General features: G+C 45.4%; 5 protein-coding genes across 10 annotated transcripts; 3 read left to right on the top strand and 2 right to left on the bottom strand.

Annotated features, from left to right (window-relative positions):
- Nucleotides 1–11,592: 11,592 nt before the first annotated feature.
- On the top strand, nucleotides 11,593–60,279 carry RASA4B (RAS p21 protein activator 4B). Of its 3 annotated transcripts, none has more exons than XM_033171656.1 (21): nucleotides 11,593–11,751; nucleotides 33,974–34,030; nucleotides 34,829–34,942; nucleotides 36,453–36,514; nucleotides 38,291–38,420; nucleotides 43,215–43,296; nucleotides 44,467–44,601; nucleotides 45,821–45,912; nucleotides 46,733–46,850; nucleotides 47,836–47,989; nucleotides 48,302–48,366; nucleotides 48,665–48,777; nucleotides 50,308–50,500; nucleotides 50,841–50,978; nucleotides 51,933–52,077; nucleotides 52,815–52,984; nucleotides 53,153–53,290; nucleotides 54,525–54,660; nucleotides 55,243–55,363; nucleotides 55,629–55,693; nucleotides 57,966–60,279. In XM_033171656.1, the coding sequence occupies exons 1-21, from the start codon at nucleotides 11,687–11,689 to the stop codon at nucleotides 58,100–58,102; spliced, it is 2,430 nt and encodes an 809-aa protein (XP_033027547.1). In that variant the 5' UTR covers nucleotides 11,593–11,686; the 3' UTR covers nucleotides 58,103–60,279. The 3 variants fall into 3 exon arrangements, with proteins under 3 accessions (XP_033027547.1, XP_033027548.1, XP_033027550.1); XM_033171657.1 differs by having other exon boundaries at nucleotides 11,653–11,751; nucleotides 33,979–34,030; XM_033171659.1 differs by lacking the exons at nucleotides 11,593–11,751; nucleotides 33,974–34,030; nucleotides 34,829–34,942; nucleotides 36,453–36,514 and having other exon boundaries at nucleotides 38,289–38,420; nucleotides 44,493–44,601.
- Nucleotides 60,280–62,350: 2,071 nt separating this feature from the next.
- Nucleotides 62,351–65,654, top strand: POLR2J (RNA polymerase II subunit J). The gene is made up of 4 exons (XM_033171662.1): nucleotides 62,351–62,476; nucleotides 62,957–63,046; nucleotides 64,377–64,551; nucleotides 65,564–65,654. Exons 1-4 carry the CDS (start codon nucleotides 62,424–62,426, stop codon nucleotides 65,597–65,599), a joined length of 354 nt encoding a protein of 117 aa, XP_033027553.1. The 5' UTR covers nucleotides 62,351–62,423; the 3' UTR covers nucleotides 65,600–65,654.
- A 390-nt stretch (nucleotides 65,655–66,044) lies between these two features.
- On the bottom strand, nucleotides 66,045–90,189 carry LRWD1 (leucine rich repeats and WD repeat domain containing 1). Its single transcript, XM_033171660.1, has 15 exons — nucleotides 90,052–90,189; nucleotides 88,550–88,784; nucleotides 86,779–86,898; nucleotides 84,391–84,543; nucleotides 81,743–81,994; nucleotides 79,207–79,527; nucleotides 76,557–76,683; nucleotides 74,458–74,567; nucleotides 72,597–72,804; nucleotides 71,646–71,718; nucleotides 71,420–71,563; nucleotides 70,107–70,204; nucleotides 67,784–67,942; nucleotides 66,762–66,886; nucleotides 66,045–66,456 (listed from the first exon to the last, which is right to left on the bottom strand). Exons 1-15 carry the CDS (start codon nucleotides 90,129–90,131, stop codon nucleotides 66,316–66,318), a joined length of 2,346 nt encoding a protein of 781 aa, XP_033027551.1. The 5' UTR covers nucleotides 90,132–90,189; the 3' UTR covers nucleotides 66,045–66,315.
- A 2,752-nt stretch (nucleotides 90,190–92,941) lies between these two features.
- ALKBH4 (alkB homolog 4, lysine demethylase) lies at nucleotides 92,942–102,452 on the top strand. Its single transcript, XM_033171661.1, has 3 exons — nucleotides 92,942–93,208; nucleotides 98,931–99,128; nucleotides 101,703–102,452. Exons 1-3 carry the CDS (start codon nucleotides 92,969–92,971, stop codon nucleotides 102,375–102,377), a joined length of 1,113 nt encoding a protein of 370 aa, XP_033027552.1. The 5' UTR covers nucleotides 92,942–92,968; the 3' UTR covers nucleotides 102,378–102,452.
- Nucleotides 102,453–108,894: 6,442 nt separating this feature from the next.
- ORAI2 (ORAI calcium release-activated calcium modulator 2) lies at nucleotides 108,895–120,918 on the bottom strand. Of its 4 annotated transcripts, none has more exons than XM_033172126.1 (3): nucleotides 120,820–120,918; nucleotides 113,184–113,424; nucleotides 108,895–109,703 (listed from the first exon to the last, which is right to left on the bottom strand). In XM_033172126.1, the coding sequence occupies exons 2-3, from the start codon at nucleotides 113,409–113,411 to the stop codon at nucleotides 109,158–109,160; spliced, it is 774 nt and encodes a 257-aa protein (XP_033028017.1). In that variant the 5' UTR covers nucleotides 113,412–113,424; nucleotides 120,820–120,918; the 3' UTR covers nucleotides 108,895–109,157. The 4 variants fall into 4 exon arrangements, with proteins under 4 accessions (XP_033028017.1, XP_033028014.1, XP_033028015.1 ...); XM_033172123.1 differs by lacking the exon at nucleotides 120,820–120,918 and adding an exon at nucleotides 117,661–117,984; XM_033172124.1 differs by lacking the exon at nucleotides 120,820–120,918 and adding an exon at nucleotides 114,213–114,444.
- Nucleotides 120,919–121,501: the final 583 nt, after the last annotated feature.

Here is a 121,501-nt window from a genome sequence, read left to right as displayed (position 1 = left end):
TACAATATCCTTTTTGAGCTGAGCTGACCAGAACTGCACACGGTACTCCAGTTGCAGTTGTACCATAGATTTGCTTTATTTTCAGTTTCCTTTCCTAATGATCCCTGGCATGGAATTTGGCATTTTGAGGGCCGCTGCAACCTGGGTTGACATCTTCACCAAGGCAGGCGAAAGAACTAGGAAATGTTTTCTGGCCTCCCCCCCCCCAACACAACATAACACAACACAACACAACACAACACACAACACGGACTTCCAGTGCAACACTAATAGGCCAGAGGCAGCAACAGGAGGAGGGGAGGGAAAACCAAAAGCTTGTGTGATGGAAGAGGCAAGCGGGATGGATCTGAAAATAGGCAGTGAGTCTAAACAAAGCAGCATGCCATATTCCTTGGGGGCTCTCACTTAATCATGCTGGCATTCAATCAGTGCCCTGAGTTGCTGATGGGCTCTGAGGGAAGAAGAGGAGCTGCTGATTTTACAAATACCAGCTGCCTGCTGCCTTGTAGAACTGCAATAACTTAAGTGGGACCTTGCTAGCTTATACTAAAGGTCCACCTGGCCCAGCATTTATAATTTTGGGAAGCCCACCGAAATGGTGTGTTTCAGGGGTGGGGAACCTCTAGTCCATGTTTCCCAAACTTGGGTCTCCAGCTGTCTTTGGACTACAACTCCCATCCTTCCTAGCTAGCAGGACCAGTGCTCAGGAATGATGGGAACTGTAGTCCGAAAACAAATGGAGACCCAAGTTTGTGAAACCTTGCTCTAGTCCAGGGGTCTGCAACCTTTAAGACCAAAAGAGCCACTTGGACCCGTTTCCGAAGGGGAAAAACAAACTGGGAGCCGCAAAACCATTGCGACATTTAAAACAAATATAACACTGCATTTTATTTTTAAAAATCTGATTTAAATTTTAAAAAATCCGATTTAAATTTAAAAAATCCGATTATTATTTTTTTTAAATCATTCATTTTTATACACCCTGGGGACCACTACCAGGTCACAGCCTGATCCAAGGTGGGTTGCAACAGCATACAAATATTTGATTTGTTGTTGTTTTTTTAAAAAAAAAATGAGTCCTCAACTGCACACTTGTGTTAAATGTTTGTCCCATGTCTTATTGAAGACTGCTGGCTTTTACAATAATCTTAGTGTCTTTTACCCTTAATATTCCAGACCAGAGGCTATGTTCACCTCTTCCAACCTCCTCTCTTGCTAAATAAAGCACAGAATTGCACCAGAGAAGCCTGTGATGTTTGTGCTGACTTGCATACAGGTGGCTGTAGTAGTTCGTAGTGTTCAAACCGTTTTAGGGGAGTTCCCTGCCCCCTTAATGACAATGGCGATAGATTTTGCACATGAACACAGATCCAAGTTAGGACTCCTCTCTTCCACGCCAACAGGTGCTTTGTCAAGGCTCCCCTAACACACACTCAGGACAGAGGAAAAACTGCAAAACGTCCCGGCCTTGCTCCGGGGCGGAGAGAGACGCGCGCCCGCAAGAGCGCGGTCTGAGGCTGCGAGCGGAACCAGGAACGAAGGAGGCAGCGGCAGGGAAACAGGCGCCGCTTCCTCGACCATTTTTAAAAAGAGGGCTTCCCCCCTCACCCGCCGCCCCTGGCCCAGCCCGCAGCTGCCTACCTCGTCGTCGCCTCGACGCAGCAGCAAGCAGCCTTCCAAGAGGAACCGCGGCCAGCCCTCCCCCGCGGTCCCACGACCCAGCCGAGGAGTCCTGGCCTCCAGTGCCCGTGCGGGGATGCGTCTGAAGGCCCCCTTCCTGCCCCCATCCCGTCCCGCCTCCCAGCTGCCTCTGGATGCCGCGGGGTCCCACATACCCGCCGACCCCGGAGCTCCCCTGTCCGCCCCAAGGCCGCCTCCCACGCTAGGAAGACTCCCGGAGCTGGGCAGGGTTGGTCCCGCCAGGCAGGCTCGGGGGGCGGCCTCTCCCATGGGCGCCTGCTTCGGAGGCAGAGGCGGGGTCTTCAAAGTTCCCCCTCCCGCTCGCCCAGCCCCATCTCTTCCCGAAGGAGCGTGCGCGACTCAGGCGCGCTCCCCGCCAGAGCCCTCAGCTGAGCTGCGCCACCTCTACTGCGTCCCCACCGCCTCCGAGCCCCGCTGCCCCACTGTTCAAGGCCAGGTGATCCTGGGTACGCCCCTGAGCAGCGCCCTCAGCCTCCGGAGGGCGGGCCGCCGGCCAGCTGGAGGGCGGTCGCTGCCAGCTGGAGAAGTGGGCGGGCGTATCCGCCCCGGAGCCGTGGCAGCCGTGTAAAAGAGCCGCATGCGGCTCCGGAGCCGCAGGTTGCTGACCCCCGCTCTAGTCCATGAACCAAACTTGGCCTGCTAGGGGTTCAAATTGGGCCTAGGAGGCTGTTTTCCCCAAACCATGCCCAATTGTGTGGGATGTAAACACAGAGCAGCCAAACACAACACTCCTAGAGAGGACATGAAGGTAACTCAGTCCTCCAGGCTTAACTTCCTGCTTACCTGGACTGAGTTACAGGAACCAGAAGTAGGTGTGGTCTTACCTGGGAACAACACCCCAAAGATCACTCTCCATTTTGCCTCATCCTTTGAAGAAGCAGCATGCTATCTCTCAGCCTGCAGCTGAGAGAAGCAGGGGTGAAGGCTGTTCCCTTATGGAAGCAGCTTCACTGCATGTAAATACATTTATCTAAGTTTGTCTGCCTCCTTGTAGCCTGTACTGTGACTCTTGGATGTACGTGAGTAAACACTTTTATATCTAATAATCAGTATTATGTCTTTTTACTTTTAAGAGGGAACAAGGGGAATATACCAGGAATATAGCTGGCTTAAGCAAGCCTATGCAAACGTTTTTTTGCTGTGTTTTAAAAGGGAATGTAAACTCTGCTAAGTTTGGAGCTTGCTCACACAAGCTGGGATTGAGATATATAAATAATATATACTCATCCACATTCCTAAACATTCCCACAAAGGGTTATTGGGCCCAGTATTGCATATTTTTGTGTATTTTTGAAGGATTGCATTGGATTGTGTTTTTGAGTTGAGTTGGATTTTTTTTAAAGTACTTCCTGGTGAGCACATGTTTCTTTGTCTTTGTTCTTTGTGCTGAAAAGGGATTAACCCCCCTCCCCTCCCTCAGAGTTTACAGTACTCAGAGGCAGTGAAGATTTATTTGAGGTTTTTGTATTTTTGAGCATTTTTGAGTTTTTGTTTTTGGAATTTTTGACAATTTTTTTTGGATTTTTGAAAATTTTTCAACTTTTTGAATTTTAAGATGGCTAGTGTAGCTTTTGTTAGTGAAGCAAGGCCAAACTATATGCTGCTGAACGACCATAATTTTGTGCACTGGAAGCAACGCTTAATGGTATATCTGAGTGCAAGGAACGTTCTGCAGGCTATAAAAGATGAAAAGCCTACAGGAGATAAAGAAGAAGATTTAGCCAAAATTGAAGCCTGGGAAAGGAAGAATAGCGAAGCCAAGCACATAATTTTAAGTGCACTTCGCGATGAGCATCTATCCTTAATAAACATTGAGGATGATGCATCCCAGATTTTAAAGGACATTGAGCGGATTTATGGAGCATCTACACAGAACTCCTACAGGCATTTGCTAGATAAATTGCTCAAGTTAAAGATGAACTCCAGAGAGCAGTTCACAGAGCATGTTAAGAGTTTTTCAGAGATTGTGCAAAGAATTGCTCTCACTCCTGAAGCTCTTAATGAAGTGACTAAGGTGACTTTCTTGCTAGCATCGCTAGGACCAGCATTTTCTTCATTTAGAAGCCTAATGGATCACACAAAAGATCTGACTTTTAATGAATTAATCAGCCACTTAAGAGAGGAATGCAGAGAAAGCTTGGATTCTCAAGAACGCAACTCTAGGAGAAGTGACTGTAATTATGCTTCAAAGCAATTTAAAAAGGCCAAAGAAATAACTTGTTTTAACTGCCAGAGGAGAGGTCATATAGCAAAGGACTGTAAATCTCCTAAAGTGAACAAACCCCGCCCCTTTAAGCCAGAAGGGGACAAAAGGGGGAAGCATGAGTGCAACATGCTGCTGCAAGAAAGGAGCTTAGCTGTCCAGAATTATGAAAATGTGCATAATAAGTGGTATTTAGATTCTGGAGCGAGCTCCCATTTTTGTTTTAATGAAAAGTACTTTGATGAACTAAATGATGAAGAATCTGAAATTCAGATACCAGATGGCCGCATTTTGAAGTCGAAAGGTGCAGGTTCTGTGCATTTGGAATTCAATGTAGACAATGAACCATTTAGAACCAGAGTGTCTAATGTTCTGTTTGTACCAGAATTGAACTGCAACTTACTTAGTGTATCCACATTTGAAAAGAAAGGTTTCAAGGTCACATTTGAAAATGGACAATGCAATGTAACCAAGCATGGTGAAGTGTATATCCAAGGAAAGCTAATCAATAATGTTTATGAGGTTGATCTTTCAGAAAGCCAGTCTGCAAAGGTTGACACAAGGAAGACTGTCATTGACTGTTCCAAAGAGTCAGAATGGACTCAAGAACTTATACACTTTCCTTCTGTAACCCCACAAAGTACTAATCTGCCTTCTAGTGTCATAGCGCCCCCTACAGGTGATGCACCAGAAGACGCAGAGGACCAGAATCCTGGCGGCTCCAGAGACGAAGAGGATCCAGAAGGGGACATGCCAGCGTTGGAGGATGATGAAGAAGCTGATGCGGTTCAGGAACCAGAACCAGAGGTCAGACGCTCATCCAGAACCAACAGAGGTGTTCCACCGGTAAGGTTGTCCTACCTTGCAGGGTCGGCGTCACCACAGGAACCTTCCACATGGGAAGAGATTCAGCAGATGCCAACTGCAGAAGCCAGTCTCTGGAAGAAGGCCGCGCAGGAGGAGATGGATGCACTGCATCAAAACAAGACTTGGACCCTCACAGAACTACCTCCGGGTAAGAAAGCCATTGGCTGCAAGTGGGTTTTCAAGGTTAAGAAGGGGTCAGAAGGGGAAGTGCAACGCTACAAAGCAAGGCTAGTAGCACAAGGATTTTCGCAGAAATATGGTGAAGATTATGATGAAACGTTTGCACCAACTGTAAGATACAGTAGCGTAAGAATGCTTTTGAGCATAGCAGCCTCTAAGCAAATGGACGTGCGTCACATCGATATTTCGACTGCGTTTTTGCATGGCGAGATTACAGAACAGATTTATATGAAACAGCCTAAGGGTTTTATAAAACCGAATGAGGCTCATCTAGTCTGCAAATTAGAAAAAGGACTTTATGGATTAAGGCAGGCTGCTAGAGCTTGGAATCAGAAATTGCACAGTATGCTGGTGCAACTTGGATACAAGCAAGGAAACGCTGACAAGTGCTTGTACAGTAAGTCAAGTAATGGACAATTTTCTTATATATTGGCTTTCGTTGATGACTTGATTATCGCAACATCTAATAACAGAGACTATGTGCAAATTGTGAAACACCTCAGCAAAGAGGTGGGAGTCAAAGAACTAGGAGATGTCAAGTACTACCTAGGAATCCAGGTGGAAAGAGAGGAAGATGGATCGTTTCTTCTCAGCCAGCGACAGAAAATAAATGAACTGATTGAATGCATGCAGTTGCAAGATGCAAACACAGTTGCAACGCCCATGGCCACAGACTTCCTGAAGAATCAGCAGGATTCGAAGCTGTTGCCAGATAACAGTGAATATAGGTCGGTAATTGGTAAACTTTTGTATTTAGTTACCACATGTAGACCTGACATAGCCAATGCAGTGGGGATTCTTAGCAGGAAAGTGAGTTCTCCCACTGAGCATGATTGGGCTGGTGTGAAGAGGGTGGTGCGTTATCTGAAGGGTACAGTGAACTGTAAATTAAGGTTGCCAGCTGTCAGTGACCCTAAGTTGGTGGGGTACACTGATGCAGATTGGGCTGGGGATAATGCTGATTATAAATCAACAAGTGGTCATGTTTTTATGTTTGGGGATGGACCTGTTGTGTGGGGCAGTTATAAACAGAACTGTGTAGCATTATCTTCCACAGAAGCTGAATATATTTCTGCATCGGAAGCGTGCCGAGAGATTGCCTGGCTCGATGAACTCATCAAGGACTTTGGTTTGGTGAGAAAGCAAGCTGTCAGTTTGCTGGAGGACAATCAGAGTTGCATAAAACGGACACAGAGTGAAAAGTTCCTTGCCAGGACAAAACATATAGGTGTGAGGTACCATTATATACGTCAGGCAGTCCAGGATGGACTTGTGGAACTGTCGTACTGCTGCACCAATGAGATGGCTGCGGACATCCTGACGAAGCCCCTCCCAAGAGAGAGTTTCCAGAATCTACGTGTCAAGCTGGGACTCTGGGTGGTTGAATAAAGTTGTATGTTTTTGTATGTTGTGTTCGTCTGAGAAGGGGTTTGTGGGATGTAAACACAGAGCAGCCAAACACAACACTCCTAGAGAGGACATGAAGGTAACTCAGTCCTCCAGGCTTAACTTCCTGCTTACCTGGACTGAGTTACAGGAACCAGAAGTAGGTGTGGTCTTACCTGGGAACAACACCCCAAAGATCACTCTCCATTTTGCCTCATCCTTTGAAGAAGCAGCATGCTATCTCTCAGCCTGCAGCTGAGAGAAGCAGGGGTGAAGGCTGTTCCCTTATGGAAGCAGCTTCACTGCATGTAAATACATTTATCTAAGTTTGTCTGCCTCCTTGTAGCCTGTACTGTGACTCTTGGATGTACGTGAGTAAACACTTTTATATCTAATAATCAGTATTATGTCTTTTTACTTTTAAGAGGGAACAAGGGGAATATACCAGGAATATAGCTGGCTTAAGCAAGCCTATGCAAACGTTTTTTTGCTGTGTTTTAAAAGGGAATGTAAACTCTGCTAAGTTTGGAGCTTGCTCACACAAGCTGGGATTGAGATATATAAATAATATATACTCATCCACATTCCTAAACATTCCCACAAATTGCAGATACAGGTAGAGATGCAGATACACAACCCGAAACTTGGAAGACAGCTCCGTGTTCAGTGATTAATTTGGTGTGGCTAAAGGGCACTGAAATGCATTACACGGGTATTTTTTTAAACTACCAGCAGGTGGAGCTGTTGCTCCTTGTGACTCAGTTATAAGGAATGTTGTATATGGAAAGGAACAGCGGTCCTGCCCTGGGTGGGCCAAAAGGATTAAGAAATTTTATGCTGGATTGCTTGCCTTGATAATGGATCTAAAGGTCCCTGTCATGTACCATAATAAATTCACATGTACTACAATATTTCCAATCTTTGTTATTCGAAAATGCTGATTGTGTAAATAAGAAGCCTGAGTAGCGTTGCTGCTGGACAGGATTATGCTAATAAATGAATTTTAACACTAGGCAGATGCAGTTTTGAGCAGTGGGTTGACATGTGTTTTGACAGCTGAAAATGCCAATTTTAGCATATACAGTCCAGGCGCAACACTTTGGTAACAGACTCTAGACAGGGAGGCTCTGGCTGTCCCGGGAGGGGCTGTGGCTCAGTAGCAGAGATGCAGCAGCTTCCCAGCTTGGTATCTCTGGAAGCTAAAAGGATCAGGAAGCAGGGCTGGGGAAGACCTGTCTTAGCATGAGAACAGATGCTAGTCCCAGGAGCAGGCAGCTCAGGATCTGTTATGTTTTGTGTTGTTTTTATGATGTTAGCCACTCTGAGCCTTGGCTGGGGAGGGCGGGATACAAATAAATTATTATTATTATTATTATTATTATTATTATTATTATTATTTTATTTTCGGCAGAGAAGCCTGTGCCATGCTAGTCCATCCTCTTGTAACTTCCAGATTTGATTACTGCAACATGCTCTACGTGTGGGGGCTGTCCTTGTAGACACCTTGGAAACTTCAACTGGCCCAAAACGTGTTTTCCTTTTTGTAGATCGACCTAAGAATAAAATAAGATGGAATCATGATTAGGGGTTTTTTCTCAGGACGGTGGAGAGCATGTGTTGTGTGTCCCATTGATGTGGTGGTTTTGGTACTCGCCCTTCTTCTGGTGGGAAATGGGGGATCGGGGAGGAGGGCCAGTTGGTGAGGAGTGAGAAATGTCCCTATTTTCATCTGAGGAATGTTGGAGGGTAGGGCATTCTCTCTGGCAGCCCACAAGGTGTGGAATTCCACCCCATACAGGTGCGTTTGGCCTCTTCCCTATACAGGTTATGGCTTCTTCGCTATACACATCTTTTTATCCTGATGTTTGATCCCTGTGCTGTGTGTTTTCAGGACCTACTCCATTATCTGTGATTGTGATCTGTTTTAGCTTTTAATTTCAAGTTGTGACCAGTGCTTTTTCGGGGGGACGACGACGCAGGGGTACGCATACCCCTAAACATTTCGTGAATCTAATTTTGGCCTCATTGATGGGTAGTATTTCAATTTGAGTAGGAAAATGAGAGTACCCCTAAACATTTTTTTAAAGAAAAAAATCACTGGTTGTAACCCACCCTGACACCTGCTGGTGAAGGGCAGTTTAATCTTCATCAAATAATAATAATAATAATAATAATAATAATAATAATAATACTTCTTGTCTGCTGGATGATTTGCAACTAGTCATTAAGGATGTCTGATTGCAAAGGGGAAGAGCACATGCTTCTGACTGCTAGTTCCTTCCTCAGCATCTCCAGGTAGGAGTTAGGTTCCTGTCTGAAACTGGAGAAATTACTTTAATTGTTGGACTTTTGTTCCCATCAACCCTAGCCAGCACATCCAATAGTCAGGGGTGATGGGAATTGTAGTCTATAAAATCTGTAAGGGCATCACTTTGTCAGGTGTAAGTAATTAGCTCCACCCTTTGAGAAGCCATTTTGCCCCCTTGCTTCCATTGGTGACAGACCGTAGGAGTTCAAGTAAAACCGCGATGGAGATTTTGCAACCCAGAGGTGTGGACAGACTTGCAACATTATGATACTGACTTGGCCCAGACAGTGGTTCAACTTGGCTAAGGGAGCTTCTCAAAAGCAGACAGGTGGTGTTCTACTTACAGACCACAGCGGGGAAATTTCAGCTGCAAGCTGGTGGAAAAAAATGCTGCGAAGGACTGAAAGTTCCCTTTTCTATGTACCTCTTTGAAGAAACAGGAAGTGTCTTCCTTTCTTGGCATGTTGGCACCTGTAAGTGAAGAACTTAAATCCAGAGAACCAGATCAGGACTTTCCCATGTAGCCACAGCAGGAAACCTGCATGACCATATTTCAAAAAGCAGTTTGCTGCCTGGCATATTTCATTGAAATTTGTTTGTTTTCATAAAATTTATGCCCCGCTTGATTGCAAAGAACCTCAAACAGGTTTACAGAAGGAATAAAACGGTAAAATTACTGTCAAAAACAATTATTTGAAACATTTTTAAAACCTGTGATGAACTTCAAAACACATGTCAAGTTTCTGCATTTCTGGGTAGACTTGCAGCAGGTAGACGTGCTTTCGAAATGCTAGGTTGGCAGGAGCTGGGACTGAGCAACGGGAACTCATCCCGTCACGGGGATTCAAACTGCTGACCTTCCGATCAGCAAGCCCTAGGCTCTGTGGTTTAAACCACAGCAAAAAAGGGTAGGGGGGGAGACGTCTGCCTGCTGTCAATAGGCAGGGAGTTACACAGTGTACTAAAAGATTGATTTCTTACAAACTGAAACTGATAGATCTATGTTAGTTATGCCCAATGGGTTAATCTGAGTAGAAACGCCATGGTATACAACCTTTTGTTTTTTATTCATGATTCAAGGGTATCCAAACGAGGAAGTGTTTTATTGTAAACATGCCCGGCACATTTTGGCACAATTGCCTCGATCAAGGGCTTATTCGCATATTTTTCTGCAAACTTGATCAAGAAATCTCTGTTGCAAGAGAGGTTTCTCGATCGCGTTTGCAAAGAAACAGGCAAATTAGCCTTTGGGAAAGGCACTTATGCCATCTTTGAGACCTGTTGCTCTTTCTTGCACTATGCCTTTTTGTGCTGCCTGGTTTTTGTTTGTTTGTTTGTTTGTGTGTGTGTGTGTGTTTCCTTTTTAATTTGTGAACATTTCCAGAGAGGTAGCCTCTAATGAGTGGTCCATGAAAAATAATGCCACATTTGCACTAACCAGGCAGTGAATGAATGGGTACTAAATGTTAGCAAATCTAAACCGTTCGGCTTCATGATGATTTGATATTGTATTGCACTGTTTAATTGAGTATTATAATTATGTTGCTGTTGGCTGCTTGAAAACTTCCCTGGAATGGAAATGTGAGCATATTATGAAAAACACCGTGCCTGCTGATGATCAAGGTGCTGTGAAATAAGTTTGTAATCCTCCTTATCCCGGTTCCCCAGCAGTTCTCTGAGGCTTCTGTATTTTCCAAAGGTGTCTGCCCTTTGTTAAGGAAACAGCTCTACAAGGAGAATCCTTCCTTCCTGAGGCTGAGTTGTTAATAATGAAATGACAGGTGGCTTTTATCTATGAGGGACATTACTTCTTCCCTGCTCTTAATCCCGGGATTCTCTTTGTGGGCAGCTGAATGGTTCCAGGCCCTGCATTGTAAAAAATATCCATTAAGCATTGCAAGTGAAGCCCAAATCCACCAAGGGCTACTCTGCACCTGACTGAATGTGTACTAAACCTTAGCAAATCCATTTAGTCGAGAATGGATTTTTTTTAAAAAAAAAACTCAGCTCCCAGTTTGAAAGGCTGGATGAGGTGGAGAACATAAGAGAGAGCCTGCTGGATCATGCCAACCGCATTGTGTTCTCAGAGATGCCTATGGAAACCCTGTAAGCAGAACCTGAATGTAGCAGCAATCTCCTCTCCCCACCTGTGTGTGATTCCCAGCAACTGGTATTCAGAAGCACAGAACATAATAATCGTGGTTGGTTCTTGGTTGCTGCTGATAAACCTTCCATAATCCTCTTTTAAAGCCGTCCACGTTGGCGGCCAGTCACTGCCTCCTGCCGGAGGGAGTTCCATAGTTTAACTATGTCCTGCTTGAAGAAGACTTTTATTTTACCTTCGGCTTCGTTGCACGTCCCTGCGCTCTAGTATGATGAGAGTAAGGAAAAACAAAACAAAACAAAACACTTCTTATCTTTTCTGCACGCTGTGAATAATTTGGCGGGTGGTTTTACTCGCGCTTTCTGCAAACGGAAAAAAGCCCCCAAATGCTGCGACCTTTCCTCAAAGGGCTGTTGCTCTTTCCCCGTGATCATGTTTTGGTTGCCCCTTTCCCTCCAGCTCTACACTGTTTCCCCACCCCCAATTTTTTTTGGAGAAAAATGCGTAGCCGGGATTCAGTGCGAGCCCCGGCAGGTTGCACCGAAAATCCAATCTCGGATCTAATTTTCAAAAGCGGACTTGGGAGAGTTAAAGAGCTCCCGTTGACAGCTGGCAAGCCGGCCGGCCAATCCTAGCTGCAGCTGCTTTGCTGGCCACGCCCCCGTCCTTTCCATTGCGCTCGCTGATTGGCGGAGCGATGGAAACCCGGGCAGGCGCGCGCCCTTCCTATGCTCCATATATAGAGAGAAGCGTAGGGTTCAATAGAAATGTGAGTCTTTTTTTAATGGATTTTTTTCTCCTCCTTCGTTCGATCGGATTTGCAGTCTGGATTTGCGATTTTTCTCTAGTGCTCTGCTTAGACGTCAGCCAGCACCGGTTGGTTGTGAAAAGCCCGAACTGATTTCTTTTTCCTGCTTCCCATTATTTTGGCTTAATAATGGCCAAAAGGAGCTCTTTGTTCATTCGAATAGTGGAAGGGAAAAATCTACCAGCCAAAGACATGTGAGTAAAACAAACAAACAAGCCAAGCTTTCCTTCCTTATTACCCACCGCTTGTGATTGTTGTTATTTGGTCTGTCATTTATCAAACCCCAGTCCTTTGTTGCTGACGAAACTAGTGGCGGTGTGTTTGTGATCCTCTGTGTGCTTTACTTAGAAGTTCCTGATCGCAATGTTTCTTGGTAAGTGTGTGCAAGATTGTAGGCGTCGAGTTGCATCCAACTGAAACCTACTCGGAGTAGACCCACTGATATTAATGTATGTCCATTAATTCCAGTATTCTGTGAGCAGGACTAATGCTGGATACGGCCCCTTCCCTCTTGCAGATCAACACCATACATCTAAAGCATATCTGTTGCACATTCAAAGCACATAACATTCCCCAATAGATTTTGGGAACTGTAAGTTGTTAAGGGTGCTGGGAACTGTAGCTCTGGGAAGGGGCAGCTACAGTTCTCCGGATTCTTTGGAGGAATCCACGGGCTTTAAATGTGTTGAATTTGCTGTAAATGTATGGTGTGGGTTTGCCCTTTGCCTCTCTATTGTATGTTATGACTTTTGTAGCTTTTTTTTTTTAAATTGTGAAATAAGTTTCTCTTTCTCAGTTGGTCAGCTGGTGTTTAAAAACATATTGTAGAAGCTCTCCTGCTTCCTCTTTTGGGGCTGAAAAACAAAATCTGTACACTGTGATTCTAGGGGCAGGGTTTTGTTTTTTTCCCTCCTGAAAATCTAGCTTTGCCTTCCCCAGTCTGGTGCCTTCCAGATGTTGTGTCACCCAAAGCATCTGGAAGGCACCTGGTATGTGACGGCAGATCTAGCCTGAGGAAGCTTACTTATTACCATTTAATTAAAACACAAGCTTGATTGTCAGGCCCTAGCCAACACCTTGTCCTCATTTCAAGCACGTTAATTTCTTTCTGTGAGACCAAAAAACGCCACTAACTGCATGTTTTCCTATTCGGTAACAATAAGAAATCCATTTTGATGAAGAGGTACATCCTATCTCCCACAAACACAGTTGCATTCCCACACCCACTCCACCCCGTCTGCCAAGCCAGCCTCATCTACTTGGCCAAATATGTTCATAACATTCTTATTTATTTTTTAATTTGCTGTCTGACACTGAATTGTTATAGATTCCGGAGGGGTAGTTGTATCAGTCAGCGGCAGCAAAACCGGCAATGAGTCTGCGGCTCTGTTGAATGGCTCATCATGGCACAAGCTTTTTCTGCCTGATGATGCCACAGACAGAGTTATGACAGGCACGTTTCCGAAGCAATTCCCAGTCTCTGCATGAAAGTTGGGCTTAAGACGTAAACTCCATTGGCATGACAAAAGGACAGCACAACATTCAATGCACCTAAAAATAGCAAAATGGCCTGATCGCTGTTAAAATGCATTTTCCTCTCTCGCTCTCTCTTTCTCAAATCGGGGCTTAAATTGTGCCAGATTTCATGCCAAAGCTTAGGCTCTGGAATCTGTTTCGACACCGGAGCTAAGAGCCGCTGTCACCTCTCTTTAGAAATCCTTAATCCAGCACTGTGCAGGATAAACATGATTCTGATGAAATAAGAGTGGAGAAGAAATAGGAAGCAGATAAAAAAAAAAATCTGCCTGGCCATAGGGGGGGGGGGTCAAACACTGCAAACTCCTAATTGATTTGTATTGTAGCAAGATCCCCATTGTCCATTGCTCTGAAATCCTCCCTGAAATGTTTTTGTGTGTGTATGTGTCCTTTCCCAGGGATTTTTCCAAGGTATTCCTCTGATGGAAAAATATTGCATTGGGACTGGCCTGCCAGGATGTTGTAGAAAAGATAGGCATTCTGTTAAATGGCAGGAGTCACAATTTTGAAAATGAAAACACGCTTTTAATACCAAGGGCAGAATGCATGGACTTGCTTCACTTTATTCCTGCAACAATCCTGTGAAGTATGTTAAATTAATCTTTGCAGGGGCCTTATTGAAAGTGTCCTGGGCCCCAAAACTACTACGCTTCCTTCTGACATGCTTGCCTCATTTAGAATGACTGCCCAATGAGAATCCCTTAAAAGAATCAAAATGGAAATGGGCATCACAAATAAATCATCCTCACTGACCACTTTGGGACCAGTAAAGAACTTGGCAAGAGTGCTTCTGAGAGTACACAAAGGACTTAATGTGTCTCTTTCAATCATTTCTCAGTCCTCTTTAGAGCAGTCCTGTAAAATGGGCATGGATTGCCCCCAAATTTCAGGTTTAGGCAAGTAGGGCAGAGGGATGAAGGGTTGCCCAAGACCTGCCATTCCTTGCATGGTTATTCAGCAGAGAGCTTGCTGTTCAACAAGGCGAGCCTATTTTTAGGATTTCAGTGATTTACGGCAAAGTTCTGAAGTAAGGTCTTGAATGTGAAGTCTTCTAAAAACTCCCAGAAAGCAGATTCCTTATGCATATAGTCAGTGGTTGTTTTTTCCCCCTGGGGGGATGCAGGGGGATGCATACCCCTAAACATTTTGTGAATCTATGTTTGGCCTCATTGAGGGACAGTATTTCAATATTAGTAGGGAAATGAGAGTACCCCTAAAAAAAATTTTTTAGAAAAAAAAGCACTGCACATAGTAATTTGTACATAAACTGTATGTGGGTAAGATCTGCACGTATAACCATGCACAAGTAATGTGCAAGAGAAACCTGCTTTTTGAAGTGTCTCCAGTCATGCACAGAATTTGCACAAAGTCTTCATGCTTTACGTGTAAAGGGGGGGCAGTGTGCACTAGGCCTCTGCGCTCTCTGTGTGCTATATGTATACATCATGCACATACAATTCTCAATGTGTACCCCATCATTTGATGACATTTTTGCCACATACATTTAAAGCACTGGGTTACCACTTTAAGCTGTCATGTCTTCCCCCAAAGAATTATGGGAGCTGTAGTTTATTAACGGTACTAAGAGCTGTTAGGAGACCCATATATTCCCCTCCCATAGCTACAATGCCAGAGTGGTTTAGTTGCCAGTTCCTCTTTGCATGAACCTCCAGAACTTGTTGCTCTGTAAGAGTGAAGAGAGTCTTCCTAGACATGAATTGTGTGAATGTGGCCTTGGTCCTTTGCTTACGGGCTTGGCTTGCAATTATAATGTGGTTTTGATCCAAAAGAAAATGGGTTACTTCCTATACCTTAAGAGGCAGGTGGTTGATGCAGAACTTCCCTTCCTCCCCTTCACAATTGCAGCCAGCTCTTAAGTGTGCTTGCCTCCGAGGTGGCCTAGATTTGCTGATAACATTGTGCTAGAAAGTAGAAGCCTGTTTAAACCTTTCCTTATCACACTGATGATCTTCACCCAAGCGAAGGGAAACATTGTGGGGGGACCCTGCAGTTTGAGGAAATGGCTTCGCCTTCCCTCCCCCCCTACTACAGAGACTTGGGCCACATTCACACTATATATTTCAACCATTATCATACCAGTCATTGTTCAGTCGTTCAGTCGTGTCCGACTCTTCGTGACCCCATGGACCAGAGCACGCCAGGCACGCCTATCCTTCACTGCCTCCCGCAGTTTGGCCAAACTCATGTTGGTAGCTTCGAGAACACTGTCCAACCATCTCATCCTCTGTCGTCCCCTTCTCCTTGTGCCCTCCATCTTTCCCAACATCAGGGTCTTTTCCAGGGAGTCTTCTCTTCTCATGAGGTGGCCAAAGTATTGGAGCTTCAACTTCAAGATCTGTCCTTCTAGTGCAGTGTTTTTCAACCTTTTTTGGGCAAAGGCACACTTGTTTCATGAAAAAAATCACGAGGCACACCACCATTAGAAAATGTTAAAAAAAATTAACTCTGTGCCTATATTGACTATATATAAAGTAATTTTCCCATGGCACACCAGGCAACATCTCGCGGCACACTAGTGTGCCGCGGAACAGTGGTTGAAAAACACTGTTCTAGTGAGCACTCAGGGCTGATTTCTTTTAAGAATGGATAGGTTTGATCTTCTTGCAGTCCATGGGACTCTCAAGAGTCTCCTCCAGGACCATAATTCAAAAGCATCAATTCTTCATCATACCAGTCATGGCTTTCCCCAAAGAATCCAGGGAGGGTTCTGAGAGCTGTTAGGATACCCCAATCCCACATTTAAAGGGGCAGGGGAAGGCCAGGCAACACGGGGGTTGGGGACGATGTTGTGTGGACGCCCCTACATTAATGGAAGGGAGACAGGCAGGTGCAAAACTACGTCTTCTTCTTTGTATGTGGACAAACCCAGATTTCTCATGTGCAAGGTCTCTGGTTGTGGCGCATAGTCTGGCAATCACTTATTTAGACCCTTCTGTTATCGTGTGTCTCTTGGAACCCTTTTTCTGGCTGCTTTCCTTCACTGTCCTCCCCCTGGTATCAGGAGCAGCTGATGAAATAAGAAACAAGTCGAAAGGGTAGGAGGCCTCCCTTCTCTCCTCTCTCAGCTTCTCTTCCCTCTCCCCCCCCCCCCCCCCGTGTTCATGAATGCCCCAGGTCAACTCCCTGCATTGTACAGGGTAGTCTTCTGTGACAGCTGAAAAGGCTAGCCCATTAATATATTAAATTGAGAACTTTTCTCTGGAAATGTCATGGTGCCCTGTGAACTGGATGAGAGCCCGGGCAACCCCCAGCTATTATTGGGGCCCCTCCCAGCCACACTAAGCTTTTTCTTCTTCTTCTTCTCTGCCCTCTATCACAGTGTGTTGGGCTGAGGCCTACAGAGGTAGTGGAGCCATAGGGAGCTGGTTTTTACATTCAAGCAAGGCAGAGCGGTAAAGCTTTTCCCAGAGGGTACCACTTCAGACTGTAGGGGGTGTGTTATTGATAAATTGCATTTATACCCACCCTTTCCTCCAAGGTGGCATAGAATTGTAGAGTTGGAAGGGACCCCGCTGTTGCAATGCAGGAATCTCAGCTCGAGCATCCATGGCAGATGGCCATCCAACCTCTGCTTAAAAACCTCCAAGGAAGGAGAGTCCACCACCTTCCGAAGGAGTCCGTTCCACTGTCGGACACCTCTTACTGCCAGAAAGTTCTTCCTGATGTTTAGTCGGAAGCTCCTTTTTTGTAACTTGAATCCATTGGATTGGGTCCTACCCTATGGAGCCGGAGAAAACAATCTTGCTCCATATTCCATGTGGCAGCCCTTTGAGATATCTGAAGATGGTATACACGATTCTCCTCCTCCTTCTCCTTTAATCCCCACAACAACCCTGTGAAGTAGATTAAGCTGAGAGGCGGCGACTGGCCTCCAAGGTCACCTGGTGAGCTTTATGGCTGAGCCCCGCTCTCTCCCAGGTGCTAGTCTGACATGCTAACTCAGGCATAGGCACAACTCCGGCCCTCCAGATGTTTGGGACTACAATTCCCATCATCCCTGACCACTGGTCCTGTTAGCTAGGGATGATGGGAATTGTAGTCCCAAACATCTGGAGGGCCAAGTTTGCCTATGCCTGTGCTAACTACTATACAGGTACCACACTGGTTTCCTTGGGCCAGGCTGGAGGGGGGGAAATCCATTTTGAAGCTTAGGAAGTTCGTCTCTGGTACCAAAAAGGATGCAGCTTCCCTCCCCAAAGCAAATAGATGGATTTCCTTCGGAATCACAACAGGAGAAGGGAAAGGTTCGATTCTGCCCCACCCCACCCTGCACTTGCTCTGACCCTGTTACTTATTGGGATTCCTCTGCCAACACTGCAGTTATGCTTTAAAAAGCAACCTCCCCCCCCCAACCCTACACTCAGTGGTGGCTGGTCCCTAAGTAGGATGGAAGGCAGAATCACCTCCAATAGGTTGTAACCAAGAAGTCAGACAGGTGGGGGCTGGTTGAGGGCAGGCCAAGGTTGGTGGGACAGTGCCTTATTTGCCCTCATCGACCAGCCTTCGCTACCTGTGCTGTTAGATGCATCTTGTGTGGAAACCACTCTATGCTCAATCAGCTGAGCACGAGACATAATCTCAGGTTCGTGGGTTCGAGCCCCACATTGGGCAAACGATTCCTGCATTGCAGGGGGGTGGACTAGATAATGCCCGTGGGTCCCTTCCATCTCCGATTCTATGAGGCTAGAATAGGATTTGCAGCAACTGTGGGCCCCATTTGGAAGATGGAGGGAGCTAAAGAAGCAAGGAGGGGGCTGCTGAGGGAGGGGAAGATGGGAAATCATGGTGACAAATCACTCTTGGTATATTTGTGGCCATCTAACTTGTTTTTTAAAAAATAAACTGCAGTTATGCACCTAATCCTCTTGAAATGTTATAGTCGGCTTACAGCTAGTCCTAATACCGTGTTTCTCATAAAATAAGACGGGCCTATAAAATAAGCCATGGGAGGATTTTCAAGCGTTCATAAAATATAAGACATACCCCGAAAATAAGCCGTAGTGCTGGGCAGTTCTGGAGGGCGCCAAGGAATAGGAAGAGGTCTGTCGTGTTGGCGCCCAGAACCGGATGTTGCTGCTGCTTCAGCCCCGAGCCAGCGGGATCCAGCAGCTGCAGCCGCCACAGCGCGCGCTGTGTGAAGCCCCGTGCCAGCGGGATCCAACAGAAGCTGCAGCGCGCGCAGCGTGGAGTCCCGAGCCAGCGGGATCCAGCCGCAGCGCGCGCCGCGTGGAGCCCCGAGCTAGCGGGATCCAGTCGCAGCGCGCGCTCTGTGAAGCCCCGTGCCAGCGGGATATAGCAGAAGCTGCAGCGCGCGCAGCGTGGAGTCCTGAGCCAGCGGGATCCAGCCGCAGCGCGCGCCGTGTGGAGCCCCGAGCTAGCGGGATCCAGTCGCAGCGCGCGCCGTGTGGAGCCCCGAGCCAGCGGGATCCAGTCGCAGCGCGCGCCGTGTGGAGCCCCGAGCTAGCGGGATCCAGCCGCAGCGCGCGCCGTGTGGAGCCCCGAGCCAGCGGGATCCAGCCGCAGCGCGCGCCGTGTGGAGCCCCGAGCTAGCGGGATCCAGCCGCAGCGCGCGCCGTGTGGAGCCCCGAGCTAGCGGGATCCAGCCGCAGCGCGCGCCGTGTGAAGCCCCGAGCTAGCGGGATCCAGTCGCAGCGCGCGCCGTGTGGAGCCCCGAGCCAGCGGGATATACCGTAGCAGAAGCTGCAGCGCGCGCAGCGTGGAGCCCCGAGCCTGCGGGATATACCGTAGCAGAAGCTGCAGCGCGCGCAGCGTGGAGCCCCGAGCCTGCGGGATCCAGCAGTGCTCTGTACGGTAGCAATTTGAATCCTCCTCCTCCTGCCGCGGCTCAGGGCGATCCGCGCAGCGCTGCTGGGCACTTTGTCAGCACTTCAGCAACAGCCAGTTCCGGGGGCCGAGCCACGGCAGGAAGAGGAGGAGGCTTGCCAGGTCAGCGCCCAGCTGCGCCGCGCCCCGAGCATCCGGGAGCCAGCAGGAGGAGGAGGCGGTGGCCTGCCGGGTCGGCGCCCAGCAGGGCCACGTGCCCTGAGCCAGCTGAACCCAGCAGCAGCAATGCTGGCCACGGCAGGAGAAGGCAGGCGCCCAGAACCATATAGTACTTAATAAAAAAAATAAGACACCCCCGAAAATAAGCCATAGGCTTATTTTCTTGAGTAAAATAAATATAAGACGGTGTCTTATTTTATGAGAAACACGGTAGAAATAGATTGCAGCCTCAGAAGAGATGCACTTTGACAGCCCTTACTTTGCATACATAACTCAAGACAACAAATACATGCATGCAAACTATTGCATGCAGTCCTGGTCTGTGGCCTTCATTCTTTCATGACTGCCATGTTTACAAAACAAAACCTCAGCAGGTTGAAGTGTGATGATTGATTGATTGATTGATTGATTACCTGTCCTTCACCCTAAGAACCCAGGGTGAGTTACAACAATTTAAACTTCCCTATTAAAGGCAGTTTACAAGAAGTTGCAATCACAGGAATGGGGGGGACCAGAAAAATATGTATTGTGTGTCAAAGACCAGGGCAAAAAGGTGCATCTTCCTGGATTGTACCATCTTTGACTGCCAGGGACCACACTCTTTTTAATGTTTCTTTGCTCCATTAACATTTTTTAAAGTGACAAAAGGCTCTATATGTCTTGGTGCACACCTTGTGACCAGAACATCCTTGACAGTGAAACCTTTATTTCCTTGCCTGCTGTCTTAATTGCGTTGGTTGGTTTTATTGTGGGATTGTTTTTAGCTAATAATAATAATAATAATAATGGATGCTACAGACTAACCTCCTTCCTGTCATGCTGATATTTTATGTTCAGGAAGTACTGTGTTTTGAAAAGGATTTCTGCCACTTCGTGTAATGTTATGGGTTTTTTTGTTTGTTTTTTAAAGGTTAACTGTAATCTGTCAAAAAGTTGGCATGTGTTTTCGATTTGCAAAGCTTGTTAAAAAAAAAAAAGACTGTGTTTTGGGTGGGAGGACATTATCATTCTTCCTTTCAGGATTAGATACACTGAAAGCTGTCTTTGTTCAACTCTTGGTCCACCTATCTCCATACTGTCCATCCCAGTGGTGAGAAGCCTGTGACCCTCCAGATCTTGTTAGGCTCTCCAAATCCCATCATAGGATTGTAGAGCTGGAAGGAATCGCAGCTAAAGCATTCATGGCAGATGGCCATCGAACCTCTGCTTATAAATCTTCAATGAAGAGGAGTCCATCACCTTCTGAGGGAGTCTGTTCCACTGCCTAACAGCTTGTACTACCAGAAAGTGCTTCCTAACGTTTAGCTGGAATCTCCTTCCTTGTCATTTGAATCCATCGGCTTGGGTCCTATCTTCTAGAGCTGCAGAAAACAAGTTTGCTCCATCTTCCATGTGACAGTCCTTTAGATATTTGAAGATGGCCCTCATACCACCTCTCAGTCTTCTCTTCTCCAGGCTAAACATCCCCAACTCCTTCCACTGTTCCTCATCAGGCTTGGTTTCCAGACCCTTGATCATCTTGTCCACCCTCCTCTGCACATGTTCCAGCTTGTCAACATCCGTCTTAAATTGTGGTGCCCAGAATTGGACACAGTATTCCAGGTGTGGTCTTACCAAGGCAGAATACAGTAGTACTATTATTATGGTACTTCCCTTGATCTGGACACTATGCTTCTGTTGATGCAGCCTAGAATTGCATTAGCTTCCCCACCCCCCCTGCTACATAACATTGTTGACTCAAGGCTTTTCCACACTTTGCCCTGCTCTTTCCAGGCACAGGTCCACACTTAAAAGCTCCAGGTCCATGCAGTTTGTTTGTTTTCTGTCCTGAGCTTTCCCCCAGAAAATCTGCTCTTTAGTGCTCAATTGCAGCAAACATCAGTTCGGTTTTTCTGTGGACTGCTGCTTGCTCTCACTGAGCTTTAAAAAGCGGGGTTTTGCAGGGAAAGCTCTGGAGCTAAAAAGGGGGGTGTATTCGGTTGGATACAGAGCTTTAAAGTCTGGTAAAGGTAAAAGCTGGACCATAAAGAAGGCTGATTGCCGTAGAATTGATGCTTTTGAATTATGGTGCTGGAGGAGACTCTTGAGAGTCCCATGGACTGCAAGAAGATCAAACCTATCCATTCTCAAAGAAATCAGCGCTGAGTGCTCACTAGAAGGACAGATCCTGAAGTTGAGGCTCCAGTACTTTGGCCACCTCATGAGAAGAGAAGACTCCCTAGAAAAGACCCTGATGTTGGGAAAGATGGAGGGCACAAGGAGAAGGGGACGACAGAGGATGAGATGGTTGGACAGTGTTCTCGAAGCTACTAACATGAGTTTGGCCAAACTGCGAGAGGCAGTGAAGGATAGGCGTGCCTGGCGTGCTCTGGTCCATGGGGTCACGAAGAGTCGGACACGACTGAACGACTGAACAACAAAAAAGGTAAAAGGACCCCTGACCGTTAGGTCTGGTCCGGGACGACTCTGGGGCTGCGGCGCTCATCTTGCTCTATAGGCTGAGGGAGCCGGCATACAGCTTCCTGGTCATGTGGCCAGCATGACTAAGCCGCTTCTGGCGAGCCAGAGTTTACCTTCCCACCGGAGCAGTACCTATTTATCTACTTGCACTTTGACATGCTTTCGAACTGATAGGTTGGCAGGAGCAGGGACCGAGCAACGGGAGCTCACCCCGTCGCGGGGATTCGAACCACTGACTTTCTGATTGGCAAGCCCTAGGCTCTGTGGTTTAGACTACAGCGCCACCCGCGTCCCATAAAAGTCTGGTAAGGTAAAGTCTGGACAGTGCCTAGAAAGGGTGGAGGAAAAGCAAGTGTGTATAAGCCCTCAGTCCCAGTTAGCATGATCTTTAAGGATGAGAGATGCCAATATCTGAACCTGGAACCTTTTGCATGCAAGGTTGGGGGCATCAGGCTAAGTTCCAAAACAATTGCAAACAATGGAGCGCTGCATACCTTCGACATTATGGAAGGACTGATGAAGCCCCAAACCCACAACACATTTTCTAGTGCTGAGCCTGCTAAAGCTAGGATGAGAAATTGGCTCAGAGCCCTGGTCTCCTCTATAAAGCCATCCCTGTGAAAATCCTGCTGTAGAGCAGGCAGCCCAAACTGTGGTCCTCTCATGGGGTCTGTGGAAAGTCTGGGAAGGACAGAAGGAAGACAGGCTGCAAATGGTAGAGATCAGTGGCTGCTCTGTCCTTCTGAGAACTTGAGATTCACCTGCAAGGTGAGCATGACGGACCAGAATTGGTGGGGAGAGGAGACACTTGAAAGGACTAGGAAGGATTAGGAGTATGAAATATGGAGAAGGAGGAAGCCGCTAAATAACACGGATGAAGGAAGCAATAAAAATACAGTTGAAAATCTGGCATGCAGTGCATTGTAACCGCTGCAGCAGCAAGAAAAATCATGATGTGGTCTGTCTGGACCCTCTTGTCATTTTTGAGCAGTCGATGGGTGGGGTGTGGGAAGCTTGAGTAATATAAGTACCAAGACATTTCCCTGCCCCAAGCAGCTTACATTCTATGCAGTTAGGTATCGAGTAGGTTGTCAGCAACTTGACTTCAGTGAAACAAGACAACAGACGGATCAGGCAAAGGGTTCAATCCCAGCAGGCTGTGGTGCAGTCAAACCAAGAGGACTCAAATCATAGCTAGCATAGCAAACGTATGTATTTTGCAGCATTTCTAAACTTTTATTTTGTGCCTTTATGGGAAAAAATGGTTGAAACGTTTTGGCTTCTTCTCTTTCTGCTCCATACATTGTGTACATTTTACATACCCACTGAAGTTTCCTTGTTCTGGTGACTAATATTCCCCTTTGAAAAACAAAACAAAGAACTTCACTTGAGCAACATATTGTAGAGGGTCTCTTTCCCCCTCCCACCTCCCCCTGCCAGTGTACCATTTACTGGAAGGCTCTCTGGGTAATTGGAAACCTTGTGGATCTGTCAACAAAGCATAAAACCTTACAGAGGGAGGAAATGATTTCGAGTGTGACCTTTTAAAGCTGTTTATTCAATGCTAACAGCCCGGAGACCTCCAGAAGAAAAACATGTTTTGTTATGGGCTGAGGAAGTTCTTAGTCTGTACTCAGGATTGGGGAGAAGAAGAAAAAAGTGGATTAAATTTCTGATTAACAAATTATGTAGAGATCCTCTGTTGCAAGCTTCTTTCCCTCTGAAGGCTCATAGCTGCTTTCCTTTTTTTATCTCTTTCTAATAGCATTTAAGATCGTCATGACATTCCTTCTCCGACTCAATTTTCTTCAAATGTTTTGTAAGCTACCCTCATGCTCTGTACGGCACCACACTCAGAAATGTTTAAGAAGGACATTTGCCTTAAGTGAAGTTCTTCGAAGGTCAAATTGTTGGGTTGTATAATCAAAGCATCCATACGATTAAACCCTTAATTAGATTTATTTGGAAGGAAAGCCTCTTTGAATGCAGTAGAACTTACCATTTGGGGTGGGTATTTGGAGATTGCAGCCACGCATGAGGACTAGAAACTTGGATATCTTTCAAAATGAAAATTGGGAGTTTCAAGATTTTTCTGCTAAACTGGGGATGGAACTGTTGTGTTCCTATGGCTTCTTCCATATTTAAGCAAGTAGGTCTTACAACAGTTGGCTTAATGAAACTGGCAAAGATTAGGGTTGGTACTGTTATAAAAATTCTGTAACTGGGTCTGTCTCCAGAAGGGAGTCCATAACCCCGGGAAGAGCACTATATTTTAAGAGCCCCTTCCTGACAACGCAGCACAAAGACATAGACAATACCGAGTCTCCCAAAGCAAGGCCTTGTTTATTAGAAAACTGCTGCAGCAGGGTGTTTTGCAAGCAAAAGACCTCGAACAATGGAGCGCAAGCTCCTATATAGACTTTTGAAATTGCCGCCCTCCAGCTCAAGACCACCCCTCCATACATCATACATACATCACAAATTGGGAGGGTCTGGTAGCAGTGATCTGAGCATCCTGGACCCTGCCCCCATGTCTCCTCTTGCCCTCCACCAAACCCATCAGGTGAAAACAAAGGAGATATTTACATTTCCCTGCTTCCCAGCAAAGTTAATCACACCCTTTTGTCTGGCGCTGGTATCAGGATGCCAACGATTTTCACTTTAATTACTGAGATAATGGGAAGGTTCCCCAACCCCTCCTTCCTTGCAGAGAAACAGTTTGTCAGTTTGGGAGTGAAAAATGGTGTGAGGCCTGTTCTTCCTGTGTTTGCTTGGTGAAATATATATATATATATATATATATATATATATATATATATATATATATATATATATGACCTTAAATTCTTACAACAGTACTGAGTAACTGGGGGACAGTTTGGTTGGTGGGGAGAGGGAATGCCTGTAGTAAGTTTTCTCACAAAGCTTTCTGAGTCCTCACTTTCTCTGTGTATGGAATGCTCTGTGAGAGAATGTTCTTGGGTGGAGGCCAATCTTCTTTATGGTCCATTGGAGGAAAATCTTGAACCAGGAGCAGACTGGTTAAAGGCCTCAGCCAAAAATAGTTTTTGTGTGTATGTATTTTATGGTAAAAGAATGCATACAACAGAAATAAGATTTAAAACAAGGGCCCATCAAAACAAAAATGTCAACACGCTCAAGTAGTACAAAGGGCAGGTGTGTTTTAACATCAAGTCTTCACTGGTGGCCAGAATTATAACCAGATAGTAGGTGGGGGCAGGAAGTTTAAAATAGTACCTCAGGAGAATACGTATCTTATTGTGGCTAAATCTTTATTCTGACACTCACCCTTAGGCTTAAAACAAACCAAAACACCCTTCATGTCTATAATGGGATCAAACTTCATCAGGATACAGGATGTTTGAACCCTATATAAAAAAGGTAACACAAAAATGCAAAGGAGAACATTAAATGCAAACCTTTTAAAATAAATATATGCAGATGTGGCCTTCAGTCTCACTCCTGAGTAGGAACGAGGGAGAAAATCTATTCACATTTAAAGTTAAATATATCAAATTTGCACTTTCCAAAGCAACATGGGAACCAAAATACAGCCATCCTTCAAAATTAGCACACACCCAAATTTTGTAATGCAGTCGTTGAACAAAATAACGTTTACAAAAACCCACATATTAGGGGGGGAATGAGCATAAAAATCAATATATTGGTGAAAATAACATCTGAAACTGCATTGCACTAGAAGGAACGGCATGCCAAAATGTGTTGATTAGGACGCATTCACGCTAAAACATTGAAGGAGTTTTCATTCTGCCACCTTCAGAGCCAATGGGAGCTTTGCTAAGTGTTTTTAAGTGGCATTCAGGCCCTATGAACAATCCTTCTGTCTTTTGCAGCCCTCTCCCCACCGTGTTCTTAAAATTTCATAGAATTGTAGAGTTGGAAGGGACCCCGAGGCTCATCTAGTCCAACCCGCTACAACCCTCTTTTTGTCCAGTGTGGGTCTTGAACCCACGACCCTGATATTAAAAGTCTCATGCTTATACCGGTGGAGCTGTTTATCCCGCTGACTTGGCAATAACAGCCAGCAGCCAAATGGTTAAATGCAGAACTAAACAGCTGTAAATCCAGCTCCTGAGATATCTCTATTTTTCCCATCTCACAGGGCACCCTTTTTCATATTAAATGGCTGTTTATTTTTCAGCCTTTAGCTTGCAAATGATTAACGAAGGCCAAGGCAGGGAGCTGAAAATAGGATAATTCAGGTGTGCATTCCATTATTTGGTCTCCTGCTATACAGTGCCTCTAGCTGTACTGTTTAATGAAGAGTAGAGGAAGGAATCCATTTATGGCACCACCTCAGGCTCTGGCTCGGCCAGGTGTGGTCTCCCAATGTCATATGCTCTGCCTAAATGCACATTGCAAGGAAACAAAACAAAAAGCAAAAACACCCAGCATGAGGGCTAGCACCATGCGGCATTCAAGGCTACGGATCACCCGATCAAATATTGCGCCCCCTGGGCTCACCTGCCCATTCTGACTCTTACCTAGTCGTGGCAGAGGGCGACCCATGCACTTTGCATGCGGCATCCTGAGACACGATGACCACATTCTTTTGCAATCAAGCGGTGTATACATTTTATGAAATATAATACCTGTTTGTGACCTCACTCCCTTGCTGCTTTCCTGGGTGGAGAGACAAGGGCCTGTTCTCAAAGCTGTAGAGCGGAGAGCTTTGCCTATCTCCCACCATCTTCGAGTCGGCCAGTATCCCATGGCCACAGAGCATGATTTAGTCTTTATTGGGCTGCTTTTTCGGAGATTCCCCCCTCCCATTTAAAATTGCATTTGTGCAAGCTTTGAGGGTTCGCCAGTCCTGCTGGTATCTCCACATAATGCATGGTTTCTGTTTTGGCTACATCAAGCAATGGCACTCAGACCGTGAACACTGGAAATGGAAGGATTGGGTTGTTATGCAGAGTGGCTGTAGCCTGTGACTCTCCCTTGTAAGAAAGAAGGCAGGCCATTATGGGCTGGCTGAAATTGGTGGGTCAATGCCCCCTTGCCCCTAATGGACCAGCTTCCATCGTTCTATCTTCTGCATGAAACAGACTTTCAGATGTTTGAAGATGGCCATCATGCCTCCCATTAATTTATTCTAAAAGATGTTGTTGTTGTTGTCATCTTGTTTCTAGTCAGACCATTGTCCATTGAGCCCAGTATTGTCCCCATTATCTGCCTAATCATTATTCTTTCCATCCCCTACTGCAATTTTTTGGGGGGGTGGGGACGAAAAGCTGATGTAAAAGCTATTTGGAAAGGGAAGAGTTAAAATGCTAGTAGATTCCTAGAGAGGAAACATGGCCCATAGAGAAAGAGATGGCTAGAGCAGCCCTTCCCTAACCTTGGATCTTTGATTTTTGGACTCAACTCCCATCAAGACTCCAGTGATCAGAGACAATTTAGATTTTTGGAGCTGTAGTCCAAAAATCTAAATCTACACAACTGGTATTGGCCACAATAGCAGCACAACAGGCCATCTAGACCTGAGGAAATTGCACAGCTATTCCATTTGAGCTTTTAAAAAGTTGGCGTTTCTAAGCTTGGGGGTGGGAGAAGAGTTTAAACTGGAGAAGGGGGGAAATTGCCGGTGGGATGTTTCATTCACAGTATGAGATGCCTCATTTTAGAAAGTGAACAACGCATGGTTCTTCCACAGGGAATACTAATCACGGAAGCAGGCTGCGTTTCCAGATCTCTCATTGAGTGTCATGATCACTCTCTGCACACAGTCCAGTTTGCCACATGTTAAAAATGTGGCCTTCAGAATTGAACATAGTGCCCCAGATCTGGCCTGACCATTGTGGAATAAAGTGGAACTACAGTATTTCTACTAGCCACGATCTGGACCCTGCCCTTTTTTAATGAATGCTACTGAAGATTGCATTAGATCTGTCAGCTGCATCACGATGCCTGCTCATCTGTAATCGATTTAAAGTAAGGTTACCAGATTGAATGAATCCGGGGACACTTTTAAACTTCAATGGATGTTGTATAGGGACTGATTTGTAAATCCGGGGACTTTCCCTGGGAAACGGGGACGTCTGGTAACCTTAACTTAAAGCATCTTTCTTTGGGTGGCAGGAAGAAAGTGACAAGACAAGATTACCTACTCTACACTGGGAGAAGCCAAGCGGAGGAGCCTGAAATAGGCAACACATACACACACACACACACACACACACACACACCCTGAGCAAACTGACACTTGCCATTTCTTTTAACAGAACCATAGATTTGTCACTGTCCAGGCTCCTGTCAAGGCCTTCCTCATGGCCATATGGTCTGTTGTGCCTTAGCTGTAGCTAGAAATGGCCCTCATGGAGCCTGTTCCCATGGAGGCTGTTTGTTTGCCTCGCAGAGGAAATGAAGTCCAGCTGGCTTAATGAACCTTTCCCGTATCTAGCGAGTGCCCAGCAGATGGCCAAGTGAATAACTCGGGAGAGGCAATTCCAAAGTCTCTAATTTGATGACACCTTTCTTATTGACTTACTCTCTGTTTCTGCGCTCAAAGCCTTTACTCTTTTTAACAGTGTGAATGCAGCCACTGATGTGCTTGATCTCTTGCAGAAGGCTGCCACTGCTTTGAAACAGATGTCTGCAAGGAAGAAGGAGCAGAAGCTCACATTTCCCCAGTAAGCCAGGGGTGAGGAATTTCAGGCTTGGTGCTGAATGCAGGACTTCAAGGCCTTCCCAGATTAGTCCCAGGGAATTGTAGCTCTGTGAAGGGAATAGGATTCTCCTAAGAACTCTGCACTGTTAACAGACCACAGCTCCCATAATTCTTTGAGGGAAAACATGATTATTCCAAGTAGTGTTTGTTAGGAGAAATTTTCCTGAAGAAATTTTCATCAGGATTCTTAGAAAGAAAATCCGCAAGTTGGCTGCAGAAATGTGGAGAATCGAATTAAAGTCTGGGGAAATGAGAAACGGAGAAAACTGAAATTTACAGATTTTCCCATCCTTAATCCACAATAACTTCATAAAATGTGTACACAAAAGGACTGCACACCCACTGGTACTCTGCAAACAAAGCTGTTTGTTTGCTACTCAGCCTTGCAGCCTGCAGTGTGATTGCAGGATGACTTCATGCCCGTGCAGAGTGCTGTCTCTCTTACCTTGGGCACCTGATATGGGAGACCCTGTGGTAGCGAGTATCCAAGCAGGCTTGAGACCTGGGCATCTCCCTCTCATTTTAGAAATCTGATAGTGAGAAACACTATCGGAGCAAGAGGCTCATTTGACCTTCAGTTGAGACGGTGGCAGATTGAGCAGGACGGGCCCAAGGGGACAGTCAGTGAAGTGACTGGAAGGAGGTTAGGTCACAGGTCCCCAAACATCCATTCTTTCAGTTCTATAAATACATGTTTTGGTTACTCACTGCATAAGCCTTGGAAAAGGCCTCTTTATTGACAATTTGCCATTCTCTGAAATCTCTTGTTGGAAAGCCTTTCAACTGGAATGTATCCAAAGATGGAGAAAGGCAGAGGGGTGAAAGGTCTGGGAACCCAAGCCCTGTGAAGAGCATTTGGGGGGGGGGGAAGCTGAGTGCGTTTAGTGGTACGTATTGTTGAAGGAGTTAGGCCGGTTGTTATTTACCGTACATTTATATTGCACCTTTCCTCCAAGGAGGCATTCGTGGTTCTCCTCCCTCTCTGTTTTGTCCATCCAACAGCCCTGCGAGGTAGGTTAGGCTGAGAGACTGTGACAGGCTCAAGGTCACCTAGCGAGTTTCGTGGCTGAGTGTGAGGGCTTGTGAACCCCGGTCTCACAGGTCCTAGTTCACAGCATGGATGGTAAGAACATCTGCATCTTAGCATCCAGAATAATGGCAGGGTCCAGCTGCACCCGACAATTCAGCAGGGTGGCCTGTCCGTTGCAGGGGAAGCTCAGTGCTCTGTGCTTTGTGATAGGAAAAAATAGGGGATTTGATCTTTTGCTGCCTGAGTCCCCTTTGGGGTCAATTTGGGAGAGTCAAAATGGCTTCAGAATTGCTTTCCTGTACTATTTCAGGCACGTGGTTTATATACTTATGTATGTGTTTGCCTTGTAGATTTTATGAACATTTATTCTATATTTGAGCCCTTAGAATTCTTTATAACATCTTTATAACAGCTATTAGCCTACTTCCAGTCGGGGAATTCTGGAGAAGGCATTGATCTTTGCACTGGGCCCCAAATCTCCTCACTGGTTTTCAACAGCTAGTTGTGTTTCTGAAGAGTGGCGCTAGTGAGAAACCCAGCTGCCTGCCATGTTAATTTGATCAGGGGCAAGTTAAGCCCTGTCAGCGGGAGCCAGAGTTTGTCTCACACACAGCCTTCACCGGCTGCCCATGGAAATATTCCATCTTTGCATAGCTATATCAGCACCCTGCCTTTGCAGCGCATCCCTCCAAGAACCCAAAGAGAGAACTGTTGTTAAGGGTGCTGGGAACTATACTTCTGTGAGGGGCAAACTACAGTTCCCATTATTCTTTTTTGGGGGGGGTAGGGGAGGAATGTTGTTTAAATATATGGTGTGTGTGTGCAGCTGTTGTTAGCATATACATATTTCATGCACATTTCTGTACTGTCCCACATAGTAAGCAAGCTGCCTCAGCCTGTACACACAAAACAGTGCTTGCAGGTGCTTTTGGTGGTTTTCATATCTCTCAGCAGCCCATCAAAACAATTGAGAATTACTGCCTTGGGCATTGCCACTGTTCCAAAATAAAGGTGGCACCTTATCTGCCCTTCCTTGGGCTTGTCATCCAAAAGGAAAACACGCACACGCTAAATCAGCCTTCAGTTTGTTGTTTGTTGTTTTTTTATATCCATTTGGTTTCTTTTCCCTTCCTCTTCCTTTGTGCATATGTTCTGGATGAGGCCCCAAGGTTTTAAAATCCTTTTCTTGGAAGCCAAGTGTCTTGTTTGCCTCTGTGGTCTTTTTTTCACAGCCAGGATTCCTTTCTGGTTTTTACATTCACGCCAAGACCTTTCGAAGGGTCAGAGTTGCACTTAGGCTGTGTACATACTACTGTTTCCTCTGGCTCCAGTGAGCTCCCACTGCTGGCATGTGAAACTGAGGACACATAGCTTTAACCATAGTCTATATGTATTGTCTAGCTTCTTGAGAAATGTATAGAATATTCGGGGAAACCTGGACGTATGTCAACCCATGTCGGGAATGGAATGGGGGGGGGGTTTAAAAAAAAAGGTCAGAAAAAAACAAAGCTCAACAACTTTTGTATCTGGGTTTTCACTCTCTGAAATATGGCAACTCTAATATACAGTGGTACCTCGACTTACAAATTTAATCCATTCCGAATGCACATTCGTAGGTCAAAAAATTCGTAAGTCGAAAAAAGCGATTTCCCCATAGGAATGCATTGGAAATGAAAAATTCGGAAAAATTCGTAAGTCGAGTAAACCGCATCTAAAATTTGTAAGTCAAGTAAACCCCATCTAAAACTGCCAACAGATGTCCTTCGGATGTCGAAAAATTTGTAGGCGTGCGGGCACTTTTTTCATTCGTAAGTCGAAAAATTCGTATGTCGAGTAATTCGTAAGTCGAGGTACCACTATATAGTATAAATACTAGGGGCTGTTCCTCTGCTAGTTCCACTCACGAGCCCTGCTGCCATTCTGCCTCACATTAAATCCCTAAAGCTTTCAGATCCCACCCCATGCAACCAGTAAGCTCACTTTTCACCTTCCCAACTCCAATTCTTCATTCACATCCAGTATTGTGATCCAGCACTACAAAACCTCCAATGGGGGCTGCATGATGACAGCCTTACATTTTTATGTATATAGGAAGATATGCAAAATATATTTAAGATCACTAATAAAACATATCGTACACACACAGTGCAATGCGAACAATTGTTTTATTGATTGCACTCCACAAATAGGACCTTTATGCTTAAACAGCAACAGTGCTTTTCGCCTGGCACCTAAAGGTGTATAATGAAGGCACCAGGCAAACCTTCCTGGGGAGAGGATTCCAAAAACGGGGAGCCACTGCAGAAAAGGCCTTTTCTTGTGTTGTTGCCATCCAGACCTCTCATGGAGGAGGTTTGGTTAGGTTCATATGGATTTACAAGCTTTAACGCTTTCAAATTTAATATTTATTTCACGATAGTTTTTTAAACGCCAGCTTTCCAGTGCTGCTGTAGCTATTATCCTACTTTAATTAAGCTCACTTGGGTCAACATCTTATAGTTCATTTCCTGCAGCCTGATCACAGTAATAACTTGGGGATGATATTTATTTAAGGTGAAAATGAGTCAACAGAGAGAACCTTTGTTAAGCCTAGAAAATCCACAGTAAACCTTTCGGATTTAGCTGCAACCTGCTATGTAATGGAAAGCAATGTTCCAAGTGTCCTTGCAGCCACTGGGCAGGTGAGCAACCAGGTCAAGGGAGTAGCCAGGGGGGGCAGGGAGGGGCAGCTGCCCCCCAATCAATAAAGATACATGGCAAACTCAGGTTCGCCCCCCCAACAAATGGCCTGCCCCCCACCCTAACAAAAATCCTGGCTACATCCATGGACCAGGTCCTTGGGCTCTCAAATTAACTTGCATAGTTTTTCGGGGTGGGGGGGTGGGGGATGCATAAAAATGGAGGCTGGTCCATAAGGGTGAATGGAGGTCTGCTCTACCAACCTAAGCATGCCTCCACCTGCCTGCCTTATTTATATCTGTCCTAAGGCTTGGCACCGGACATTGGATTCCTCTTTCTTGGTGTTGCCAAAGATGGGGACAAACTAGATTTAGTGGGCTCTGGGCCTGTCCATACCTCTGCTTAACGTAGATTGCCTCATGACTCCTTTAATTCTCCTTTGTTCATGTGTCGTTGTGGAATAAATGAATGAAAATGAATTTTATCCTTAGGGAAGGTATGGTGAGGATGACCATGCCTGCCTTAAGACAGATTCTGTGAACAAAGAGGTTCAAAGGAGCCCCAAGGAGGTTTTACAACCTGAGTTGTAAATGTCTTACATCCTGAGATGCTGAGACAAAGCAAATGTTGGACTCACAAGCTTGAACTCCCTAAGAGGCTCTTTTCCTGGCTGATGTTACAATTAAGTAAAGAATGTGTTAGAAGTAGATTGTTAGCCTTGAATTTAGAGGTGACCCGAGATAACAAGGAGAAATAGCAGATGATAGTTTTAAGAACAAGTACTCTTGCTCAAATGCTTCATGAATATTATAAAACACACCCCTATTGTAGAAACTGCTAATTTGAATGGACATGGGGTGTATGTTATTGTTGGGGGTACCTGTTTTACATGTTAAGGAGCAAACATGATGTAGGCAGATCGGGAAGCCTGTAAACTGCAATTCTTAACCAATAGGAATTTTAGTAGGGATATTCGGAACGGTCTTAGGGTATAAATTATCTGTGATGTGAACTGGGATGTGCAACCCCCTCTTTCCAGCATGAGCTGGGGGGGGGGGGTTCTTCACCCACAGTACTGTGTCGACCAACAATAAATCTGCTTATGCTTGATCGTGGTGTAGACACCTTCTTTGAAAGAGAAATTTGAATCCCTCTGGGAAAGATCCCTGGGACAGATTTGTCCAACTATCGTTCTCCTCCATCTGCTGCTGTTCCACAGTTTTTTTCCCCCTGCCCTAAATCCAGAGATGTGTTATGCTTTGAAAATCCAAATAGGAAAAAAGCGACGTTGATCGCATAGGGAATGTCCAGGTAATAGGGAAGAGAAATCTGGAGGGTGGGGGGACTTTGTGTTGGGAGGAAAACAGAGCTTTGGACATTTCTTTCCCACCAAATTTGATACAGGGGGAAAAGAGGTCTGTGGTGCACCTCCTTAGTCCACAACTTCATGCCAACGTGTCATCCCTCCTAAATGACCAGAAGCATGTGTGCGCACGCCTGTGTAATGATATGGGATTAAAGCATTAGTTGGCTAATTGCACTGATTAAAGCCTTTAACTGCTTCCCACCCCTGGCAGAACGTTGTGAGGCACGATGTGGTGGCGGAGGTGCTGGAAATCTCTCTAATGTAGAAGGAGGCCATAACTCAGTGGCAGAACGTCCCCTATTCCATCATTGGCATCTCCAGGTAGGGCTGAGACCCAGGCAAGCCACTGCTAGCCAGGGCGAACGAAACTGAGCAAGATGAAACCTTTTCCAGACCCGTGAGGACTAGAATCTTGCAAAATGTCTAAGGGCTGAATCCCTGGTGTTTTCCAGGTAAACCTGGGAGAGACCCATGCAGAAGACAATGCCAGTGGTCTGACTCTGCATTAGGCACCTCCTTGTGGTGAATCAGTGTGTTCTGGGGGTAATTTGTATCATGCTACAGCCATGGAGATCCTTTATTTGTATTTTTTTCTCTCCTTTTGTCCAGTACAGGCAGCAGCGACCCTTACTGCATTGTGAAAATTGACAATGAAGCCATTATCAGGTAAGTGGTGAACATCAGAACACCCGCCAGAGGCGTAGGAAGGTCAGGTGGTACTCGGTGCGGAAAATTTCTTGTCACCCCCCCCCCCATTGATTCCCCCCCCTGCAAAAATGGTTTTATGTTATTTCATATATTCTTACAAAGGAGTAACAAGTAATAATAATAAAAACTTTTATTTATATCCCACCCTCCCCAGCTGAAGTCGGGCTCAGGGTGGCTAACATCAGATACATAACATTGGTATAAAATCAAACAATAATTAAATTACCTCCTAAAAAATCTCAAAATCAAATTAAAGTCTAATTAGATGGCTTTCCACAGGGTTAGGGTTGGGAACAGTAAGTGCTCCCTGAACTGAAATTTCAGCCTTCACGATATAGGAAAACAACCAAGTGAACAGCTATTTTGGTGGAGGAGGGTCAAGATATTAACCGATATGCATGAAATTTCATATATAGCTATATAATCCCTTGTATAGTAAGATAAGACCTTTGGAGCAGGCATTTTTAAAAAAAGTTTTTTTATGAACCGCCCTAGTAGGGCAGTAATTGTTCCTTGATAATTTGTCACCCCCTCCATTATGGAACATGGGTCGGACTGCCCCATACACCCCCCTTGCTACGCCCCAGACACCTGCTCCCCCCCCCGCCCTGCAAATCAGAGGAAAGGGGCCAAAATCTGGACTTAATCCAAGCATCCTTCTCATGAGTTACCCCTTGCATTTCAGATTGTGTACGATAACACCACCCTTTCCCTTTTAAGCACCAGGTCCTTTTATCTCTCCCTTCCTCCCACCAGGACAGCCACCGTGTGGAAAACTCTATTTCCTTTCTGGGGCGAAGAATACGAAGTCCACCTCCCCCCCACCTTCCACTGCGTGTCATTCTATGTCATGGACGAAGATGCACTCAGGTATGACGTCACTTCCTGCGGAGATGAGGCTCTTCCTCCTTGGCGCTGCATCTACACAGCAGGTTATTGTGGACTGCGTGCTTCTCATGCACGCAAGCTTTGTGGAGCGTCCTCACAGCACCACCCTAATAAAAATGCCATCTGTACTCCCCCCCCCCCCCAGTTTGACCCAAATTTACCCTTTCGGCAGAAATTTCAATACGTTCAGAATAAATAAATATATGTGGAAGTGATAAATCTGGAAAACACAGTGCCTCACACCTCAAAAGCTGCAGTGGTTAAACCTTTATTAAATTTTCTTTTCTGTAAATAAATGAATAAATGTGCTACTGCTAAGTTTGGGTCTGCTGACACCTCCCTGTTGTGTGTGGCTGGTGCCATTTCTGAGAAAAATTATTATTCATAAAAATATTTATATATCACTATTTAAAATAATAATTTTAAAATAATACTTTTATTAGTTTTCAGTTACAATAATCCAATAATAGCCTCATTATAACAACGCCAAGCTATAATGCAATTACTAATCCAAATCATTCAGATGCCAGATTATATAATTTAGATGGCCTCCCGCATGCTAGAGTTGGTGGTTTAATGATTTGCTTTATTTAAAATAATAATAATAATCAGAGCGGTTTACATCAATTGTACATAAAACCATGTAATAAAGACCATATATTAAAAAAAACCTTAGAAATAACTATTGTGGGAAGATGTATTCTTAGTGGCCTGCATAAACCTGGCGGAATAGAAAAGCTTTCAGCAGGTATGTGAAAGCCAAAACAGAAGGTGCTTGCTGAATCTCTATTGGCAGATTGTTCCACATTACTGAGCGGATGACAGTACAGCATCCCTGACAGATGGGCCGGCTGGCCAGGCCTGGATATGTACCTTTTGTTACCTGAGGTGAAGTACAAGATTGTAGCCCCCCCCCCCCCGGTAACACAAGATGGTACCCAACCCCCCCCCTACAGAATCTGACCTGGTTGCCAATTGAAACATGAATATCACAAGATCTCCCACTTTATCTGCAGGCTTCAGGGGAATGGTGGGTGGGCTGTTGCCACTCCTAGAATCTGCTGCCTGAAGCAGGCACATCACTCTGCCTAGGGCGAGGACCGGCCCTGCACTCACCCTCTTATGAATTATGTGCAGGGAAGAAGAACCCTGACCCCAAAGCAGCCTCTTCCACTGCCAAGCAGTTCTTTTACCATTTGGAGAGAACGCTCTGGGGAAATTTGTTAAAAGGCGTCTGTTCCTAGTGCTAAAAGGAAAAGGAGTAGCATTGGGAGAGGGTTTCTCAGATGGGTCGCCAGGAAAGGTTGTTGCATCAAATGTCTTCAGGTGATACTGTGGGTTTCAGTGTGAGATAATCTCCCTCTCTTACCTCCAATCCAATTTCAGTTCTAGTCCAGATCAATAAAACCTGAAATGACCCCCGGGCTTATACTCTCTGGTTTCTTGGACATCCCATTTACCTTAGGTTTTTTGTTTTCCTTTGTCTTGCCAGCCGGGACGACGTCATCGGGAAGGTATGCATCACCCAAAGCCTGTTGGCTGAGCACCCAAAAGGTGAGATTAGTCCCTCTGTTTGGAGAAGTAAATAATTTTGAATGAGTAAATTGAACAAATTTGGTGCACGGTCCCTGCACCAAAAAGTCAATATCTGCAGATGGAGTCCTTTCCAAATAACTAAAGCAGGTGAACTTCCGATTTCTTTACCATCTTCTTTGCCTTCCCCCTTTATTCTTAGAAAACAAGGATGTTTGATAGATAACAAATTTGGCAATGAGTTGTAATAATATCACATTCATTTTTTTAAGCAGTGCTTTTGGCCATACAAAGAGTGCCTTTAAACACATGGGACGGTTACCTGAGCCTCTAGATGCATGTGAACTCTGCACAACCCAGTCTTGACTGTGCTGTGCAAACTCTCATACTGTAACTGCTGCTCATGATCAGCTGTAGGGCGAGGGGAAGGGAATGTGGAAATTAAATGCAGATATGTAGATGTTCCTGTTTTGCACAATTTATTCCAAACACAGACTATAGGAGTGAGGGGGTCCCCTAGCAGAATCCTCTGCTATTTATCCATGCAGATTTCAGATTCAGCTGCTTTTCTCTCCAATCCATATAGGGTCCCATTTCCCCCCTGTGTGTTAACCTTGTGGGTCTGAACCCAGGACAGGTCTGAGGGCAGCAGTCAAGAACTGGATCCCAGCTGGATCTCCTGCTTCCACCCACTCCCATCTCCTTATCTGCCTTCCTAGACAGGAGCAAAAGAGAGGACGTGATCTGCTTGCTCAAGGATCAGGGGATGTCTTGGGAGGCCCAATGACTCATCTTTGGGATGGAGGTGGAGAGAGAGAAAAGAATCCCCCTCTCTTGACCTTTGGGGTGGTTTGTGCCCAGTAATTGAGATGCTTTCCCAAGATTCAGAGGTGATGGTTGCTTTCTTGGCTTTAGGCCTGGGTTCAGGGGTCTCCTGGAGAACAAATCCCTGAGCTGGCTGTGTGAATATTGCAATGTTTTCATGTTCTTTTTGTGGGTCAGCTATGGAGGTTATTCTTCTCTCAATAAGACAGCAGGCCCTCCAACATCTCACAGAGCACACTTGTAATGCCACAGTTCTTTGTAAATTGCTCCACTATAGGTTTTTATTATTATTATTTGTTGCAGGTACTGTATTGATATACCGTTTTTCATCAAACAAGATTGCAAATACATTTATGAGGAAATCAGACAACAGAATTAAACAGTGCAGTATACCAGCCTTTGATAGCCTAGTTTCCTCTGGAGTTTAGAGGTTTTCGACTATAGGTCCCATTTTTGTTTGTTTTTTCTCATGGCGTTTAGGTAAAAAAATAGCAGATATTCTATGCGTTGTGTTGCAGGCTGGCAATGAAGAATTGAATCCAACGCTTCTTTGATGAAAATAGGGTTGTCTTATTCCATAATAATCATCATTTTATTATTTAAACCCAATCCATCTGATTGGGTTGCCCTAGCCAATCCGGGTGGCTTCCAACATATATAAAAACATAATAAAGCATTAAACATTAAAAAAGCTTCCCTATACAGGGCTGCCTTCATATGTCTGCTAAAGGTTGTATAGTTACTTATCTCCTTGTCCCAGGTTTTTTTTTTGGCATAACTCCATATCCTCCAACACTTCTCTAATGAAAATAGATAATGTAATGTGCACTCAGCCTTCGTGACCCTTGTGGCCCTTTCCAGCTCTATGATTCTGTGATCTTGTTTGACCCTGTGCCATCACTTGTGAGGGTAGGGCACAGTTGCCCCTGAGTTGAGAATCTTGTGCTTCCTTCTCCCTGTCTCTGTTCCCAGGCTATAACGGCTGGCTGAACCTCACCGAAATTGACCCAGATGAGGAAGTTCAGGGGGAAATCCATCTCCAGATTGAGATCGTTGGCAGCGGTGCCGTGAGAAAGCTGCGCTGCACTGTGTTCGATGCCAGGTAAGGCTGTGCTGTGCCAGAGATGAGGTCACAGGGCAAGGGTATGCAACCTCCCCTCCCCTGTGACCTTATGCCACCCAGCCCTCCATCTGATTTTAAGATGCCTCCACAAGCTGTAAAGCCCAGACCCTCTGACTGGAGCAATCTGTCCCTCTTCCCCCACAAAGACTCCTCGGAACTGTAGCTTACCCCTCACAGAACTACAGTTCTCAGCATCCTTAACAAACTACAATTCCCAGGATTCATTCATTCATTCATTTATGCTTTTCAAGTTTATACAATTCACTAATTTTACAATCACTTTAATATTTCAAAACTTGACTTCCTTCCCCTTCTTTCTGCGATTCCTTAAATCTATTTTTTAATATCTTCTGCATATCCAAATTAACTTAATTTGCTCATTTATTCATCTACTTTAAATATATACTCTTGTCAAACTGCGGGTCATTACAATAATCCTACCAATATTCTTATCTGTTTACAATTTACCTGTAAATATTCAATAAACCATTTGCAGTCTTTGATAAAAAGTTTGTTATCTTTTTATTCTTCCAGTAAGTTTAGCCATTTCTCCATATTCCATAAATTTTTCTTTCCATTCTTCCTTTGCTGGGACTTCTGCTTATTGCCATTTTGGGGCGAGTACCCGGTAACATTCTTGCCACTGTAGTCGCATAAATGAGTAAGTTTCTATACAGTTTTGGTAGTTCTGCCCCTATAATTCCCAAAAGAAAAGCTCCTGTTGTTGTTCTTTACAAGCGTTATATTAAACATCATTTTCAATTCATTACATACCCCACCCATCTGGCTGGGGAAATCCCAGTCAGATGGGCGGGGTATAAATAATAAATTATTATTATTAAATTATTATTTCCCAGTAAGCTTTAACCTTACTACGAGGCCACCACATATGATAAAAAGAACCTTCTTTCTGTTTACACCCCAGGCAGGATTCACTGTTGAAGCTCATTTGCTTTGAATGTGTGGTGTTTGCGCAGTCTGAGTCAGGCCACCAGCCCTTGCAGCTCAGTCTTGCCTACAGCAGCCTTCTTGGGTTTCTGTCCTGGCTCCCAGGTCCAGGGCCGGCACGTCCATTAAGGCGAACTAGGCAATTGCCTAGGGTGCCAAAATGGAGGGGGCGCTGGCCAGGCTTTAGCGGGGGCGGGGGCGGGGTGGGCGAGCAGCAGCTTCTTCGCTACAGCAGAGAAACTGCTGCTTGCCTCTCCACCCCCCCCACCTCCCGCTAAAGCGGGCTTTGGCGGAGGGCGGGGGGCGCCAGAAGGTGGTCTGCCTAGGGCGCAAGAAACCCTAGCACCGGTCCTGCCCAGGTCTACTCAGAGATGCTGGAGATTGGACCTGGGTCCTTCTAGATGCAGAGCATGCACTCAGTCTGTCTCTCCCCCCTTGTCTTCTCAGCGGGCCATGGAGGATCAAGCCAAGCCCTTTGTCAGGGAACGTTCTGAGCCCGCTCTAATTGCAAGAGCCCTTAATCATGGGGGATTGGCTGACTGAAGGAATGAGCTGTGCCGTTCCTTTAAGAAGAACAGAGGGAACACAGGGCGGCGATGCTGGGTCAGATAGACAGCCCTTCCAGCTTATTAATAAAAATTATTAATGATTTCGGTGCGTAGCACTTGTGAAAGCGCTTCCCATAAATTTTCTTGCTCTAGAGCTGGTGCAGTACAGCAGCTAAGAGACTGAGCCCCCACGGGGTTTTTATTTTAGTCAATTTTTTGACTACATTTTATTTTAGTCAATTTTTTGTTGGCTATATATTTTATATTACAAATTTCCCATAGAATACATAATCGATACATAATCATTTTTTTCCTTTTATCGACTTCCCATCCCATTTTCCGTGGTGTTTTTTTTTTAATCCTTCCCCTTTGCTGCATCCTATCTTTCTTCTTTTATATCATAACCACAATACAACAATCTCTAATTCTTTCTGTTGCTCGTAGTTCGAATCCTGGTCGCGAATTCATCATACTATAATATTTCTCCAAACAGTCTGAAAAAGGCTTCCATTCCTCCATAAAGCAATCATCGTTCTCTTATTTTAGCTGTTAACTTTGCAGATTCAGCCTAGTTCATTGCTTATCCGTTCTCCTTTGGTGGGAACTTCTTCTTTTCGTTTCTGTGCATAAAATAATCCTAGCTGCTGCAGCTGCATACATAAACAACCCAACCATCTTTTTTGGGGACTTCTGTCCTTATAATCCCTAGATAACGTTAGTCGATTTTTAAAAAGCCTATATCCCACCTTTGCTCACAGGGGCTCAAGGCATCGTGCATGGCTGTCCCTCTCTCCCTGTTGCCCTCACAACAGCCCTGTGGGGTAGGCTAGGCTGAGAGACTCTGACTAAACCGAGGTTACCCAGTAAGCATCATTACTGAGTAGGGATTTGAATTCTTCCAGGCAGCTTTTGGCAAACGAGCCTCTCTCTCCTGGCCTCAGTCCCCTTAGAATCATAGAATCATAGAGTTGGAAGAGACCACAAGGGCCATCCAGTCCAACCCCCTGCCAAGCAGGAAACACCATCAAAGCATTCCTGACAAATGGCTGTCAAGCTTCCGCTTAAACAGACCTCCAAAGAAGGAGACTCCACCACACTCCTTGGCAGCAAATTCCACTGTCGAACAGCTCTTACTGTCAGGAAGTTCTTCCTAATGTTTAGGTGGAATCTTCTTTCTTGTAGTTTGAATCCATTGCCCCGTGTCCGCTACTCTGGAGCAGCAGAAAACAACCTTTCTCCCTCCTCTATGTGACATCCTTTTATATATTTGAACATGGCTATCATATCACCCCTTAACCTTCTCTTCTCCAGGCTAAACATACCCAGCTCCCTAAGCTGTTCCTCATAAGGCATCGTTTCCAGGCCTTTGACCATTTTGGTTGCCCTCCTCTGGACACGTTCCCTTCCCTTCCCTTCCCTGTTTGCAAAATGGAGAATAATGCTGATGTACCATACAGGGTTGTTTTTGCTTTTATTGAAATTTCCTTTCTGCCAAGTCAGACCCATGGGTCTAGCTGAAACCCATCCAGCTCAGATTGTCCGTTCATTGACTGCTAGCGGCTGTCCAGGATCCCCAGCTGGGGAATGAATCGGGGATCTTCTGCATACAAATCTCTTCTGTAATAGAAATGCCGAACCCACTTTAGCCAGGGTGCTCATTTGCATTAAAAATCAGAGAGGGGAGGGCAGGGAAATCAACCAACATATTTGCATAGCTGGTATGAAACTGCGCAGTAGGATTTGCGGTTTTGTGGTGGGCACAGCAAAGATGATACGGAAGGCAAAGTTCAGGCTTGCGAGGGTGTAGCTGGGATCATTGCTGCTGTGCAAGCGGAGGATCTGGCGATGTGAGTCAGAGATGCGTTATTATAAAGCAATAAACTTTCCCAATTTTCCTTCCTTTGCTGTCTCGCGGTATCCACCAGTTCTCCGCTGGAAATAATCCTTTCATTAAAATGAAACTCTCAAACTCGGTGGGAGAAAAACATTGGACGTTCCAAAGGAAGCCTGTGCAGAGTGACGCTGTGTTTGAATGCTGGGCCCTTGGAAGAGGGTGTAAAGCCTTATGCTGAGGGCTAGTGGGGGGTGTTAAGGGATGATAATACTACAGAAGGATGTTAGAAAACAGCAACACAAGCCCTTTGACGGAAAGAGAAAACGTGGGGAGCAATTTAGGGGAGCCACGACAGCGTGACGGAGATTGTGACGCCATGTGCCACCCAAGAGACTTTTACTTTTTTGTTCGTTCTTTGTTTACATGCTTTCTTCCGAGCCTCAGATCTAAAAGTGCCCAAATTAGCTCATTCCTCAGCTTGCTGTATAGCAGGGGTAGGCAACCTAAGGCCCGGGGGCCAGATGTGGCCAATTCGCCTTCTCAATCTGGCCCATGGATGGTCCGGGAATCAGCGTGTTTTTACATGAGTAGAATGTGTCCTTTTATTTAAAAGGCATCTCTGGGTTATTTGTGGGGCATAGGAATTTGTTCATCCCCCCCGCAAAAAATAGTTCGGCCTGCCACATGGTCTGAGGGATGGTGGACCGGCCCATGTCTGAAAAAGGTTGCTGACCCCTGCTGTATAGCCGTCTCTGTTTCTCTTATGTAAAGCTATGTAACTGAGGTTGCAAATAAGGTTATGAGTAATAGGCCAAACCAAAGCATTTTGCAGAAGGAAATCGCAACCCCACCAGGGCCGTCTCGTCATAGGGGCTGGGTGGCGCAGCGCACCAGGGCGCGGGGCCCCCCAGGGGCGCCCCCGCGAGCCCGCCGGCATACCGGGTGCCCCCTCCCCAACCCGCCCCCATGGGCGGGCGGACGTGCCCTCGCGCGCCGGCAGGCGAGCTGCAAGCCGGCCGCCCTGCGGAGCCCCAGCTGGAGTGCTGGGAAGGGTGCGCAAAGCCCCGCGCAGGGGACAAAGTTGTTCAGCTTTTTCTTTTTTCTTTTTGCAAAATCTCCCAAAACAATTTGAAGTTTTCCTGCTATTTTTAAGGAATTTTGCCAAAAAAAACCTACCACTTCTGACGTGGGTTACCCCAGACATTTTAACAGATTTTTAGGAATCTGTCGGAAATAGCCTAGGAGCTATTTCCGACAGATGAATTCCGGATGTGTCTGTGATAATCCCAGACGTATAGCAGCCATGCGTAATGTACCAGTTCTAATCAAATCCTTACATTTATTAAACCCCAAGCATTTAGCACCCGCAGATCTATAACAATATCGCCCTTCTTCTCTCTCTCTCTCTCTCTCTCTCTCTCTTTCTCTCTCTTTCCTTCACAGAGATTTGGCTCGGAAAGACAGAAACGGAGCCTCTGATCCCTTCGTCAGAGTCCGCTATAATGGCAAGACGCAGGAAACTTTGGTGAGCTCCAACTGTAAGGAGAACAAGATGCTGGTCTTGGGGGGGGGGTAGGGGAAGGGCTACATCAGGCATTTAAGGGCAGGTCCATGCCATGCACAGAAAGTAGGTTGCTCTCCCCCACAGAGAACCACGGGAACTGTAGTTTAAGGTTGTTGGGAATGACAGCTCTGTAAGGGTGAAACTACAGTTCCTGGGATCATTTAGGGTGGGGAGCTGTGAGCTTTAAATGCGTGGTCTGGATCTGTGCTCCCCAGCCTTAAGTCCAGATGGGCAGGGTATATATACAGTGGTACCTCTGGTTACGAACTTAATTTGTTCCGGAGGTCCGTTCTTAACCTGAAACCGTTCTTAACCTGAGGTACCGCTTTAGCTAATGGGGTCTCCCGCTGCCGCCACGCGATCTCTGTTCTCACCCTGAGGTAAAGTTCTTAACCCGAGGTACTACTTCCGGGTTAGCGGAGTCTGTAACCTGAAGTGTTTGTAAACCGAGGTACCACTGTAATAAAATTATTATTATGATCACTGTACATTAAGTCCTGTATAAGCCTAGGCAAATGGGGCCCAAAACAGCAGAATGTCCCAGTGTGAAGCATTCTAGTTCAGGATACTCCTTTTCATTCCTCCTCCCAACTGGCTTTCCATTCCCTGTTCACTTGGTGTATGGGTCCCCATTCGACTGTTTTTCTCGTACCGCTTTTATTATCTCCCGCCACCCTCCGCAAAAGAAAGGTATTTGGCAAATTTGGGGAATTGCTGATCCCTCTGTTTGGCTACATAAGGACCAGGGCTCAAAATAATGGAGGTCATTTTCAGCATACACAAATGGAAACTCTGCCCCGAACATTGCAGGTGTGTGTCTCGGGAAGAACCTTCAAAGCTCTCTTTTTTCAGGAAGGGGATGGTCCAAAATGAGGCTCCAGCTGGCACAATAGGGGGGTGGTCAAGTGAGAGAGTGAACAGGCATGCCTCTCTCTCTCTCCAATCTAGCCACTTCATTCCATCCAGTGTTATGAGTTTGGGTGGGTCAGTCTGGATGACATCTTTGGCTCCCCAGCAGGCAGGGTCTTCTTCCTCCTCCTCCTCCTCCTCCTGTTCTCACCAGCATCTTTTAAAGAATTTGCTTTCGGGAGGAAGAATTTGCTTCCTTTATTGGCTTTGCCTGTCGTCCAGGTGATCAAAAAATCTTGCTACCCAAGGTGGAACGAGACCTTTGAGTTCGACCTGGATGAGTCAGCCGTGGAGAAGCTCTGCGTCATCGAAGTCTGGGATTGGGATCTCGTCAGCAGGAACGATTTTCTAGGGAAGGTGAGCAGTGGGGAAAGAGGGCTTGGAAGAAGACGGACAGTTCTCCTAGCAATGGGGCTGTCCTGTTCAAAGGCCTCTCTTCATTTTTCTCCCTTTGCGTTCTGTGTACTTCTCCCCCCCCCCAGGAACCCCCGCTTTAAGGAGGGTGGGGGAATAAACATTTTAAAATCAAATACGATTGCAGCAAGCATAGAGATATGGAAAAGGCTGGAGCGACGGGCAGATGGAAAAGACGGCCCTACATTTGGTGTGTGTCAGGGAAAGAGGGACTACTCGGGAGGAGCAGGGAGAGAGAGAGGAGCAAGCTACAGCTGGGAGAGAAGATAGTGATTCCTCCGGGGAAGGTTATAGAGAACAGCCACCCATAATCTCTACAGATTCATCCTCCTCCTCCAGCCCCCGTCAGGAAATGTCTCCGGAAGAGAGAGAGATGCCAGGCTTGGGGATGGCAGAGCAGAGGCCCAGCACCGTCAGTCACAGACAGGAAGATGAGCCAAGGGGGGGGGGGTAGGAGGAGACACAGACGTCATTTCAGGGTGCCGAGCTGTTGGTTGTGTTGGCGGGCGCGCGAAAGCCCGCCACTCCGAGAAACTGAAACTGACTGAGCAGTCATGGCTGCAGAGACTCTGTAATTCCATTACGGACAATAAATAGTTTTAGCTTACCTAAAGGCTTGTCGTTACTCATGAGGGAAGGAGTAAATGCCTGACAGCGTGCCTCTTGTGCGCTGCCCTGCGCAATTGGAGGGCGGGTTATAAATGCTTTTTGTATATAAAAATAAATGGAAAAAGCTGCCGCTCGGGGAATGCGGCTCTCGACAGAGAAGAGCATTGTCCGCTTACAAAACTGAATTTATGGGGGTGCTCAGAAGTGTGGCTGAGCCGCCCCTGCCCAGTTTTTAGTATACGTTGTTAACCAATAGGTCTTTACCATTCCCTGCTCCCAGACCTGTACAGAGTTGGGGGCAGTCAGGTACACTTACCCCAGGCCTCAGAGGGCTAAGCCGGCTGGTGGGCCCTGCCAGGGCCTTACCCTGCCTGTTTATAACTTTATTTTAACAAAATTCCTGCCTGCCTTGAGCCTCAGACAAGCTGTGCATGGGCGTACCTGCTCCTATCTGGTTATGTTTTTATGAAATGGGAGGTGCTGGGGGGAACATGGGGAGGCCTTGCTTCAGATGGGCATAAGCACAACTCTCTCTTTTCCTTTCCTTTTGCAGGTAGTATTCAATGTCCAAGGGCTACAAGCGGTCCAACAAGAGGAAGGGTGGTTTATGCTCCGACCGGACAAATCAAAGCCAAGACGGGATGAGTAAGTCTCTGTTTTGTTTTCCAAAGGGGAGTTTCACTTGTTTACCCCTAAGTCACCCAGCTGCTGCCACAGTCCTGCTAGAGTTGTTTGCCTTATTTATCTTACTGGGACTTGTTCCTGACGAAATAGTTTCTCCTTGGAGCCAGGGGCATAAAAATCTCTTCTCTCCCCCCCCCCACCTCCCGGGGGTGGTGGCGGCGGCAGATGTCATTTATTTATTCCTTTTGTAAAATTTACGTCCCGCTGGACTGCAATAGAAAAGCCTCAAAGCGGTTCCATAAATGCATCCTTGCATCCTAGCAGTACCCAGTCATTGCTGTTCCGTTATAAAGCTGGAGAAGGGAAGACTTGAGAGGTGGTATGAGAACCATGCTCCAGAGGGCGGGGACCCCCATTTCTCCTGCACCACAGGGCGGGGACCCAAACCAATGGATTCAAATGGCAAGAAAGGAGAGTCTGAGAAACATTAGGAATAACCTTGTGGTGGCAAGAGCTGTGGCATCGGACTCCCCTTCGTTGGAGGTTTTTAAACAGAGCTTGGGTGGCCATTTGTCATGGATTCTTTAGCTGACATTCTTGCATTGTGAGGGGTTGGACTTAGACGACCCTGGGAGTCCCTTCAAAACAGAACCTACAAAATCACAAGGGCCTGTAGCTCATGCCCTAACTGAGACTTGTGGCTCTCTAGGCATCCTTGCTGGCTGGGAGTGATGGGAGTTGCATTTGGGCAACCTCTCTCCTGAAGGATTCTGCGGTCCACGGTGGGACCACGTAGCTAGTTTGCACCTACCGCATGACACCCTTTCCCCTTCCTTTTCAGGGGCAACCTGGGCTCCCTACACCTCCAGTTGCAGCTTCGGGATGAGACGGTGCTTCCGTCCATCCACTACCAGCCTCTTGTCCAGCTTCTGTGTCAGGAAGTTAAAGCAGGTGCCCAGGTGAGATCCATTGCTTTTCACGGACAGGCCCTTGAACTGGGGTGGCCCAGGTTCTTCCCTTCACTCAGCTGTAAGGCTCGCCAGTCGTTCTCTCTTAGCTTAGCCTACTTCGCAGGGTTGTTGTGAGTATAGAAATGCATTTGGATCCCCTTTATGCTACCTTTAGCTTTTTGGGAGAAAGGTAGGACAGCGATCTTGGAGATGCATCTGTTTAGACATGCATTCCCCTGATCTCCAGGCCGGAACCTCCTGATCTAATCGTTTTAATTGTTGTTTTAATTGTTAATGCTGTTTTAATGGGCTTGTTTTATTGTACATCTTAATTACGCACGCTTGGAATGCCTTGACGAAATTGACTTATTGTGCACTTTGATTTCACGTGGATATATTTTGTAACTCGGTTTTACACTTGTAAGCTGCTTAGAAGCCATGTTGGCAAGCAAGCAGAATATGTATTGTTGTTGTTGTTCAGTCGTTCAGTCGTGTCCGACTCTTCGTGACCCCATGGACCAGAGCACGCCAGGCACGCCTATCCTTCACTGCCTCCCGCAGTATATAAATAAATAAATAATGCCGTTAAAGAAATACAGTCATACCTCTGGTTGCGAACGGGATCTGTTCCGGAGCCCCATTTGCAACATGACCAGCGCGCAACCTGAAGCGACACGTCTGCGCATGTGTGCGATTCGGTGCTTCTGCACATGCATGAACCGCCGAACCTGAAAGTAACCCATTCCAGTACTTCCAGGTTTGGCATGTTCGTAACCCGTGACGAACGCAACACGCGGCATTCGTATCCAGAGGTATGACTGTATTTGACAACGTTGAGAATAGACCCCCTAATTTTGTGCATGCAAGTAGGGTTGTGGAATTCTCCATCACGCTTTAATTGATTTTTTCCCCTCCTCCTGAGGTTCACGTGCATTACAGCCTCCCTGGGGGTCTATCTCCTCAGCCGCTCCCCTTCTTTTTTTCTTCCTGGCAGGGCGGGAAAGTCCATTTAATAACCCTGGTTGACGACACCACGACCGCCGAGTGCAGGCAGGAAGTTGCCGTCAACCTTGTCAAGCTCTTCGTGGGCCAAGGGTTGGCCAAAGAGTTCTTGGACCTCCTCTTCAAGCTGGAACTGGATAAAACCGGTAAGAATCCTGGGCGCATGACTGGGACATGGGAGGGTTCCATGCTCTGTGCAGCTGGGGTACCATTTTATGTCACTAGAATGGAGGAGAGCGTGCAACGCATGGGGGGGCGTGAGGAAGTCCAGACCTGCTCCAAAAAAAATGATCAGTTGGACCTGGGCACGGGCAGTTCCTGTCCACCTATGGCATTTCCAGACTGCTACTGTAATTTGGGTGGGATTCAGTCACATGCTGTCAAATTCAGGTTCCTACAATCATAGATAGGGCAGCTCAGTAGAAGGCCGCTTCCTATGTTCCTGTGTTCTGTTTCAGATGAGCCAAACACTCTGTTTCGGAGCAACTCTCTGGCCTCTAAGTCAATGGAGTCATTTCTGAAGGTACTTGATGGGTTTGTGGTTTGCTTGTGTGAATCTTCTTGAGCATGTTTCTATCTTCCTGTTTTTCCATCCATCTATATATCTCCTGGGATAGCTCAGTCAGAGCACAAGCCTCTCGATCTTGGTGTTGTGGGTTCAAGCCTCACATTGGGCAAAAGATTCCTGCATTTGGGGGGGGCTGGACTAGATGGGACCCTCGTGGTCCCTTCCGACTCTACGATTTTATGATTCTATACCGCCGTCTGATCGTTTGGCCCTCCGTCTCTCCTGTTCTGCCCCAAAATCTTCCCACCTGCAGGTGGCAGGGATGCAGTACCTCCACAGAGTCCTTGGGCCGACAATCAACCGAGTGTTTGAAGAGAAGAGATGCATTGAGCTGGATCCCAGCAAAGTGGAGAGCAAGGATATTGGGTAAGAGAGCTGGGACTGGGGACCTTTCTCAGGCTGTACATATTGCTGAGAGTTTCGGGAGAGAGGGTTAGTGCGCAGGACGCCTGGGTCCCTACTAATTTCTGGGGGTCCTGGATTCAGCAGGGGTTAAAATTGAATAGGTTCGTGAAGTAGGCAGGAAGGCCAGCTTCTTGCTGGATGAGCTGATGGCCCTAAATACTGTTGGTAGTATAACAAAGGAAGCTGTGCTCTGCCAGAAAGCAAATGGGTGGGCCTCTCTCCCTTACCTGGCTGCTAGTGAGTGGGAAGAACTATAGCCAAGAAATTTCAGAAATAGATTGGAAAGAGAAGTGGCTGAATTGCAACTAATCACCAAACTTAAAACCACGGAGAAACCTGGTCTGAACAAAGACATTGGATTCTTATCTCATTATACATAACAAAGCTATCTTTAGCCATCTCACCCCTTGCCTTTCCCTGCAAGACTAATTGCAGCCGTTAAGAGTCAACAACAGGTTTTCCACACCTATCAGCTGATCACCCATTCCCACCACCCTTCTGAGTAATACCCCTCCCCACTCCCTCACTATACTTAAGGATCTGGTGACTTCTGTTTCAGTGTATCTGAAGAAGTGTGCATGCACACGAAAGCTCATACCAAGAACAAACTCAGTTGGTCTCTAAGGTGCTACTGGAAAGAATTTTCTATTTTGTTTTGACTATGGCAGACCAACACGGCTACCCACCTGTAACTATAGCCAAGAATGACTGAGCTGGGCTAGAAGCAGGCAGAAGCAGAGAGTGAGAGTTGTGCTTGATTTCTGCTTCAGTCCAAGGCTGTTAGCAAGACATTCTGGGGTGTTGATGTGATCCCCTCTATCATAGGCTCAGGTTGTATATTTATATATATGTGTAAATAAACCCTTTATCTTAAAGACACCCTGTCTCCCCTGTCCCTCATTCGAAGGAAACCGAACCCTGGGTAAGCACCCGGAACCACCGAAATCTCGCACCACTCAGAAATTTTAGTGGTGTGCAATAATATGTGCAGACACACACATGCACACATGCTATATTATCACAACACTCCACTACGACTGGGAAAAATCGGCAGTGACATTGTTCCATTTCCATAGAGCACAGTTAAATTCTTAAAATGTGGTCATGTGTGTGGAGGCCCAAACTGCGGTCCCTTGCGATTTACTCCTGTTCGCAATTTACGCAAGATTTTATTTGTAAACTCAGTTCATACATTTATATCCTGCCCTTCCTCCTGGGAGCTCAAGGCAACACACGTGCTTCCCCTGCTCCTCCGTTTAATCCTCACAACAGCCGTGCGGTGTAGGTTAGGCTGAGAGAGACAGCGGCTGGCCCAAGGGTCACACCCAGCGAGCTTCACGGCAGAGGGAGGGGATTTGAACGCCTCCTCCCTGCAAGGTCATGGACTAAACCACTCTGGCTTATGCAGATGGCAGAGATGATGCCAGAAAGGTGGCACAGTCTCGGGGGCAGGAATCTGTTTATTTCTTTTTGTTCCTCTTCCTGCGGCAGCTGCTCCAGCCTCCATCGGATCCAGAGCGAAAGCGACGTCATCCAGCAGAGCGCTCAGCACCTTCGGTCCTATCTCGGCGACCTGCTTGGCACCATCGCCAAGTCTGCCAAGGCGTGTCCCGCCATCATCCGCGCCACTTTCCAGCTGCTCTTCAAGAGGGTTGGGGAGCAGTTCCCCGAAGAGAAGGACCAGGTCAGCACAGTGGGATCCTTCTCCTCCTCCTCTTCGCCTCTGTCCTGGCCTGCTCTAACCACTGAACTGCACCGCTTTACCTACTGCGGACCTTCTGGTCAAACATGGGAGGGCTTTTCATCATGTTTCCTTGGCAGGCGCTTGAGCAGCACCAACTGTTGCAGGGGGCATCCAGGGCAGTGTGGTTGCCAAGAATTGTCCCTTGAGGACTAGGAGCTTGGGCCTGGCCTGCAGATGCTGACAGGTGGCTAGCACAGGCTCTCTCCCTCTCTTCCTCTCCCCCTTTCCCCATCCCTTTTGGATGTCGACATCTGTGTTACCACTCCTTTTCCACTTGCAGAACGTGAAGTTCATCGCCATCACCAGTTTCCTCTGCCTTCGCTTCTTCTCTCCGGCCATCATGTCCCCCAAATTGTTCCACCTGCAGGAGAAGCATGCAGATGCCCGCACCAGCCGCACCCTCCTGCTCCTGGCCAAGGTGAGAGCCAGCCTGGACTTCACCTCCTGGACAAGAAGGAGAGCACCCTGCCTATAAATCCAGCCCTAGCATCTGCACACAGAAAATCCTGGCCGTGTGATCAGTGCTGGCTGCCATTTTAATTCCCCTGATGTTAGCATCACTGAGGAATTGTGGGAAATGGGAACGGCAGCTCCTACAGCCAGCCACCATTTTAATTTTTCACATGGCTGCCATTTTAATTTCCCACAATGCCCCTGGCGTTAACTTCACTCTGGGGAATTGTGGGGAATGGCAGCTGCTAGAGCCAGCCACCTGGTGCAAATTGAATGCTACTTCTGCTTCCCACATTGACTGTGTCCAAGGTCTCCCAGCTTCACAGAATCTTAGGATTGGAAGGGACCCCAAGGGTCATCTAGTCAAACCCCATGCAATGCAGGAATCTCAACTTAAGTACCTGTTACACATGGCCACCCAAGCTCTGTTTTAAAACCTGCAAGAAAGGAGAGTCCACCACCTCTCGTGGGAATCTCTTCCACTGCTGAACAGCTCTTACCTGTCAGAAAGGTTTTTCTGATGTTTAGTTCGAATCTCCTTTCTTGCAACTTGAACAGGTCCTACCTTCCAGAGCAGGAGAAAACAAGCTTGCTTCATCTTCCTTGTGACCGCCCTTTAGATATTTGAAGATGGCTATCAGTCTCCTTTTTTTCCAAGCTAAACATACCCAGCTCCCTTGACCGTCCTCATAAGGCTTGGATTCCAGGCCCTTGATCATCTCGGTTGCCCTCTGCACACCTTCCAGCTTGTCAGTATCCTTCTTAAATGGTGGAGCCCAGAACTAGCTGCGCAAGACCTGAAGCACAGGTCTCCTCCGTCTCTTAGACCCCAGTGTCCTACCACCACACCAGCTTTTCACTTGATTTGTGGAGGCCTGTCCTTGACCTGTGGTCACCTCTCTGAATTCTCGCTTGCCAGGCTGTTCAGAATGTGGGGAACATGGACGCCGGTGTCAGCCGCACCAAGGAACCCTGGATGGCTCCACTGCAGCCCACTATCCAACAGGGCGTCACACAGATGAAGCGGTTCCTCCTCCAATTGATTGACATTGAGGAGAAAGAAGGTTGGTGGTTGAGGGCAGCCCCAAGCGCCTGGGTCTGGTTCGTTCTGCTGTGGATTGGACGGAGGGAAGGTGCCTTGCAGGGCTACCAACCAATCATTTTCTTACTGGTGTGACCAATGAACAGTGTTTTATTTGAGGGTGGTGGTTGGGGGGTGAGCTGAAAACCAAGAGTCAGGCACCCACACCGTATATGTAACCACATTTAAAGCACGCTCCTTCCCACAAATAATCTTGGGAACTGTAGTTCACCCCTTGCAAGACTGCAGTTCCCAGCAACCTTAAACAAACTACATTGCCCAGAATTCTCTGAGGGGGGCATAGTGTGTACACAGACAAAGCAACTGAGCTGTGAACTATGGACCTCACCCCTGCCAGATCCTAGGTGGCAAACCATTCTTTCTCTTTCTCAGGGTGGATCTACACACAAGGGAAAGATACGCTATAAATAAGTCAGAAATTAAATCGTTATAACAAAAGAAAAGAAAAACCCTATGTAAAAAGCGCACAGAAAATTTGTTTGCTCTCTGGCGCCATCTGGTGTTGTATGTTTAGAACACATTCAAAGTGTTGCTTTTTGACTAATGTAGCTGAGTCCTCAGTCTTCCTCGCTGCAATATGGGGCTAGATAATAATGACCTACCTTACAGAGTAAGTTGTATGTGACACACTTTGATTGCTAGGTGGGTTTATTTAAAAAATAAAATCCAGTCAGTTTTGTTCTGGTTTTGTCTTTGCAGAATTAGACCCGCAGAAGTCCCCCTCTCTGCAGACCCAGGTTGTGAAAGAAGGGCCTCTGTTTATCTATAAGGCCAGAAGCAAAGGCCCTCTCCTCTCATCCTCCTTTAAGAAACTCTACTTCTCCCTAACCAGCGAAGCCCTCACCTGTGCCAAGACACCAAGCTGCAAGGTAAGGAGGCAGCAGGGAGGGCTGCTGCTGTCATGGCCGCCTGGTGGACTTTCCAGAAGGTTCCAGAAAGCCACTGACACGGGCACAGGGTATCGGATGAGACAGGCTTTTGCCTGACCCAACAGGGCTCCTCTGCCTGTGACGTACTTATGGGACTTGTCTTTTCAGAAAAGCTCCTTCATCACGCCAGCCAGCATCCGGGCAGCCGAAAAGGTGGAGGAGAAGAGCTTTGGCAACTCTCACGTCATGCAGATAATCTACGCCAACGAGGCCGGCCAGACGGACACAGCTTACCTGCAGTGCAAGGTTGCTGTAGTTGGGGATCCAGTTTAGGTGGGGAGGGAGAGCCTACAGTGGGTGATGACAGTGGTTCCAGCAGCACCCCTTCTGCAAGACTGTTGTTTTCTCAAGAGGCTTGGAAGTGGCAGCTGGCTTGCTCCTTTTGTCCTGCTGCTTTTTCATTGGTCCAGCAGGTTTTGCAGCACTAACAAAAACAAACCCACAAACAAACAAACTAACAAAAAGCCGCCTTTCTTGGAAACAGGACCTGCAATGCCTGCTTGACCCAAGGGCCAGGAAACATGAGCATCTGCAACACAATTTTACTTGTGCCATTTCAGTCTTGTGTGTGGCTCAAGGCCAGCCAGTTGAAATCACACAAATTAAATGCATGGAAGGTGGAGCACTTGAAAACAGGGTTTTCCTGGTGCACAGAAAGAGTTTTTACGCGCTTTGCCTTGCATACTGGGCTCTGGGATGCTCTCGCAAGATCCTGTGGGAACTTGGTGACTTACCTAGGGGGACGAGGTCCCCACTTGGCATACTGCTCTGGAAGGATGCTTATTTGGGGAGAGATTTGAAGGGAGTGGTTCAAACAAATTTTTGCATTGATGTGCCATCCTCGTGTTGTAAGCTGCCTTTTCCCCTTTGATGTATGTATGATGCTTTTTGGGTGTTTTTTGGCTAAGGGGTTAGGCAATTTCAAAAGTGTTTAAAGGTTCTTGCTGACCTTTGCTCTAGGTCCTCACCACCTTGCAAAGGGGGAAGGGGGGAGGAATCTGTTGCAACAGGTGGAGGGAATTAAGATCTGCCTTGCTTTCACTGGATGCTGCCTCCATCCATTCTTCTCTGACTGATAATGGAGTTACGGAACACTGAGTCCTTTGGGGAGTTTGGGCTGCAAAAGCGAAACCCACATTTTCCTGTAACATCCGGAATGTAACAAGCAAAACGCAGTTGTACTGTACAGTGGTACCTCGGGTTACATACGCTTCAGGTTACAGACTCTGCTAACCCAGAAATAACGCTTCAGGTTAAGAACTTTGCTTCAGGATAAGAACAGAAATCGTGCTCTGGTGGCGCAGCGGCAGCAGGAGGTCCCATTAGCTAAAGTGGTGCTTCAGGTTAAGAACAGTTTCAGGTTAAGAACGGACCTCTGGAACGAATTGAGTACGTAACCAGAGGTACCACTGTATACTGAAGGGCTGTGCTGGATCAAATGCACGGGTGATATAATCCTGCCGTCTCTGTGGCTTTTCAGTGTGTGAACGAGCTCAACCAGTGGCTGTCGGCCTTGCGGAAGGTTTGTGTGAACAACGCAGGGATGCTGTGCTCCTACCACCCCGGCGTCTTCCGAGGAGACAAATGGAGCTGCTGCCACCAAAAGGACAAAGGCGGTACTGTGCCCTTTATTGGCCAGCGCTATCCCAGTGACATAGAATCATAGAATTGTGGAGTGGAAAGGGACCCCCGAGGATCATCTAGTCCGACCCCCTGCAACGCAGGGATCTCTGCTAAAGCATCCATGACAGGTGGCCATCCAGCCTCCGCTTAAAAACCACAGTCTCCTGAGGGAGTCTGTTCCGCTGTCGAATATGCCACCTTTTTCCACTAAGGAGCTCAAGATGGCATCCATGGTTCTCCCCCTCCTCAATTCAGTCCCTACAACATCCCTGTGAGGTAGGCTAGGCTGAGAGACTGTGACTAGCCCAAGGTCACCCAGTGAGCTTCATGGCTGAGTCGGGATTTGAACCCTGGTCTCTCCCAGGTACTAGTCCAGTACTCTAACCACTGTATGACACTGACTCTCACTCACCCCTGCCTTAGCTCTCACAGCAGCCTTCCTTTGACATGAGCATACTCCCTCAAAACCTTGTTGAATACACCTAGCAGGAACAAAAACCCTTCAGCCTTTCATGAAAACTGGGCCTCCTTAAATAAACCTCACTTTAAAACAACAACACTCCTTTGCCTGCTAGGACTGGGCTGTGACAAAACCAGGCATGGAGTTACTCTGCGGGAATGGAATGACCCCTTGGATCCCGACCTAGAGGCTCAGTTGATTTTCCGACATTTGCTTGGGGTGCGAGAAGCAATGAGGTAAGTTGACTGGCTTTTCCTTCCTTCCTTCCTTCCTTCCTTCCTTCCTACCTTCCTTCCTTCCTTCCTTCCTTCCTTCCTACCTTCCTTCCTTCCTGAATTACAAGGTATGCTGAGTGGGTGGGTCTCACTTTTAATTGTTTTATGGGTTTTTAAAAATGGTGTACTATATAAATAACCAAGCCATAGAACTCTCTGCTCATTCCATTGCTGAGGTAATTCTAGGGTGCACTAACTCCGCCCTTTCATTTCTTACTGTTCAAAGGGAAAAATATTTGGAACTGTCAACTGTGGAGAAAAATGAAAATCTTCATTTGACCCAGAATGAAGGTATGACTTATCAGTACTGTTTTTTAAAAATCATTTTTATTAATTTTCCAATAAAAACAGCCAATTAACAAACCCATCAGATCATAATCATAATCCAATTAAAAACAATAAACAAAAATAAAAACAACCAAATTACAATCCAAATTATTAATTATTAATTTTCCCGGGCTTCCCATAGTCTGGACCTCTGAAGTATATCTCCAATATCTTCGTTTCTGCCTTCTTCTTGTTGTTCTCATATTTTCCACATTTCGATCTTAACGCTTTAAAGTTCTCCGTCCCTGGCTATGCGATTCTTAATCATGTAAGAAATCATATATCCTTTCATCCATCGAGTACAGCTTTAATGTGTATATATATTTTTTGTCTTATTTGCCAGCACAGCTTTTCCTGACTTCATTCCAATCTTCCAATCCGGGCTGTTGTCCAAGTCTATCATTTGAAGTTTAAAGACGCAGCGACTCCCAAGTTGTTAAATTATTCCAATCAGGGCTGTTCTCCAAGCCTGTCGTTTGAAATTTAATGACGCAGTAACTTCCAAGTTGTTAAGTTGTTACTGTTACAATGATTTCCCATTGTTAAATTGTTGAGCATACTGTTTGCAATATGGCAATGTAAATGAGCTGTATTCCACAGATATAAGTTATTTGGTGATTGATCAGCTTTCCCGGAGACCACACAATCCCCCCCTCTGGGCCCTAGAAGGGGAGTTGCTAGACATCCATTTAGCCTTCTCCCTCACTCACAATGAAGAAATTCTGCAAACAGATGCACTATATGTTATTCCAAACCCTCGGGAGTTTGCCAGGGCTAATTACCCCCATATCAACCCTGAATTACCGGCACGGCTGAAGTCCAATTGTGTCGGAGTCAGCCATTTCTCACCGCCGGAAACAGGAAGCCTCACTCATCAGTACTGTTTTAAGTGTGGAGAGCGAAGTGGACTGAGGCTGGATTGGTTCATAGAGCCATGGAGCTGGAAAGGGACCCTATGGATTATATAGTCGAACCCCCTGCAATGCAGGAATAACAGCTGAATAATCTCTGACAAATGGCCATTGAACCTCTTTTAAAATGGAGGTTCCAGTGGAGGAGAGTCCATCACCTTTCGAGGTTGTCCATTCTACTGTCAAGCAGCTCCTACTGTCAGAAAGTTCTCTCTAATGTTTAGTTAGAATCTCCTTTCTTATCATTTGAAGCCATTGGTTTCCTCTCCACTGGAGCAGCAGAAAACAAGTTTTCTCCATCTTCCCTGTCACAGCCCTTCAGATATTTGAAGAGGGCTCTCATATCACCTCTCAGTCTTCTCTTCTCCAAGCTAAACATACCCGACGCGCCCCCCCCCCCCGCCAACTGTTCCTCATAAGGCTTGGTTTCCAGACCCTTCATGCTTTATCAGTTCACTTTCTCAAGGGGAACAAAAGACTCTTCAGGCCAGCTTCTGTGAGGGAGGGAGAGTTGTCAGTTTGGCTGGGATTAGAACACTGCAGAGCAGCAGACTAGAAAAGAGATCCCAGGGAAGCTCAGAGGCAAGCAGGCTGAAGAAAGCAGAAATATTCTTTCAGCGTGAAGGCTTGACCCAAAAGTAATGAAGTAGTACAGAAAGCAGGGGATTCTTTGGTTGAAAAATTTAAATTTATACATGGGAACATGTCTACATCGAAAGATGTTCAATAGAAAGTTCAGCAGTGGGAAAGCTTCCATGCTGTATCAGTGGCCTTCAGCCTTGGTTACCTCTGTTCTTTTTAAAGAATACTGAAAACTTTGAGTTGAATACTCAAACATGGACGCGGGTGGCGCTGTGGTCTAAACCACAGAGCCTAGGGCTTGCCGATCGGAAGGTCGGCGGTTCGAATCCCCACAACATGGTGGGCTCCCGTTGTTCGGTCCCTACTCCTGTCAACCTAGCAGTACAAAACCACGTCAAAGTGCAAGTAGATAAATAGGTACCGCTCCGGCAGGAGGGTAAACGGTGTTTTCGTGCACTGCTCTGGTTTCGCCAGAAGCGGCTTAGTCATGCTGGCCACATGACCCGGAAAAACTGTCTGCGGACAAACACTGGCTCCCTCGGCCAGTAAAGCAAGATGAGCGCCGCAACACCTGAGTCGTCTGCAACTGGACTTAACGGTCAGGGGTCCCTTTACCTTTACCTTTACTTCTTACAGCTTGACTAAGGAAAGGGAGATTCATGCATCCTTACTGATATATTGACAAACTACTGTGAATGGACTACCTGCACACAATCCTGTTCTCTCTCTCTCTCCTGCTACAGACCCTGAAAATGCCGACGGACCTAGCCGGCTTTTCCAGGTGTTGCAAGATCTTGAAGAAATTCACAGTAAGGAGCTTTCCCGGTTGAGTGACTTGGCCAACCAGGACCGAAATCATCTTGTGGAACTGCAGACGTGACTCTTCGCACAGGCTAGGCCCACTTCTGCCTCCTTCGGGCAGTTCTGCTGCCAAACATCTGAAATAGAGGGTGTTTCTCCTCTTTCTGTCTCTTTCTCTCTCTCTCTGGACTTGTGATCATCTGATGGGATGGAAATAGGATAGAGTGGCCCTGATTCTCATAACCTGCATCACCTTTCCTTTTGGGAACGGCTCTCCCTGCCCAAGTCCTCTGAACTCTGAAGACAAAACTGAGATCAATTTAAGAGTCCCAACACAAAAGCATTCATCTTCACCACTCTGAAAAACAGCAACTATCGGGTTGCCTTATTTCAAAAATTTTGGTGCTTTTTTAAAGGAAAACCCGCTATGTTTTTCTTATGCCCTAAACAACTACTGTAAAAGTTCAGCCCCTAGCCTTAATGGAACATCAAAGCTGGTTGTTTTATTGCCTGTGATTGTCATCCAGAACTTGGCATTCTTGAGAACTGCAGATTTAACTGTTTGAAAAGAATAAGAAAAAGTAGGTTTCTAGACCTCATGACAGAGGTGCTTTTGAAAATTCATACTGGTGGTCTACTGTGTTTGAGGGTGAAGCAGTGAGTGACCAGAAGACAAGGCCTTGGCGTTGTAGTGGATAGCTCAATCAAGATGTTAGCCTAGTATGTGGCAGCGTGAAAAAGGTAAATTCCATGCTAGGAAAGAAATTGAAAATAAAACTGCCAGTTATCCTATTGCTGTTAAACATATCTATGGTGCGGCCACATTTTGAGTGCTGTGTCGCCTCGCCTAAAAAGGATATCGTAGAGTCCGAAAACATTCAGGAAAGGGAAAGCAAAATTATCAAGGGAATTCTCTCTTTCATTTCAAGAAAAGGCGAGCAAGAAGGTTCGCTTGATGGAAGCATATAAAATTCTGCATGTCATGCAGAAAGTGGATAGAGAAAAGTTTTTCTCCCTCTCATTAGGCTAGAACTTGTAGATTCAGTGAAGCTGAATGTTGGAAGGTTCAGATAAAAGAAAGGAATTCTTCATGTGGCACATAACTAAACTGTGGAACTCCCTTCAAAAGAGGAGAGGACTATCAATGCCTACTAGCCATGATGGTTGTTTATCATCCTCCACTGACGGAGGCAGCAGTGTTTCTGGAGACCAGTTGCTGGAAGCCACAGGAGGGGCGAGAGCTCTTGCGCTCGGACCCTGCTTCTGAGTTTCCCACAGGGATCTAGTTGGTTGCTGTGAGAACAGGTTGCTGGGCTGTTCCAACAGGCTCTTCTTAGGTTCTCACGTTGCTCTTTATTTCTTCCTTTTGTGGTCTTTCCACACGTACCCTTAGGCAGCTAGCAGTCTGAATACTGGGAAATGGGAGAGTGTGTCCTCTCAACTCCATGGGAGTTCTTGCTGATATGATGAGCAATGGTCCTCCCAGAAAGGCCACATTATCTGGAAAAAGGGGTCCCCAGCTGGGATTAAGGCCGGCCCTACCGTTGTCCAGGCCACTGCAGATAACAGATTGGAATTAAAAGACAGAGCTGTCGAGAAAAGAGAGAGAACTGCAGCCTTGGCTTACAAGCTTAGATGGCTTTAAAAGAGGCTTTGAGAAGTCCATGGAGGAGAGGTCTACTAGCCATGCTTAAAAGCAGTGTACCTCCCAATGCCAGATGTTGGTGACCTTGGACCATGGAAGAGGGTTGTTAGCCTCATATCCTGTTTGTGGACTTCCTTGTTGGCCACTGTAGGGAAATAGGGTGCTGGACCTGGTCTGATCCAGCAGGACTTTCATGACCTGATTTGTAGTCTATGGTTACTATAATAGGAGCAGAGGGGGAAACGGTGCCATTCGAATCTTCTGCCTCAATCCTGCAAATACCTCTGAGCTAGACTAGGTGGGATGTATATATTTCCAAGCTCAGCAGTAGCTCTAGCTACGGGAGGAATTGTAAAATTATATAATTTGCATGCAATAAAACACATGAGTATATGCCATTGCACGGGACAGAATAGTTGAATGGAGGGTGTTGTTGGACTCCAACTCCCATCATCCTTGACCATCATCTGGGCCTGATGGGAGCTGGAGTCCAACAACATCCAGAGGACCACTTATTCTTTATCCCTGGAATGGCTGTTTGATCTGTCTGGACAGCTGTTCCTCCAAGCCAGCAGCTACTCTTGATGTAGAATAAAGTCTCTTTTATCACACCCTTGTTTGTGACTATCTGACTAGCTGCAACATGGTTAGCCCTTTGTTGCTTTTCAGCATCAACGCTCGCCTTTTGGAACTTACGGGGTAACAAGAGTGCCTCTGATCATATATGGATTTTACCTTACCGCTCACTAGTGAGTAGCCACAGGAAAAGCAGCAACCACCAGGGATGGAAAAGAAGGAACTTCCTGAAACATTTAGTGTGGGCCATTGCAGCAATGCAAAAGGTAGCAGCACCTGGAATGATTTTTATTCATTCTCCAGGTGGCCTGAAAGGGGCTTTTGCTGGGTTTGGGGTTGTATTTCTTCACAGCAGTTTATTCTGGACTCATACAGCATCCATCAGACTTTTTCCCCGTACCGTGCTGTATCATCTCCCTCCTCTGCCCAGTTTAATCCGGATTTAATGTTTTCATGAAAAATCTGATAAATTTAAACACACACACACACACACACACAGAGAGAGAGAGAGAGAGAGAGAGAGATTAAAAGATACCATTAATAATAAACTGTCACATGGAGGTGCGTACACACAAACACACAGCAGGCCCCTGTAAGAGGCTGTGATTTCCAAGTTGGCTCCAAGGTCCATCAGCACTTCCATATTTAGGAGTTTAGGCCGTGCCCACACTCTCGTTTACCATTTCCCATCCTGGTTTTTTAATCTGCATTCATGCGCCATTGGCCAGAAGGCATATGCATCCTGTACTTTGTTATGAAATATAAAGTATGACCGTCTGATGTGTTGTTTCTCCAACCATCTTGGAATTCCTTCAGCCATTTCTAACTGTGCTTGATTATTTATTATCTATTTATTTATTTCTCTTCTCTTTGTCAGAAGAGGCCACATGGTGGTTTTGCAACATGCAGTGCAACAGAAATGTTGCAGCATAAAAATCAAAACAATTCTATAGATGGAACAAGGGTCATCTAGTCCAACCCCTTCAAGGCAGGAACCGCAGCTAAAGAATCCCTGACAGATGGCCATCCAACCTCTTGTTAAACACAACAAAGGAGAGTCTACCACTTTCTGAGGTCTTCTGTTCCACTGTTGGACAGCTCTTGGTGTCAGAACGTTCCTCCTAATGTTTAGTTGGAATCTTATTTCTCAACATTTGAATCCATTGGTTTGGGTGTGTTCCGAACAAGCAAATCTGACACCAATTAAGCTGTGCTGATGTTAACAACTGGTGTGTGTGTGTGTGAAGGGAACTGTGAAGCACACCGGGCGGGGGGGGGGCAACTTCCCTGTTCCCTAAGGTGGACACACCTTTCAGCTTCGCTTAGATTCAGGGTAGGTTGGTAAAGACTACTTGACAGAAAACAGTCCTCTATTTGAAGGACTGTATGGTCCAACGCTGGTTTAAAGACAAAGATCAGTTGTGATAAATGCCTGAGTAGCTCAGTTGGTTAGAGCATGGTACTGATAATGCCAAGGTGGCAGTTTTGATCCCTGTACGGGACAGCTGCATATTCCTGCATTGCAGGGGGTTGGACTAGATGATCCTCAGGGTCCCTTCCAACTCTACAATTGTATGATTCATAAGAAGGGTGAGCAGGAGAGCCTTGGAGCTGCGCGTCAACAGTGAGGACCAGGCCAGCAGGCAAACAGCTCACCTGCTTCAAAGTGAATGTACTTACGTATTAATTTATGATGATTTTGCATAGGGCTTCAGTTTCCATCCCCACCCCTTGATGTCGAAAGCACTTAGCAAAAATTGAAACTCACATAACATGAAAGGGTGGTCTTTAGGGGGGGGGGGGAAAGACAAAAATAGCCACGTGAAGGCTTTTCTTTAAAAAGCACTGCTGCCTTCAACAAACGATTTCCATTTAAATCGAGTTAACAGGTAAGTAGCCGTTTTGGTCTGCAGCGCGCGTGTGGGGCGGGAGCTTGCGTTTCCTCCTGTGTCCACAAGGGGGAGGTAAAGAAATCTTGGGAATGGGGATACTAAGCCTTGCAGTTTGCGTTTCCTCCCCCTGGCCGCCAGAGGGAGTAGCTATAGTTACGAAAGCGATCGCTCTTAACTCCGAACGGATTGGGGAGCGTGTGAAAATCACCCGGAACCGGAAGCGCGACTCCAACCCGGAAGCGGTTTTCTCCGTTGCGCCGGGAGCCGAAACAAACGAGCGGGGAGCGATGAACGCGCCTCCGGCCTTCGAGTCCTTCTTGCTTTTCGAAGGAGAGAAAAAGTGAGTGAGGAGAGGAAAGCTAAAATGACATGGGCAGCGGGCAGGCCTGTGACCATCTTGGGGTCGGGGGTGGAAATGAAGGGGAGTGGGGCTGGGCCAAGTGCACTTGCTGGGCACCATGGGGTGGGCCAGAATCCCGTTTCGTTAAGTTTGTAGCTTGTGTGGAAGCCGAGGTTTATTTATTTATTTTTGCAGTTATATTTCACTTTTTCTTCCAAGGAGCTCAAGGTGGTGTACATAGCTCCCCCCCTTCCCATTTAGTCCCCACAACAACCCTGGAAGATAGGTTAGACTGAGAGGCAGTGAGCTTCAGGATTTGCACAGTTAAGGGGCCTGATGAAGTTGGGCTTTCAGCAAAGCTGATGCAGCGAGCCTTGCCTCCTATCAAGGAAAGTCTTGTATTAGCTGGCATTGAAATTAGCCTTGCATTTTCAAAACAGTTTTAAAAAGTCTCTTCCCTGCTCCACCTTTTCCTACCAGGATTACAATAAATAAGGATACCAAAGTGCCGAATGCCTGCCTGTTTACCATCAACAAGGAAGATCACACGCTGGGGAATATCATTAAATCGTGAGTAACAATGGCTCTTGTTTTACAGCAAGGTTTGGGTGGGGTTGTTTGAAAGCAGCACCTGTCTCAAACTAAGATGGTGGTCAAGGACAGGCATAGGCAAACTCCGGCCCTCCAGATGTTTGGGACTACAATTACCATCATCCCTAGCTAACAGGACCAGTGGTAAAATGTGGGAAAGTAAAATGTGGCATGTTCATTAGAGGTTTTAGTAGTAATGTTCTGCCACTTCCTTCCAGCCCCAAGGAAAAGTCAGGCTCCCTCTGAAGACCTCAGTTCCTTGGATCTTATGCCCAAAGTAGAGAATAGCATCAGATATAGTGAACCTGTGGCCTTTAAATGTTGTTGGATTGAAACTCCCATCGTCATGGACCATTGACTATGCTGGCTAGGGCTGATGGGAATTGACATCTGGAGAGCCATCCCTGCAGTAGTAGACTAATTGGCATTTAAGATCCTAAGATCCTGCATAAGATCCTGGCATTTAAAATTATTAAAGAGCCTGCTTAAGCCAATCTAGTTTAAGATCCTGTTGAACCTCCCTGGTTCATTTCACAAACAAGGAACCATTGCAGAAAAGGCCCAATTAAACACTCCCTTCTTCATGTGCCCCTTCACAAGAGGTCTGGAGAGTGGCAACATGAGAATGTTTGGCCGATATCCAATGCCCTTTTAAATGTGTTGTGGGAGGGGGGTTATTAGTTTGTTTTTGTTCATATTTTTACTATGTATTTTGTGTTTATTTACATTGTAATTTTATGTTGTGAACCGCCCTGAGATCTACTGATGAAGAGTGGTGTACAAATTTAATAAATAATTTTTTTTAAAAAAATTGTGCTGCCAGTATAGAGAAGTCTGCTCCGTGTTTTGCACAGCAGCCACCAGATACTTCAAGATAGCTTTCATATATCCACTTGTTCTTTCCTTCGACAGGCTACACGTTCTCATCTTTTAACCATGTTTATAGGCCTCGGGCTCCATCTGCTTGCACCTTTGAGGAAGCTCATCTGAGCTGGACGCGTATGGAGGCTTGCTCAGCTGTAAAGCTGGGTGATGTATCTCAGCTGCTTCTTCCTCCCCTAAGGTGAGGAGGAAGCAACAGCCAAGATGCATTTCAGACATTGTGATATATCAGTCTATCACAGTATTTAGCTGCTGGTATATCATGAAGTTGAAAACCAGGTATCACCCAGCCCGTTTCCAGATTTTTCACCATCTTAGCTGCCCTCCTCTGGCCTAAGGTAGCTGGTCCTTTGTCTGATCTAGCAAGGCAAACCACACTTTTCACAGTATACTTTCTGTGTGTCCCTTTTCTTCCTCCCCTCCCCAGGCAGTTATTGAAAGACCCTCAGGTGCTGTTTGCAGGGTACAAGGTCCCTCATCCACTGGAGCATAAGATCATCATTCGTGTCCAGACCACCCCTGATTACAGTCCCCAAGAAGCCTTCACCAACGCCATCACAGATCTCATCAGCGAGCTCTCCCTCCTTGAGGAGAGGTTCCGGGTAAGTTGGCACATTTAAAGTTGCCTTGGCATTGCTTTTATGGAGATGACCTGTCAGTGGGAGGTGTCTCCTCTGTGCATCAAGATATATAGCTGTGAACTGGGTAAGAAGCTGCACTTGAGTGGTGACTGCTTGGCATGCGCCAGATGGGTTAATCCACAATCACCCAGGTAAAGCAGGGGCATTAGCTGTCCTTTCAGACTCCAGGGATAGGATGTTTTGAGAGCCGTCCAGGGTGGACTGACCCAGGGGTTCAAACACTGTGTAAAGGCAAAAGTGAGCCATTTTATCTTGATAGGGAGACACATTCAACTAGGGGTAGCTCCCCCTATAAAGATGTGTCTTGCAGGAGCATCCCTAGTAAGACCTCTGCTGGTTCCTCACTTTTCAACATGGGGCAGGTGCGTGGCACTTGAAGCACCAATGAGATCTTGGGAGACTCAGGACCATTTCCTTAGGACTCCTTTCTCTTAAAAGTGCTGAGACTTTATCCTTCTTCCTTTCTTCAATTCAATACACTTTTTCACAGACCTTAAGAGCTCCCCCCACCCCAATTATTTCTGTCCTCGGAATCCACCAATTCGGAAAAAACCCAATCTGCAGGGATGAGCTAGTCCCTGGGCAGCAGTAGCATTCATAGTGAGTTGTGACATTGGAGGGAATTTCATTTGATTCAGTTTGCTATGGAGGGTGAGAGAAACCACCACTGCAACACAAAAGTTTGGGGCCCTGTGTGGTTCTGCTGTTTTCCTTTGGTAATTCTGCTGTGGCTAAGGATGGGATACAACCCACCTGAAGGGCCAGACTCTTTTGTCTTCTGTACTAAGGACAGGTGATTAACTGAAGAAAAGGAAGGTCTCTTAAACTGGCTTTATGTAACCCCTACTTTCTGTTTGAGCCTTAATTGAAATTGTTTTTCCCCTTTTGTTCCTGCTCTACCACAAAATAGTTGATTTCTGTGAGAAACTAGATCAAACTTCACTAAGAGATTCCTTGTCTGCCTCTCTTTCAGGTTGCCATCAAAGACAAACAAGAAGGAATTGAATAAATACATGACATTTTTGCCTATCTGTTGTAAATGTATAATTTAGTTTTTCCTTATATAGCAGGCTAATAGCAAGTGTTTAATAATGCCTTTACATTGCTTTGCATCCTCCAAGAAATGTGTGTACATGTGTAGAAGGCAGTTGGACATGAGATCCCATTGATTTATTTTATTTTTTAGCTAATAAATTATACTTAAGTTTTTCATCCAAGTTGCTTTGTTTAAAAAGATTGGTAAAGACCTGAAGGAGACAAAGGTAATATCATTTGTGTGCCAAGTTTCGCGAGTGTGAGGGGAAAGGGTTCTGCTCTAAGGTTAAGGACCTGAACCCTACCTGCAAAGAGACTACTGGAAGGCAAGAAGTACAAAACTTCGTTAAATTCTAAATAATCCTAACCACTATTTAAAACACTCCATCTACTCACACATATTTAAAAATAACTTCAGCTAGCTTTTATCAAGTTTTATTAAATACTGTCTTTCTATAAAACAAATACACTTTAAAACACCAATAAAAGTAAAAGTCACAGTTAAAGGATGTGGGTATTGGCCAGCACAGGCTTCGCTTCCAGCCAACCCTTCAGTTGATTTTCCTTGCATTAATTCACATGAAGTTTAAATCCCCACCCCCCACCCCCAACCTTGGTTATTTCCAGAACGGTCACAAATACTGCACTACTGAAATGTGGGCAAAAAAATGTGGGGCCACACCAGAACAGCTAGGCTTTCTTCCATATTGCGGCAATGTTTACGTCAGTGAGAGCAACCAGGTAAGTGAAGGTGGGGTCCGTGACTACATTGTTCACCAGGACATCTGTCAGCACCTCACCGTTTGCTTTCAATTCTGGCCACTTCAGGACCTAAATGGAAAAGATTGAGAGGGAAGAGATTACTGTCTCGTTTTATATACAATTCAAACTTGTTGCAGTACACTTTCTTCTAGAATGCAGTATAAAAACAACATTTTTATTAAATATTGCAAACCATTTTTCGTTCAATACAAAATTCTAGAGTTAAGAAAACTCTTTCAAAGGTGATTTACTGTATCTTTTAAAATGTATTTAACCTCTAGCCAGTAACATTTTTTAAATCAAATATACATTTGTACTTGTCCCATAATTGAACATCAGGACACAAACCCCAGAGAGTTAAATTGCCCCTGTACCTGTGAAGGCCCTATTCTCTTAACTGACGACTCTTCCTTTGTGGCACTCAGAGTGGACAAGTGGTTGCTGAGGTCATACATCCAGACACTTCCTTTCTCATCACCACAGAACACATACTCTTCTGCTGCAGGAGCAAAAGGGTCCAAATCAAATAAATCTTATGGTTTCAGTCAGAAGAACAGGGATGTAATTCAAAGATGCATGAGTACACCTGTAAGGTGGAGAAGTCAAAGCAGGCCAGATCTTGCCCAGCTCTGTCGCACTGGATACCCATTGCAGCCCAAACTCAGGCTAGAGGGTTGGGGAGGAGGTTGCTGTGGTTTGCCAGTTTGTTCTCCCTGACTGGGAACTAGGGGAGGAATTATAAGGCCTGCATCTAACACTGAGTCTTGAGAGAGATACAAGATGCTCTTCTGTGTACTGCCCACCCAGCTGCCCAACACACTCTCGTGACTAATGTATTTTTGACTGTGGTGGTAAAGGAATCCCAGATGATAATTATAGGAGACTTCAACATTGCTGCTGTTGGACCAGCTCAGGATTTCCTGGGTCCTACAACCACCGCAGGGCTGTCTCAGGTTGTCATCAGCCCAATGCACAGAGCAGGACACACCCTTGACGTGGCCTTTGCTCCAAGCATGGAAAAGGTTGATCAGGAAGTTGAGGGGGGGGCATTCCTCTATTATACTGCTGTCATAGTCACACCACTTCCTGGCAAAGTTTGGATTCGCAGCCCCTGCCCAGCATTGCTATCAATGCTCACTTTCAACTGGGCACTAGTGAGGCTGTAGCTACACAACCTCCCTCCATGTGGGCTTATCTGGTGCTGTCCTGCTTTTTGAGATGGAAGCCAAGTGGCCAGCATGTCATACTTCATGAAATACAATGCCTGAGAGATATGAGAGGGCAGTGCCAGCCACCCAGCACCTCTAGATGCTCAGAGCTGCCAGGGGCCTAAGTGGCAGAAGGCACCAGCAACACTGGTGAAAAGGGCAGGGTCAGCAGTATGGGAGACACTTACTCGGACACGTGCTGAGGGTGAGGTAAGGCAGATCTGTTGAGGACCACTCCAGTTCGGCCAGGATGATGGCTTGCACTGTTCTGCGACCCCCCTTCCCTTGCTTGAACGAGCGGCTCCAGCTCCAGAGGTTTATGGACCCTGTCTTAGAACTCTTGGTAACTGCAGAGGACAGAAAAGAAACAGGCCTTGCTAGGTAGTGTGCCTGCTGCCAGAACACTGCATCTTCCTATGAAATTAGCTTTTATCAGTTAAGATACTAATTTTCACATAATTGGTTCTGGAGGGGCTGTAGCTCAGTGGTAGAGCACTTGCTTTGTATGCAGAAGGAATCTCTTTCCTGGCATCTCTAAGTAGGGCTGGGAGAGACTCTATGAAATCCTGGAGAGCAGCTACTGCCAGTTACTGTAGATGGACCAGTGGTCTGACTCAGTACAAGGTAGCTTCCTATGTTCCTATGGCCTGACAGAAGGTGATGGTTAATAATGGCAAAACAAAATGTACTTTCTGGTAATGTGCCAAAGATAGCCAAATGAAGTCCCAACCTTAAAGTGAAGCTGAGGGACCCAATACTGCACCTGATTCAATCATACATAGTAACTTGCAGTGCAGTTGCATACCAACATCTCTACCCAGAAGTAGGTTCCACAGAATTAAATAGGACTTACTCCATCTACGTGTGCACATTTAGGACTGGTTTCATATGACTTAAGAGAGGAGCTTGCCATACGTGGAGTGCAGAATACTTGCTGTTCTATAAGAATCACCTAGGAGGAGGAGCTATGTGGAAGACTTGGGGCCTTTCAATAAAGGATAACAGGTTCACAAAGCATAAACCCTGAAATGAGGAACGAAAGAGGTTTCCATTCTCTGTAGAGAAGTCTTCAAAGTGCAACATTCTCTTTATCTCTTATGACTTGGCAAGCATGGAAATGGGAGGGAGTCAATGCTGTACCCTGGCACTGAAGGTCATCAGCTTTGACCAAATAGTTTGTAAACTTTTCTAACCCATCTTCTCTGGCCTTTAGTCTACTTTTATCCCTTTCTCTAAAAGTGTGCATTAGCCCAAAGGGATTTTTGAGTCTACTTATTGCCAATTTGTCTAGAAAATGTTTCTTGTTCTTTTGGTTTTTTTTAAAATCCATTTTATTAAAGATGTTTCTAAGTGCAGAAGAAGAAAGCAAGCTGGGGAAGTATGCCAAAGGCTTGCATCTTGTGGGACTAAAACATCTCAACAAACATTGTCCCACTTCACACAACACTACGCAAGACCCTGCCTAAGTGTGAACGAGGGAGTGCGAGTGGATGGGAGAAATTTAAGAGCGGTTTCTAGACTGAAGGTATTCCTCCCAGACACCCAGAAGAAAATGATGCAGGCTTTAAGTGAAAAGGCAGGCCTTTATTGAAATACAAATGCGCATAGGGGCAACCTCAAAAAGAAAGAGGCTGCGAAGAATCACATCCACAGCAATCTTCCATATACACTTCCAGGTTACACACATGATTTCAGTTCACCAATCAAAGGATCACAGCAATCTTAGCAGTTGTAACCCAATGTTATAATCACTCAAAATCACTTAACTCTTCAGATCAGCTCTTATCATAATATCAAGTGATTATATATGATCATTTTAAAATGTCTTTTATAATTAAGACTTTCACTAGTTTTTCTATACATTAAATGCTTCCCAATATCCTTTATCATCTTTCTACAAAACAATTCAAGATTGATGGCCACCATAGGTTTTAACAGCTTATTATTTTCAGTGTTCCGGAATGGACATTCACTACATACAGTACCAAAAAGCAACTAGTTCTGTATTGTAAAAAGTAGACAGGCACAGCCCTTCTTCAGTTTAGCTAGGCCATAAGCTCAAAAGAAAATGGAATCATCAAAATGATACAGTTCTTTGAAAGTATTATGTTCTCCATCATAATAAAAAGGAAAACTGCAGCTGCTTTCCTTCCCCCACTGGCCTTGCTGCTGCTGCACTATCCAAAAGTAAGCCACAGTTTGACTTATTGTTACATGGTTTGCTTAACTCCAGGCAAACAAAAATAGTGAGCCAAGAACAAACCTTGGCTACAGTTCATAGTTTGTATGGACAGAGACAAACTACAAGCCTGGATTCAAACATGTGGCTTAGTTCAAGGTTGTGCAGCAGCTGGCAAAGCAGCCACAATTTTTCCTCTTGAGTAACCACACACTTGCTCATTCACACATAGCCATGTTTGGCTTAGTGTTACATGTGAACCAGGCCACTGAAACAATGTCACCTTACACATGCAGTCACAGTAGGTGCTAAACTGAATGCAAATTTCTTACCCACAATGTCTTCATTCAAAAAGGCCAGACCATCCACTCGATGGGAAGCTGTTTCATTCCCCTCATCATCTGGGAACTGGAATTCTACTTCATAAGGTCTGAAACATTGGGAAGAGCAAGATCACTTTTTTTAAAAAGTATTTTGCAAGCACCATAACTCTACAATTAAAGAGTAACTTATGTCTTCAGTTTTCAGCGATTTTTAATGCATGAATAAAAGTAAGTTTGTGGTTCTCATAGCAGAGGAGCAAGTTTTGAAAAACCACAGCAATTATATTGCAAGCATCTATGGGTGTGTGACCTCAGAATGCCAGAACATGTGCTTTGCATGCAGAACAATCCAGACAGATGAGGTAGGTAGGCAGATGATGGAAAAGCCATCTGCCTTAGACCCTGGAAAGTACAACCTGTCAGAACAGCCCAGTCCTAAAGCAACGTAGACCACCAGGCATCTTTCTATGTTTTGATGAACTTATGGTCTACAACTGGATTTAATACTAGGAGACCTTGGTTCAAAATCCCTCATCAACCATAAATCTCAGTGCTCAATGTAATGACAGGGCAGAGAAAAAGGTGTGAATCGTCAGAAGTTATAGAAGAAATAAAGAATTATTTACAGCACTTTCTCCAGTTTTTGAAAAGAAACAAATTGGAACTCCTAGCCTGGAGTATATATGTTACCTATTCTCTATTTTCTCTCACTATATTAACTACCTTCTTTCTTTCTTTGCTTATGGCATCTCCATGTACTGAAGTCAGCAAAAACTTTGAAAAGGGCAGTTTGACCCATTGGACAAAAAAGTACCATTTGTTTTAGGAGAACAAACTGGTGGACAATAGCGAGTTACGTACACTTCTTTTAAAGAGTTACCAACAACAGCCGCACCAAGACCTGTGCCCCCTGATTCATGGCAATAAATTACAAAACTATCTCCAGCGTCAAGGTGGAAGTTGCATCCATCGTTTAGGGTGGTTGGATCTGATAATAGCACCCTAAGCCTATTTGCATATAGATATAATTATGCAAGTGTGCCACCTCTGTTTTCTGATTGGGTGCAGTTAAGTAAGTTGCCTGTTATGGAATTATGCCAGCGCTATACTCAATTTTCTAGATTATCACTATCTATCAAAAATGTCATGAGAATCAACTGAGGCCCTAGAGAACCCCTGCCCAGCAAGGAAAGCTAAACTAAATATATAATCTTTGTAAAATTATCATAATTGGTCTAGCAGTATGAAATGTGCTTACATGGTATAATTACCACTCTCCTCCACCTTCCCTGCCCTGGTAACACCAGGCATGAATTACTCACCTGTTTTTCTGCTGCTTTTCATCCAGTCTAATGTCCCAAGCAAAGCAACCTTGCTCACAGCCAGCCACCAGGTATCGGTCTGGGCAAGAGGGCACGAGGGCGATGCGTAGGGGTGTGGCAATGGTCTCTAGCACCATCAGATGTCTGGCAAAGGAAGCACATTTTAGTTCCCACCTTCCATTCACAGTTCACCACTTTTTGCTAACTTTGGTTATGGTGTCATTACCTTTCCTTGAAATTATAATCAGAATCTGGAACTCCAATGTCCCACATGCAAATTTTCTTGTCATAGGAAGCAGCTGGGAGAAAGAAGAGAGAATATGCATCCTGGTGAGGATAGAGGCAGTGTTCAAAATAATCCACTACCCAAAACATGCCCTTCATCCCAAATGAACCCAGGGTAACAATGTGAATACAACCACACTGAGCGGAGGAATGAGAGTCCTGGGAGGGGCATGGACCCAAGGTGGCTTTGAGGCAGAAGGAGGAGAGAGTGCGGGGAAAAACACCTCAGTGGTTAAACATTAGAATATTGCTGACCTTCCCCACTTAAGAGTTAAGAAATTAAGAAATGTTGTAACATCCTGCATCTTAAAAGTGTATGTCATAAACAGGGCATGGGAAGGCATATTAAGCCACTGCCTTGCTGAAGTTAGTGCCTACATGAAGTTTCACTTGGAAGTTTCCCTTTTCCTTTTGCATTGGACTTCCAACAAGAGAAGGTAGACTTCACCTTTTACCTATTCACATGGATCTGACTTCCTGCACTGCGCCCACTCCAGCCCTCATCTGGTGACAGTGCTTCAGCTGGGCAGCAACAGAGTTTCCATCCCACTTCAAGTAATGGACTTAAAACAGCCATGGCTGCATTCAAGATTGCAAATGTAGATGGTTTAGAGATAAATGATTACCGCATGTTCAGCACCTGCTAATTGCATGTCTAATTGAATTCAAATTAATTAGATCAAGCAGACACCTATGGAATCAGCATAATTTTATCAGCCATAGGTGAACTTGAAAGATACTGCTTTCATGGCTGCAAAATTCTGGCTTTAGATTTGTAATAAATTAATGGTCCTACCTATGGAACAGACAAAGACAGCATTATTTTGCATTGCCTCAGGGAAAAAAGGCCTTTTGGGAAGGGGTGACTGAGTGAACCTGGAGGGAGACTTACTGAAAAGATGCGTCTCAGAAGTTGGACTGAAGCAGGCAGTAGCAATGGGTTTCTTGTGTGCCTTGATCTCTCCATAGCAGTAATCAGCGGTCACATGAATTAATTTCACAATTCCTCGTCTCCCAGCAGCAGCCAGAACATTGTGCCTTTTCTTTCGCCCATCACTAGTGACCATAGTCAGAGTTGTCCATGCAACAGTGAAAAACTCCTGGAAGAGGAAAATGTGTCATCAGTAAAGCAAGCTGTGAGGCAGAGGCACTACAAAAGGTGTATAAACACTTTGGTCCCACACAGTCCCTTGGCATACACACAAAATGTCCTACTTTAGGTACAAAACTGCTCAAAGCTCCTCTGTGCCTTTGCAATGAAAAGCAGGGTATAACATCATATTTTTTTAAATAAAGCTTGATTGTCATTTTGTTATGAGAGGAGAAGCACAAGTTACTTAGAGACATTTCACAAAAAGGGGCAACAATGAAACATAGTAAATCAGGAAAGGGGGAGGGGGAAACCAGGATATAGCAAAAATATGCAAAACAATACATAAAGGTAAAGGTACCCCTGACCATTAGGTCCAGTCACGGACGACTCTGGGGTTGCGGCACTCATCTCACTCTATAGGCCAAGGGAGCCAGCGTTTGTCTGCAGACAGCTTCCGGGTCATGTGGCCAGCATGACAAAGCCGCTTCTGGCGAACCAGAGCAGCGCACGGAAACGCCGTTTACCTTCCCGCCGGAGAGGTACTTATTTATCTACTTGATGTGCTTTTGTACTGCTAGGTGGATAGGAGCTGGGACCGAGCAACAAGAGCTCACCCCGTCGCGGGGATTCGAACCGCCGACCTTCTGATCGGTAAGCCCTAGGCTCTGTGGGTTAGACCACAGCACCACCCGCGTCCCAAAACATAAATAGAATGTACAGGGAGAGGAATAAGAAAGTTAATCTTCTACAAAGCCTGTCAACACAGTAACCTGGGAAATTGGAGGTTTGGTGGGTTTTGCTCAGTTCGCAAAGGCTTAGCAAACCAGGAACCTGGAAAAACAGTTTAGCCAAAAAAAGAAAGAAAAAAAGGCTAGACCCTATCTCTTAGTCAGGGGAGATTCAGCAGAGCAAAAGGGCAGTTAGCCCTGCAGATGTGGGGAGTTTATCATCAATCCACAACTGCCAACTCTATTCTTCAAAGGCTGACAGATAAAAGACCATCCAACTACAAGCTGTAATACTCCCCTTTCTAGGCATCAGAGTGTATCTATTTGTGCTTGGCAAGCCTTCTTTTGTGCATTTGGAAGGTCAAACCTGGTTTTGTTCACAGTTTGGTGCTGTGACTGAATGTTGTCAGTGAAAGGAAAATTAAACAACAGTACGAAAGGGATTGCAACATCTCATAATTTTAAGAAATGAGTCTTGGAATTGGTGCTGCTGCTACAGCAACAGCTAATGCATGCTAAAACATCTAATTATATATTTAGTAGCAATGCAGAATTCTCAACTTCCATTCCCACCCCTTGTTATGAAGTTCTTCTGGTCACAGAGATGAAAATGAGTTGGCAGTTTTTGATAAAATATTTAGTAACCTGAGTTCTGAAGGGAAATATCTGGGGAGGAAAGGCAGGAAAGATCCTACTCATCGCTCTCATGTGCTCGCTTTGTCCTTTTGATTCCAGTAACACAATTTCTGCTTGCAGAATACAATGTGTTTGGAAACACAGAATTCAACGCAGCACCTGGGTTTTAAGTCACCATCTCCACTTCCTATCAGGAGACATTCTTGCATAAAGAAAGCCATCAGCCAATACCCCCCCCCCCAAAAAAAACCCAAACCTGGCATTCATGCTCAAGCAAGACATTCTTGTTTCCCTACCTCCCCAGTCACTTTGTACTTTTTCAAGACAATGCCCGTCTCACAGTCCACCAAACAGACAGAGTCTCCACCACAGGTAGCTGCTGTTCTGGATGAACTCACCACAGGATCTGAAAAAAACAACCCGTAATTGTAACTCTCGTGTTCCCATTTGACCTGACATTTAGCTCCTGGAGCTATGGGGAAGCTGTGGAAATACTTTTTATGTGGGTATAGCCCATTAACACAGTACTTCTAATGTGCCAAGTGCTGTGCTTTGATCTCACTGACAGCCAATTACAAATGGGCAACTGAGGCCAATAGTAACTATACACAACCTACTGTGGACCACAGTGTCCACACTTACATACCAACTTAAAACTTCTCAGGGAAAGCACCATCTTTTATTTATATAAAACATAGCATCATTTTCCTTGACCAATGATTTTAGATGCTCTACATAACTAGAAACTTAAAACACTATCTAGAACAATACAGCAAAATCTCAGTGCTTTCTTCAGACAAAACTGTTGTGCTCCCTGGAGTATAGGGCTTACACTCACTTATCCCTAATGCACAGATCTTCCTCCCTGAGCATGTCTGAGGTGCCAGCTTTCTCCTTTCCTTCAAGTCCTTCATCAAAACTCATCCTGGCCTTGATTTCATTCCTTATTCCACAAGACAACCAAGCTTTAATCGTGTGTTAACTGATTTTGTGGCATGTCCTCTGAACACCCTTTCAGAGGTTTGTGCTTTCTCCACCCCGAAGCAAGGTGTGGCTTTCGTTGTTTCAGTCTGATGCAGTACAAGGCAGATGTTTTATGTTGTAAGCTGCCCTGAGAACTCCATGTTACAGGATGGCTTACTTATTAAGTAAGTAATAAATCTTACCCTCTTAAGGCGCCTTCAAGCAATGTGCACACAATGTGAAAATGGCAAAGTGACTTTACCAAATCAAATAGCAGTGTGTAAACTGGGCCTTAAGAAATTACAAGGCTAGATCTAACCAATAAATTATCCCTCTTAAATTGCAATCGCATTGTGGACAGCAACTTCTGCCTATATAAAATTGGTATAACTAGCCTGCACACTTGAAATAGAAATACATGATCCACTGGAATGATAAAATGGGTAAAACATGAGGACAGGGCCTGCTAAAAGAATCAGAATCAGAGAGGAGGAACCTCTGTCATTAGCGATGGGGGCTGGGGGAGGGCATCTCTCACCATTACAATACAAATCACAATACACTGTGGGAGTCTCCTATAGACCACCAAGCCAGACTAAAGACTTGGGTGATGCTTTTGTAGAGCATTTACCAAACATTCAAAAAGGAAAGACATAATAGTCATGGGAACATCCCTCAATTGCCTTGCTGACAATTTTATTTTCCAAAAGAAGTAACAAGGGGATCAACTATCTTGGACCTGATCCTGATCCTTACTAACAGGGGGAAAACTGGTAGAAAGTAGTGGGAACCTTGGGAGGAAGTGTTCGTGTCCTCTTGGGATTCATTATACAGAAAATTGAGTGTAGTCAGGTATGCACTTTGAAAGAAAGCCATTTTCAAAAGGCTTAAGAACTACTGGGTGCGATCCCATGGTCAGAAATACTCAGAGAGAAGGAAACGAGAGTTTCTTAAAGGTGAGATATTGATAGCACAATCACAAACAATTCCAACAAGAAAGAAAAGCGGGAGGCACGAGTGTGGCTGAATAAGGAACTTTCTAGTGAGCTGAGATTTGAAAGAGGCATTTCTAAGAAATAGAAGGAGCAAATCATGAAGGAAGAGTATAAATGAGTATCCAAAACTTGCAGGGAACAGGTCAAGCAGGCTAATGCTCAGGACGAACTTTCGGACGGCAAGAGCTGTCCAACAGCGGAATGTATTACCTCGGAAGGTGGCAGACTCTCCTTCATTTGAAGTTCTTAAATAGAGGTTGATGGCCATCTGTCAGCAATTCTTTAGCTGTGATTTCTATATTGGAGTGTGATGGGGCTAGATGATCTCAGGGTTCCTTTCCAACTCTACAACCCTATGAAATCCTTGAAACTATTAACATAATGCCTTCTCTGGTATTTTACTTTTAGGTCTGCCAAGGCCGCTCAGCCATGCTTACCTTTTCTCGTCCCACAATCCAGCGGTGGCTCAAAGACACAGGCCCATAACTGGGTCTTAAAGTCGTCCCTGTTGTTGCCTTTACTGTGACACTGTAGAAAATGGACAGGCTCCAGGCTGATTGTCTCCTATAAGAAAGCAGGGCACTGTAAATGTAAGCTCAATGCCAATGGCACAAAAGGCATAGCCTTCATTTTAAAAGGAGAGAACTTGTGAGTTTTCTGAGCAGAAATTGAATGCTGTAGTCAGGCACAGAGACCCATGTTCAAAACCCCATTTTGTGTTGAAGCTCTTTGTGGGTGGTCCTAGGACAAGCTACTATTCTCACAGCCTAACCGGCCTGGGGAATGTATGCATATGCATTAAATCTGATGCCCTTCCAGAACCAGGCAAAGACAGTTTTATTTGTCCAGACTATTTTAAGCTTTCTGTAGTGCTGTTTTAGGGACGTGGATGGTGCTGTGGTCTAAACCACAGCCTAGGGCTTGCTGATCAGAAGGTTGGCGGTTTGAATCCCCACGATGGGGTGAGCTCCCATTGCTTGGTCCCTGCTCCTGCCAACCTAGCAGTTCGAAAGCATGTCAAAGTGCAAGTAGATAAATAGGCAGGAAGGTAAACGGCATTTCTGTGCACTGCTCTGGTTCGCCAGAAGTGGCTTAGTCATGCTGGCCACATGAGCCAGAAGCTGTACGCCAGCTCCCTCAGCCAGTAAAGCGAGATGAGCACCGCAACCCCAGAGTCGTCCGTGACTGCACCTAACGTTCAGGGGTCCCTTTACCTTTAGTGCTGTTTTAAACTGGCTGGTGGCTGCTCCATTTCCAACTTGCATAGCATATATGAGCTGTTCTGAGGGGCTTTTGCCTGAAGTGGAACAAAAAGCTTCTAAGAAGAAACAGTAGGCACACTGTTGCCTGCTCTTAGTCCATCAGATAGGAAAGTTATCAAACTAGTAAGGTGGCAGAACATTGGGATGTTAAAATAGTTGTGACCCAGACCCTCACTCCGTGCTTCCAATGCATGCGCAGGATACCATGTGCTTCAGAGCACACCAACTGAGGGAAATAGAGAGGGATGTCGTTGATTTAGCAGCACTCCCTATCCTTCCCACCCCTTCAATCAAGTGACTGGTACAGTGGTACCTCTAGTTACGAACTTAATTTGTTCTGGAGGTCCGTTCTTAACCTGAAACTGTTCTTAACTAGAGGCGTGCTTTCGCTAATGCGGCTTCTTGCTGCCACTGTGCTGCCAGTACACGATTTCCGTTCTCATCCTGGGGCAAAGTTCTCAACTCGAGGTAACTTATCCAGGTTAGCGGAGTTTGTAACCTGAAGCATTCGTAACCTGAAGCGTTTGTAACTTGAGGTACCACTGTAATGGAAGAGCTGATCATGTCTATCATCTTTTGTTGGATGCACAGTCTGCTGAGACTAGAAGTCACAGTGTTCTAATCTGTTGAAGGGTTAAGATCTATAAAAGGGCATGTAGTAAACCAGGGGTAGGCAGACTCCAGGCTTAGCAGACCTACTTGTTTTTGTTTTTACTAGAACCCCAAGATCTACAAGCCTGAGCTAGGTACCCCCAAAAATGGAATTAAAACTCAGGCTGCCTCTGAGCGCATTCTGAATCTAAGAATTTGCTTTCACTACCAGAACTAACTGAACCCACAGTCCTTTTGCATAAAAGGAAACTGCTGGTTAACTTTCCTAATTTAAACAGCCTAACCTAGGTGAAAAACTATGGCAGACCAACACGGCTACCCACCTGTAACTGGAACTAAGGTGCTACTGGAAAGAATTTCCTATTTTGTTTCAACTATGGCAGACCAACACGGCTACCCACCTGTAACTGGAACTAAGGTGCTACTGGAAAGAATTTCCTATTTTATTTCGACTATGGCAGACCAACACGGCTACCCACCTGTAACTGGAACTAGGTGAAAAAAGTAGTTTTGCTGCTGATATTGTTAAACAATTGGAAGTCACAAACCTTTTCTGGTATGCCACAAGCAAAATGTGATCTATCTTCTGTCCAACCCTGAAATTAACAGTATAGCATTTCCCCTGCATTTCCCCCAGGAAATTCCTATTAACGTATAGAAATATGCGCATGAACCTTAGAATTCCCTGCACACAAAAAATGAGCATGGCAGAAAGAACAGTATAGAACCCTTCTCCCAAACATGTAGTTTACTAGGTGCAGGGAATTTTTTTTGTACAGTGAAACACGCAGTTCTGTGTTTTCTCACTTGCAATTTGAAGTCATACGGCTCACCCCAGTAAAAACAAGCCTGAGAGGATAAATACAAACTTGTTAATTTTGTACTTTTGATTAATATATATGCACTGGATGTCACATATCAGTTATTTTTCAAGATTTGAAAAGTGTATTTGTTTTACCATGGGAAAAACAATGTTTATCCTGATTCAAGTCTGCTTTGTAACTCAAAACATGTCAGGATATTGATAATCTCCTCCAATCAATCAAAATAATCAGTTTTGATGTTTCTCTATATGTTTTTGTTGGTACAGGGCTCCTTGTTTTCTTGTATTCATTGCTTTTTGCAAGCCTACAAACTCATTATAAAATTTCCAGTTTTAGGAAGGTTGCCCTCTTGCCCCAGCAAGCCCTACATTAGAAGACTCTCCTGATACCTCGCCTTCCAAGTCTTTGATTGGAGTGCTACAAACATCTTTTGCATCCTCCTCTCTGTGCTCCTCTTTCTGCTGACTGGACCTTTTGTGGCTGTGTGCTTTTGGAAGACGCCCTCCATTCCGATGGGCCCCTTCAGAATCCTGAGTGTCCTGGGATTCCTTGGTCTGTGGGCGAGATGCTTTTGCCCTCTCATCCTGCAAGCGGCTGGGCTTCTTGGGGCTGGGAGAGGCTTCCTCATTGGAACTGCTGCGAGAATGGGATCTCTTGCTTGCTCCTCCTTTGGAATGAGCCCCTTTTCTTTTGCTGGGGGTTACTGTGCCCTATTAAAACAAAACACAGAAGCTCGCTCATTCATTCTCACAACAAAACTCAAAAGCTGTGCTATCATTTCACAGTGGCTTGCTCAGCATAGTGACAACTTTCACTTCAATCTACAATGTCCCACAATCCAATAACATTTCTGTTGTTTTTTCTGAAACACAGGACAAAATCCACTGGGGATCTTCCTATTTAAATTAATGTGATGTGTTGACAGCATTTCAGATTTTCCCGTCTCCACAAGCCTTGTCCTACGTACTGGGGTGGGAGGGTGGCACTGAGATACACAATGACAAAAGATAGTGGCACCCCACAACCTCTCACCAACAGCTGCGCTCCCTACAACCCTTTCCCCACTTCAGGCATAGAAAGAACAATGCTGCCTAAAGTGGCCAGTCACTGCTGGAATGCAGCATGCTTTCTGAATTAGGGAGTGACTACAGGAGGGATGCATAAAAAAGGGAGGACAAAGTATGCCTCCACGCAATTTGTATTGGGTTAATGTGTATTATGGTGGACAAGGTCAAAGACTAATTTCTGTGGCTGAAATTCCCAACTTTCTCCCTCTATATGGTAATGAATGTGGGCCCAGGTGATAAGGAGGAAGCTAGGTTCTTATTACAGAAGTCTGACTATCTTATTAAGTTCATCACAGCCAAACTTTAATGCTTCAGTTTATGAAATGTATGACAAAATATCAGGCTGCTAGTCCATCTAGTCCAGTTCTGTTAACTTTCTTAGCAGCTGTTCAAGGTCTCAGGCAGATCTCTGTCATTCTTGCTTCCTGATGACCCTACCAGGGATTGCCCCAGAGTCCTCCTGCATGCAAAGCATATGCTCTGGCCATTAGGAAGTCATGTCATAATTGTGGGATAACCTGCCTCATCTAACCAACATGCTTAATTCTAATGGTATAGACTGTAAACTGTCCTGTGAGACTTAGCTAGGTTACTCCTACTCACTTTGGAAGGTAATCAAGCCTATTGTTGTATCTCAGTCTACCTGAGAAGCTCAGCATGTACAAAGAGGTTTGAGCTGGCTGTTCCAAGCTCAAACCGTGTGGCTCTAACAAGCCTCTCTTGAGTTCCTTTACCAATAATTTAGGTAATTTTCCCACTGTAAGTAAACCAAGTTTTACTGCCTGTGTAAGTTTTCTACATGTTACATGGAAAAGCACATGACCCTGACCTTTGGAGAGTTTGTAAGTAAACCATTTTTAACTTTCAAACGTGGTCTCTTGGAAGTTTTGGAAGGAACTCACAAAAGCATATTTCAAAGGTCTAACAGCCTATATCTCCATGGCTTGGCTTGGCTGAATATTTTGTGATTTTAAATCTCTGCTGGGATTCTCTCACCAAAGAGTACTTGCCCCAAACTTGGATCTTGGCATCCAGGAATTCTCCTTTTTATATACCCATTTTTTCCTTGTCAGCAACAATACTGAATCAGGCTATTGGTCATCTAACTTCGTATTGTCTACACCAGGCACAGCCAACAGGTGATCACGATCTACTGGTAGATCACGGGGTGTTCCTGGTAGATCTCTGGTCCCTCAGGGATCTCCTTCCCCCCAAAATAAAAAAGAACAAAAGAAGCTCAACCTCTCTGGCTTCCTAACAAAAGTAACTTTGCCTTTCCAAAAAAAAAGCTCAGCAACTTTTGGTTCCTAGCAAAAAAAAGTGGACCATCAGATTAAGGTCAATTATTTGACTGCAGATTCTGGACCCTCAACTGTGTATTTTATATACCAGTAATCGACTTTTTATTATGTTGTGTGCATATCACAATGCTGATTCAGTTTCATTCATTCATATATTCAGTTCCATTCATTCATTTGCTTCCTAAAAAAAACCCTCAACAACTTTGATCCATCAAACGACCATGGATAGATCACTGCCAGTTTTTATACTGTGAGTATAAAAGATTGCAGTCTACTGGGAGGTGGACATCCCTGGTCTACACTGACTATCAGTGGCTCTCCAGGATTGCAAGCGGCCCTACCTGGAGATGCCAAGAACTAAACCTGCATGCAAAGCCAATGCTCTGACTGATCAATGTCCTTTTTCTGCATTGAACTATTACCTTTCCCCAACTGGCTTGTGAGAGTAGCCAGTAACTTCCAAAGACAAGAGCTAGAAAGATGTTAACTGACACCTACTGGGGGAAGCATATTAATTTGACTGAGGTGGTCAGGGTATTCGCTTGCCAAATTCTGACCTTGGTAGCAACCTTATTTTCAGTATCTGAAGCATTTTCCATAATTTCTTCTGTTTCTTCTGTTTCTTTTTCTTCTTCTTTTTCTTCTTCCTCCTCCTCTTCTTTCTCCTCCTCTTCTTCCTCTTTCTCCTCCTCCTCCTCCTCCTCTTCTTCCTCTTCCCCCTCTTCCGCAACCGATTCTCCCACTTTAGAAGCAGCCTTGTCTTCCTGATTTAACAGTGAAGTCAAGAATTCATCTGCAATCATTTTCACCTAATAGAAAAAGATAATGGAGAATGGTCAAATTTTAATAACAAGATAGATGCAGAAAGGAAGCAGTTTATAATACCTGTAAGAGGGATCAACAACTCTGCATTTCTTCAGAGGACTTAAAAGACAGGCACTTCCGGTCTGCTGCGGAGGGAGTGGCGGCGCGTTCCGTGTTGTCCGAGTAAAGGATGACACGGTCCTGGCTGTCAGGGCTTCGGGGGTGAGCACCAGGGCTAGGCGCTCCCCCCCCCCCGAAAAACCCTCACGGACAAGTGAGGAAGTGGTCTGGCAGTATGCATTTGCAGTCCTTGTACCCCCAATCAGTTTTATGACTCTAAACTGGCTCTATCCTTTTAATTAGATCAACATATAGGGCCACATTATCACAACTTGTCCAGATGCTTTTATGTCTCGTGTATGTTTTTAGGTTAATAAAGTATCATTGACTTAAGGGTCTGGAGAGAGAAGGGTTAAGCGCCCCCCACATCAACTTCAAGAAAGCCTCTGTGGGAAGTTACCTCCTAGTTTCAAAATCTTTTAAGGAGAATTCAAATGCAAAGTGGCAAAGAACTTTTCAAGAAGACTTCCAACCATTTGGGGAAACAGGAAGGGTCAGACAGGGTAGAAATACTCAACACAGAAAAATAATGAGGTGTCATTCACTTCACTGGTCTGGTAGCATTTTGAAATCCACAGCTTCTGCATGCAAAGCTATTTAAACATGGTACCTGTAAGACTACAAAGGAACTATAAAGACTATAAAACTGATATTTAATTTTACTGTTTACTATCCTATTCTAATGGATAATTGAATATTGCTTTATTTGATATAAGTTGTTTATGTTAAAGTTATTATTACTTTTTTGTATTGGATCAGATTGCTATTACGTGTGTGATCTTTGTTGTCTATTCTGTTGTTTCTCCAGCTTGTAAACCGCATTGTGTTTAGTAATATAGAAAGGTGGCATACAAATTAAAAGTGAAATGAAATGAAATGAAAAAAGCTCAATTTCCACACACACCCCTTCAAGAATGCCAATCATGCTTAAGAAGATACAAGTGTGTGCTGGCTAGTATAATCACTGGCCGTCAAAGTGAAAACGAGGCAAGCTGCATGATCTTTCTTTTAAGAGGTTAAGAGCATAAGACCCTTGCTGGAGAAGACCAAAGGCCCGTCTAGTTCACCATCCTCTTCTCATTGTGGCCAACCAGATCCTTATAGGAAACCCTCAAGTAAGACTTGAGGACAAGAGTGCATTCCTCATTTCTGCTCCCTAGCAACTGGTATTCAGGGGCATGCAACCTCCAACACTGGAAATAACACACAGTCATCGTGGCTAGTGAAAAAATTATAGCCTCATCCTCCATGAATTTTTCTAACCGCCTTTTAGAGCCATCCAAGTAGGGGGCCATTACTAATAATTATGATAGTAAATTCCAGAGTTTAACTATACATCATGTGAGGAACTGCTTCCTTCTGTCTGTCCTGAATCTTTCAAGTTCAGTGGTTAACCCCAGGTTCTAGCATTATAAAAAAGGGAGGAAAATTTCTCTTTATTCACTTTCTTCACTCTATGCTCCTCTATCATGTCTACTCTTGCTTGCTTTTTAGAAAAAAACCCAAAAGGCTGCAAAGGCTAAAAATCTCTTTGGGTGAAGCTGTGTGCAGGCACATTCTCAAGTCACATGGAACTCTTATCTAAGATAGACTGTGAATGCTCCATATGTAAAAAGTCCTTATCTTGCTGTGCTAGGCATAATATAAACAATAAAAATAGCTATTTCTCAACTGTAGAGAATGCACGGCTTTATGCCTCAAATCCCAAATCAATTTACTTGAAAGTCATTAGTTTCCATTTCTGTCAGTAGAACATTTTTGAAAATAACAAGATCATAAGGCATGCACATGCCTACTTTATTTCAATAAGTTTAGGCATACCTAACACTACAAAGGATATTGCAGCTGAAACCTAATACCCTTTATGAATACCACTCAGTACTACTGCATTTTTAGCAATCTAACAGATCAGCAACGTCAACTTTTAAATAAGGAATTTTACAGGGAAGTCCTATTGCCATGTTCAGGAAGGCAAAATGTAGAGAAGTCGGTCTGAGGTTCTTGATTTTCTGTTACGGTAATTTCACAAGTCAATCCATCAATCCTTGGTTGAAAGGCCTCTTGGCAAAGCATGCAGATTTTTACCCTCTTGCCTAGGCAAATTTCAGAGTCACTGAGCTGTTGTTTTGGGCCAACTGATTCCGCCCCCTGCCCCCAATTTATATTTTGACAATTTATCTGCATAGCTGCAGCTGCCATCAATATTCTATGTTAGGTACCAGATGATGCATGAAGACCTAATATACAAAGGGCAGCAGAGAATGAATGGGGGTGAATTTACCCGCCATCGGGTGAAGCCGCTGAGTGAGCTGGGTCCATATGCTACATGGGCTTGTGCAGACTTGATGAATTTTTTCCTGACTGATTTCAACTGCTCTGGGGACGGAGTTTTGGGCAGCTGCTTCCGGAAGGTTTTCCCCCAGTGAGAAGTGACCTAAACAAAGAGAGAAGCGTATTAAACTTACATATAAAATAATAATATACAGAATATCCTAGTTTTCCTTTGAATGTATTAACCTGCCCAGGTGTTGAGATTTTTAGGCTCAGACCTTGTTCCAGGTGCTCCATCAGGTGAGATGGACAGCAACTGAAAACTCATACCAAGTAAAATGGGGAGGTTTGGTGATAGTTTTCAATCTGTAAATTACTTTCTGTTTTATGGGCAGATTTCTCCTGTTCTGTTATTATTTTTATTCTAATACATGGCATTTTTAACTACTTGTCTGTTCTTCACAAACATGAGAGCTAGTGATACAAACTGCAATCTGTTGTCCACCCAATGGTCAAATTGACAGGTAAATGAAAGCTGAAATGGGCGCTTGCTAAAAGCAGGTGCTCAAGTGTCTCCTTCACTATTAGTCCAGTTTGGCTGCAGGTCTAGAATATGCCAAAGTGAACTTAAGGCTATGTGAATAAACCAGAGGTTAATAGAAAAGGCAACACTGAACAATAAAGATAGTTATTTCCAGTCTAGATGGAGTCAGTAAAAAAAAATTACTTAATCTTCTTGTAAGAAGATAAATTATTTGATTATAGTGATGTTAAATGTTGAAACACATCTATTGATAGAAAAACATATTAAATTATAAAATGTAAACATTACTTCATGTCAATAGCAGTTAGTGAAAGTTAAGTGAAGCAGAAATAACAGGAAGATATATAAGGCTGTGCACCCAGAAAAGGGACAGGGTGCAGCAGAACAAAAGAGGTAAGGACAATGTTCCTCACCTGACTGGACTCTAGAGCAGGGGTGGCCAACTCCCAAGAGACTGTGATCTACTCACAGAGTTAAAGACTGGCAGTGATGTACCCCTTTTGGAGGCTTCAGGTCAAAGTTGTTGAGTTTTTTTAGGGAAAAGGGAAGCCTGTTTCTTGGGTGTTCAGGTCAAACTTGTTGAGCTTCTTTTAGGGAGGAGGGAAGGCCCATGGGGGGGGTGAAGGACCAAAATGTTGAGCATTTTTTAAGGGAGCCAAAGTTGTTCAGCTTCTTTGGGGGGAGCCAGTGATCTACCACAGACGTCCAGTGATCTATCGGTAGATCACGATCTACCTGTTGGACGTGCCTGCTCTAGAGCAGCTGAGGTAAAACTCTGAGATTAAAACTAAGCTCATTTTTAAAAAAATTTATTTGCTTGCTGTGCCATTATCCTCATGCTAAGTTTTAATCATACCTGTCCTATGTTTAAAGGGAAAAAAATAGATGCCACACAAAAACTCTGTTGAACCCATGGGAGTTGGTGTATCCACCCGCTCAAAGATAATTCACTATGTAAACCTACTTATTGGAGGCATCTGCAACAGTCAGCAGTCAAAGCTGTAGAAGTTACTACATTTATATCCAAATGCCTGCAGACAGACAGGTCATGCATCCACAGCAGTGACCAGAAAAGAAATGCCTGCTGGGAGGAGCGCAGAGAGAAGAAACACTATGCTGCATCTGTAAAAGCGAAACTGGGTGCCTTCATCTGCCCCAGCTGCAATAAAACAGGTTTCTCCCACATTGGTTTCTACAGCCACAGCAGGCACTGTAACTCTCTAGCGGTTTGACTACCCTGGATGGCACACTCTTCCATTGTCTCTAGAGACAGGTGGATGCCAACATTTATATCCAACCTTTATTTTACTAGGCGCACAGGATGGCTGCCTTCCACCCACTGTATCATCACAACCCTGTAAGGTACGTAAGGCTAAGAGAGTATGCCTGGCTCATGCTGAGTGGGGATTAGAAGCTGGGTCTCCTGGTCCTAGGCTAACCCTGCTATGAAGGCAGCATCCCCTTTGTTTGGATCAGTTCCTCTTACATTTATGAAGATCCCCAAAATGTGCCTATTTCAGACCTTATCTATTTGGTTAAGATCTTATTGCCATTGTATTTTCTTACCCATTTCTTCCTTCCTTTATTACATGCAGTGCTTTTTTCTGGGGGACACACAGGGGTATGCATACCCTAAACATTTTGTGAATCTAAATTTGGCCTCATTGAGGGGCAGTATTTCAATATGAGTAGGAAAATGAGAGTACCCCTAAACATTTTTTCAGGAAAAAAGCACTGATTACATGTATTGATTTTATTTAAGGTTGTAATTCCATCAATGCTAATTCTATTATTTATACCGTACAGCTTTTTAAATATATATATAATGTGCAGTTTAACCATCACATAGCTTACCCTACTGGTCAGCTCTCGACTATTGACAACTCTCACATGGCTGGCCAGCTTGGTGATATCCTTGCCATTCAGTTGTCGGAGATTTTGCAGAAGAAACATGACCTTATAGTCATCACTGGGCTGTGGGGCAGGCAAGAAAAGAAAGCAGCCTTACAAGATGCCCTTTAAGTAAATCTCGCCAACTGTATTCCAAACCAAGCATTTCATATACACTATGTATGGCCCAGGGCCGGCCACTGAGGAGCCAAGGTGAGGCAACCACACTGGACGGCAGGATCCACAGGGGCAGATTTGGCCTCCAAGGAATGCATTGCCCATTGCTGCTGTAGCTGCCATGGTGGCACTAATGGCTGTGGAGAATTCATTGAAAGCCAAATCTGCCTTCTCCTTGGCAGCCCCCACCCCTCATGGTGCCTCTACAGCAGCTTGATTCAAAGTGGGCCTCTTCCCTCCCCCCCCCCCCCCCGCATGGAAGCCTTTGTTTCCCACTACAGTTGTTGAGTAAGGTTGATTTGATTGTTCCCCTTGTTTCTGATGTAGATCTTTTTTCCATCCTCGTTCCCGATCTTCACTCACCCCTGCTTCCCTGATGGTGGGAGGGCTGTGCCATTTTTTGTGGTTGGCCTCAGGTGCCAAAATGTTTTGGGTTGGCCCTGGTATGGCCCACCTACTGTGACAACTAACAGAGTTAGCCAGCAATTGAGATTTTAGATTTTAAAGCATTCCTTTAAAAAAATTGATAACATTTAAGTAACATTTGGCTGTTGAGTGTCAAAGAAACAAACGTTTAAAGAAGAAAAATGCCTGTAATTCTTGTGAATCCACAAAAGGTAATTAACTGGTCAAGTCAACATATTTCAGTTTCTCTAAAGTCCATCCAGCAGTAATAGCTACCGTGTTTCTCCTAAAATAAGACACCGTCTTATATTTTTTTCCGCTCAACAAAACACAGTATGGCTTATTTTCAGGGGATGTCTTATTTTAACCGCGTCTCATCGGTACGCTGCATAGCCACACCTCTCCAGGCTGTTTTAATGGGAGGTACCATGTCACTATGGCTTATTTTCGGGGTATGGCTTATTTTTGGGGAACGGCTTATATTTCGCAAATGCATAGAAATCCTGCTATGGCTTATTTTATGGCTATGTCTTATTTTAGGAGAAACAGGGTAACTCACAACAGTAACAAAAATGAATTTTTATCTTGCAGGGTCTAGCAAAGGCTGATCCAAGGGCCGCTTGAGGTCCTCGTGAACATTTGAGCCACCTGCCTCCTAGCTGCCTTTCCAAAGCTGGAAAAGCACTAACTAGGCTTTGGGTGTGGTCTGCGGGTTCCATGTCGTAGTACTCTTGTGGCCCACTTGGTATGAAAAGTTGGGTCGCCCTTTTCCAGCAGATCTTGCATTCAGGATAAACTTGGACCATGTTACAGATCCACCTCTTATCTTTCATTGGGTATAACCCCAAGAAACAATGAAATACCTGAACAGGTGTGAGAGTTGATTGACACATTGGCAGTCCCACTCACACACACCCCAATGAGGCATGAAAAAAATGGCATATATTTAATCTCTATTGCTCAAAGAGCTAGAAACTTGACTTTTAAAAGGGGGAGGGGGAGGAAGAACACAGCTTCTCACAGGGGCATTGCATCCCCTTTCACCACCTGAGACAAGGCAAGAATATTATCATCACCATCAGAGCTCTTCAGGTTTAAGCTGGAAGCCCAACAAGCCTTAGAAACCCTGATAATTGTAAAACACTGTACTTACTGTCAGGTATACATTGTTCACATAGGTTAGCTCCTCCAGCTGTGGAAACTGCTTCAGGGATGTCACGTCTTCCAGGTTGTTGTTGTCACAGTTTAGGATACGGAGGTTTGGCAAACTGAGATTGTCAGGGAGCCTCTCTAGCAAGTTGTCAGAGAGGTCGAGTTCTTGGAGGTGGCGGAGATGAGAAAATAACTGTGGTTCCAAGTCTTCTGTTGTTATCTGCAACTTGGACAAGCTGAAGAAGAAAAAGGTTCTGCACACTACTGACCCCCATGCCATCAAACATTTTGCAATGCTTTATGGTAAGTATAAAGTGGAATGTTGAGATAATTATATATTTATTCACAGCAGCAAAAAAGTCAACAGCCACTTGCTGGGGAAACAGAAAGTACTTCCATTTCTGTTACGATTGGTTTTATAGATAGACAGATGGATAGATAGATAGATAGATAGTTATAATGCTTAAACTTACATATTATATCTGCACAAATGAAATGACAACCTACTTGTAAAGAAACTGATTTTTGGAATTACAAATTTAGTGAGAACATCCATACCTGTACATTGTTTATGATGGTGTAATGAATGAATCTCTTTCATATTACCTTAAATTTATTAATGACTGAAGCGGGGAGGAAGAAATCCCAACAGTATAGACTGTTGGAAAAATCTCTGCTCTCCAGCAGAGGTTAATTTGTTAAATTAGTGGTTAACTTTGCAAGTAGGCTCAGCAAAGCACAGCTCCCCTGCCCCACAATTTTCAGCACCAAGATTCAACCCAGAAGATCTAAAATAGTATGTGGAGTTTTCAAAACAATACAAGCAAAAACTATATTTCAGCAATGGTAGCTAATGAACAGTAAAGGCCAGAAATAGTTTGTGAAGTAATCAAGATCTTAGTGGGGAAACCCTACCCTACAACCTAAAAAGGATAAAGTAGTGATCTGGGAACTTGAGTCTGTAAGTATGATAGTTAAGGAGAACCTCTCATATTTGGGGGTGGGGACAACAACGTGAGGGGTAACTACCTTAATGCCCTATTTGTGAGCTTCTTGGTGCCATCAAACTGGCTACTGCTGGAAACAGGATGCTGGACTAGATGGGAGGGCAGGGCTCTTGTTCAGGAACTCTTACAGATCACAGCACCAATCTTAATTGGAAACTTTGGTTTTTTTAATTATAAAATGCTTCCTGGATTGTACCTGCCCCATTTGAAAATGCATCTTAAGGACTATAACCAAGCAGAAAAAGGGCTCCATCCTCATTGGCTGAGAAAAATGATTCCATCCTCATTGGTAAATAAATATTTACCAATATTTATTGGTAGAATGCATTGCTTGGAAATGCATGCTCAGTTTTACATTTCTGTGATTTGGGGCATTTAATTTAATGCCCTGATTTTTCTGTGGAAGTAATGTTACAATCGCTTAAGCAACTCAAATTACTAAGATCTAACTGCACCAATTATCTTTCTTCTTTTATAAACGTATGACTGCACTTACTTCAGAATCTTGATTTTTCGCAGCCTTGTAGATTTAGGCACTGCCCTTTCCAACAGAAGTTCTGTGGTAATTTTGGACATTTTTAATATTTTCTGGTTTTCTGCAAACCCAAAAATCTTTGATGTCTTCCTGAAAACTTCCTGGTGGGAAAAAGAGAGAAAGAATGTGTCAGTGCCCAGCGGGGTGGTGGAAGGGCTCTGCGAGGCAGACGGCTCCCAACACCACCTGAGCAGCAGGGAGACATCCTGCGGGAGCGACAGGCAGGAAGAGAGCTCCATGGGGAAGGGGCTGTGGGATGCTCCAGATCCCCAACACTGACCAAGCGGCTCAGGGGAGGAGGGGGCAACAGCAGTTCCGTTGCATAGTGGGGTTAAACGCAGGGATGAGAGGAGGAGACTTGGGGTGCCCAAGTTCTTTTGTTGGGGGCGCTCTCGAAAAGCGCCACTTCCGGGATCTGTTAGTGACTAAGACGGTCATGGACTTTTGAGCTCTGCAATGTATATAGTTGTATAATAAAGCCTGTAAATAAGAGGATCCGGAGTCAAGACTCTTTACTCGTGAGAAGCCACTACAGAAACCTCACAGAGAGCACAATCCTAATCCAGTAGCAATAAACTGTGTTGCCAAACAGAAACAAAGTAATCTGCAGTTGGAACCAAAGGTTGGGGTTTTTAGACAACCATCTGTCTGTGAGAAAGAAAAGTAGAATTCTGTATTACCAAATCTCTTGCATTCAATTGCAAGCTGGAGACATCAACTCCACAGAAGCCTACAAGTGGGTTCTGTTGTGTACATAATACGTTATTACAGCTGCTTTGTGTTCAAAATAAAAAACTAATTAACTTGAATTATACTAAGCAGGAAACAATCTTTGTATAAATATGAACATACAGTCAAGTTAATGACTGCTTTTGTATCTATCTGCCTCAGATTTATCTCTAAGACCTTTCATCCTGTACCCGGAAACTGTCCTTCAGGGACTTAGAAACTGTATGCTAATTTTGGGGGTTCTTTAACTGTGAAAAGTTGAGATTTACAGAGAATAAATTTAAACAGTATTCATAACAGTAATAGACCCTGAAGCATCCCAGAACATCCAGGGCAAGTATACAGCCTAATTCCTGCACCTGGGACTGACCCATTCATAGGATCTACATCTTACTAGGGCTCAGTTTATTAGCGTTTATTGAACCCATAATTGCATGCAGGCACTGGTTTAGGACATGCAATTCCTGATTCAGATGCTCCAGAGAAATACAGCTGGGTGTCATCAACATCCTAGTTACACTTTGTTCCAAAACTCCTAATGACACTCCCCAGCTGCTTCAGATATATATATATTCAACAGCGTTGGGGGGGGGGGAAATCCTGCCCTAAAGCAGCTGTCAAGGGGCAGAGGCACATTTGCCCAGTACTAACCTCTGGAACCAAACCAGTATTGAGGAGTGAAACCACTGCAAAACATTGTCCCCAACTCACAGGAGACCATGGTCAAGCATAGCAGAGGATGCTAAGGAATAAAGGGATCCTACAAGGTTGTACTCCCCCTTGTCCTTCTCCCAATAAAAGTCATCTATCAGGGAAACCAAAGGAGATAATATCCTAAAACTAGGCAAGTCAGGCTAGAATGGGCCAAGATTTCACTCTCATCGAAGTGTGTCTGCAGCTCAACTGCCACCACCTGCTTTAAGCAAAACAAATCACAATTCCTGGTTTGGACAGAACACTAAACCAATGATTGTGGCTTGTTGCAGAGACTTAACTACGATTTGCCATGATGTGCAAACTGGGCCAATGTGTTGCAGGGTAAATCTGCTGTCTCACTTGTACCATTTACAACTCGTCAATCGGGTTGAAGGATCCTGCTTTTATATTTTGTGAATTGTTGCATATATTATACCTTGTCTTGCAAAGCAGCTTCGGATTTGTTTCTGAATAAAGGTGGGGGGGGGGGGGAGAGCACCAAAGCCATATGCATTACTGTTACTACGTATCAATTCTGGGAGCAGGGAGGCTGAGGTTTACATGGAAAGCACAGTCAATGGCTGTGCACTCTGAATGAATGCTCTCTACGGTTAAACGCGGGTTGCTGCCACGCATATTTAGATAGGGCTGCTGCTTTAATTTCATTTTTAAAACCCGTGTCGTCGTCACCCCCGTAACACCCAGCTCGCACGATAAGCTGGGGGGTTTTCTTTGAGGGGACTGGGAAATGTCTTAAACGGAAAAGGGCGGTGTGGCGGGAAAGCCGGGGGGTGGGGAATAAACCTCCGAGGCGGGAGTTAGCGAGGAGGATCCTGCGACCTCTCCCTGAGGTAAACCACCGCGCTAGGATCCGAGGTGCGGGGGGGGGGGGCGGCGGCGGAAGAGCCGCGCAGCCCGTTTCTGAGGGGCGGCATTGTCTCAAAAATCAAGGCGAGGGGCAGTGAGGGGCCGGCAGCTGCTCCCCTTGTCTGAGAACACAGAGATGGTGGCGGGAGGGAGAAATTTCCTCTCCCCACCCCACTCATCTTGAGGTGGGGAGGCAGCCAAGAAGACACCCCTCCCCCCCCCCGCGTAGGTGGCAACGGGAGAAACGGCCCGCGACGGCATCGGTTTTTTCCCCTTCTAAAACACACAACGCCCGGCACTACAACTCCCGCCATGCCCCGGGAGAGCCCGAGAATGCTATTCTTGCAGGAGCAAGGCGCAAGGCGCTGCTGGGAAATCGAGTCCGCCCTCCTCCCCGCCGCTAAAGCCACTAGCAGTCCAGCGGGGCCTTGGGAGAGGAACGTTGAGCGACGGGCCGCTGCACCTCAGCATCCCCACCGCGTGCGCGCCGGAGGCGCCTCGAGCGCAGCTACACCCCCCCCCCAGCCCCGCTCTCCTCCGCCTCGGCACCGGGGCCCTTTTTTTTTTTTACCTCAGGCGGGCGAAGATGCTCCTGCCGCCGCCAGGGCTCGGCGAACCGGAAGCTCCGAGGGAGGCCCTCCCGACAAGGCCGGTGGCGGCGGCAAGAGCTACCGGGGTCGGGATGGAGGAGGAGGAGGAGGCGGTGACGGCCGCCGCTGCTGCTGCCGCCTCCGAAGGACGGGGAGCGGGAGGCGAGCCCGGGGGCTGCTGCGGGTGCAAAGGGGTCCGCGGCTGCCTGCTCTGCGAGGCCGCTCCGCCCCCGCAGGTACCACGCGCGGCATCGGAGGAGGAGGAGTGATGGTGGGGGAAGTGGGTGGGCATTCAGGGGCGAGGGGGAAGGTTTGGAGGAAGCGGGGAGGTGTGTGTGGAAAGAGGGAGGAGGGGGAAGGAGCCCGTGCTTGCTGCCTTCGGCCCCGGAACCTTTTCGGGCGAGGGGCGCGCGCCTATTGAGGGGGTGCAGAGTGTAGGCGCCCACCGCGCGGGCGATGAGAAGTTGCTGCAATAATAGTAGTGGGTGGGAGGAAAGGGGCCGGAGGAGCCACTTCACTGCGAGGAAAGGTTTGGGGCTCTTTTAGTTTGGGGGAAAGGCGCGGGAGAAGTGACACGATCGTGGCAGTCATGGAGAAAGTGAGTAGAGGAAAGTGTCAATTCCTCCCTCTCTCACCTAACACTCGAACTCGCGGACATCCCGCGAAGCTGAATGTTGGGAGATTCGAAACAAAGATAAGAGGAAAAGGCCCTTCTTCACGCAGCACATCGCTGAAACTGTGGAACTCGCTTCCCGTTCATTAAGGTCCATGAAATGAAATACTAACGAGGATTCTTTCAAAGCGTTGATTCTATCATGGAACACATTTTTAAAAGGAAAGCCCGACTAGGTTTTCACATACCTTTCAATTGAATAACTTGTTAAATTCCCCAAGTAACTGATGTGGCAGTTTGAAAGTCTTGTTTATTCCGTTATATTTTACTCCAATAAGACCCATTTATCCTAAATAGAACCTAATAGGGTAGACATGTATGTACATTTTTTAAATGTGTTCCCACCTTTGGGCTGTAATCCTATATGCACTTTTCTGGGTTGTAAGCCCTATTTGTCACAGGAGAACTGCTATGCAAGGTCGCTTGGTACAGCGGAGCAAAGCACAGCATGGGTTCACGCAGTATATAGCACAACAAAGCATAGATAGACATAAGATAACAATCACAACAGTGAATAAAATTCATTTAAGAAGTTGTCTAACCCAGCCTAATTTCAGCAACCAACCCCACAGATCAAAGTCTGACAGTCCCTCATGTTGAACGTCCCTCAGTTGTCCAGCCAGTTCATGAATGTTGTTCAAATAACCAGTAATATTCAGTGTCTGATCAGTGACATATGTACAACATTCTGAACCAATTAAAGCACAAGTCCCGCCCTCACTAGATAATAAAAAGTCCGTTGCAATCCTGTTCTGTATCGATACCGGTAATTGTCTTACCTCAGACAGCTCAGTGGTTAGGGAGTCTGTGATGTGTTCAGCCTCTTGCACAAATTTCAAAAGGATGTCAGCGAGTTAAAATATTTACATGACTGGAACCAGCTCCATAAGCAGGGAACAGTGCTCTGCCCCAAGTTTCACCGTTTGCAGCCACGTCGGAGAGAGTCTTTTCCTCTCTTTTGTTCCTTTGCCTCCTGGCCGGTAGACGGCAGGTAACTCTTATTCCTGGGACAATGTATCCCACATAGCAGGCTCCAGACATGTGTGGACTTGCCCAACTGTATGCTCTATGCCCACAGACCCAGAACACCCCGGAGAGAAATGACTCCATCCTGCCAGAGGCAAAAGTCCGTAGTAATGAAGGATTAGGGTAGTCGTCCTTCTCTGGTGACGGGCGGCCCACAGCCAGATTCCAGGCTAGAGTGAGGTTGGGGTAGGTGTAGGATCCGGTTCGGTTGGCAATAGTCACTTGTCCGGTCGGGTGGATCTTAAGGTTAATGTCACAGGTACTGGTTCCTATAGCTGTCCCCTTTCCAGTGAAGAGACGGCAAAGGGTTCCTTTGGTGGGACCTGTAAGATACAGGTATTGGTGTGTGAGATTCATTGCTGTCAAGTTCCAGAAGGTGATATCCCCAGTGCAAAACTGTTCCAATGTTGCTGCCACTGGAACTAGGGGTAGTCCCTGCCGAAGATGGCTTTGAGCATGGGCACAAACCCAACAGTCCTGGTAGGGTAGGGGGATTCTTTAGCCACTTTGCTGATGAGTTGGATGTATGAGTTCTGCTCCCAGGAGGAGAGAAGGTCTGGCTCTGGGAGCAAAGGGTCTGCCCTAAGTTGGCGAGGGGCAGTGCCTATGGGATGTAAAGGGTCCATGGTATTGAGGAAGATTATGTCCTTGGCAGTTCCTCCACACCGCTGTGGTCCTGTATGATCCCACACAGGGGTGTGAGAAGGGCCTATGGGGTGATACCAACCCTCCAGGTACTCTCCCCCTTTCCAGCCCTCTGTGTGTCCAAGGTTCCAGAGGCAGCAGAACCGCCTTAGGCAGATGCCTTGTAGCCGTGGTTTGTGAAGGTTTGGGGCCATATAAAGACACTGAAACCCAAAGATGAGGTTCTCGGATGGGTGGCTGGAGTCTGTATAAACATGGGTAGCCCCTCCCCCATGTTCAATTTCAGTCCAGTTCGGGTGTTTGGAAATTTCCCCTTGCCCATAGAGGAGGTAGGACTCATTTATGCAGTTCAGGTGGTAGTACTGATGGTCGAGGGTGAGGATGGCAGACCCAAGGTGATGGAAATGTTGGTCGCGTATAAAGAGTTCCCAATATTGGGACCCACTGAGTCTAGGTGTCAATGAATGCCATAATAAGGTTCGGGATTCAGGGAGACAGAAGTCAAAGTCCCCCATTTGATCAAGGTTTTGCCTGCCTCCAAGATCCACAGTGTGAATGTCCAAAAAACGATAGTCCGTTTGTAGTCCCATGCACTGGTTCAATGTGAGTGGGGAGGTTTCCCTCGAAAGGAGAAGAGCAAAGAGGTAAAGAGTACGTTCCATGGTGTAGTGATTGCCAAATGGGAGGATCAAAGCAGTGTGTGTCAAAAGCGCTGTCAGATGAAAAGAACAGCCGAATGGAGGAAGAACGAGCTGTCAAACAAAGAGAAGAGAAGAGCTGTCAAACAAAGTGAAGAGAAGAACTGTCAAACGAGGCGGAGGGTGAGCTGTCAAACGCAGCAAAGGGCAAGCTGTCAAACAGTGAAGAGAAGAGCTGTCAAATGCAGTGAAGGGCAAGCTGTCAAACGAAGTGAAGAGGAGCTGTCAAACGAGACAAGGCGAAGGGCGAGCTGTCAACGATGTTTGAGGTGCAGTCTGATGCCGGGAGTGTCAGGGACGATCTCAGAGGTCTATCAGGAGCGATGGCGGCGTCTGGTCAGGTCTGTTGGGCCCGACCCTGGCCCCGATTCTGGTCCTGGTCCTGGTTCTGGTCCTCGTCGCCCCCCCCCACTATCTTGCTCCTTCTGGGGAGGCAGGGTGGTCTTAAACCTGGTATGGTGAAGCCAAGCGTTCTTTTCCCCAACCTTTACCACAGTGGGAGAAATAAGAAGTACTTGGAATGGCCCCTCCCAGGACGGTTGAAGCAGCAGTTTCTGGTATACCTTTACCAGAATCCAGTCCCCCGGCTGGAAGGAATGTACAGGAGCGTCAGCTGGTAGGTTCTGTCCCTCTATGGCTGCATACCTGTGGAGGCGCCGCAACTGTTTCTGGAGCTGAATGACATAGTTAATAATCTCTGACTCTCCCACATCTAGTTCTGAAAGGAGAAATTGGGTGTTATAAACAGGATGGGGTCTCCCAAACAGAAGTTCATAGGGGATAGTTTCAAAGGTCCCGTGGGAGCGCTTCTAATGTTATGAATAACTAGTGGTAACGCATTTATCCACTTGAGTCCAGTGCTGCTACAAAGCTTTCCAAGCTGGACCTTAATTTCTTGGTTCATGCGCTCAACCTGTCTGGACGAGGCTGGGTGCTAGGGTGTATGGAGTTCCCACTTAATACCAAGCGCTAGAGCCACTTGTTGAATCACTTCTGCAGTGAAGTGGCTTCCCCTAGCACTGTCCAGTCTCTGGGGTACCCCAGACCTCGGAATAATGTCTTGTAGGAGGGCCCTAGCGACTACTGAGGCAGTGGCCCTTTTTGATGGAAACCCCTCAACCCAAGAAGAAAATTTGTCCACTATTTAAAGCGTATGATTTAAAGCGTGTTTAAATCATTGGCTTTGGGGCAGATCAATAAAGTCCAATTACAAACTTTCGAAGGGTATGAAAGCCCAGGGTCTGGCTCCAGGTGGCCGCCTGAGTTCGTGTTTGGGATTAAAGCTCTGGCAGGTTACAGTTTTTTGTGGCTGCCATGGGTTTTCAGAGTTCCTTATGGGCAATTGCAGGGACAGACCTGTTTGAGTGGTGTGTATAAAGTCCTTGGCTGCTTCGAAAGGGGCTAAATATTCCAGTTGTGGGGGTTTTCTTCCATTAGATAATTTCTTAAAAATTTTAGGTGATCCGGATTGAAGGATCCATCTGGTGGGCAGCGGAGCTCAGGTTTAGCATGGGCTGTGCTGGCGGGCCATGAAGTTTCGCACAGGTCTTCTAATTTTTGTCTTAGACAGAAGCGTGTAGTCAGGCATTTCCTTCCAACGTGTTAACACGTATTCAAGAGGAGAGTCGGGGTCCCGCTGGGACAAGGATGGCTTCCTGGAAGTCTTCCTCCTAGAGGGAGCCCGCTCATGCTTTGAAGCTTGGGTACCCATTTCTAAAGTTGTGGTGGATCTAGGGTAGAAAGATGAAGGAAATAAGGGGGTAAGGGACGTACTGTTTAGGAATGGGGTTTTATATATATGTTCACTAGCTAGTTTCCTGCTGAGTTTTCCTCTTCCAGTCTTAAGTCGCCTGGTTCCCTCCCAGACCTTCAGTACCTTCACTTATTTCCTAACGATTGGGGCAGATTCCACACTCTGCCGTTCCTTGTCTATTTCCGATAGACTAACCCTCCTGGCAACCTCCTACCTATCGTCAATTCTAAGGAAAAGGGGTCCCTACTGAACGCCCGCACAGTGTGGTGTCAGATCAGGTGTCCCCTGGATAGTGGTTTCGATCCGGAATACCCCCCTTGCTTTCAGTAGCGGGCTCACGCATGAAGCGTGTTGCGTGGCCCGACTGGTGCGGCTGGGGTAGAGATAGCAAGGAAGTCCCACCTGCCCCTTGCTTTGAATTGGGCTGCAATTCTGTACATGCTTCCTTGGGAGAAAGTACAATTGAATTAAGTGGGATAGCATTGTCAAACCTATTTCTTTAAGAATTATTACTTCTCAATTGAAGGGACATATTTTGCTTTCTATTAAACCTCTTTCACCATCTACTTGATAACAAAATAACTTTACAAACCAAGCATGGTGCATATGAAAATTATTTGTCATACCACTCCTTTGTATAATCCCATTTATCTATATTATAATTATGAAACCAATTATTTTAGATCATTATTTTAATTATAAGTGGTCTGAGATGGCTAATAACAGAATCAGAAGTAAAACAAATGCTTATTCACTTTGTCTTTCAAAAAAATAACCTCTTTTTTTGCTTTTGTCTTGCCACTTTTTAACTTCCTTTTAGTCCCTACAAATGGATAATAAGTATCATATGCTATTTCAGGTGTTAAGAAGCTCCTTCATCAGAAAAAGTATTAAAATAACACTGTGTGATTCAGTAGAGGATTTTAGTAACTCAAAGGCTTCCCTTAAATCATCCTTAAACCTCAAGGAAGATAATGAAATCATAACAACAATTGTTTTTGTGGAGCAACTTTTAATTATACAAAAGCACATAGTAGCTGTCACGGAACAACAACAAAAATACAGATTTGATCATGCAAATGGGACTACTACTACCTGTTTCTGTACTTGAGTATCCATACTGAAAATGCAGAAGTCTAATTTGCTGTCTCTTCTTTTCTCAGATAAGTGCAAACTTTGTGTACTGTCCACTGACTGGCTTCGCTGTGGGAGAAAAGCAATCAGAATTTGCAGGCTGGGCCTTTCCGTTTCCAGGAGTCTTTTTACTGGAAGGCTTTATAAGCGCAGATGAAGAGTGCAAGATGGTTGAGCTGATGGACTGCAGTGCTTGGAAGCCATCACAGTCTGGCCGAAGAAAACAGGTCTTGTTCTCGAATTGAAATTCCTTCAACCCCAACTTGATTTTTATTTTATTTTTTAAAAAAATGTGCATGGCTTTCCCCTCTTCCTCATCTCCCTCTTTCTGCTTCAAATGGTGCTGTGGTTAGTGTGCTGGACCAGCACTGGGGCAACGTGAGTTCCAATATCCACATATACAGTAAGCCTTTCCAATAGGACACCTGCATACACAGCCTAATTTATTTATTTTAAAGTATTTTTTTGTATGTATGTATGTATGGCCATCCAGAAGTAGGGCTGTGCAATGAATCACCATATTGTTGAAATAACATCGTGATAAGTGTTTCAGCAAAGCAATATACCTTGCAGATGATTTGCAGGTTCAGTGTCTCCTGCTTTTTTTGTTCTCTTCCTCCTCCTAAGGATAAGATACGAAGATAAGTCCTTACAAACCAGAAAACTCTTTCAGCTTCACCAGTATATTTTCATTTAGAGCTCAGCTAATTATGCAGAGTCTGCTAATAATCCAGGAGGAACCCCCCATGCAAGACAATCAAAGAAGCAAAGTAAACAAAGAACTGGAAAGCACTTCTTTCTTACCTCACCAGTGAAAAAAATAGGGGGAAGAGTTTTCATTTTCTGGTGGTGTTTATGTTGTTGGTTCCCCCTAAATAGCTTTCCTCCATATTAAAAAGGGTGTTTTTAAAAATAATAAAAAAAAAAACTGAGGGGGGGGGAATTAAAGGAAACTGACTTTTTGCTTGCTGGCCCTCCCTCCCTCCCTTTGATAAAAAGTAAAGATTGGTATGATGAGGGCTTGGGGGGGGGGCTTCGGGGGGTGTGGAGGGGAGAAGATTTAGCTGGCTGCCTTATACTGAATGGGAGGTTGGGTAGAAGAAGAAGAGTTTGGATATGATATCCTGCTTTATCACTACCCAAAGGAGTCTCAAAGCCGCTAACATTCTCCTTTCCCTTCCTCCCCCACAACAAACACTCTGTGAGGTGAGTGAGACTAAGAGACTTCAGAGAAGTTTGACTAGCCCAAGGTTACCCAGCAGATACATGTGGAGGAACGGAGACACGAACCCGGTTCCCCAGATTACAAGTCTACCGCTCCTAACCACTACACCATACTGGCTCTCACCATACTGGGTACTGTGAGAAAGATGGTGAGGGTGTTTTTCAAAAGCAAATGTGTGTCTGCTCACAAGCAAGCCCTACTGAATTCAATGGGGCTTACTCCTAGGAAAGTAGAAGAAAGTTTAGTTCATAAATAAGTTAAAAATATATTAAATAGAATATATGGAAGTTTATTTAATATTTCTATTAAATCTACTGCTTCCTTACATTTTAAGGCCCTCCACCACCGCAAGGAGCCTTGTCAAGGCCCTCGGCTGCTGCAGAGAAGTGTGGTGCACCCTCCACCGCTGTGGGGAGTTATGGCAGGAGCCTCTGCCCCCGCGGGGAGGCCCAGCAAGGCCCTCCGCCACCACAGATATATATCATGATATATTGAGATATTGTGATATTTAGCTGGGGATATATATTATGATGTTGAAGACCAGATATCACCCAGCCCTATCCAGAAGTACTCTGGGCAACTTATAGTCATAAAGTGATGAAATATAGTATAATTAAGTGACAGTATGATAACAGCCACCTTATGAGAAGAGAAGACTCCCTGGAAAAGACCCTGATGCTGGGAAAGATGGAGGGCACAAGGAGAAGGGGACGACAGAAGATGAGATGGTTGGACAGTGTTCTTGAAGCTACTAACATGAGTTTGGCCAAACTGCGAGAGGCAGTGAAGGATAGGCGTGCCTGGCGTGCTCTGGTCCATGGGGTCACGAAGAGTCGGACACGACTGAACGACTGAACAACAACAACAACAACATGATAACAGCATGCAGTCTTAAATTTCCAGGAATGAGAGGGAACAAAACCAACTAATTAAAATCATAAAAGCAGTGGTTTTGGTTTAAAACAGTGAAATCACTTTGTTTTAAGGGGGCGGGGTCTTCACCTGGTGCTTGAATGACCATAAGAAAGGTGCCAGGCCATCCACTTCTGGGAATGGCATTCCACATCCAGAGTGTCACTGTTGAAAACACCACCTCCCTGATAGTTACCTGCCACATGCCAAGAGCCACATGTCACAAGAGCCCCAGAGCACAGCTTCTGAAGAGGATCTTAAGGCTCCGATGGGGATTAGATGGGAAAATAGGATGTTCAAAGCTATTGCTTTAGTTATATGCAGGTTTAATTGAAACCAACTTTACAGACAGAAATATCCACCCTCATGCCAGCAGGTGAGACAGGAAGACCTGTTTGCGCAAGTGAAAGTATGTTGCACAAGTGGGCTGGATGTCATTCTTAAGATTTCTTCTATCAAGGGACAGCTGTACTTAATAAACTTCATTGGTAGTGCTTGTAAGGTGGGTCAGCATTATTACCCTCTTACTGCCATTTGTGGACTAAGGAGCAGCTTGTCTGAGGCTTCCTAGAGGCTTCATGGCCAAGGCAAGATTTGAAAAAGTGAAGCAGTGCTTTGTACCAGCTCAAGTAACCTTTTCTCCTCATTCTCCTCCTTCTTATAGGACTATGGCCCCAAAGTGAATTTCAAGAAGCGCAAGTTGAAAGCAGGCGGTTTTGCTGGCTTGCCCAGCTTCAGCCAGGAGATTGTGACTCGAATGAGAAGCCATTCTGTGCTCAAGGACTTCTCTCCAGTCGAGCAGTGCAACTTGGATTATGGCCCTGAGAGAGGGTCTGCTATTGACCCCCACTGGGATGATTGGTGGCTTTGGGGGGAACGCCTGGTTAGCTTAAACTTGCTTTCGGCAACTGTGCTCTCCATGTCTTGCGAATCAGAGGATCATATCCAGTTATTTCCAGCCTTTCTTCAAGACAGCAAGCAGGTACACAGCTCTTTGACCCATGCTGTTTCTCAGGAGCATTGGCCTGAAGAGTCTACTTCTTTAGGAGGATTTAGAAGCACCACAAAGTGGGGAACTGACCCTACTTCCCCCACAAGGTCAGTTTCGTCTAAAGAGGTTGTCGTCGCCATTCACTTACCTCAGAGATCACTAGTGGTTCTGTATGGACCGGCTCGCTATAGATGGAAACATGCCATTTATCGCAATCATATTAAAAGCCGCCGTATCTGCATCACCTTCAGAGAATTGTCTGCGGAGTTCAGTGTTGGAGGAGAACAGGAAGAATTGGGTCAAAAGCTCCTAAAAACCGCTCTGACATACCAGGGAATACCTGTATAGGCATCCATGTGGAAGAACTGAAACTTTTTAACTTGTTTGGCTCCCTGGAAGTTAAACTTCAAGGCCTTTCATAAACTTGTGTCTTTTTCTGAGAAGCTGATAATTCTACTAAAGCTGTGGTTTTCAGTGATCTTTCAAGGAACCCCTTGCTCCTCTTCCACCAGCTCTTAGGCATGCACACTCATCTTTCAATGGACACTGGCAAGACTTCTTGGGCTCATCGTTCTCTGTGAAAGGGCAGTGTACCCCAGATGTAGGAGATTAATTAAAAGTGCATGAAACTTGCACATACAGGTGATACTTGAAAAATTAGAAAGTCCAGTTATGTAAGCAATTGTTTTCATTAGCCACTGGAGTTTAATATATGAGATAGACTCATGACATGCAAAGTGAGATATGTCAAGCCTTTGTTATAATTGTGATGATTATGGTGTACAGCTGATGAAAACCCCAAAGTGGAAATTGTAAATTTGGGGTTCTCATCAGCTGTATGCCATAATCATCACAATTATAACAAATAAAGGCTTGACATATCTCACTTTGCATGTTATGAAGAGGAGAAGAAGAAGAGTTTGGATTTGATATCCCGCTTTATCACTACCCGAAGGAGTCTCAAAGTGGCTAACATTCTCCTTTCCCTTCCTCCCCCACAACAAACACTCTGTGAGGTGAGTGAGGCTGAGAGACTTTAAAGAAGTGTGACTAACCCAAGGTCACCCAGCAGCTGCATGTGGAGGAGCGGAGATACGAACCCGGTTCCCCAGATTATGAGTCTACCGCTCTTAACCACTACACCACCAAACTAATATATGAGTCTATCTCATATATTAGTTTCACCTTTTACGTTGAATTACTGAAAGAAATGAACTTTTCCACGATATTCTAATTTTTCGAGTTTCACCTGTATATAATAGCTGTAGGGCAAACATCACAGGTAAAAAGGTTATGAGATGTTGCACCGTACCAAGTTAAACTATTACATCGTTTATTTTTAAATGTTGCTGAATTTCTTATAAAACACTCAAGGCTCATCGTAACCAAAGTTAATGGTTAATTAAGACAAATTGAGAAAGCACGTAAGAAGTTGATGAGGTCAGCAAAGGTGAAGGAACCAGAAATTGGAACAACAGACATGCCTCCTGCAATGAAAAGGTTTTCTGCCTGCACCAGAATGCCAATGGAGATAAGAGAGATTTCCCAGGTTTGTGGGCTCCACAGCCTGGGTCCTGTCAGAGAAGGCCCTTGTCTGTTTCCACCAACCCTGGGAGGTGGTACCAAGCTTTTTCTTAGTAAGCAATTGGATGGAATTCTACCTACATCCTTTTTCTTATATCTCCGTAAGTAAGAGGCGTAGATTTTCTCGGGCAGTAACACCCCTGGGGTCTGCTTGCTCCACTGTGCCTTGACTCACAGCTCCTGGGACTGAGCACTTTCACTGCTCTGCTTTTAAGATCAATTAACTGGAAACTGAATGTGCTTTACTGTAGATTCTCCCTCAGTAGCCCATGTTCTGCCTGCACACATGGATTGGCAGTTTATATATCTTCCTGACTAAAGTGTAACAGGAAGATCCTCAGACAGCAGGTAGCACCTGTGCTTTGACAGTCACCACAAGAAGATTCTAGGGGTTGGCCTCAAACAGATGATGAAATCGTGCACTCTATTGCACCAGTATTCCACCAAATACATTATTAAGAAAGAAAAAATGAATTGCTAAAAGAGGGGAAATATACTGGTGACATTTGAACTTGCTCATTTGTGTGCCTACACTGGCCAGGTGCTAATTGTTTATGGGGAAACATCAGGACCTCTGCTGGTCTCCCTTTTGATGGACCAGGCAGCCCTTAACACAGAGAACTGTCCTCTTAAAAATAGGACACGTGGCCACTCTGTCTCTTCTCTCAGATCACTTCACAAAGCGAGAATCCTTTCTTCCCCCAAATTGCAATTCTGCCTCTCAAATCTAGGATTGGGAACAAGAAATGAGGGCGCTTGCCCGACAGAAGGAAGGACATAAAATGGCAACCATCCTTTGCAATTCCTAGATACGCTAACAGAGATTTGTGAACTTGCAAAAATGGTTTTTAAATCCACAATTAATAATTTAAGAATGGATTTTGGCGCCTTTGCTACTGCAGTTGTAATAGCCTTAAAAGTACTTAGGAGTTTGACAGAACGTAAGCTGTGAGACTCAGCAATTTATTTTCCAAAAGATCAAGGGTAGAAAGTGAGTTCAGTGTGCTTCAGGAATTCAGTGCCTTGGACAGCAGTCTGTAAAGCTTTGTCAAGGGGAAGGAGAATTGTTCTATCATGTTGGGAACCAGAATCCAGTAATCAAAGGCGCAAATCAGCAAACAACAGAACATCCTTGATGAGCCACAATTTATGACAACAGTACAAAAAGGTTTAGCTTGGTTTGCAGAGCAGCTGTGATTCCATACCACTTTTAATAAGACAGATAAGTGGTGGGTGTGAGACCTTGGAAACTGGACTGATAGGGATGAGAAGGGCCTCATTAGCTGATTACAAGGATGAGAGAGGCCTGGTTACCTGAGAGGCGGTTAAGGGAGGGACATCACAGCAGATGGTGATGCCGCAACAAGGCTGGCAGCCGTGGCCTTTATGAGATAATGCTGAAAGGAAATGCACTTAAAAGACCACAGGGAAGCTTGCAGAGACGCTGCTGGGCATTTTGCCCTTACAAAATTTGGGTAATAAAGGAAATGGGAGAGTTCCCACTACTTAGCAATGCAGGAAGTTCTGGCACCACCTCTGAGCAATATAAAAAGTTGAGGATGGGATTGTACTTGCTCTTCCACTCCCACTTCTCCCCATCCCACCCCCCTCTCTGTTCTTCTGTCCCCCCCCCCCATTTTATTGCAGCAATGTTGCTGTGCGTGTGCATGACTTACAATGATTTACGACTTGGAACACATTTAGAAAGGTTTACAAATAAATGCTAAAATAGAGAGGGAAAAGGGCAGCAGAGCCAGGCCCTGCCACAAAAAAACACAAAAAACTTTGGGGCCTGGGTCACTCATTAACAATGCCCATTTCCAGACTTAAGGAATTCTTCTGAAAGTCATTAGCCTGCAGCTGCTCACAAGACTCGGCAGAATTAGGCAGAATGATTTATTCCTTCAAAGGTCAACCGTTTTCGTTATGGCCAAGAGTAGGGCCTTTCAAGAAAGACCATTATGAATTTTGCACACTTCGGATGGTTCACTGCTTCCACTAATTAGCAGCAAAATAATTTTGCTCTTGCTTCTAGGTCACCCAGCTCATTGTACTCTCTCACACACACCCATTTTTATTGTGAACTGACGCTTATCGCAAAGTACAAAAAAATATTTTTCTTCCTAACTGTCCACCCCTTGGTAGTTACTAGTTTTTGTTTTTTTGGTTTCTCCATTAACGGCCCCCCTGCCAGCACCACTCACATCTGTGCAGCCATTTTCTCCAGTACTGTTGGGTAGCAGCTACTCGCAAACAAAAGCCTTGAACGAAGTCAAACCAGCGTTTCGCCTCATCCGGCACATTCTGCTCAAACCAGCAGTGGGTCTTCATGGAAACCATGAATTCTGCCACTGAGTTTTAGCCCTTTTGCTAGGAACTCGAATATGAAAACAAGGTTGGGAGCATTCCACACATGTCTTGGGGGTGGGGTGCCTGTTTTAAAGTTCAGTCCTTGAAAGATAGTGACTGGATCGTGTCCAAAGGAGGGCAAAGAAGACAGCAAGGGGTAGAGATTTTCCTAGGTACTTTTTATGAATTTTCACTAATACATTCATTTTTAAGCACAATTCCCTCTAGTTCATGCACTTTTGTACATATATATTCCTTGGCCAGAGAACTGCACTGCAAATTTCAGAGAAGTGAAAATTTCAAAGTGTGTTTCAGTTCGTGTATTGTTTCAGAAAGTATGTATTAGCTTCGCCTATATATGTGAATGGAATCAAATTTCCGTCCCCTTCCTCTGCTCCAAAGTGTAGGACGCAAACCCACTTCTTAATTATTATTTCACCCTTCTATCACCAGGTGATCCTAGGGCGGGCTACGTAATAAAGCAAGTACACACACTATCGCGCAGTAAAAGTAATGTGCAATATGACATTAACAAGCATAGCAAGATGACAAAAATAATTTCATCAACTCCCCTGATATGCTCCTCTGTATTAAACATGCAACTTCATCGTATCAGGTGGATGTGTTGTTGAAGGCCTGGTAGAAAAGGAAAGTCTTTAGCTTGTGCTGAAAGCTAAGCAATGCCAGCACCAGCCATACCACAGAAAGGGAATTTAGGTCCTAACTCAGATCAAAACACTGCAGGCTTCACCCAGAGCTGGAATAATGAAGGCTTGCTTTGCTGGTGGATCTTAAAAGCCTAGGCAGGACAATACAGGGAGAGATTGTCTAGAAAACTAGACGCTAGGGATTTGTACGCAAGCTCTGAGACCACGAACTGGCAGCATAATTTAACTAGGTCCACGTTGCAAGGAAAAGGATTCCGACTAAACATGCAGCAGTATGAGCGTTGGAAAGTGGGGAAGAATAACCTTGGAAATTGATGGACTTGGCATCCCTGCTAAGTGGCTCTCCAGTCAGATTTAAAGTGATTGGAGGGCCACTTAGCAGGGATGCTTGAGCAGATTTCCTGCATAGGGAAAGGGTTGGGCTTCATGACCTTTCAGGTCTCTTCCAACTCCATGATTCTGTGACACACCCCCCCCCAGTGCTACAGATTTATTGACAGCATTTATACACCACCTTTGTAATATTTGTCCCAGGGTGGTTTGCAATGAAAATTAAGAGAGTTAATATGTACTACCTGCAGCCCTCCAGCTCCTTGGAGGCCTTGTTCTCAAGGAAGCTTGCAGCTCCAGACTTTGCATGCTGCTATGCTGCCAAGGGAGTCCCACACACTTGCATCACTGAGGCTTTCGGAAGAACTCGCAGATCAAATACATATCAGGCTTGTGATTTGGGCCAAGTGCAAAAATGAGCTCGGGTACTCTGCAATCGCACAAGCCTTTCCCCGACTCTAAAGGATTTCAAAGAGGTAACAGATTTTTTTTTTAAAGCATCTCAAAGATTGCTTAGAAGTATTTAATATCCGGCAGTTTAGGCAGATTTCACATTTTACACGTGGTGGGGGAGGAGTGAGGAGATGTAAATGTAAATACAATATACTTATTAGTTATGATTAGCGTGTCCTGCAGGCAGCCAAGCATGAAAAAGGAGGAATGAGGTATAGCCGTTAAGGACATACTACCAATATACAGATTAATTTAAACATTTTGGCAACAGTGTTTGTACAGCAAGTAAGGTCCAAGGTGCTGTATTTTCTATTGGAACAAGACTGTTACGCATACAAAAGAGTTCTTTTTTCTGTTTTGAAGGTGCAGTTCCCAGTGACCGCAAACTTCTCACGTACCATACTGTAATACAGAAATGCCGGGGATGTTGTAAGCCTCTGTGAAACAGGACACAACAGCTCAAGCAGCTGGCAGATGCTATGCGGGTTTGCTTAAAAGTTGATCCCAGCTCAACAGGGCTACTTCACCACAAATCATTTGTTGACCATGTTGTTGCATGAGAAAGAAGCTTGGATGGCCCCTCAATTTTTGATTTCAGTTAGCCAAACACACTCTGAACATTGGTGGCCAGGGGTGGTGGTGGGTGGCATCCTATATAAATGTTGTTTAAGTGTCAAAGCAGCCAGCTCTTCGGGGAACAGAATGCTTCCAGGAAGAAGAGGCCCAGTCCTTCCCTATGTCCCATCCCCATGATGTGATTCTTCTTCCTGTTTCTATGTCACCGATATAGCTTCGTGCACACACAAACACGAATAAAAACTGCTCGAACAGCAGCTGATGACGGCTGTTTGGGCTTAAGGGTGCCGGCCGACCAGCTCTGCTCTGTGTCAGCTTTCAAAACTTGTGCAATGTACAAGTGGACACTGTCCATTCTAAACAGGGGGGGGGGGGGGTTGTGCTAGGAGAGAGATTTTCAGGCTACAGCCTTTTATATACACACAACAACAAACTTTGGTTACGCATTCACCCCTGCATTTCTACTTGTGTAAAATACTACATGGTGCTCTTTAAAGCCCTTCTGTTCTTTGCTACCTGGTTTTTGTGTTGAAAGACAGATAATCTCCAGCCATTCCACAGAGACAATGGAGCCCTCGCTAGCCACTTTCTCAATGGGAACTCTCTCCACCCTATATAGAAGCTACTTGAACTGGACAGAGGAAAAACACTCCCCGGCCCCGTTTCTGGTCTGGTCACAATTCCAGAAATAGTCGTCTGTCTGTCCCCCCCCCCCCACCCAATGTAAAAAAAGTCACTGTGGACACATTTCATAGATTTCCATAGATGTTCACATACTTGCAATTTACAAACTCCTCTCCAGAAGTGAAGTTTGTAAATCAATTGCCGGTGAGAGCATCACACCCCTTTCCTCACTGTGCGTATAAGCTCCTGCAGGAAAACACAACCCCACTTTGCTAAGTGCTAAATTGCTTAATCTGTCTCCCTTCCCACCCACCTAAAAATGTGGAAATCTAAAGGACAAGCCCATCTTCAAACAACTGCATAGATGTAGGTAAAGGGTTCAGTTTTAACGACACAGTAATGTCATCCACAGATTCGAGGAGCTGGCCGCCCGGACCTGCATCCACCGGGGAATGTTTTGGCATCTGAGAACATTAGGCACCTGGGGGTTAATTCCTGTTATGAAAATCCTCAGAGCTGCAAACAGAAAGGCACCCGCTGGCCATCACACAACCTGCAGCCCCCGGTCGTGCCCATCCAGCTGCACTTTCAGTTTGTGGAGCTCTTCAATCTCCCGGTTGTGGCGCTCGGTTTTGTGGCGGACAAGGGAGCGGTAGAAATGGATGGTGAAGACAACAAAGATGATCCCCACCGGGACCATGATGATGGTGGAGATGAGGGCTGCCTGCCACCCTGTGTGCTGGCTGGTCTTCTGGACGATGGCGGTGCCGTTTCTCAGCACGGAGTCCACGGGCAGGAACTTGATCCAGCACAGGAGGACGACCTCGGCAAGGAAGAGGAGGATGCCCAGGACAGTGGAAAAGCCCCAGGCCAGCTCAATGTAGGGGTGCATGCGCTCGTGGGGGGACTCGCTAATGGAGTTCAGGTTGTGGATGTTACTCACGGCTTCCACATTGGGGAGGATGCAAGTGCTGATGAGCAGGGCGAAGAGGTGGACAGCCACAAGGATGGTAGTGCAGGCACTGAAGGCAATCAGCAACATCGGGGGGTACTGGTACTGCATCTCCAGCTGGACCTCCACCATCGCCACCTGAAAAGCAACATCCGTGAGTGTTTGCTTGCCTCTACAAAACCCTGCTGCAGACAGGAGCGAGTTGGCAGTAAATCACACCAGTCAAGTTGTTCTTTAATAGCAAGAGCAGAATTAGTACAGACTGGGCGGAGCTTTAGGCCTAATGAGCATAGCAGCTCATCCCCAGTAGGTCTTGCCTCATGAATCAGTTGCTGAGACTGAAAGTCCCTGCCTCCCCACAGCGCTTTTTCCAAGCAACTGGAGACTGTGCCTGCGTGCAGCCAACCTCTCCTCCACCCTTTTCATGCCTCTTCTGGTTCTGGGATACAAGGGGGGGGGGGGAGCTTGTCACAGCAGGAGGGGGAGACACCTGTGATTCGTCACCAGACTGATTCATCTCTGCCTCTTGGCCTCCCTCCTCTCCTGTTTCAACTTCTGCCTCTGATTCTGGACATCTCTCTGCCATGGACTCTCCCAGCTCACTAAGCCCTGTTGCCTCTTCAGCTTCCGACACCTCCTCTTCCCAGTCTTCTTCCTCTGACCATATATTGTCGTCCCACCACCAATCCCCAGGCTCTGAATCTTCTTCCCTTGGAGGTTCCCCAGCTGGTTCCTCCCACTATTCCTCTGCATCCAACCAGTCTGTGACAACTAACCCACAAGAACAATCCACACAAGCGATTGTCATTCATGCAATGCATGAACTAACACGGAATTCACTGTCATGGGATGTGGGGATGGCTCAGATGGTTTTAAAAAGGGGACAAATAGGGAATAAATCTATAAACAGTTACTATTTAGAATGCCTATGTCCAGAGGAAGAGTAGGCCTATTTATTTATTATTATTTGTTACAAGTGGACTTGATCATTATAAAAGTTGACAGGTGGTTTGTTTTTTTACCATATGTGGTAGCTACACCCTCGAGGGCATTTCCTTTTTGGGGAAAGTGTTTTATGAAGTTGGTTTAATCACTAAGCAAAACACATTCCAAGATCACCCTCTTTTCATTCCATACAAAAGCTGCTCGGGATCTTTCAAATAATAATAAAAAGTGTATAACTCGTTTAATGACTGCAGCAAGCCTTATAATTATGAAATTCTGGAAAGGCTTTAAATATAGACCTTTTGGAAGCTTGGCTGTTACAACATCGGGATCTAGTTTTGATGGATAAGCTAACTTCACACATGCAGGGGGGAATGCACAGGCATAATAAAATCCAATACTTTATCTTCAATCTGGTGCAAATTTATTATGTACACAATGCTGAAAGGATGTGGCTACCGACCACCTGCAATGCGTGGTGATTTATGAAATGACGCCTTTATTCCATAAGTGAAATGACTCTTTGCACAGGATACTCTATTCAATTCCCCCTCGTTTTCCCCCACTGCCCAAAAGAAAGTCAATGCTTTTTTTCCAATTTAAGGGGGCAAGGTTGGTAGCAAGCACAGATTTTGACAGGTTACCAAGACCAGTCAAACTCGGTGCACCTCTGCGGTAGAATGCACTTTCAGTTCACACAATGTTACAAGGAAGCCCAAGGTCCAGGCTAATGCCTTGTGTGAATTCAGCACACGCTCGAGAACATTCCTGCATGTTGCAGGTTGCTGAGTTGGCACAGGGGTGCCTCAGCAGACATACAGAAAGGCTCCCTGAAGTGGGGGGGGGGGGAAGGAGTCTGAAAACTACTCCACAATTGTGCCAGATCAAGAAACCATCTGGGTCAGGTCTCTCTGGGAAAACATTTTCTAAGTAGGTTAATTCAATATACAAATTAGCAGTAGTCTGTGCAACGCTTCTACAATGCCTTTTTGCATGAAAATACACACACCCCGCTCCAAAGAACATAGGAAACTGCCTTATACCGAGTCAGACTCCTGATCTATCTACCTCAATAGTGCCTGCACTGACTGGCAGCAGCTCTCCAGGTCTTTCCTAACTCTGCCTAGAGATGTCAGGAATTGAACCTAGGATATTTGCATGCAAATTGTGGACTCCACCACTGAGCTTTTGCAACAGCACATCTCAAGCAACACCCTCGGGTTTCCACTGCATAGACGTCTCCAATGCATCCTCATCTTGCCCAGCGCAGATCGACAGGCCTCAAGTTGCTCTACCTTCTCTACCGGCAAGGCTTTCGCTTGCTGCAGGTGTAGCTTTGCACATTCTCAGGCAGGGAGACAAGCATGGCACTGGGGTTGCAGGTCCCTGCAGCATCTCTCCAGCCATCCGTCTCTTTTGGTCCTACCTGCACCGTGAGACAGCACTAGGGGCCTCCCCCTCAAAACGCCCACGGAGGCAGGATCACAAAAGGCTTAATATTTTTAGATAACATGACATACAAAGTGATGTCTGTTCCATGCTACTACAGCTGGACAGAAGCCTCCTACACTTCTTACGTTTCATTTTCTCTTCCCTTCCCTTCAGGACTGTGGCAGGGGAAAGAAGCCAAGCCCTGCTCAGTTATCTATTAGTGCCAGATGGAAAGGGCTGATCAGAGCCGTTTCGACAGAACTGCCCCCACCTTATTAAATTTGTATACTGTCCTCTTCCCATAGATCTCAGGGCGGTTCACAACGTAAGACCACAGAATAAAAAAACATAAAATACACAATGAAAACCAAAAACCTCACACATTTTAAAAGGGTGTTGGATGCCAATCAGCCAAAGGCAACTAGCTGCAACTGATAGTTTTATCCTCCATCAATTTGTCTAAACCCCTTTCAAAGCCCTCTCACTTGGTGTTCATAATGTGAGCTGAAGCCATCCAAAAGGCACATGGAGCTGTGCCAATTTTTTTCAGACACAGAAATGAAACTGAGAAGCTGCTTTTGTTTCTACATTCAGGGGAGATGTATGCAAGAGCACCAGGAATCAGAGCTGGCCCTACCATTAAGTAGAGGAAGACTCAGGGTAGCTGATTTGGGGTGATACTAAAGGGCAGCAAATGATTAGCTATTCACCATTGTTGTATTTTTATTTTTACTGCCAAGACAGGGAATGGGAGAGGCATTGGTGGGATTTTCTAGCACAGTCAAGTTTTTTGACTAGCCTTAGGCACTATGCACCTTGACTGGGGTGCCATTTGATGCTGTGCTTCAAGCATCAAAATGCCCTGGACTGTTCCTGGGGGGAGGACAACCCTCTTCCAACAAATTTACCACTTAGAGTCATAGAATTGTAGAGTCGCAAGGGACCATGATGGTCAACCAGTCCAACCCCCAGCAATGCAGGAATCTTCAGCCCAACGTGGGGATCGAACCTAAGACCCTGGAATTAAGACTCTCATGCTCAGCTATTTGCATGGTGTGATCGCAGATGCATGGTGTTTATTATTATTATTATTGGTATGCTGTAGGTTTTGTTTCTGCCTCAGGCTGCTTCTGATCCTAGGTCAGCATTAGTACATTTGCATTAGCTATTAACTGCAAGCTACAGACCAAATGGTTCAAAGATCAGAGCAGATTTTGCAGACAAGCTGCTATGAAAACATACCATAGCAAATCCAGAGAGTAACGCAGAAGTCCGGCTGGAAGCTTTCAACTTGGCTCGGCTCAGGTACAATTTCCGCCATGAAAGGGCCTGGACGGAATGATGGTTGGACGTGACCAGCTCAAGGTAACTGCGACGCACCCAGTCTCGGTAGTCCATGCCCTTAGCGGCCGGCTCAGTGCAACAAGTGGATGCGGGAGGATCCACAGGGACATTTAACTCGGAACTCATGATGAAAGGCAAGCTGTGGGAAGGTTGAGGAAAAAATCAGCCTTGCAAACACCAGATACACGCCAGGTGCTGTACGGAAGTCAAAGCAAAACGAGTCCTGGCTTGCAATCTAAAAGCACATGAGATTAGAGGAAAGGGTAGCTGGAGCAAAATGAGAAACTCCCCACAAGTTGGAGAGGTGTAGGAAAAGGGGGGGGGGAGAAGAGAAAGGATGCAAAATATTCAACTGTCAGCCCAGGAACAGGAAAGAAATTTAAAAAGTGAAACAGTGCATGGATAGGTAAAACACAAGAAGGAAAAGATGAGTTTTCAATAACTTATGAGACAAATAAGTCTGCTGAATATTTTAAGGAAGACAGCACAGGACAGGCAGCAGGGAGATAAGAAACAGCTCGGCCAAGGGTGCATTTAATAACTACAAAGGCAGATAAAAAAGAGCAAGATCATGAAGGGATTTAGAAGTTCAAGAGAATAAGTTTAAATTCTATCCGAAGCAAGGGAGAAAGCCGGTGAAGGGGAACAGATAGGCCACCTTCGCATGTAATGTTAAGCCAGATTTTCTGGCTTATAGTGGTTTTTTGAGAATAAGCAGTGCTACACTCTGCCCAGTTGCTCCCATTTCCCTTCTCAGTCTGAGCGGAATAAACAAATCAAGAAGCTTCCCGTTACATTTGAACCAAGGATCACGGTCTGCTGTTTCCTAACAAGCCACGCTTGCTAGCCAACCTGGAGCCCACAGCTCGCTGCTGCCTTGCTGGTCCTGGCAAGAGGAACAAAGAGTAAAGGGGTGAGGTTTCTTACCTTTTAGGCAGCTCCCTCTTGCTCCCTCTCACCCATACACCTCCTTTTCCTTTTATTGTTCCTTAACCACTCATCCCTGTCCAAACACTCTCACTCTGTAAAAACTACTGCCAGGAGATATGCAAACGTAGCTATGTATGGAGCAGCGCTGTTTGCATAATGAGAGCAGAATGTGGGGGTGGAAGGTTCGGCAAGAGAGAGGAAGGGTGTTTGCGCAATCCCCTGTTTTTCTTGAGCAGGTTCTCTAGAATCCCTCTTCCTTGCCATTCTACCCCAGAGTTTAAAAATCCCAAGTTGCTAAGCGATATGTTGGAGCAAAGGCATTTAGTCTCTCTCTCTCTCTCCCCCCCCCCCCGCCTTGTGCAAGGATTGGTTCTTTAAAATTCAATGCTCGCACCTCAAAACATTAGTATTTGCTCCAAGTATTCAAAGCCTCCTCCCCTTTTCCATCTACTTATATGGTGGAAATGGAGAAAGCTTTCATTCATGAGCCACAATTTTAGAAAAAGAACTGTGTGTGTATGAGAGAGAGAGAGAGAGAACACTCAGACAGAAAAGAATTTAAGCTCAAGGTAATAAAGACTACAGTGAGATGGACCTCACTCACTTATAAAACACCGTTCGAACAGAAAATCAGATGTGAGGGCTGCAAGGTTGGGAGTTCTATAGTAGTTCCACAGGCGTGATCAAATAATATTCCCAGCTTCCTTACCCCCAAATTATGTATTTGCCCCAAAGATGCAACATGAAGATAGTCACAATACTGTATAGGAATAATCCTGTACTCTGTTGCTTTTATGAAGTATTGGTGCATTCATTTTCCCTGAAGCACACTAATTTCCTTTATAGAACTGATCTTCCACTTTTCAGCTTGGAAGCTCTCAAGAGGCTCACCAAAGGAAAACATATTTAACATGAAAGATTTAAAAGATTAATTTTTTTAAAGCATTCCCAAGGACAGTTTGGAGTACAGTATTAGAAATACCAACGGCCTTTGGGGGGGTGGGACTAGGAAGGTGTTTGCTTGGTGCCTAAATGAAGAAAACAATGTTGGTGCTAGCCAAGTGTCCCCACGGAGGGAATTTCAAAAAGAAGTGTTGCTGAAATGGCTCTGTCCATATTTGCAAAGGCAATGAGGGGGTTAACTAGGGCAGGGACCCAGGTTCATGTAGGGGAGAGATTCAAGAGCGCACTGGTAAATTTAGGCTTGTGTAATTAAAACAGATTACGGTAAGCTTTGTGCAAGCAAATCAGAATGAATGCTCCATAAACAGGTCACCTGGGTGAGCTCAGAGAAGTCAAGGTAGTGTGTGAGGAGCTGGAAGTTGCCCTGTAGGTATGCTGGGTACAATAAATATTTGCCACATCTTTGTCTGCAGCCTCTTAGATGTTGCTCATCCTGCCAGCTCGGCACAATCCAATCCCTGCACCACAACAGCTACCTTTATTTGGAAGATATGACTTGAGTGATATCAACAAAAATGAATGTTTTATAGATAAGAACTTCTAGTTCAGCATCCTGTTCTCACAGAGGCCAACCAGATGTTTCTGGAAAGCCAGCAAGCAGGACCTGAGTGCCGCAGCCCTCTCCAGAGGCATAGCTGGAGGGACGGGGGCACTGGGTGCCACACCGCTGGGGGGAGCACTTACCGTGGGGCCTGTAGTACACCCAAGCCATGCGTCTCTCCTGGGAGTGATGCAGCGGTTCGAGCGCCTGCAGGCTCCATGCTGCCCGAAACGGCAGTGTGGGGCTTGCTTCTGCCCACTGCCTCCCCCACAGCTGCCCTGCAGCTGAGGGCAAGGCTCCACACAAGCAGCCCTGCCCTGGCTCACTCGGCCCAGTGGGTAGCTTCTCCCGCCCCCATGGGCAATTCATCCCGCCCCTGGGCACCCGAGTGTCTAGCTATGCCGCTGGCCCTCTCCCCACTTGTAAATCTCAGCAACTGATGTTTAGAGGCATACCGCCTCCGAAAGTGGAGACAGAACTTAGCTATAAATTCTACCCTGCTCTTTTCAATGACCGCACCTAACAAAAGCTCACTGTTCGCTTCTGGGAATAGTTCAATAAACTGTTGACAACCTATTATGCCCTAATGGCTTCAATCCAACATACCTTAAATCAGAGATTGTGAACCTGTGCCTGTAAGATGTTTTGGACTTCCAAAGGCATCGTAAGACGAGTCATGCTGGATCAGATCAAAGCTCTTGACTAGTCCAGCATCCTGTACTCACAGTGGCCAACCAGATGCCTATGGGAAGCCCAGAAGCTGGGCAGGAGCGCAACAGCACACTCCTCAGCCAATATGGCCAATGGTCAAAGAGGAGGAGTTCTATAATCTAAAGGGCTGCAGGTTCCCCAACTCTGCCTTACAGACTGTCTTCTCCAATAGCCCCGTTCTCATCTCCAAGCTCTGCAAAAGGTGACCTCTTAATAGTCCTACTGGTGTATCAGGTTTGCAAAGGGAAGAAGAGAAATATGATCAGTAGCTTCCTCCAGGTTTCCTTCCCCCTGGAGACTCACTGAAGTCCAAGCCTGATCACCACCCAGAAGTGTTACTAGACCTCCCTTTGGGGATCACAAAGACCAAGATCTAGGATCACATTTGCAGTAAAGGATCACAATCAAGGATGACCTTTCAGGAGGATAACAGCCAAGTTAGAAAAGAGCAGAGAAATTTCTATGAGTTTCATTGCATTTCATTGTGTTCTAATGCACAGCCCACTCCTCCGCTTTTTAAAGGCTATAAACTGAAATAGTGTGGGGAAGCTGCTACAGCAGGGACTGACAATCGTTTTAGCCTCAAGGAGTGGGTGCCCTACGTCAGTGGGCATGGCTGGCAGTAGGTGCAGCAGTGGCTGGAGCCAATGTTGTCATTTACACACACACACACACACGCACATTCACACACACTCCAATATAGTGATTACAGACTGTGGCATTCCCAGGTAGGCTTACATAATGCAAATATGCATTAAAAATATGTTTGCCTGATCATCACACATCATGACTACCAAAAGGGCATCTTCATCCCTTCTCCCTCATGGATTTAATTTTATTACATTTATAGCCTACATTTTCTCCAATAAGCTCAATGCTCTCCTCAACTCATCTTATGACCACAACACTCCAGTTAAGTTGCATGAGCGTGAGAGTTAGTAACTGGCCTGATGTCACCCAGGGAGCTTCATGGCTGAGGGTGGATTCGAACCTGGGTTTCCCAGGAGCTAGCCCAACATTTTAACCGCTACTGGATTATTGGATCCTAATGCACATTCAATACAAGACCCTTTAAGACACCCCCTCCTCTCGCAATCTCAACTTACTCCACCAACCCCTGCAAAATGAAGCGGCAACACCAACTCACAGACTATATACTTTACAAAGCCGGAGGCTGGAAGAGCATCAGATTATCACACATTATTCATTGCCTTGGAATAAAAAATGTACCCTGATGTTGAGAATGCAGCCTCTGCTAAGTCTGGGCCCCCGCTGTAATTCCACGGGCTTCGGTGGGCGTTGCCTTGGTGAGAGCATTTGGTCTCGCCACAAGTCATGTCAGCAAAGCGCTCCGAAGAGGGGAAGTGCTTTAGGAGTGCTGGCTGATGCTGGGTTTGATCTTGTTTGTCATCTCTGCTTCAAAGACAGCAGGGGGAAAGCCTTACATCTCTTTTCTTTCCCCCAAGAGCAGTGAACAATGTAAGCAAGGGGAGTGGGAGGGGGAAAAGAAATATCCTTGTATGCACCAGACTCTATCTTCTTTTCCCTTGAATTAGTTTTTCAATGCATAGTCTCTCTCTCTCTCTCTCTCTCTCACACACACACACACAGCTATAGAGAGAAAAATGGGGGAGGAGAAGCCCATGAAATGGAGGTACAACCTGTAATATTTCCATGCAAAACTTGAATTTGTCTTCTTTGCATGCTTCCCGTAAATTTCACTCCATCTCTTTTCTCATCAAATCAGGGGTCTTAGTATCCCTCTCTCGGGACCCCTACTTCATCACCCCACGGACATTTGCAGGACATCAGTGAATGTCTGTTCTCTCCCTTCCCCCCTGCCCCTAACCGCCACTACTCCAGAGTTTTCAAATACTGTAATCTATTTTTTTCCCATTTGTGCTGCCAATAGGAGACCAGCTTCCTATCTGTCTAACAGCAACTGTTCCCTAAAAGATCATTGTTCCAGATTCCTCTGTTCTTCCTCACTCCACCCCTAGAAGTGCATTCATTTCTTCCTCCCAACCAAATAGCCCTGCAGGGCAGCAAACCGTATCATATTTGGCTGAATCAGATATACATGCTCCTTCTTCCATGTCTCCCGCAGATCTCCCTGCCCCCAACCTTGTTCTTATGCATTCAGAGGCTGCCCTGTGGCACAATCAAGAGTGAAATCTTTTGTTCCAAGCAGATCGATGGATGCAGAGCCAGTGCTAAGAGGACGGTTAGCTCTAGCACTGTTCAGCTGGTGACGGAGGGTGTGCATGATGAGTCATTGGAATGAGGCCATGATCTATTACTCAGGTAGAAAAATGCAGGTTCATCGTAATGTCTGAAATGCAGCACATTTTGTTTCCTGCCATAAACACACAGTGGGAGGCAGTAATGCTTCTGAATACCCGTTGCTGGAAACCACAAGAAGGGGATGAGTGCTCTTGTGCTCGAATCCTGCTGGTGGGTTTCTCAGAAGCATCTGGATGACCACTGTGACAACACAAAGCTGGACTACATAAGCCACTGGCCTGATCCAGCAGCCCTATGTTCTTAAACTGAGTAAGGAAAAGGGGAAAGTTTATGTCCAGCAGGCATCTCTCTCCTGTCTCTCCTTCAGTGGGGTGAAGGTGGATGGCATCATGCCTGGAAACTAGGGTGGTTGGTACCTTTTCATTGATGAAGTGAGAGAGTTAAGGATGCACTGAATACTCTTCCATGGAAATCCATAGGAATTAAAAGCATCTCGTATGTGGACTATGCTGTGTTTACACTTTGAACTCTCCTCCCTCTCTCATTTGACACACATGAACACCTACTAGACCAAATGAAGCTCTTCTTCTGTCTGTCAAACTTTAAATGGCACCACCTGTGCTCTCTTACGGCTGGCTAAAACTCCGTCCCTGAATGAATGATTGAATGTTTATTATTACAGCTAAAGAGCCCGCATAGTAAAACCTGAATCTCAGCATATTTTTTTTACATGAACGTTATGTCCCTGAACATGTGCTGCAGCTGTGCCAATGCCCGCTTTCCCCACCTTTCAAATCCATCATCAAAAAACCACCTTTACCCACATGGCTTTTGGCTTGACCCTTTAATACCTACCCCCATCTGTAACTGAGCTTTGATCATGTGTAACTGCACTGACCCACCTTCATATGGCTCCTCATATCTCTCAATACTTCCCCTATTGTCTGTTTTAAATAACAAGCTCCTTCAAGGCAACAACCTGCATATTTTTTCCTACAAAATTCCGTAAGGCAACCTGTGGCCCTCCAGATGTTGTTGCACTCCAACTCCCATCAGCCCCTGCCAAAAGTCAAGGTTGGAGCGAGCTGTACACTCATGGTGTATACTGATGCCCTGGGGAAGAGCACTATCAACATACCAGTAATGAAGACTTGCAAAATTATATAGGAAGAAACAAACAGGTCTCTGCCCCCAAGGAGTTTACAATCTTAGGGTGGTACTCTTCCTCAGAGTAGACTCACTGAAGTCATCATGGACATGACTAAGTTAGGACCATTACTTTCTATTGGTTTACTCTGAGGAGGACGTCATTGAATACAACCATTGTAGTGCAAAATGTGCATTTACCATACTCAGAGGTAAGTCCCCACAGTGTCTGGGTGGGGGCTTGGCGATACAAACACCTGCATCACATACAGAAGGTCTCGGGTTCAAAAACTGACATCTCCAGATAGTTCTGGGAGACTCCTGCCTAAAAACGACCCCTAATAGGCAATATGGAATTATTGTCCTTAACCGTAGGGACCTGGTTTCTAGACATTTAATTATGTATTAATAACATTAATAGCATTGCACTGTATTGATATGCTGCACATAGAATACACACATGCTGTTAAGATTTGGTTGGTGAGGTTTGTCACTAGTCCAATCCCTGCCCTGACTCTCCTGTCAACAAACAAGAACTTAGGTATTGAGAGCCCTTTTAAAAACGCCACTAATGAGTAGGGGAGAAGTCCCACAGGTCCCACGCTATGACTGATCCTGTTCCACAAACGTGCAATATGGTAGAGCCTATTATTATTACAGTATTATTATTATTATTATTATTATTATTATTATTATTATTATTAACAACAATTATTATTATTATACCTCTTTATGCGCCTATTATTATTATTATTATTAGATAATTTTGATTTGTTTTAAGCCGTTTTCAATATTGCGCTTTCCTAGGAACGCTGTGCTTTAATTGTTGTAACCCGCCCTCCAACCTTGGGGGGCGGGTGAGGGGAGGGAAATAAAATAATACTGTAATAATAATAATAATTGCAGTCAATCAATAATAATAGCAATTTGCAAATATGCAAATGAGCAGCTCCCCATCGCAAGGCGTCCCCCCGAAGTCCAGCCCTCCTACCGACTTACCCCACAGGCAGCAACAGCAGGAGCAGCACCGCCGCCCCAGCCCCACTAACGCCGCCTTCGCCGCTGCCAAGGCAACGCCAGGGTCCCGCCACGTGACCGCTCTGGAGTAGTGAGCACGTGACCAAGCCTCTTCTCTCCCCGCCGCCCCTCAGACAGGTCTGGATTCCCGGCAGGCGAGCAGAGTCAGGGATGAATGCGTGTTGCAAGAAGGGGTTTCATGTTTTTCATTAAAGAGATAAACATATATACTCTGTGTGTGTGTATACATATACAGCGAGAGAGATAAACACACACGCACACACACACACTGTATACATACACATATATACCTGTACATATATTAGATTCCCTATATCCATCTTGCTAGAGGGATTTCACGCACCACTCTCTAAATGTGCCTGGAAACAAGCCTAAGTCTTCTGGTGGGAGCTCTTTCGCATCAAGAGCCATGTGCTCTCCTCCTGTCAGCTTCTCGGACAACAGGCGTTGCCTCAGCATACAGAGAGGGCTCCTCAGGCTCCCCACGATTGTTAAAATCAGCGCTGACAGCAGCTGGAGCCTCAGACCAATAGCTCTCAAAATAATGGCGGCGGCGGTTATTTATTGATCGATTTATTTCTGAAAGGAATATAGCTCAGTCGATAGAGCATGAGACTCTTGGTGTCAGGGTCGTAGGTTCCAG

This window comes from Lacerta agilis, chromosome 15 (assembly GCF_009819535.1).
Source record: "Lacerta agilis isolate rLacAgi1 chromosome 15, rLacAgi1.pri, whole genome shotgun sequence".
Lineage (NCBI taxonomy): Eukaryota > Metazoa > Chordata > Lepidosauria > Squamata > Lacertidae > Lacerta > Lacerta agilis.
This window is presented reverse-complemented; position numbering and strand designations above follow the sequence as displayed.

Bases quoted from the DNA above. Each gene is read 5' to 3' on its own strand.
- ORAI2 (XM_033172123.1), bottom strand. From the start codon at position 117,767: ATGACTTGTGGCGAGACCAAATGCTCTCACCAAGGCAACGCCCACCGA. The intron at 113,425-117,660 runs GTACATTTTTTA...ACCTTCCCACAG, and splicing joins GCTGCATTCTCAACATCAGG to CTTGCCTTTCATCATGAGTT. The intron at 109,704-113,183 runs GTATGTTTTCAT...GTTGCTTTTCAG, and splicing joins TACTCTCTGGATTTGCTATG to GTGGCGATGGTGGAGGTCCA.
- POLR2J (XM_033171662.1), top strand. From the start codon at position 62,424: ATGAACGCGCCTCCGGCCTTCGAGTCCTTCTTGCTTTTCGAAGGAGAG. The intron at 62,477-62,956 runs GTGAGTGAGGAG...TTTTCCTACCAG, and splicing joins CTTTTCGAAGGAGAGAAAAA to GATTACAATAAATAAGGATA. The intron at 64,552-65,563 runs GTAAGTTGGCAC...CCTCTCTTTCAG, and splicing joins TCCTTGAGGAGAGGTTCCGG to GTTGCCATCAAAGACAAACA.
- ALKBH4 (XM_033171661.1), top strand. From the start codon at position 92,969: ATGCTCCTGCCGCCGCCAGGGCTCGGCGAACCGGAAGCTCCGAGGGAG. The intron at 93,209-98,930 runs GTACCACGCGCG...TTCTTTTCTCAG, and splicing joins AGGCCGCTCCGCCCCCGCAG to ATAAGTGCAAACTTTGTGTA. The intron at 99,129-101,702 runs GTCTTGTTCTCG...TCCTTCTTATAG, and splicing joins AGTCTGGCCGAAGAAAACAG to GACTATGGCCCCAAAGTGAA.
- RASA4B (XM_033171656.1), top strand. From the start codon at position 11,687: ATGGCCAAAAGGAGCTCTTTGTTCATTCGAATAGTGGAAGGGAAAAAT. The intron at 47,990-48,301 runs GTAAGAATCCTG...GTTCTGTTTCAG, and splicing joins GCTGGAACTGGATAAAACCG to ATGAGCCAAACACTCTGTTT. The intron at 55,694-57,965 runs GTATGACTTATC...CTCCTGCTACAG, and splicing joins TCATTTGACCCAGAATGAAG to ACCCTGAAAATGCCGACGGA.
- LRWD1 (XM_033171660.1), bottom strand. From the start codon at position 90,131: ATGTCCAAAATTACCACAGAACTTCTGTTGGAAAGGGCAGTGCCTAAA. The intron at 88,785-90,051 runs GTAAGTGCAGTC...TTTCTTCTTCAG, and splicing joins CGAAAAATCAAGATTCTGAA to CTTGTCCAAGTTGCAGATAA. The intron at 71,564-71,645 runs GTAATGACACCA...TTCCTTTGCCAG, and splicing joins GATTATAATTTCAAGGAAAG to ACATCTGATGGTGCTAGAGA.